General features: G+C 43.9%; 1 protein-coding gene across 1 annotated transcript; it reads left to right on the forward strand.

Moving 5' to 3' along the window:
• Nucleotides 1–8,740: 8,740 nt before the first annotated feature.
• On the forward strand, nucleotides 8,741–102,942 carry PRKCI (protein kinase C iota). The gene is made up of 18 exons (XM_056110694.1): nucleotides 8,741–8,864; nucleotides 41,065–41,186; nucleotides 54,568–54,657; nucleotides 59,937–59,987; nucleotides 69,993–70,078; nucleotides 71,143–71,283; nucleotides 73,635–73,689; nucleotides 75,109–75,167; nucleotides 77,042–77,218; nucleotides 77,658–77,755; nucleotides 78,810–78,896; nucleotides 82,549–82,684; nucleotides 88,891–88,978; nucleotides 90,137–90,262; nucleotides 91,502–91,581; nucleotides 94,522–94,611; nucleotides 95,839–95,954; nucleotides 100,263–102,942. The coding sequence occupies exons 1-18, from the start codon at nucleotides 8,764–8,766 to the stop codon at nucleotides 100,348–100,350; spliced, it is 1,791 nt and encodes a 596-aa protein (XP_055966669.1). The 5' UTR covers nucleotides 8,741–8,763; the 3' UTR covers nucleotides 100,351–102,942.
• The last annotated feature ends 41,237 nt before the right edge of the window (nucleotides 102,943–144,179 follow it).

Consider the following 144,179-nt stretch of genomic DNA (forward strand, 5'->3'; position numbering starts at 1 on the left):
CAAACTGGGGTCAATAGGATGCAAGGAAATTTAGCTTCTGTTCTATTTCTTAACCCCCATTCTATTTCTCTGAAAAAAAAATAGACTTTAGATAGCACAGTGGGTAGGGCAATTGCCTTGCACATGGCAAACCTTGCATATTATTCCCCAGTATCATGTATGGTCTTCTGAGTACTGCCAGGAGTGATTCCTGTGTGTAGAATTAGGGGTAACGCCTGAACATCTTTGGGTGTGGCTCCAAGACCTAAAAAAATTTAGAAAATAATATTTTCAAGGCAAATCAGATTAAAACTGAACTTGCTATTTGTTATTGTTGGTAGTGTACAAGTGAGATTGGGGGATCAGACTCAAGAAACAACTGTAAGACTGATGGGGCTGGAGCAATAGCACAGTGGCTAGGGCGTTTGCCTTGCACACGGCCGATGAGGGTTCGATTCCCAGCATCCCATAAGGTCCCCTTAGCACCAACAGGAGTGATTCCTGAGTGCAAAGCCAGGAGTAACCCCTGTGCATCGCTGGGTGCGACCCAAAAGGAAAAAAAATAAAATAAACAACAACAAAAAAACTCTCTAGGACTGAAAAAAATACTACAAGGTAAAGCACTTGCATGCAGCTGGGTTTGATCTCTGGCACCACATATGACCCCCTTAGTCCCACCAGGAGTAATCTCTGAGCTCAGAAACAGGAGTAAGCCCTGAGTATCACTGGTGTGAGCCAAAAACAAATGAAAAGAAACAAGCTTAAGACTGACAGGTGCACCTAGAGCTAACGTGGGAGGTATGATGGGGGTCTCACGGGACAGTGGGTCTAAAGACTAAAGAAGGAAAAAGGAAAGTCAGGGGCATCGTGAGATGTCCAAGGATGATTCAATATGGTTAAATAACAGAATAGGAAGAGAACTGCTGGTCTTCCACACCATCAGGAGGGATCCCTGAGCACGGAACCAGAATAAGTCCTTGGTACAACCAGGTGTCATCTTAAAACAAAAAATAGCACTGTAGCACTGTCCACTGTCCTCCCGTTGTTCATCGATTTGCCCGAGCGGGCCCAGTAACGTCTCCATTTTGAGACTTGTTGTTACTGTGTTTGGCATATTGAATACATCATGGATAGCTTGCCAGACTTTGCTGCACTGGGGAGATACTTTCGGTAGCTTGCCAGGCTCTCGGGCTTTCCAAGAGGGCCGGAGAAATCGAACCTGGCTCGGCCAGTCTGGCCATGTGCAGGGCAAATGCCCTACCGCGGTGGGCACTTCCAGCTGGAGTGAAAACAAAAAAATAAAAATAATAAAAAAAGGAAAGTTTGAAAGAAAGACAGAAAGACAAAGAAAGAGAAAGAGAAAGAGAAAGTTAGAGGAAGAGAGGGAAGGAGGGAAGGAGGGAGAGGAGTGGAGGGAGGGAGAGAGATTTAAAAAGGAGAGAGAGAAATGTTCTGTATTTCAATAATCAGTTTTGACTATACTTCTGCTCTTGAAGATTAATTAAAATAAGTAATGAGATATTGAGACAGGATATACAAAATTTGTATCTGATATATTTGGGGGGAGTCTCCCAAGTAGAGACCACTTCCAGTGATACCCCACTGTACCACCGGGACCACTCTTGGAGGTTCTTTGGGACCACTTGGGCTGCATCTGGAGGTGCTCAGGGACTATGCAGTGCCAGGGATGGAACAAGGTGTCTGGCGACTGCCTGACATATACTCCAGCCCTGTAACTACTGTTTATTCTCTCATCCATTGTTCTTGCTGTTCTCTTCCGGGAGTTGGGTTTTATAGTCTCTGGGTCTTGGCCGTTGATGGGATGACACGGCGCCAGGGGGCCAGTTGGTGGGTGTGGCCCCTGCCTCCAGACCCAAGCAATTATTTCTTTATTTCACACTGGATCAGATATTCTGATGCTCACAAAATGAAAGAATGCTAGCTAAAAATATTTTAAATCCCTCAGAGTCTGTATACTTTAGGGTATTAATTTTCTTTTATTAAAGTTATTGCAGTGAACCACAAGCAAGCTTAATTCAGCCCAATACCTACTGTTTCACCCCACAGGTCATTAATCCCTCCAAATGATCAGGACTTAGAGTTTGAACATACTACTCTCCTCTTAATGATATTATCACATGCTCGATAAGCACTGGAAAATGCTAGGTGGAGGATGGAGCTGAGAATGTTAAGAAACCCTACCTTAAACACCACAGAAAGAACACAGCTTGTAGGATGTTTTTTTTACTGTGTCTACTACTGACTTTTCATTTAGTAGCATTTGATTCTCAAGACCAAATCTAGGAGATGACACAAAGAACTTGGGAAATAAATGTTCATCTCTGACTCAGGTCTCCAGACACACTGGTGACCTAATTAAGACTGCATGTTTGTTCTAATTCTGTTCTTTTCTGCCCTTTTTTGGGTGGGAGGTGGGGATCACCCGCTGGTCCTCAGAGGATGATGTAGTGCTAGGATTAAACCCAAGCTTCTTGACTAAAATGTATGTTTTAGTCTGTTGATCTATCTTTCTGGCACCTCCTCCCTTTCTTTCTAATTGTTTGACTGTTAATTTGTTTTGTTTTGTTTTGTTTTGGGGCCACATCCAGAAGTGTTCAGGGCTAACTCCTGGCTCTGAACAGAAGGGGCTGGAGTGATAACACAGCGGTTAGGACGTTTGCCTTGGATGCGGCCAACCCAGGTTCGATTCCCAGCATCCCATATGGTCCCCTGAGCCCCTCCAGGAGTAATTCCTGAGTGCAGAGCCAGGAGTAACCCCTGTACATCACCGGATGTGACCCAAAAAGCCAAAAAAAAAAAGATAACAAAAAAAAAACGCAGAAGACGGAGATAGCCCAAAGGGTTGGAATGCGAGCTCTGCATGCAGGAGACCTAGGGGTTCTATCCCAGTCACCACCTAAAGTAACCCCTGCTCAAGCACCATCAGATATTACTCTCCCCTGAATAATATAAAGTAAACAAGAATTATTATTATTTTTTTAAATATGACCTTGCTGGGGAACTAGCTCAGTGGAAGAGCACTTGTCTTATACATTTGAGGCACCATAAAACAAACACAACAAACAAAAGCCAATGAAGACTTATCTGCACAGAATGGAATGTAGGAGGGAGAGAAAAGAGCCAAGTGCTCAGTCTGCTGAACAATCTTCCATGACCCCAAAAGGGGCAGCTCTGAACCAGAAAGCGTCCTCTCATCAAAATACAACGACGACCAGGCTTTGATCTTGAATTTTGCAGACTCCACGTCCATGAGAAATAAAGTTCAGTTGTTCTGAAGTTCCCAGACTTATTTGGCTTACTACCTTCTTTTCAGGAAAAAAAATTTCCTTAAACAACCCTCTGGAAATTGACACCCTGTGATGCTAGGGAGGGCAGGGGTGGGAGGGTGGTACTCCTGGCTCTGTGCTCAGAAATTATGCCTGGCGGTGCTCGGGGAACCATGTGGGATGCTGGAGATTGAACCTGGGTTAACTGCATACTAGGCAAAACACTGCTCAGGAATCACTCCTGGCAGTGCTCAAGGTATTATATGTGGTTCAAGGACAGAAACAGCATCAACAAAAGTAGCCCCAGGGGCACTGCTGATGGAGGGGGAGGGCAAAAACAAAAACAAAAACACACAACGGAACATTGTTTAGCTGTGGGGAAAAGGTAAAGTCTTGCAATTGCAGTTCCCATTAACTTGGGTGGAGTTGGAGGCGTTATGCTAAGTGAAGTGAATCAAAGAAGGAAGGATGTATAGCAAATGATTTTATCCATGTGTGATTAGAAAGAAAGACAGTTTGGGGATTAAACAGCAGCCAATGACAACAGACCTTGAGAGTCAGCCTACAGAACTGAGCTCTCTCTCTCTCTCTCTGTGTGTGTGTGTTGATGGAGGTGGTGGTGGAGATGGGAGTTAGAGACAACGGTGGAGGTATGTTGACACTCTGGTGGTGGATGTGGTGCAGAAATATTGTATGCTTAAAACATTAATTTTTGGTTGTTTTGAGGCCATACCCAGCAGTGCTTAAGGTAATTCCTGGCTCTGTGCTCAAGGATCACTCCTGGCAGGCTCAAAGGATTATGTGATGCTGGGTATCCAACCTGAGTCAGCCAATTACAAGGTAAATCTCCTATCCTATCCACTGTCCTATCTTTCAAGCTCTAAAATCAGTCTCCCCGCCCCCCCTTTGTGTTTTGTATTTGTTTGTTTTGGAAGGGCCATGCACAGTGATGTTCACGAGTTACTTCTGCACTGAGGAATCACTCCTGACGCTGCTCAGGGGACTATTTGGGATGCTGGGAATTGAACCCTGGTTAGCTGTGCAAGGCAAGTATCTTACCTGTTGTAGTATTTCCATGTCTCCATGCCTCACACCTCACCAACAGTCTTTTCAACAAATGTTGCTGGAACAATTGGATATATGCATGCAAAGATATTAATTTGGGTCTCCCAACATTACACACAAATATTCACTCAATATGGATCATAGACCTAAATGCAAGAGGTGTTTTTTTTTTTTTGCTTTTTGGGTCACACCCAGCGATGCACCAGGGCTATTCCTGGCTCATGCACTCAGGAATTACTCCTGGAGGTGCTCGGGGGACCATATGGAATGCTGAGAATTGAACCCAGGTCAGCTGCGTGCAAGGCAAACGCCCTACCCACTGTGCTATCGCTCCAGCTCCTAAATGCAAGAGTTTAAATGTAAAAACTCCAGCACCTTGTGTTCCCCTTTAAATGAAGTGATGAAATAGGAAAATTAATAATAAACAAAAAAACATATTAGTAGTTGTCAGTGTCTAAGGGAGATGAGAAGTCGCTGCTGACCTGTATAATTTCTTCAGAGAGGATGAAAATATTCTGCACTTAGTAGTGATGCTGAGCTTTGTTACTATGCTGAAAACTGCCAAATGAATGAACTTTAAATGAATGAACTACATGGAATGTGAATAATATCTCAATAATTCTGTTAAAAATTAATGGTGATTTTCCCCTGATAATCACAATTAAAAGCTTTCATCTCTTAGAGAAACAAATATTTATTTAAACAGTGGGATTGCTGCCATTGATCAATATTTACAGATTCTCTTTTTTTTTTTCTGGCTGGGGACATATATGGCGTGCCCAGAGCACATTCCTGGTTCTGTGATCAGGGATCGTGACTGGTCCTGTTCTGGGGACAAGCATCTTATCCCCTGTGCTATCTCTGCAGTCCTATTTACAGATTCTTGTCAGTGGCAAAGTAAGCAATAAGCTTTCTCTAAAAACAACTGTCACTCTCAAGTACGGAATATTTTTCGTTTTTGTTTTTGTTTCTGGACAAACTGGCAGGCTACCGAATGTAACCTGCCCACACGGCAGAGTCTGGCAAACTCCCCGTGGCATACCCAATATGCCAAATACCAGTAACAACGATGGGTCTTATTCTCCTAACCCTGAAAGAGCCTTGAATGTGGCACTTTTTTAAAAATCTCAAGGCTAGGACAAAGGAGATGTTACTTGGGGCCTGCTCAAGGCAATCGACGAACAACAGGTTGGTCGTGATCGTGATTTCTGAACTATACCTGGTGGTGTCCAGAGGCTTCTCCTGGACCCATGCTGAGGCATGGGTCACTCCCCTTAATGCTCCGGAGAACCTGCCAGGTCTGGGATCAAACCCGGGTGGGAGTGAGGTGAGGCACATGTCTGGCCCGTGGCTGACCCAGATTCTATCCCTGGCACCCCATATGATATGATCCCCCAGCACCACCAGGAGAGATTTCAGAGTGCAGAGCCAGCATCCTAGTGCTTCCCCACTGCCTCACCACCACACACACACAGAAACAACAACCCCCCCCCCCACCTCTGGGCTTCCTGCATGTCTTCCAACGATTAAGCTCACCATGCAGAACTGAAATATTCAAACTCCAAAGTACAAAGGAGCCCCAAGAAAGTGTTTTCATGACTTACCTTTCTAAATTCTCATTTTCTGAATAACATAGATTTAATTTTGTAATGCTCTTTTCTAGAGCATCACATAATCTTTCAAATCTGTCACATGCATATTAAATTTTCACTAATTCTATTGAATGTTTACTGGCTCAGTTTAGAATGAGCTTTACGCCATGACTAATTGCTTCATATTTCAGACTTGGGTTGGCACGAAGGGAGTGTTGGGACATACCAGGTTGTGCTCAGGGGTTATTTTCTCCTTTTGTGTTTGTTTTCGATTCACATCGGGCAGCATTCAGGGCTTACTCCCAGATCCGTGCTTGGGGATCAGTTCTGGTGGTGCTGGGGCTACCACCTGGGGTCCCGGGGATGGAACGCAGGCCAACTACATGCAAGGCAAATGTCCTGCCTGTTGTACTATCTCACTGTTCTCAGGGGTTATTTCTGGCTCAGAGCAATAGCACAGAGGGTAGGGTGTTTGCCTTGCATGCGGTCGACCTGAGTTCGATTCCTCCGCCCCTCTTGGAGAGCCCTGCAAGCTACTGAGAGTATCTCGCCCACATGGCAAAGCCTGGCAAGCTCCCCGTGACGTATTCGATATGCCAAACACAGTAACAACAACTCTGACGATGGAGACGTTACTGGGCCTGCTTGAGCAAATCGATGAACAATGGGAGGACAGTGCTACGGTGCTACAGTGCTCAAGTATGACCCTGGTGGTGCTCAGGAAACTATATGTGCTGCAGGCATAAAAGCAGGGTCAGGCTTACTGGCAGTATGCAAGGAAAGTTCCAGCACTATCTCTCTGTCCTCCAAATCTTACATGTTGATGCAGATTTCCCATTGTCAAAAATTGACACATAGGCCAGGAGAGATAGCACAGCACTTAGAGTGCTTGACTTGCAAGTGGCCAGCCAGGGTTCAATTCCGGGCACCTTATATGGTCACTTGAGCCCTGCCAAAAGTGACTCCTGAGCACAGGGCTAGGAGTAAGCCCTGAACACTGCTAGATTTGGCCCCCGAAATCAAAACAAAAATTGGTATATTTCAGTTATATACATGTGTATATATGTATATGTGTGTCATATATGTATATTAAAAATATATATATACACACACATTTTTGTGAGGAGGGGGGTAACACCCAACAGGGCTCAGGGGCTTTCTTTTCATCTGACTTGTTTTTAGGGGTTGCTCTTAGGGATGCTTGGTACCAGGGATGGAACCCTGTGCCTTCTGGGAGTTTAGCTCCTATTGAGGAACCTCTTAAAAGTGAACACGAAGCTTTACTAAGAGCATAGGTTACAAATTCGTAGCTGTTGACTGACACTGTACATTGTACCAGTGTTATCAGTGTTATACATAATTCTAACAAGTTGATATCAAGAGGATTTCATCATGGTAAAAATTAAGTTATTCTCTCTCCCTTGCTGTTTTTGTTTGTTTTTAATGGGCCTGAGTAATAGCACAGAGGATAAGGCAGTCCACCAGATTGTCTCACATATGGTCCCCCAAGAGTGATTCCTGAGTAAGCCCCAATCACAGCTAGGTTTGCTCACCCCACACCCCCAACAAACAGACAACTCGGTTGGTTGGTGTTATCAGGAAAAACGTTGGTCATGGAGGGAAGGAGAACTTATGCACTTGTAGCTCGCACTGGTACATGAAGACTGAGAAGGAAGAAAATTCCATTTGTCATCACGTCTTCTAGCCGAGTTTTCTCCATATATATATGAGTTTTCTCCATATATGAGCACTATATATATTGCTTTTTTTTGGGTCACACCCGGCGATGCTCGGGGGTTACTCCTGGCTCTGCACTCAGGAGTTACTCCTCCTGGCGGTGCTCGGGGGACCCTATGGGATGCTGGGAATCGAACCTGGGTTGGCTGCGTGCAAGGCAAACGCCTTACCCGCTGTGCTATCTCTCCAGCCCAACCTTTATTATATTCTTTATGACATTTGTTGTCTAGATAATTATTATTTCTTTAATAAAACCAGCAGTTTGACTCTGGTGAATCACATTCTCGGTCCCTCAATACGGGATTGTACAACAGATATTCGCGCAATCGCAGGATTGGATTTCTCAGACCGCAGCGCCTCCACAGGGACGACACCTAGTCACTCCCAGTGCCCTGAGACACCCAGCGCGGAGCGTGGCTGCAAATGCCAACCGCTCGGGGAACACCAGGTGCAAACCCGCTCCGTAGGCGGCGAGGCGGAGCGAGCCCCGCGTTCGGCAGCTTCCGGCCCCAAATCCGCCCCCCCGAACTCCAAATCCCAGCAGCCACCGCGGCCAATGGCCGCGGCGGCTCCAAGTCAGCTGACCTCGGACGCGCCCAAGTGCCGAAGCCGGGGGGGTGTGCCGCCGCATCTGTCTGCTTTCCTTTTCGGCCAGGGGAGAGAAGCTTCTCCAGGCTTCCAGTCGCCAGAATCCCCTCCCTAATTTGACTTTCGGAACCGCTCTGCGGCGCCCTGCGGCGTGTCGGCCGTGCGGGTGGCGCTCTCGCTCCGGCCCGCGGCCCCGCGCGAATGGTCCAGCCGGCCCGGGGCTGCCCCCGCCCCGCGGAATGTGGGGCTGCGGCGCGGGTGGGCGGGGCGGCGGGAGGCGCGTGCTGGGCCCGGGCGGCGCGAGTGGCTGCGGCGGCGGCGGCGGCGGCGGGCGGTGGGCGGAGCCGCGCGGGGCGGGGCGGGGCGAGGCGCGGCGGGGCGGGGCGGGGCGCGGCGACCCTTGGGTCCGCGCGGCGGGGCCGGAGCACAGGTAGGCGAGCCGGGCCGCGGAGACCGCGCCGCCGCCGCCGCAGCCGCCGCCCAACCCTCGGCCTCCCGCGTCGGGCCGGGGGGAGATGCCGACCCAGAGGGACAGCAGCACCATGTCGCACCCGATCGCAGGCGGCGGCAGCGGGGACCATGCCCACCAGGTCCGGGTCAAGACCTACTACCGCGGGTGAGTGCGGGGCCGCCCGCGCCGGGGCCGGAGAGCCGGCGGGGACCGCGGAGGGGGCGCCCGGGCCGGGGCCGGGGCCGGGGCCGGGGCCGGGAGGAGGAGCCCGGGACGGTCCGCCGGGGCGCTCGGGGAAACTCGCTCGCCCGGTGCTCCGGGCTGAGCGCGGGCCCCGGGGCCGCCGCCGCCGAGAGCTCGGCTGACCGGGGCCGGGGCTGCCCGGGCCAGCAAAGCAAAGCAGAGCAGAGCAGAGCAGAGCAGAGCAGGCCCCGAGCCTCGGGCCGCCAGGCTGGTTCCCTCCGGCCCGGAGTGTCGGCGCTGCACGTCGGGATGGGAGAGGACGCCGGCGGGTCTGCAAGGCTTTGGGTGCTCTGGGTGCTTTTGGGTGCTCTGGGTGCTCTAGGTGTCGCGGCGGCGACGCGAGCTGCTCCTCCGTGCAGAGTCAGATTGGCCGAGGCTTCTTTGTGAGCCTGGGCTTCCAGGACCGTCCAATCGGGAGCGGCGGTGCAAGGTGAGAAGAAGGAGGAGCCCCGGCGGGTTTCAAATCTGTGATCTTGACTCGGGTGGTTGGTGCCTGAATCTCACGGCCGCGGTGACCTGGGATGAGCGGATCCGCCGGCTGCTGGAGAAAGTTGCATTTTTTTTTTTTTTAATCAGGGACCCAGGTAGCCCTCTCCCCTCGAACTGAGTTGTGCTGGGGAATTTCTGGGAAGCGAGGGCGCATTAGGAAGGTGGAATCTTGGTTAAGAGTGAACATAAATGTTAATTGAAGATTCGCGGGAAAAGCCAGTCTCTGGTGGGTCGTGCTGCTTGTCCAAGTAGAAGTAACTTGCTTAAGAAAAGAAAAAAAAAAGAAATCCAAGCACTAGGAGTCTGAAACTGCACTGCAGACTTTGACATTCCTGAGAGGATCAGGGAAGATAGCGGAAGCGCTCAAAATGCTTCTCTTTGTTTTGATTTCCAAGAAAATATAAGCCCCGAAATGGTTTTTGATTTGATGCTTGCTTGCTTGCTTGCAGGAATCCTCTGGCTTGTTTTATTACCTGTATTCAAGAATGATTTACGGGAATGATTCCGGACATTCTGTGTTTTTGCTAATTGATGGACTCGGTTCTGATTATGAAACAATACCTAGAATTATGTGCATGTTTTTGAAAAGTTGGTAGTCACTGAAGGGCCCTTTCGATTCCATATGGTCAGCTATGAACTTTGAGATTGGGGGCGGGGTTGGGAGGGGTGGGCATAACCATCTTCTCTTTCCCTTCCCTTTAATTCCAGAGATGAGATATCTTACTTGAGAATCTAGTGTTCCTTTTTTTGTGAAGTTGACAGCCCAGGGATTGTTAGGGATAGAGAATTTTTTTTTGATTTTGTTTTTAGGGTGCTGATTATTAACGATTTAAAACTCTAGCGTAAAAAGAGTGAATACAGGGATATGGTAGGAAAGTTCAAATTGTACAGACAAAGTAAACCGGTGTCAGTGATTTTATAAATTGATGCTGCAATAATTTTTTTTTTTTTTTTTTGCTTTTTGGGTCACACCTGGCAATGCACAGGGGTTAGTCCTGGCTCTGCACTCAGGAATCACTCCTGGTGGTGCTCAGGGGACCATATGGGATGCTGGGAATCGAACCTGGGTTGGCCGCGTGCAAGGTAAAGGTCCTACTCGCTGTGCTATCACTCCAGCCCCAGCAATAAAATTTCTTAAGAAGTGTTGCTAAGCGATGGTGAACTTTAGATTGTATTTGCCAGTCCTCTTTCCCAGGTGAGACATTGGGTGCACACTGCTTTTCGCTGCCTCTCCTGGTACCCCCTCCCGCTATCCCCTTCTCCCGCTGGCAGCTGAACCCTGAGACTCACACAGGTGAGACATCTGTGCTGCCACAGAGCCCTACTCCTGATTCTGCCTTTCAGTTTTTTGTTTCTGTTTTTGGCTTTTTGGGTCCTACCCAGTGATGCTCAGGGGTTACTCCTGGCTCTGCTCTCAGGAATTACTTCTGGTGGTGCTCGGGGGACCCTATGGGATGTCAGGGATTGAACCCTGGTCGGCCGCGTGCAGGGCAAATGCCCTTCCCACTCCAGCTCCCTGCCTTTCAGTTTTTGATTGTCAGGTATTTTTTTTTTTAATTTTTCTGACTTACCTTTGTGACTTTATTTTTTTACTTTTTGAAGTAAATAGATTTTATTTGGAGGATTTTTAGGTGTGGAGGGAGAGAGAGTAACATACTCAAGAGAGAACACGGGCTTCTCCAAGGACGGAGAGAGCCCCTACACACATCTTAGCATCAGACACGAAAGGATGAAAGTCCACATCTCAAGAGGGGAGATGCGGGTGACACATGTGCTTGGCCACGTGGGCGCAAGCAGCACATGGGCTCAGGTAGCAATATGCGCCTTACCTTTGTGTCTTTAAATAACACGATTCTTCGCTTAATGGCTCCAAACTATGCAAGATGAAGAAATCAATGCTTCTTCCTTTTTTCCTGTTTTTATTAATCTGAAAAATGTAAATAGTGCTAGTCAGTAAATGCTTATAAACTTCTCCTTTGGAAGGAAATCGAATCAGTTGCCCTTGAGGAGTTTAGGTAGTACATTTTCTTGACTTACTGCTTCAATTGTACATAAAAAAGCCAAGACAACCTATTTTATGATTGAGTCAAATTTCCTCAAGACATTTAAGTCAACGTTTGTTTTATTTGGTTTTAAAACCTATACATTTCTGGCTGGAGAGATAGTATTGTAGGTAGAGTGCTTGTCTTGCACAGGGTTAACCTGGGTTGATCCCTGGAACCCACCTGATCCTCCAGCCCCCACAAGGAATGATTCCTGAGCCCAGCAGTGATTCCTGAGCGTGTAACCTCTGAACATCACTGGGTGTGGCTCAGAAAACATCAACAAACACTGTGCATTTTTGCTGAGGCCTTGAGAACTTTTTATTCAAGGAAATTCAAATATTGCCTTATTGCAAGACTGATTTAAAGGTCACGTTGGCACTCACTAAATTCCACTAATTTCTTTCTCTTGAAGTTAGATATTAAGATTATATGTTTATTGATAATTGCCTAAGCTGATAATTATGATGTTATATAGTCAGCTGCTTATTACTACAGATGAAACTAAAATGAGTCATCAAAAGGATAGTTAATAAACATGTTGGCTAACTAGAACACCTATCTGATCTTAAAATAGAAAATCCTTTATATCAAGAACATAAAGATTAGGCTGGATCGATAGCACAGCGGGCGTTTGCCTTGCACGCGGCCAACCCAGGTTCAATTCCCAGCATCCCATATGGTTCCCTGAGCACCGCCAGGAGTGATTCCTGAGTGCAGAGCCAGGAGTAACCCCTAAGCATCGCTGGTGTGACCCAAAAAGGAAAAAAACAAAACCCCCATAAAGATAGTTTGTGTCTTGAAAAACATTTCTTTTCTCTAGGTCTTATGAATGACCATGATCAGAAAGTTTTTGGTGTGCCAGCTTCCAATGTACGTTCCCTTTCAAATATGTAGATAGTATTTTCTTTAAATTTATTCCTTTTGTGTGTGTGTGTGTGGGGGGGGATGCATACCTGTTGATGCTCAGGGGGTTATCCCGGGCTTTGCACTAGGAATTAATCCTGGTGGTGCTCAGGGGACTCTGGGATGCCGGGGATCAAACAGTTGTTAGCCACAGTGCAAGGCAAACACCCTACTTGCTGTACATCTCTTCAGCCCCTCATTCTGGAAAATTTATTCTTAATGGAAATGTGCTGCTTCCCCAGATGTAAAGGACATTCTCCTATTTTATTTATTTATTTATTTATTTATTTTTGCTTTTTGGGTCACACCTGGCGATGCACAGGGGTCCCTCCTGGCTCTGCGCTCAGGAGTTACTCCTGGGGGTGCTCGGGGGACCCTATGGGATGCTGGGAATCGAACCCGGGTTAGCCGATTGCAAGGCAAACGCCCTACCCGCTGTGCTATCTCTCCAGCCCCTCCTATTTTATTTTTAAGCGAAAGATTAATAGCCCTGAGGATCTGATCTGGTTGAAACCACCTAAGACTGCCAATCTCACTGCCTCTTTTTTTTTTCCTCTCTGTGAGAGCTGGTGAGTAGTAGCAGCCATCCTTCAGTCATTACCTAGTGGTGTTAGTTTGGAGGAAGAGAAACAGGTTTTGTTGGTTAGTGATGCCATTGTATGTGCTTAATCCTTGATATTATGAGCTAGCTTGAACAAGGAAGTGTCTTTTTTTTTTCTTAGCATTATTTTAGATAATCTTTTAATATATAATTTTTTTTTTCTGGCTCTGCACTCAGTCACTCCTGGCGGTGCTCAGGGGACCATGTGGGATGCTGGAGATCGAACCCTGGTCAGCAGCATGCAGGGCAAACGTCCTACCCGCTGTACTATCTCTCCGGCCCCTATACAGCTTTTAATACATGGGTTTTTTTTGTTTTATTTGGGGTGTGGTGTTGAGGTTTCCTGTGGAGGTGTTCAGCGGCTGTTCCCGGCTGCTCGGAAGTGACCCCTGACAGTGCTCAGGCACCAATCGTGGTGTTTGGTTTTCAAACCAGGGTCAGCGGGATCCATGCTCTCTCTCCAGCCCCCGTACTACGTATTTCTTTACATTATAAATGTACGGAAAATTTTGCAAAAAGCTTGGGGACCCAGGGGTTCTTCTTGTGCATATCTATAAACAAAGATTATTGCAAATTTAGATAGTTCAGTGAGGGAGGTATGTAGGTTTTTTTCCCTCATTGAAGAAGTCTCGGCAAGACTTGTTTTTTGAAAATCTTGCACAATAATTTTAGTGATATTCTTTAATCATGGTTCTCAGAAACTAAAAATAGCACTTTGAGAACTGGGGGAATTGTTGTTGAACCGGAGCGTCTAGTGTGGTATTCAACCACCGGGCAGAGGAACCACAGCCTTACTAGAAAGGACTGGGAGGCATTTTGCCAGAAACCAAAACTGTCTCCCAGAAATCTGAATTAGATGGTATGAAAATGAGTTGCTCACTGGTGGTGAGGTCGGCGCAGAGAGGAGAGAGGTCGTGGGCCAAGACCTGCGCCGGGCAGGTCGAAGGTGTGTGGAGACAGGGCACAAAGGGGCACAGAACAGAAAAACAACTTGCGGCTTCTTTTCTCTTTTCAATTTAGAGAATATTAGTTTCTGTCGTCTAATCCATGGCTATAAAATTTACATATGTAATAGAGTGTGTTCCCCTGTACAACTGGGAAAAAAATGAGGTTCTGTGTTTCTGTAGCAGTATGACTATAAATTTCTGTACTGTGCCATCTGTGATGCTTTTTCCCAAGTTGACAGCATGACTAAAGTCCAGCGATCTTTTTAAGGTACCTTGAATGTGGTTTTTCTTTTTACATATATGCATATAATTGAAAAATCGGTCTAAATTAAGCTGTGGATTTTACTTGTTCATTGATTTGCCACACCTGACTGTGCTCAGGGATTATTCCTGGTTTGGTGTTTAGGGGACCAGGAACTGCCAGGAATTGTGCCGGGTAAAGGTAAAAAGGTAAAGGTAAAGGCCCTCCCGTTGATCGTCGATTTGCTCGAGCGGGCCCAGTAACGTCTCCATTGGAGACTTTGTTGTTACTGTGTCTGGCATATCGAATACTCTCGGTAGCTTGCCGGGCTCTCCGAGAGGGGCGGAGGAATCGAACTCGGGTCGGCCATGTTGGCCGCTTGTAAGGCAAACGCCCTACCCGCTGTGCTATCACTCCAGCCCAAAGTGTATCACACCAAAGTGCAAAGCAGGTGCCCTTACTGAGCTATCACGATCACGACCATCCTGTTATTCGTCGATTGCCTCGGGCAAGCCCCAGTAATGTCTCCTTCGTCCTAGCCCTGAGACTTTAAAAGTGCCATCAGGATTAGGAGAATGAGCCCCATCCTTGTTACTGGTTTTTGGCATCTTGGGTACGCCATGGGGAGTTTGCCAGACTGCCGTGCAGGCAGGTTACATTCGGTGGCCTGCCAGCTTGTCAGAAGCAAGAATGAGATAATAAGATGTCTTCCGGGAGCTGGGTTTTATAGTCTCTGGGTCTTGGCCGTTGATGGGATTACCTGGCAGAGCTATATTCATGTTCCCTAAACATTGATTTAAAAATTTGTCTTATTTAGGATTTTACATGTGAACAAAGAGTAGTCAAATTCAGCTTCCTGAGTGTTGCTGAGCCTCTGTTGGTATGCGTTTAGGTAGGAACCCGGGCATCTAAGATGTAAAGACTGCTTTCAATGAACTATGTGTGGGGGTGGTTGTGTATGTGTTATTTACATAAGTATGTAAAGCTTAAAGTGTTTTGTGTGTGTGTGTGTGTGTGTGTGTGTGTACAGTATTTACAGGGATGGATATTGGAGAGGTGTTTGAAGTGAAAAGTTTTTGCGGCATAATTTTATTCTCTTCCTAGGGGATGAAATGTTTGAAACTTGTGAAGAATAAATAGATATACTTGCCTGATGTTGGGTGGGGGTCATTTCAGAGTTTGCACAACTGCTTGATATGCTTAGGAGCTTAGATAAGTTTATCTACATTTGTGATACTGTTGGTCTCCTATTCCTTCCTTATTAGAATAGATAGTGTGACTGGACACTGACAATAGGTACAGCTGGAAAAGGGCGGGGCGAGGAGGGTGCTCAAAGGTCTGGAGAAGGTGATTTGCAGGCAGGAGGAGCCCCACCAAGTAGTCCTGGAGGTGCCTCCTGGCCCCGCCCAGCAACAAGACTGAGGGAGCCTCCGGTACTGATCAGTGGCTAAGAACTGTGGCCTGTGGCCCGAAGCAGTAAGGGACATGCCTTGACATGGCTGAACATGGGTTCAGCCACTGCACCGGCACCGCATGTTCTCTTGAGCACTGCCAGGAGTGATGGGACAACAGAGCCAGGAGGAAGCCCTGAGCACTGCTGGGTGTGGCCCCAGACCTGCTACCCCTAAAAAAGGCCTACACTGGGTGGCCTTTCATTTATTTACTCATTTATTTTCAGGGCTTTTTTTTTTGTTTGTTTGCCACACACCTGTCTGTGCTCAGGACGTATTCCTGGCTCCGCACTCAGGGAACTTTGTAGGCAAGGTTAGCGCCCTCTGTATTTGACTCCGCGAGGCTGTTTAATATAGGGCTATATTAATATAGGGCTATATTTAATATAGGATATAGGGCTTAGGTTTTTTTTCTCATCGGTGGTTTCAAGAGTCGCCCCCCCCCCCCCACACTAAAAATAACAGTTTTAGTTTTTCCTTATCATGAAATAAAATTTAGAATGGGAGCATCACTAGGAAATTATTTCAATATGCAGCCAAAGATACTGTACGACGGTTAAATCAGAATTTAAATAACCAGTACTCATTTGGAAAAATGAAAAAACAAAACCGTGAAAACTCCAGCTGGAAAGTTTACGCTGTAGGGGCAGAGAGTTAGCACAGTTGCCAGGCACTTGCCTTGGAGAGAGAGTGCAGTGGTCAGGGTGCTTTGATTTGCACGTAACTGGCCCGGATTCCATCCCGGCATCCCACATGGTCTCCTGAGCCTGCCTGAAATCATTTCTGAATACATAAGCCAGGAGATACCCCCGAGCACTGCCCGTGTGACCCTAAAACAAACAAAAAGCTAACACTTTGACCAAAATAATGTATGAATTAAATTTCCAATAGAAGAAAAGTAATAGAGAAAGAAATAGGATTAAATAGTTGAAAATTATTGCTTATGGGTATGAAACCAATGAGACATACACAGGGAGATATTGTATGTATTTTCATATTTTATACATAGATACAGGGAGCATGAAGAGTGCATATGCATGGGAATTCTGACACTTTAGCTAATATTTATATATTTCCCATCATATCTGTAATTCACCAAAAGCTTTAACTCTCTACTTAAGAAAAAAATTATGTATGTGTATGTATACACATATATATGTGTACATATAGTTGTTTGAATTTGGGCCACACCCAGATGTGCCCAGGGCTTACTCCTGCTCTTTATTCAAGGAACATTCCTGGCAAGGCTGAGAGAACTTTATTCTGGCTCGACTGTTTGCAAAGCAAACAAGAGCTACTTTCCCAGCCCTACTCTCTCCAGGCTTAGATCTTCACCTTTTTTTTTTTTCTTTTTGGGTCACACCCAAAATGCAATGCTCAGGGGTTACTCCTGGCTCTGCACTCAGGGACCATATGGGATGCTGGGAATCGAACCTGGGTCGGCCGGGTGCAAGGCGAAATGCCCTACCCGCTGTGCTATCGCTCCAGCCCCTGTAGATCTTCACTTTAGAAAGACACTCTTGAAACTGATATGGGAGTTGAGTTGGCTATGGATGAAACTAATTTGGAAGTTTAGGAAATAGTCCAGTGAAATTCTGGGGAAATAGAAAAGAGGGTGGTTTTAGGGAGCAAAATCAATTATGAATTAGAGATTTTTTTTTGCCTGCGGGCAATTAAAGAGAGGATCAGACAATTCATAGTCTTTCTTATTTGAGAAAGACTAGAAATTATAGAAGGTAGAGATTTGTGAGAGAAGGTAATTAATTATCCGAAGCAAGTAACTGAATTTGAGTGCAAGGTGCTTTGGCGGTCATCTAGGTGGGAATATCCAGAATTAGCCTAATACTCTGCTTGGTCTGTGTCCAAGCACTGTGCATTACAGCTCACTTATGTAGGAGCCTGGATCAGAATGATTGATAGAGACAAAACGTTGCCACTGGCCAAATACTGATCATAAGTGCCGAGCACTAAAGGTCAAATTGGAAAGCACAGAAATCGGTGGGAGCAATAAACTGGAGGACATTTGTCCCAGGGATTTGTGCTCTGGCACCACAGGGGCCTCTCGAGCATCACCAGAAGTGACCCCAAGTACCAAGCCGGGAACAAAGCCTGAGACTTCCAGGAGCCTCAAATCTAAAAATAAATACATATTAAAGATGAGGAAATAAACAGAGAGTAAGCTTGCAGCTTCTCACTCTCGCTTCTTAGGGGTGGCTGTTGTTGACTGCTTGGGACATTCCACACAGCATAGTAGATCTGTAAGTGCAGATGTGCACATACTTCTGGATATATTCTTTTAGTTTCCAATAAATAGGTTTATATTTCTGCTTATGCTTCTGAGATTTTTTCTTTTTTACTTTTAGGGTCACACCTGGTGATGCACAGGGGTTACTCCGGGCTTAGCACTCAGGAATCACCCCGGTGGTGCTCAGGGAACCATATGGGATGCTGGGAATCGAACCTGGGTTGGCAAGGCAAACGCCCTACCCACTGTGCTATCTCTACAGCCCCCTCTGAGATTGTTTTTGATTTTTTTTTTCTTTCCTGGTTGTCTTTCCATGTCAGAATACACAGATAAACAGACATAAATCCATCTTCTAACGATAGGCACATAGTGTGCCCACAGCATTGTTCTACCATGGGTTTTTAAAAATCATTTTTTTTTTCTGAAGATGAATGTGTCAAGTTGCATTGATTAATTGATTGATTGAGCGATTGCTTTTTGGGTAATACCCAACAGTACTCGGGATTACTCCTGGTAGTGCGTAGAGGACCTTTTGGGATGCCAGTGATCAAACCCGGGTTGTTTGTGTGCAAGGGAAGTGCCCTACCTGATGTACTATTGCTCTCGGCCCCAAGAATTACATTTATTGAATTACAACTTTAAATCATGCTGAAGGAACATTCTTATATTTAATATAAATGTTCTTGGCAGCCATTGCCAGATGCTTCTTTTAAAACACGTATTATTCTCCAAAATTTTATATTCCCAGCAGCAAGCAGTATATACATGAAACATTTTCCATATGCTTAATTTTTGCCAATAGGATTTTCAGAAGAGATTAATTTTAGAAATTAATTTCTAAATTTTTGTTTCTTTTTAATTTTTTTTGGTTCTTTAAAATTTTTTTTGTTTTGCTCTTTATTCTTACGAGGTTCCCATTATACGTTATTGATCATTTGTATTTTTTATTTCTGACTTTCTGCCAGTCAGTCTTATTGCCAAGATTTGTTTGTTTTGGGGCAACACGCGGAGTGCTACGGTTTTACTCCAAATCTGTGCTCAGGGATCGCTCCTGGTGGCTGGAGGGATCAGATGGGGTGCCAGGGATCAAACCTGGGTTGACCTCACGTAAGGCAAGCCCCGCCCCTGTGCTATGGCTCTGGCACTGTTTAAGATGGTTTTCTTTGTAGTTGTTTGAAGGTAACTCAATATTTTGCTAAACTAAAAAGTTTGTGGCATGTCTCAGCCTTAGTTTTCTTTCCTTTTCTTTTTTTTTCCCTCCTTTTTTTGCTAGGCTGGACCCATGAACTTCACACATGCAAGGAAAGGTAAACATCTCAGAGCCACAGTCTGGGCCACATTCTGGTTAATAAATAAAATAATTTTATTTTATTTCTTTGGTTTTTGGGCCACAGGTAACTCCTGGCTCTTCATTTGGGAATTGCCCTTTTCTTTTTTTTTCTTATTTCTGCGCCTTTTTGGGTCCAGTGGGCTTACTTGTGGCTCTGTGCTCAGAAATTACTTCTGGTGGTGCTTGGGGGACCTTATGGGATGCTGGGAATCAAACCCTGGGAATCGGCAAAGCAGATGCCCAACCCGTGGCCACTTGACTGCTTTTTCAAGGGGCTTTTGGGGGCTATGCGTGGTGGTTCCCGGGGCCTGCCTCTGGCTCTGCGTACGTGGGTCAGTTCCAGCAGTGTACAGAGAAGCACCTATGGGAGTGTTGAGAATTGAAACTGGGTATCCTGCATGCAAAGCATATGCTCAGCACTCTGACTTTTTTTCTACTTTTTTTTTCTTGCTTTTTGGGTCACCCTGGCAATGCTCAGGGGTTACTCCTGGCTCTGCACTCAGGAATTGCCCCTGGCGGTGCTCAGGGGACCATATGGGATGCTGGGAATCGAACCTAGGTCGGCTGCGTGCAAGGCAAATGCCCTATCCACTGTGCTCTCACTCCAGCCCCAGAGTTTTTTCTACTCTTAAAAAGAATTTTTTTTTTTTTAAATTTAGTGGCTGGAGTGATAGTACAGTGGCTAGAGTGCTTGCCATGCAAGAGGCTGACCTGGGGGCTATTCCTGTCACCCTATATGGTCCCCTAAGCCCATCAGGAGTGACTCCTGAGCAGTGCCAGGTGGGGCTCAGAAACAAAAAAAGTTTGCATTTTTCAGGGGGTTGACAGCCAGTGGTGCTCAGGGCTTCCTCCTGGTTCCGTATACAGTCAGCAGTGGTTGAGGGTGTATATGATGGCGGAATCAAACCAAGGTCAGTTGCATACAAAGGCAAGTGCCTTCGCCCCTTTTACTTTTCATTTATATGTAATCTCACCTGTGGTTTTTTTTTTTTTTTATGGATTTGGTTTTTGGACTACACCCAGCAATGATCAGGGTTTTTTCCTGACTCTGCACTCAGGGATTACTCTTGGCACTGTGTATGGAACCATATGGGATTCTGGGGATTGAACCTGGATACCCTAGGGCAGGCAGATAGCCTGTCCGCTATATTATCGTTCTGGCCCCTCTTACTGATTTCAAAAAAAACCCAGCTTCTTAATTTGCTTTCCTAGAAATTTCTCAATGTGCGTAAATGCTTATCTGTTTCATTAATTTTTTTTTTTTTTTGTGGAGGGGAGGAATCTGCTTTGCACTTACTACCACAGCTTTTATTCTGGTTAATGTTGATGTATATTATGAAAAGGTCCATTCTATTATTTTTTTGGACCAGATCTGGCAGTGCTCAGGTGTTCTTCTTGACTCTGTGCTCAGGGAATATACCTAGTGGGGCTCAGGGAACCGTATGTGGTGCTGGGGATTGAACCCGGATTAGCCATGTACATTGTAAGCTCCTTAACCGCTGTACTACCTCTATGGTCCCAGCTTTTGAACTTCTTCTTTTTGGTACATTCTGTTTTCCAAAATAACTTTTGAGTTTATTTTGGTTTTTAAAAAATGAAACTTTAGGGACTGGAGAGATAGTATGGCGGGTAGAGTGTTTGCCTTGCCCGCGGCCGACCCAGGTTCGATTCCCAGCATCCCATATGGTCTCTCAAGCATGGCCAGGAGTAATTCCTGAGTGCAGAGCCAAGAGTAGCCCCTGTGCATTACTGGGTGTGACGCAAAAAAAAAAGGCAACTTTATTGGTATTTTGATTTGAAATTGCATTGAAATTGAAATGGGTGCAGGTCGACCTGTTGGCGGCACCATACCCCCGGACTATATTCTTTTTAAAAAACTTTTTTTAAATTGAATCATCGTGAGCTACAGTTACAAAGCTTTCATGTTTGAGTTTCAGTTGTACAGTGATCGAACACCCATCCCTCCACCAGTGCCCATTTTCTACACCAGTGTCCCCAAGTGTCCCTCCCCTGCCTCTATGACAGACAATTTCCCTCTTACTCTCTCTACTTATGGGCGCTATAATTTGCAATAAAGATAATGAGAGGCCATCATGCTTGGTCCTTTATCGACTTTCGGCTCACATCTCCCATCCCGAGCGATCCCTCCAACCGTTATTGACTGAGCGATCCCTTCTCTCGCCCGGCTGCCTCTCCCCCAGCTCAGGAGGCAGGCTTCCAGCTGTGGAGCAATCTATCTGTTCCGTGTATCTACTGTCCTTGGGTGTTAGTCTCATACTATGATATTTTATATTCCACAAATGAGTGCAGAAGCAGACTGTAGTCTGTTGAAGACTAGTGATAACGTAACTTATGCTGTCATTGAGGTTAAAATCAGAAAAAAAATCCTAGGTCCATAATTTGTTTCGTACCTTTAGAATATGACATCTTTATTTTGCAATTCATTTTTGTCTTTACTGGTATAATTAGGATCTGGGGATTGTGGAATGTATGAACATGGTGCTTTTCCAGTTACTTAAGTGTTTACATAAGCCTCCCTTAGATGTTTTAGTTCCTGAAACTTTAAGGAGTGGCAGTTGATAAAGAATAACTCCTTCATTGAGTCACTTAAGGATATGTACACTTAAGATTTTTAAGGATTACACAGGTACTTAAAAAATATTTCTTCTAATAAATGTTTTTTAGTTCTTGTAAAATAAGTTTTGTGAAAAACCTTATTGTTCACAGATATGCTTATATAATCTATTAACTTTAATTCTACCTGGACATTAGGAAGTTTTGATGCGATCTGGTTAATTAATTTTTTCATGTTGTATTCAAGAAACATGTGTTCTTGAGAGAAAATAAGAGTTTTCTACTGATATAATTCTAAAATACATTCTACCAAGTCTTACTGCCTTCTAGTAACCTTCTGGGTATCCTCAAAGGAAAATTGCCTTAATTTAGCAGGGTTTGAGTGCTTGTCTTACACTGTGTGGCCTGCCTGGGTCTGGACCCTGAGCAATGCCTGCTGTCCCTGTCCGGCCTCCCCTATAAAAAATAAAATAAAATAAAATAAAGTAAACAGCGTCTCTTTTGACATAAGAAACTTTTTAAAATTAGAATGTAAAGATAAAGCAGTAATTGCTTCTACCAGCTTTTTGTTGAACATGTTACAAAAGAGGCTTAGTCAGAAAAGCCCAAACCCATGTGGTCATCAGATTCCTCAGATTCTTCTTTCTCTGCTTCCACTTTCTTCTCAGCTGGGGCAGCGGCCATGGAGGGGGGGGGACCACCTGCTTGTGTGGTGCCTGTTTCTGGGGCAACCACAGCCCATACGATATAGACCTGATTCCCAGTGTTGACTTGGGCTGGGCCTTTAGGAACAAAGTGGGCCAGAAAGGCTTTACTGGCTGCTTCAGTGAGGGCTTTGATCTTCTCCTGCGCTGTGGTCCTGTGAGGCGAGAGCTGCGTAGATGCACGCAGAGTCTGAGACACTGGCCGTGGCGCAGGTGGGTGCTGGGCAGACGTGCTGAGCTCTGTGCTGGCCACCAGGTGAAGTGTGGTCGGACCGTCCCTGAAAGTAGTGAGCATTTCAGTGGCAACTGAGGAGGACAAGAGGCCCTTTTTAAGTTTTTGAGGAGTTTCTATGCTGTTTCGTGTAAATGCTGTCCAGTTTTCTGTTCCCACCAATAGTGCAAGGGGCTCCTGTTTGTCCACATCCCTTTAGAATAATACTTAGGGGCCGGAGCAATAGCACAGCAGGTGTTTGCCTTGCACGTGGCCGACCCAGGTTCAATCCCTGGCATCCCATATGGTCCCCCAAGCACCGCCAGGAGTAATTCCTGAGTGCAGAGCTAGGAGTAACCCCTGAGCATTGCTGGGTGTGACCCCAAAAGCAAAAATAAATAAATAAATAAATAAATAAATACTTAGACAGTCGTAAGGTCATTTCCTTATGGTTTTGATTTTCATTTACTGGACAGTTATAAGTGCCTTTATGGATAGCATTTGTGCATCTTCTTGGGAGAATGCTTGTTCAGTTCTTTGTCCACTTTTAATTTAATTGATTTATTTTGGTGTGGAGGGGGGTTTGGGCCACACCTGGTGGTACTCAGGGCCTATTTGACTCTCTACTCAGGAAGTCATCCCTGGCAGTGCTTGGTGACTATGTTTCAGGGATCAAACCAGAGTCAGCTGAATGTAAAGAAATTGTCTTAACCCCTGTACTATCTAGCCTAAGCTCTTTAAGACTTGTTGGTTAGGAGGACATGCTGAGCAGTGCTCAGGGATCACTCCTGACTGTGCTCAGGGGTCACATCCCTTTTGCTCAGAGGACCTTTTGGTGCTGGGGGTCCAACGGGGGCCAGCTGCATGCAAGCCAAGGAAGGCCTGAACCTCTGTGCTTTCTTTTTGGCCCTTTTAAGAATTTTAAGATCTGCTTTCTTAGCAACATTCAAACATGCAATATAGTGTTATTCATTATTGTCACTGTACGATCTAGTATATTCCCAGTACCTATGTTATAACTAAGATTTTGCCTTTTACCCATTTTTTACCTTTCACTTCTCCATCTTGGGCCATTAGTGTAGTCTTGCTCTCTCTCTATGTACTTGGTTTGGCTTTAATATTCATACATGAGTAAAGGTATAGAGCATTTTTCTCTAATTACTCCATTTGGCAAAATACCCTTCCTGTCCACTCATTATGCTGCAAGCATCAAGATTTCATTCTTTTCTAAAAATAGGTTAATGATACTCTATTGTACGTAAGTCTGTATTCCACGTTTTCTTTATCCCTTTCTTCTTGTTTTCATATCTTGCTTATTGTAAATGTTGCCATGAACATGGGAGCGCATATATGTTTTTGCTATTGCTGTTTTCCTTTTTTCCCCCAAATAAGTACCTGGAAGTGGAATTACTGATTCATATGCTAGTTCTAATTTTTCACTTGTGTATTTTTTGTGTATATGTGTGTGTCTTGGGGGGGCAGGGATTCACTAAGCTCGGGGGATTCAGTGCTACTTCCTGTGACACTGGCCCACCAGTGCTCTGGCTAGGTGATGAGGTGCTGATTCGGCCCAGGGGTGTTGGAATTTCCCGGGTTCACCTAGGCAGTTCTTCGGGCGGTTCCCTAGGACAGCTAGGCAGTTCTCTAGGACTACCCTGGTAGTGCGCAGAGTCATGTGATGTCAAGAATCAGACTTGGGGATCTTTGTGTTATCTCCCTGGCTCCCTGGTTTCACTTTTTTGTTTGTTTTGGGATTCCATTCACTGGTGCTTCAGAGGCCACTCCTGGCTCGAGTACTTAGGGGTCACTCTGACGATGGCTGGAGGCCTGTGCAGTACAGGGTCAAACCCGGACCTTCTGCACACACTGCAGGGCCTGTGAGCCATTTCCCCACTCCTGATTTTTATTTTTTGAGGGACTCTTATGTGTTTTCCTTGATGGTTTCCTCCACCCACCAAGAGTGCCTAAGTGTTCCCTTTTCTCTACATCCCCACCAATATTTGTTCTCTCGTCTTTTACGATGGCCATCCTGACAGGAGGCACCCGTAATAGTGTGCAGTGCTAATCGTTGTAGTTTTTATTGGCATTTCCCTCTTGTTTACTAATATGGAGCATCTTTCACGTATTTAAGGGCTATCTTTACGTCTTTTATAGAAAAAAGTCTATTCAGACTGCTCATATTTTAAGTGTTTATTCACACATATACGTGCAACGTACATACATTTGCCCCTTCTTGTGGCTGGTGTAATGACCAGGGGTTAACATATTAGGTTGTGGTGCTTACAGATGATCACATACTTTAACTGCAGTGTTGGTACACGCACCTGTGGGGGTCACACATTCAGTTGTGGTGCTGGCACACGTTCTGGCCGTTGGGGCTCTCAAAAATGTGCTAGCGGGGTTATATTCCCGGCTGCAGTGCTCAGTGGGACCCCCACCTTAATCGCAGGGTGCAGGAGGTTGCTAACTGCGCAGGTGGACAGCACCGGGGAGACACTTTTAGCCACTGAGCCGTTCCCAGAACCCTCTGCTCACTCTAAAATGGGATTTAGGGGTGGGAGGTGTTGGGAGCTCTTTGCTTTTGAGTTTTATGAGTTCTTTATATAACCTGGGCATTAACTCATTGTCACATATATAATTTGCAGATTTTTTTTCTTTCGTTTGGTAGGTTACCTTTACAGTTTGTTGATGGTTTGTTTATTATTATTATTATTATTATTATTATTATTATTTTCCCTTTGTGGTGCTAGAAACTGAACCCAAGGTCCCTTAGATGCAGAGCAAGTGCTTCTGTTGCTGACTGAGCTCCACCCCAAGCCTAAGGTTTTCCTTCTCTTTTGCCTTATTTGATTTTTTTTGTCTTTTGTTTTGAGCTAGTACCTGGCCGTGCTCAGTGTCACTCTTCCAAGGCTCCTGAGAATGTGTACTCTTGGCCTTGGACCTGTCTCCCTGCCACCTCCCACACCCGCCTCCCCGGCCATGGGTTCCGTTGCACAGAAGCTTTTAAGTTTGATGTAGTCCCACACGGTTTAGTTTTGCTCGGTTGCCTATGCTTTCTGTGTTAAGTTATTTTTTAAAAAAAAAAAAGCTCTATAAACTCTTTTTTTTTGAGCTGGGGGGAGCCATATGACCCCCAGGGTATTATTCCAAGGGGGCGATGAGTGGGAGGGAATCATGGTCTGAGACTATGGGCCAATCTTTGTAATGCAGGGGTGGGGTGGGCCAGGGGAACATTGTGGGTGTGCCCTCAGGAAGTAAACAAGGTTTGAGGGGGGCCGTGGTTGGAAAAAGGTTTATTTATATCAGAGTCAGAGAGCTTATTACTTACATTTTCTTCTAGGAGTCTTATGCTTTCAGGTCTTATATTTAAGTGTCTTGTTATTCTGTTCCTTACATGCTGTGATATAGCAGTCTTAATTTCATGCTATTGCATGTGGTGTCCAGTTTTTCAACGCATTTATTAAAGGATTTTTATCTTTCTTGGTTCAGAGAGATAGTATAGGGGTTAAGACACTTGGCTTGCATATGGCTTACCCTGATTTGGTCCCCAGCACCAGATAATGGTCCCCCAGAAATTGCCAGGAATGACCCCTAAGCAGAGGGTGAGGAGTAAGCCCTGAGCCCCATTGGATGTAGCCTAACTCCCTTTCCCTGTATTTGGAATTTATCCTTTCTTCATATATTTTTGGGCTGGAGCAATAACACCGCGGGTAGGGTATTTGCCTTGCATGTAGCTGCCTGGGTTTGATTCCTCTGCCCCTCTAGGAAAGCCCATGCAAGGCAAGCTACCGAGAGTATCCCGCCTGCGCGCAGAGCCTGGCAAGCTACCTGTGATGTATTCCGTATGCCAAAAACAGTAACAAGTCTCACAATGGAAATGTTACTGGTGCCCGCTCGAGCAAATCGATGAAAAACAGGACAGTGCTACAGTGCATATATTCTTGGTTTTGTTGCCATATATATATATATAATTTCTTAAATTGAAACACCATAAATTATAAGTTATTTATGATTGAATTTCAGGTGTATGTTGTTCCAACACCAGTACATTCACCAGTGTCCACCAGTTGGTGCCCTAAATTTAACCGATGTCCTGGGTTTTGTTTTGTCTTCTGTTTTCTGTTCCATTGATCTCTTTCTGGTTTTATACTATACCACGTTAGTTTGATTATTGTAACTTTGTAATTTGGTTTGAAATTTGCAATCCTGAAAACCTTGGCTTTGTCCAAGAGTATTTTTGCTGGGCAGGAGAGAGGACAGCAGGCAGGTTGCTTGTCTTGCACACTGCGGACCCGGCTCAATCCCCTCAGCACCTCCAGGAGTGAACCCTAAGCAGAGCCAGGAGTAAGCGCTGAGTCCACTGGTCTGCTGTGTCCCCCCCCCACCCCCGTGAAAGAGTGCTTTTTTAAGCGTTCGTTTCCAGTGAAAAAGCCATTAGAACTTACATAGGTCATCGATTGCGTTGCAGGCATAGATTGTTATGGGTGGTGCAGTGTTTCTCAGCCTTTTCCTAGCCTCTTCCATTCTGTGTCTTACTGTGTCCGCCTCATCTTATCTGCCCAGCCTTGTGCTGTGGACTCCCATGTCCACAGTTTCCACCTGTCACAATCACAATCACAAATCATCCTGTTATTCGTCGATTGCCTGGAGCAGGCCCCAGTAATGTCTCCTTCATACTAACCCTGAGATTATATTCAAGGCTCTTTAGGAGAACGAGACCCATCATTGTTACTGATATTTGGCATATTGGGTACGACACAGGGAGTTTGCCAGACTCTGCCGTGTGGGCAGGCTACATTCGGTAGCCTGCCAGTTTGTCCAAAGTAGGAATGAGATAATAAGATGTCATAATAAGATGTCACGGCCGCGCGGTTCCGGGAGCTGGTTTTTATTGTCTCTGAGTCTTGGCCGCTGATGGGATTACACGGCACCAGGGGGCCAGTTGGTGGGTGTGACCCCCGCCTACTGGAATTTGGAGGATCTGGGTGGAGGATGCTCGACTCCAATTCGAGTAGGCTTGGAGATCTCGGCCCCGGAACCCGCGTGGCTTTGTCCCTCTTCCAGTACCTTCATGTGTGCAGAGAGTGGTCTCAGCATGGTGGTGGCTGGTCCTGGAGGTCTTCGGCTGCCGGAGCCCTGGTCGGGGCGGGAGGAAAGCTCAACCCGCTCCCCTCCAACGGGCCCCGGCGAGGACAGCCAGGCACGGGGGCAGGAGACTGCACTGTTCTCTTCCGGGAGCTGGTTTTTTTCCACCTGTAACCCTTGGTAATCTCCAGGTGGGAGACTTGATCAGTGTTTTCAACCTTTTTATCGCTTCAGCACAGAACACCACTTGAAAGCCACTGGTGCAGACATTTTAACAATATTTGTTGTATCCATAACATATACTAGTTTTATTTATTTATTTCGGGCCATACCAGGCGATGCTCAGTGGTAACTCTTGACTCTGCACTCAGGAATTATTCCTGGCAGCAGTTGGGGGACCATAGGGGATGCTGGAGATTGAACTCTCGTCAGCTGCATGCAAAGCAAGATAGACTCATTGTACTCTCTCTCTAATCTCCTGAGTCTTCAGTTTCTTTCATGGAATTCTTCGGGTTTTTTTGGGGGGGAGTGGAGAAGGCACATTGGTGCTGCTGGGGGCTACTTCCAACTTTGTGCTTGGGGTTGCTTCTAGTGATGCTGGGGTGGTTGGAATGGCATGTGGTGCTCGGGATCTCGTCCGGGGTCCTTGCCTGCAGAAAATACACTCTAGCCCTTTCATGAAAGGTGATGCTCAGGGTTATTTTGGTTATGTACTCAGGAATTACTCCTGGTGGTGCTTGGGGAACCATATGGAATGTTGGGGACAGCACCTTGATTGGCCTTGTGTAGGGCAAGCACCCTCCCTCCCCGCCCACCCCTTCATGAAATTCATAATATTTTTCAGTACAGAGGCCTTCGGTTTCCTGGGTTAAGTTTATCTTAGGTATTTGTTGTTGCAAGTTTTATTTTCTTGTACAGTAACAGCTATTTAGAAATATGGGGAGAGAGGAAAAGAGAGAAGGGAACAGGGGAGGAGAGGGAGAAAGAGATGGAGGAGAGGAGAGAACAAATGAAAAGTCAGAACACAGGCTTCTGCAGTGATGAGAAGTCCATAAACTCAAAAATGAATCGCACACACCAGTCTGCGATCTGGGCATCTCCCAAATAGAACATGCCTTGTTGCGATTTTTATTTCATTTTGGGAGTGATGTGGGCTGCGCCCAATGGTGCTAGGGAGCTGCTTGTGCTTATGTGTTCAGGGGCCTTTGTAGTGGCAGTCCCCTGAGCCCCTGCTAGAGCGTGGGGCATCGGATGCAGTGCCCAGGATCAAGCCAGGGGTGGCCACGTGGCAAGGCACGCACCCTGATCTCTGTGTCCCCAGCCCTTATTTACTTTGTTCTATACCTCAGAACTTGGTGGAGGAGGGAGGGTTGGTTCACAGCTGGCTCTTCTCAGGGCTCGCTTCTGGCTGTGCTCAGGAATCACACCTGGCCCTGCTCCGGGTGCCTCGTCGGGTGCTGGGGCTTTACCCAGCTCACTGGCCCCTCAGACGTTTCTTTAAAGTGATTTTTTGTTTGTTTTATTTTTGGAGTCACGCCCAGTAGTGCTCAGAGCTTAGTCCTAGCTCTGTTCTCAAGGATCACTCCTGGCAGTGCTCAGGGGACTGTCTGGGGTGCTGGGAGTCAAACCTGGGTCGGCTGCACATACAAAGCAAGATCCTTACCCGCTGTACTATCTCCGACATGAAAGAGATTTTTTTTTTTAAAAAAAGCATTTCAGTGAGTGCTGATGTAAATATTATGCACTCTAGGAATCAAGTGATGTGATGAAATGCTAAGAAAGAAAGGTAATCTTGTGTCAATAAAGCTTTTTTTTTTTTTTTTGGGTCACTCCTGGCTCTGCACTCAGGAATTACCCCTGGCAGTGCTCAGGGGACCATATGGGATGCTGGGAATTGAACCCAGGTCGGCCGCGTGCAAGGCAAACGCCCTCCCCGCTGTGCTATTGTTCCAGCCCCAAACTCTTATTTTAGAAGTTCCCCTTTGTTGTTTGGGGCTGGCATGTGTTTCAGTCAGTTTTATCCCACCTGCTTTCAATTACACAGGAGTTTTGCATACTTTCTGGTCTGATTGTGGTGCTCTTTTAAAAAAGTCTTCTGAGACTTATAATTTCTCATGTCAATGATTTCAGTGGGCCCTTGGGATGATAGGATAGAGCTGTGTTTCTTTTATCATATTAAGTCCTAAGCATCAAATGTTGCTTTTGGAAGTTGAATTATTTTCATTTTTCCAATGAGGTTTCAGTTATATTTAAATGTATATTCATAAATTGTCATATAATTCTAAAATTTTTATTTTTGAGTCACATTGATATTGGGTTTTTGTTTTTTTTTTTTCTTTTTGGGTCATACCTGGAGATGCATAAGGGTTACTCCTGGCTCTGCACTCAGGAATTACTCCTGGCAGTGCTCAGGGGACCATATGGGATACTGGGAATTGAATCCGGGTCAGCCTCGTGCAAGGCAAACGCCCTACCTGCTGTGCTATTGCTCCAGCCCCATCACATTGATATTGTCAAGGAATCACTTTTGGTCGGGCTTGGGGGACCATCTGGGGTACCAGGGATGAAACCTGGGTTGGTCATGTGTAAGGCAACTGTACAATCCCATAGTGTCGTATAATCTTATCAAACCATATAGAGTGCTATATGCTAGGCCCTATCCTTATTACAGATACTAAGAATTTAATGTACTGAACCCTTAATGTCTATCATTCCTATTTAATAGATAAGAAAAGTGAGCTACAGCTTACACAGATAGTAAATGAGAACGTTTAGATTCAAGCCTTAGCTTCCTCACTTTGGCTCTCCTGGTCTTGTTACACCATAGCTGTTTCTTATAATGTCATTTCTTTGTTTCCGAATACCGTTTCTACGTCCTTCATGCTTTCCTTATAGTTCAATCCCAGGCGTTTTCTTGCACTCAGCAGTAATTGGATGCTCTCTGGGCCGGACAGTTTGAGGTATCGGTGCTGGATGGATGAGTGAGCAAAACAGAGTGCCTTCTCCTGTGCAGTGTACACTTGGCTGGGGAAGACAGACCACAGATAGCATAATGTAGTTATTCTGGCGATTTATTGTCTGCGGAAAAAAAAAACTTTTCATGTGTAAAAATGGGCTTCTTTTGGGGTGAAGGCATCACACTTAGTGGTTCTTAGAGCTTACTCCTGACTCTGTGCTTGGGGATCCCTCCTGGCAGAAGCTGAAAACCATACGGAATGCCAGGGATTGAGCCCTGGCATCTGTGGGCAAGGTAGATACCTGGCCTGCTGTACTGTTTTTGCTCTGGCCCCCAAAGTGGGCTTATTAATCTCCAGAACACAGATTACAGTTTTCAGTAGCCTGTCTCTTAAAAAGAATATTGAAGTTCAAAAATAGGAGACGAACACCCAAGAATGGCTTGGAGGCCCGCCGCACACATGGGGGAAAAGGCAGCTCTGATAGAGAAGGGAGCACCAAATAAAGGGTGTTGGGAGGATCCTCCCAGGATGGGAGAAGCATGCTGAAAGTAGACTATAGACCAAACATGACTGCCACTCAATGCCTCTTTTGCAAACCACAACACCCAAAAGGAGAGAGAACAAAAGGGAATGCTCTGCCACAGAAGCAGGGAGGATGGGGGGATTGAGGGTGGGAGGGATACTGGGACCCATGGTGATGAAAAATGGGTACTGGTGGAGGGAGGGGTATTCAATCATTGTATAACTGAAACCCAAGCACAAAAATTTGTGAGTCTACAACTGTACGTCATGGTGTTTCACTAATAAAAATCTAAATAAAATAAAATAAAAATTAAAAATAATTATAAAAAAATACTGGGGCCTGCTCGAGGCATCGATGAACACTAGGATGACAGTGATAAAAAAAAATATATCGAAGTTCAGTACACACAGCACCTACTTTGTTAGCCTCCGATCACGAGTTCAGATAAATCCCTGGTGGCTCACATGTACCAAGTGTGGTCACGGCAGCTCTGCTGTCTAATCCCTGGCACCACAAACAGTTTTCAGCCACACCTCAACCAGATGTGTGTAAACACCACAAATTGGGGTGTGGCTGCTGACAGACATCTCAGCTAGAAAGCTGTGGGAGTGACACAGCCAAGAAGGGCAGCACCAGGCATGTGTGTGTGTGGGCACTGCAGCCGCCCCGGTGAGCACCCCCACCGGAACGTAGGCGCCTTAGCAGAGCGATGCCGGAGTGTCGCGCCAGCCTCTCACGCTTGACTGTGGCTAACACAAGCTGGAGCGCGGGAGTTAACTGTGTGAAACCAGAGCTCAACCCCAGCTGCAGCTGAAGGGCGTTAGCTAAGAGGTAAAACATGCAAGTTCAAGGACCTGAGCTTGATCTGAGGACACGACGATCCCCCGGTGCGGTCCTGGTAACCCCCACTACTCTGGGCCTCATCGTCAGGCTGAGCTTTGACCATCCATCCTGTTAAGAAAGTAAGAAAGAGGGGGTAAAAGAGAAAAAGCACTAAGTTTGTGGAGTGCTTCAGCAGGGATTGTGTAAGCACCACAGCCTGACGTGCAACCCGTGTTGGGCAACACAACTGAGACATGTGGGAGCACCACGGCCAGGCATGTGTGCGACCCACAGTCTGATGGCGGCAGCCGCAAACTACGGCAACAAGGGAGAGGAGGGGATAAAAAAAATACCAGTTTAGGAGTGAGCATGATTTTTTTGTTTTTGTTTTTGCTTTTTGGGTCACACCCAGCGATGCTCAGGGGTTACTCCTGGCTCTGCACTCAGGAATCACTCCTGGCGGTGCTCAGGGGACCATATGGGATGCTGGGAATCGAACCCGGCGTGCAAGGCAAATGCCCTACCCGCTATCGCTCCAGCCCCCGGCGCATGATTGTTTTAAAATCCAGGCTTTTGTCAAAAAACACCTGTCAGAAGCTGTGCGGCCGATTGATGTTGCTGTGGAAGTTGGCATTTGCAGCCACCAGCTTGGAAGTCCTAGGAGTCCTGCTGACCTCATGCATGGGAGAGAAAGGGAGGGAGGGGGGTCGGGGAGGGAGCTTTTCTGAAGTCTAAGGAAACCACAGGTGGCCCTCAGTGGAGTCTGAAGGTGGTTGGCACTGAAGGGCTTCCCCGAGGTCCGTGGGAGGCAGAACCTCTGTTCTGTGCATCACTGCAGTCGCTTCACAAGGGTAGGAGGCTGCCCGCTGGGGTTGGCTGCTGATTCTCTCTTCCTGCAGCAGGACAGTGCTGGTGGCGGAGAGGTCAGATAGAAGTGTGCAGTGTATCACCTGTGTCAGAGATTCTGATTTGGAGCCATCCATTTGGAGTTTTCTAAATGTGAACTATGCCCGAACACACAGCTTGAACTCTAAAATGCAGTATGACTTCTAAAGGTATCCTGTAAATGTAGGAAAAGGAAAACAGTTGATTTCCTTGTCAGAAGTGCAGTTTTGGAAGGTGGTTTTCTTCTAGAAAGTAGATCTTCTACATCTAGTCTTTGAGAATTTAAAATCATTGTGTGTGTGTGTGTGTGTGTGTGTGTGTGAGAGAGAGAGAGAGAGAGAGAGAGAGAGAGAGAGTGAGAGAGAGAGAAAGAGAGAGAGAAGCAAGCAAGAAAGTTTTATTGAAACTTACTTATAAGGGAGAAGTACCTGTTTGAGAAAGAACACAGGCTTCCCCCGAGTGGAAATAAGCAGAGAAACATAGAGACAAGCACGTGAGATATTCGTTCAAGGGTTTAAAGAGCAAGCCTGAAATCTGTTGTTTGAGGGCCACATCAGCAGTGCTCAGGGGGGTGCCTGGTGGGGTCACCGTGGGGGGGGGGGGCTGGAGCTCGGGCCTCCCACGGGAGAAGCTTGTCCTCCTCTCTGAGCTCTCTGGCACTCAAATGATTAACTTTTTGGAAAGTGTAAGTTTCACTTAGACTGGACCTCTGATAATTCTATTTTGGGCACATATATTTGAAAGTGTTTTGTAAATTAAAAAAAATTTTTAGGTGCAACTTCCTGAGAGCATTAGTGGAGAAAATGATGTGCTGTGATTTTAATGTTTTCATTTCTGACCTTAGAACTCAGGAGCTCAGCATGCTTTCTCACATTTTTTTAACAGAAGGTACATTGGTTTGTAAAAGTGTAAATTTTGTTTAGGGGCACAGTGCTACCACAGCGTGCCTGTATGAAGGGTCCGGCACCCTGCCGTGGAGCCCACGGGCCTTCATGCCCTCCCCCTGCAGTGTCTATTCTGTGACCAGACTTTAAAGGTCTGTTTTGATTGGACGTTTCCTCGCTTTGTTTCTCAGAGTAGCGAGATCATCTGGTGCTTGTCTTTCTCCTGACTCACTCAGCTTAATAGGACCCCCATCTGGTTCTGTCCAGGTCGTGACAATAGGCAAGATGTCGTCTTTCCTGAGGGTTGAGTAGTGGTCCATTGTGTCTGCACATCACATCTCTTCTATGGGGGCGGGGTGGTCACCCCTGATGGGGCTTGGGGGTGGCTCCTGGCTCCGTCCTTGGCAGTTGCTCCCTGCAGTGTTCAGGGGACCGTGTGGTGCCTGGGATCCGACCTGGGCTCCCCCAGCTCCCACCACTCACCTGAATTTTTGCTGGGATCCTTTGTCTTTTGTCGTTGTTCCATGAGTGCCTTATATATCTTGACTATTAGCCCTTTGTAAAATGTATGGTATGTGAGCGTTTTTTCTCTCATTAATGATTCACTGCCTTTTTGTTCTAGTGATGATTCTTTTGCAGAACAAAAGCTTTATAGTTTGTTGTAATCCTATTTATTTATTTTTGCTTTTGTTTTCCTTGCTAGTCGATCACTGAAGACACCACTGAAGCCAGTAGCCAGTATCATGGAGTGTTTTGCCTATTTTCTTTAATGTATTTTGTGGATTCGGGGCCAACAGCTAAGTCTTTTAATCAGTTTTGAGTTAACCTGTGCATGGTGTGAGATGGTGATCTGACTTCTTTCTTTCCTTTTTTTTTCTTTTTTTGTGACTCAGATTGAACTCAAAACCTCACATATGCAAAGCAAATTCTCAGTTGATGAGCTGTAGGCATTCTTGGCCTTCCAATTTAATTCTTTTGCATATGGCTGTTTGGTTTTCTCAACACAATTTGTTGAAGTGGTTTTTATTTCTCCCTTTATGCTCCTGTTTGCTCTGTCCTAAATTAACTGTCCATATACTTGCGGGTTTATTTTTGGACACCGATTCTATTCTGTTGGTCTCTCTGCTTTTATCCCCGTGCCACACTGTTTTCATTACTGTCACTTTATAGCGAGTTAAAGTTCTGGAATGCTCTGCCTCCTGTCATTTCCCCCCTCTCAGGATTGCTTTGGCTGTCTGTGTGTGTTTGGGAAGGGGTGGGGGCAGGGCAGGTTGTGGTTTTATACACACTTTAGTATTGCTTTTTCTATTTCCATGAAGAATGGCATTGGAATTTTGATGGAGATTACATAGAAGCTGTTAAATTCCTTGCAATTTGGTGGGATGCTTATTTTATGTTCCTTTGCTTATTTCGTTGATGTGATGCTTGGGTTCACTTGGTTTTGGTGCTAACACACTTGGCTGTGTTCCTCGCCGGGGATGGCACATCTTCAGTTGGCAGTGCTCACAACACCTGGAGATGCCAGCCTGCACACACACACCTGGCTGAATTTGTTGCAGCCCCAGTGGTCCTGAAGAGCAGAGCCACGAGGACCATGCTTAGCACTGACAGGAGACATCCGGGCTAAGACCTCTAGTTCTAAAACAAGTGCAAAATAAGTGCTTCAGCCACGAGCCATCTCCTGGACTTTCAGATAGTCATTTAATAGTGTTTGTTCTTTCAATCTGTGAATATGGTATATTTTTCAGTTTTCTTCTCTGTTTCTTTTAATAATACTTTTAAGAATGTTTTTAATTTCTTAGTAGAAATAAACATTCATCTTCTGCTCATCTTCCATAGCCCCTAAAGAATGCAGGTTTAACTTCACTTTTGTTTGCTAATCAGTGAAAATATTTAACTCCTATTCCCAATCCGTGTGCTGTGTTCTACTAGGCTATCCCTAGTCACAGTATCAAATTGCCCATTTTCTTTCTTTCTTGAGTAGATTCTTACTGGGTGCCCATTCTGTGCTCGACACTGTATTGGTAACTAGTTGCTAGTGAACCAAACAGAGTCCCCACTTTCATCAAGTTTCCATTATCTGGTGTAGATGGTGAACTTGACACATTAGTTTATCCTCTGGTTGGAGCAGTAGGTCAGAGAGGTCACTGTGCCTGTTTCACAGAGATTTATGATTACTGGTAGGGGCATTGCATTTTACTCTGAGAGGGGAAGGGCATTTATAGCGTTTGAAACAGGAAGATTAGAATATTTATTGTGTGAAATTCTTTGGATACTCTTGACACTTTCAGACCACTATATTGATTTTTTTTCTTCCTCTTTGGGTCACACCTGGCGATGCTCAGGGGTTACTCCTGGCTTTGCACTCAGGAATTACTCCTGGCGGTGCTCAGGGGACCATATGGGATGCTGGGAATTGAACCCGGGTCGGTCGTGCGCAAGGCCAGTGCCCTACCCGCTATGCTATCGCTCCAGCCCCTAAATTGATTTTTGTTGGAGACTGAACCCCAAGTCTCAGGCATGTACAGCATGTGCTTGATTTACTGTTACTTATTCACTTCCCTGGTGCTGCTCTATTAGCTTTTTAATCTTTTTTTTTTTTTAATTTTTATTAGTGAAACACCATGAGGTACAGTTGTAGACTTGCAAATTTTTGTGCTTGGGTTTCAGTTATACAGTGATCAAGTACCCATCCCTCCACCACCTCGGGTCCCAGCATCCCTCCCAACCCCCTCCCCCCATCCCACCCTGCCTCTGTGGCAGGGCATTCCCTTTTGATCTCTCTCTCTCTCCTTTTGAGTGCTGTGATTTGCAAAAGAGACATTGAGTGGCAATCTTGTTCGGACTACAGTCTACTCTCATCACGCATTTCCCATCCTGAGAGGAACCTCCCAACACCCTTTATTTGGTGCTCCCTTCTCTATCTGAGCTGCCTTTTCCCCTAGCGTGTGCGGCTGGCCTCCAAGCCATGGAGTAATCCTCCTGGTACTAATCTCGGCCATTCTTGGGTGTTAGTCTCCTATTTTGTTACTTCATGTTCCCCAGATGAATGCAATCTTTCTATGTCTATCCCTCTCTTTCTGACTCATTTCACTTAGCATGATACTTTCCATGTAGTACCACTTGTATGTAAATTTCATGACTTCATCCTTTCTGACAGCTACATAGTATTCCATTGTGTAGATGTACCAAAGCTTCTTTAACCAGTCATCTGTTCTTGGGCACTCAGGTTTTTTCCAGATTCTTAGCTTTCTAATCTTGCAGCCTAATAATTCTTGAGGATTTTTTGTGGAGTGAGAGAGAAATTTTGGGTTCACCTGGCAGTGCTGAGTGCTGCGGATTGGACGAGGGTCTGCGGTGTGCATGGGAAGTGCCTGCCGCCTCACTAACCCCTCAGCCCGTGGAGAATCAGATATGTTTGCTTTTCCGAAAAAGTTCTTATGCTGGGGTGTGTTTGTGTCACACTTGGCAGTGCTTAGGGCCTTTTTCTAGCTGTCCACTCAGTGACCCCTGACAATTCCTGGGGACTGTAGCAGTGCCTGGGATCAAAGCAGGGTCAGATTCATACTTTACCTGCTGTAAATCTCTCCAGCCCCACTCTGGAGAATATTGTGCCGTTTATAGTTTCAGGTTGGCATCTTCCTTTCTGATGTGGATTGTTTTTTTTTTTTTTTTTCTTGTCTGATTGCTTTGGCTAGGGTTTTCAATACTGGATTGAATAAAAGCAGTCAGTTTAGTTAGAATCCTTGTCTTGTTCTTCGTCTTCAAAGAATCATTTTCAGGTTTTCCCCATCATGTTTGGTGTTAGCTGTGATTTCCTCCCCCCTCCCCATATTTAAGGTTTTTAGGGGTTTTGTTCATTTTTGTTGTTGTTGTTGTTACCACCCTCACCATTGCTTGGGTGTAGCATGGTCCCTAAGGGCTGCCCCTGCTGGTGCTGGAGATCAGACCGGAGCTTCCCATATGTGAAGTGTGTCCACAGCCCATAGGTGCTGTGTCTCTGGCATCATTTCATTTAATTGAAAAAAAATAATTTCTCCTTTTTCCTTTATTGTATCAATGACCAGGGATTGCATACTTGGTCACGGTTCTTGCTGGTGTTACTGTGAAAGTGGGTTTTTCTATTCTGCTGGGTTCTTGAGACTTGCATGAGAGATTTGCATACAAAACCCAGGTGCTTAAGAACTTAGTTTTATTATAGTTCAGGTCGATTGATCTGGCTCTCTCCCTAATATCCAGGCCTCTCCTTACCCTCGTACGATGTCCCTGGTCTCATCTCTCCTTTTCTCCAGTGTATGATGGGGTTATGAGTCATGGTTTTCCTTGCCTCTATTGGATGATGGCCTGGTCTGAAATCTTGTCACTAGGATTCTACCCAGTGTCCTCTCAGTAGCCCGGTAGGTTCTCTATTGTCCTGGCTTTCCTTAGTGTTTGGTTACAGCCGCGTGTGTGTGCCTGGGTGAAACTCCTGTGCTCAGTATCTTCGCATTATCTGGGCATTTGAGTCCACAGCATTCGAACCTTGCCTTTAACTAGATCTACCTGGCGCTGTACCCTTTTGTTCCTCTGTATGACCAGGGCCCCCACATTTGGTTGTAGTGATTGCATACTATCGTGCCACCGTTTAGTGGCAACATTTGCACATGTTTGGTTTCAGTGTGCCAGAGATCACACACTTGCAGGGATTTATCTTAATGGCAGTGTCCTGGTATTGCACCGTGCACGTGGGGCAGAGCTGGGGATTGTGCCTGTGATGCAGGTGCTGTGCGTTGAACTATTTCTGGCTGGTCCCCTCCTCCCCCTTTGTTTTTGGGCCACACCCAGTTACGCTCAGGGGTTCTCCTGGCCCCTCACTCAGGAATTGCTCTTGGCAGTGCTGGGGGACCGTGTAGGATGCTGGTTTTTGAATACGGTCAGTCTCCTGCAAGCCCTCTCCCCTTGCTCTGGTCCTCATCCCTTTTCTTTACTAGGACATTACATTGCTTTAATGATGTTGAACCGTCTTAGAATATATAGCACTCTCCTCCCGTTGTTCATCGATTTGCTCGAGCGGGCCCAGTAACGTCTCCATCGTGAGACTTGTTGTTACTGTGTTTGGCATATCAAATACGTCAGGGGTAGCTTGCCAGGCTTTGCCATGCGGGTGAGATACTCTGGGTAGCTTGCCGGGCTCTCCGAGAAGGGCGGAGGAATCGAACCCGGCTCGGCCGGGCTGGCTGCGCGCAAGGCTGAAGAAATAATGCAAAGGGTTGTGTGCATGCTTTACAAGGAGGGGCTTGGGCTGCCTGAGGATGGAGAGTGGTCCCCCTAAGTAAGCTGGGACGAGACCCTGAACACCAGCCAGAGTGACCCCAAACCAAGCAAGCGGACAAAAGTGCACTTTCCAGTGCTCAGGCCTGACTCTTGATCCTTGGTTCTGGGATAATGCCCGTCATTGCCTGGGGCACCTCCTTTCCCAGAGCTGGCTGCCCGCAGGCACATGCCAGACTGTCTCTAACAATGGCTGTGGACCTCACTGGACACTTGTTCTTGGCCTCTGCGTTAAACCTTTCTGACGCACACCAGAAAACCCTCAAAGAGCTGAGGCCTCCAGTTTGATCCACAGTACTGTGTTGCCCAGACCAAGCCATCTACAGACCCCAAGCACTGTCGGGAGGCATCTCCACCCCAAATACTCAAGAGCGTTTTGTTTCCCTTTTAAGGCTTTCTTTAGAGTGAGTAATTGCTAGGTGAATGAATTTAAATTCTGTTGCTTATCTAACGGTAATACAAAAATAATTGCACAATATGTCTATTTTTGAATAAACTTTAGTGTAAAATATGATTGTAAAACCAGTTTTGGCAGATAGAATTATTTTAGGAAAGATAAAAATTAAATTTGACTTTAAAAAAATCAGAAGGAATAGTTGTTTCACAGATAATTAATCTTTAGAAGTAAGGGATCAGGAAGAGAGCAGATCTCTGTCAAATGATTGAAGTGTCTTCTCTTAAGAAGAGACTTTTGGGGCTGGAGAGATAGCACAGCGGGTAGGGCGTTTGCCAGCATCCCATATGGTCCCCTGAGCACCTCCAGGAGTCACTCCCGAGTGCAGAGCCAGGAGTAACCCCTGTGCATCGCCGAGTGTGGCCCAAAAAGAAAAAAAAAGAGACTTTTTTGTGGGGCCACACTCGGTAGTGCTCAGGGATTACTCTTGGGTCTGCATTCAGGAATTATTTCTGGTTGTACTCCTGGGACCGTATGGGATGATTGGAATTGAACACAGGGTAGATGTATGCAAGGCAAGTGTCTTACCCACTGAACCATCTCTCCAAGAAGAGACTTTTGGGGAGAGAATACTCGGTCATTGGAATGAATTGCCATAACTGTAATGCAGAAGCTTATCAATAATGAAGCTATTACTCTGTGGAGTACAGAGCCACAAAATATTCTCATAACTAGAATCTTCTTGAGTTAAGAGCAAGATTCTGATAACTAGGGGCTGGAGTGATAGCACAGCGGGTGGGGCATTTGCCTTGTACGCAGCCGACCCGGGTTCAATTCCCAGCATCCTCTGTGGTTTCTCTGAGCATCTCCAGGAGTAATTCCTGAGTGCATAAGCTAGGAGTAACTCCTGTGCATCGCCAAGTGTGACCCAAAAATCAAACAAACAAAAGTTCTTGTAACTAGTATCAGTGCCAAATTACTAGTGCAAAATAAGGTTAGTACAAAATTGTAGCACTGTAGCACTGTCCTCTCGTTGTTCATCGGTTTGCTTGAGTGGGCACCAGTAAGGTCTCCATTGTGAGACTTGTTAGTGTTTTTGGCATATCGAATACACCACAGGGAACTTGCCAGGCTCTGCCGTGCGGGCGGGATACTCTCGGTAGCTTGCTGGGCTCTCTGAAAGGGACAAAGGAATCCAACCCGGGTCAGCCGCGTGCAAGGCAAATGCCCTACCCGCTGTGCTATCGCTCCAGCCAGTACAAAATTATTAACACTAATTTTATTTAATCTATTAGATTAATTTGGATATGCCTTCTAAGGGAGATGAGGAAATTGCGATGAGAAATTGGGTTTCTCACATAGCCACTCTTTTTGTCTCTTAAGTAGATTTGAACTTACACGATTTACTAAAGGCAGTGCAGGTGAAGCGCGTAACTGTGTCAGGTTGTTTGGTGTTCAGCTGTGTGCAGAAGTTTATTAGTTTTAGTCATTGTCAAACTTTCCATTCTTTTTCTTTTCCAGGGATATCATGATAAAACATTTTGAACCTTCAATTTCCTTTGAGGGCCTTTGCAATGAGGTTCGAGATATGTGTTCTTTTGACAGTGAACAGCTTTTCACCATGAAGTGGATAGACGAGGAAGGTGAGTGACCAGGAGAGGGGGCGGAGTGTTAGCACTGGTATTAAGTGCTATCCTGTCATTTGTTTTAAAAATGTAATAAGAATCTTCATTAATATAAAGGGCGAAGCGGATGTTAGAAATTTGTCCTTATTTTTCTTTATTTAAAAGTTGAAGAGTGGTGGTGGAAAATTTTGAAATCATGGTGGTTGGAAGATGTAATGGTGGTGGGATTGGTGTTGAAATATTGAATGTAATTAATTACTGTGAACAACTTTATGCATATAAAATTTTTTAAAAAGTTGGAGGGTATGTGTTTGTATTTGTACAATCTCTTTATGAATCCAAGTAGTGAACTTTTCTTGACTTTTTTTCCAGCAATAAGCTAATCATCTCATAATAAGAAACTTTTATTTTAAATTTGTTGGTCCTCATTTTCAGAAATTACCTTTAGTAAGTTGATACTTTTATTACTGTAAAAATGTCATGGAATAAAAGTGTGATAATTTTAAAGGTAGCGTCAGAAACTCAACCTTTGTGTCTTTTGTTCAGAAAACATATTGATAGCATTTTCTTTATTTTTTTGCTAGGAAATTACATCTTGTCTGTTTTGAACTTATATGCCAAATCCATCTCTCTATAAAGACAAACTGAACCTTTGTTGTTGTTGTTTTGGGGCCAACCCAGCAGTTCTCTGGGTTTATTCCCAGCAGTGCACTCAGGGATCACTGCTGGCAGGCTCAGAGGACCATTCGGGTGCCAGAGATCAAAGCCAGTTTGGTCCCCAGCAAGGCAAGCACCCTGTCCCCTGTACTGTTTCTCTAGCCCCCAAGACAGCGTGTCTTGCCATAGCGGTGTGCAGCGTCTGTTGATAGATGTTTTCTATCCTCAAACTCATAACTCCATTGAAAGATAGACATGTGAATAGCATACGCATTCAAGCAAAATTTAAACAAAAAAATTGATTGTAGAAATGCCTTGAAATGCAAAAGAAGCAGCATTTGGCTGCAGAGATAGCTCAGAGGTGCATGCTTTAGGGATGTCTGGATTCCATCCCTAACTGTTGCATGGCTTTAAGTAACTGGATGTTACCCCGCCCCCCCCAAGCCCCCCAGCACAAGACAAAACAGTGGCATCTCCCTAGAATTGCTGAGATTTGTAAATTAATCTTGTAACAAAGATAAGGTGGGTTTTTTTTTTTCTTGTTATTTTGTTTTTGAGCCATATCAAGTGATGCATAGGGGCTATTCCTGGTTTCTTTCTATCCAGGAGGTTGCTTCGCTAGATAACGCTGGGGGGGGGGGGGGGGTCAAGCTTTGCCAAAGCCTGGGGATAGAACCCAGGCTTCCTAAATGCAAAGCTTGCACTCAGCATGTTGAGCTGTCTCTCTGGCCCACAAAGATAACGTTTATAAAGTGGTGGAAGCGAGGGCAAAACTTGACTTGCAGTGAAGAATGATTATGAAAAGGCACAGAGATATGAGGACTGTGTATGAGGGAAGGTCAGTTCTTCAGTCTAAAGTGGTAATCTACAGGCTGGAGTCTTGCTACCCAAACTGTGTCCTGTGAAACTTATTAGGAAGAGGGACCCTTGCACCTCATCGTAGTCTGTTGAGGTGAGTTGCATGCTTATTACTGTTCAAAAATGGGACTAGCTCCTGAAAGATTTTTTTTTTTTTGGTACCTGAGGGTTGAACCCAGGACTTGTACAAAATATATATGCCATGCCATATCCTGTTGAGCCATATTCTTCATACCTGTCACAAAAAATCTTTTATAGATGATATTATACTTTTTTATTTGATGAAATATTATTGAAGTGTAGATAAAATGATGCCCTAAAGGGTCAAATTGATAGCTCAGCAGTCTGAATTGTATGCTTTGCCTGCAGGCTCCTGAGCACTGTCCACTGGCATGCAGATGACCCCCATCCCCACACCACCCCAGCACGCACATGCGCGCGGGCACACACACACACACATACACACACACACACACACACACACACACACTAGTACAGAGGATATGGCCATTTATTAGTTTCGCTGCTTTGTTTTGTAGATACTCCTGTTGGCCTGTCTTTCTTCAATTAGCAGCTGCTATTGACATGTTTGTGTGTCACTAGTTTTTTGGGTGGGGCCACACCCAGCTCTGCTCAGGGCTTCCTTACTCTTGGCACTAAGCTCAGGGATCATGCCTAGTGGTGCTTGGGAGAGCCAGTTGGAGTGCAGGGACCCAACCTCGATCAGCTGTGTGCAAGGCAAGTGCCTTACTCACTGGACTCTTGTTCTCCCTGACTAGTTCATTTCTTTCCATTGCTGAGTGATAGCCCGTTGTGTGAATATCCCATAGTTTATCTAATTTGTTGCTAAACATTGAGGTTGTTTTTGGCTAATACACATAAAAGTACTTTGACAGTCTTGAATATGTCTATGTATACTTGATTTCTTTTTATTTTTATTATTTTTTTAAATTTTATTTTCCCCTTTTTTATTATTTTTTTAAATTTTATTTTCTCCTTACACTCTATATAAACAAACACTATGGCTTACAGCTGTTCATGATTTGTTACATTCAATATTCCAGCATCAGTCCCACCACCATTATATAGTTAGTTTCTTTCTTGATAAAATATCTATAGGTTCAATGATTGGATCATATGGTAGGTACATAATTTTTTTGTGTTTTTAATTATTTTTTTGCAGTGCCAGTGACCAAATCCAGGGTCTTACACATGCAAGTCATGAATTCTACTATTAAGCAACATAGCTCACACTTGTGTAGATGTGCATGTTTTAGAATATAAACTAAGAAAAGGAAAACATTTTAGCAGGTAATGATTAATTTATTGAAAAGCTTGGTTTAAGCATCTGCGGTGGTAACTTAAGCCTTAACTTCTGACTCAACACGGATGAAAGTAATGTTTAACAGCCTGAGGACTGTGGGAGTCAGCGTGCTCGGAGATCCCCATCTGAGAGGGATCCCACGTCTCACATCCTTCACCCCGTGGGGTTTCCCTTATCAGGTTGCTTCATGGAGGCATTCAGACTGTTTCACTTTCACAATTCTTTCCCTTTGTGCTTTCAAACAAGTCAGCACACACCGAAGACTACGTGTTCATACTGGCTAGTGTAATTCTGATTTGATGAAACTCCAGAAGTGAAAGTTAAGGGATGGGCCTATATAAAATTTTCACCATCTAGAAAAAGGAAGCCGCAAACCTCAAACTTGTTAATGCGACTGGGCTGCTGAAAGGACAAACACCTCAGAGCCACCGGGTAGGGTTGGGGAGACAGTTTAACAAGCGGAAGTGCATGCTTTGCCTGCTGGAGCCCCGGGTTCAAATTCCAGGCATCACAAGTTTCCTTTGGTACCTGAGAGTCTTCTGTTCTCGTCTCCCAAGCAACGAGTGAGGAATAAACCCCAGCACTGCTGGGTGTGTCCCCCAAACCAAAATTACACACACACACACACACACACACACACAAGCTCTAGCATTCTTAGAGAATTTATTTATGTTCAGTGCAGTGCCACTGTTTGGTTTGGGTAAAGCAATGATTTTCACAAGTGATATACATGTTTCGTACCTGATACCCAGATGTAGGCTTACAGTGGGAACATCCTGTAAGTCTGTGAGACTTCAGCAGCACAGGAGTGTCGTAGTGGTGTCTCAGGCGAATGGTGGGGATGCCAGCTTTGATTTTGATTTTAAGTTGTGTTAATTCTTTCAAATGTGAGGCACCGGATTCAGCTGAAATACCTAGAATCACCAGTGGATTAAATTTATTTCATGTTCTGCATTTTGTCAGGTTTACTCATGCTAATTAAATCTTGATGTCCACTACTTTAATTTGCCTATTTTAAAAAAGAAAGGTTTTGTTTTTGTGTCACACCTCGCGTTGCTCAGGGCTTCCTCCTGGCTCTGCACTCGGATCATTTCTGGTGGGGCCGGGAAGCATGGGGTGTTTGGGGTCTTACTGGGTTGGCTGTGTGCAAGGTAGGCACCTACCCGCTGTGCTCTCTTCAACCTCTAGTTTGCTTTTAGAAAATATTGTGGGACCTTATCTCTCAGCGCTAAGTAGCTTAGGGCCACGCTTGTTTTGTGATCCACACTGTTGGCAGTCAGGAAACTACCCAGTGCTGGGGATCCAACTTAGGCCTTATGCGTGCAAACTCTGCTTCTTGAAACCACACCAGACCCTGCTTCTTTCTTTTTCACAGATGAACAAAAAAATGAATACACATTAAATGAATAAAGACCAATGGTTAACTTACATGTTTCTTTTTTCAAATTTATTGGACCGAATAATATAATCTTGAGTCTATTCTTGTCTTAGAGGTGAATATGGACACTTGTAGTACAATCAACTTTGAGAAATAGATTTCCCCCCCGTCTTTGTTTCATAACTCTGATTGGAATGTTTTGCTTCTGAGCTATGTGCTCTGCCTCATTGCATGTTGAATACTTCACCTAAAAAGGTAATACCTGGAACAGAGATATTCAGTCCAATAAAAACAAGATAGATTTGAAAGTACATAACCTTGGTGACTAACTCTCACTTCATGCTTCCTTGTAGTTATTAAAAAGTATCAGTGTCTAGTTATATATTAAAAGCAGGCGTGTGCCTGGTTTGGGTTTCAGTCAATAGCGAGAATACACTAATCTGGCAAAAAGCAAAAAGGAGGAATTTTTTCCAAAACCAACAGAGCTTTCAGGAGCTAGGCAGATAGGGCAGTGTATTTAGCACATCCTTGGCTTGCAGGAGGCCTGGATTGAATTTCCTCCACTGCTGAGGGTGAGGCCGCCCAAGGCACCAAGCTGGCAGTAACCTCTGTGCACCACTGATGTGACCCCAAGACCTGGGGTGGGGGTGGCAACCCAATGTAGCTTTAATGATTCCTGTCTTTGTTTTTTGTTTGGCTGCCCCACCTGAGGTGCTCGGGGCTTGCTGCTAGCTCTGTGCTCTGTGACACCTCATGGTGGTACTTGGGGAACCGTATGCCTTGCCCACGGATTGAACTGGGGTCAGCGGCATGCAAGGCAAGCACCTTAACCCCTGTATTATCTCTCCAGTTCCTGTATTGATATTTTTAACAGTTGCTTATTCATGACTTTCTCTCCAAATAGAGCAGTCATTCCATAATGAACCTAGTACACTGAAAATAATAGATATGTGATCTTTTCCCCAAATCTTTGCAGTATAGGTAATAACACTTTTCACTTAGGAGAAAATTGAAGCAGAAGGTCACAGAGGAGACCTGGGATTTGGAACTTGAGAGAAAACTTGACTGCACCGACATCTCTGACATATTTTTGATGTTCCATTTTTATTATTTTAATTTTATTAAAAAAATGTTTCTTTCTCTCCCTGGCTTCCCTTCATGATCTGGGGGAAAGGGGCTGTGGGGAGACACTTGCTCCAGTGCTCAGGGGCTATTTCTGGCTCTGTGACCCCTGGTGGTTGCTCTGGGGACCGTGTGTGAAGCCAGGCTTCAACCAGGGTTGGTGGCATGAAAGGCAAACACCTTAACTCATGTACTTTCCCTGACTCACCGTTGTCATGGTCATTCATGTTCTTGCAGGGATGGAGGTAGGTGGTGCTTGCATGTTTCCAGTTGTGTTTGCTGGGGTTGCACGTTAGGTGTGATGCTTGCACACTTGCTGCTTACTGACAATTAACTTTTTGCTTGTGGTGCTTTGAGTGCGTTCTTGTTCAAGGCATGAAGGTTCTGGGATGGTTGTGCTCACACACGTACTTGGCAGAGACTGTATTCCTGGCTGTGCACCTCACCTCCATCCCCGTAGCTAGCAACTCCTTGCTCTGCTGGAGATGATCCACATTAGAGCTGCCAGGCTTCCGCAGCTGAGTTTCCTGGATCTCACTTGACACAGGGATTGGAATTCATGACAGGCACTGTAAGGCCCCGCTCTGTTCCTCTCAGCCTGTTTCTTCCCTTTTGTTTTGGTTTTGTTTGGGGGCCATACCCAGCTTTGCTCGGGTCGTTCCTTGTGGGGCTTGGGTACCATATGATGGTGGGGGTTGATTGGGGTTCGTCGTATGCAAGGCAAGCACCTCAACCCTTGTGCAAACTCTTTAACCCTTGTACTGTCTCTCCAGTCCCCTAAAGCTCTTTTTCAGTTTTATTTTTTTCTTTGTTTTGGCGATCAGAACCTTGGTATTGCTTGGGCTTACTCCTGGCTCTGCATTGAAAATATGTGCAGTGCTGGCACTGAACCACCATGAGCCACGTGCAAACAGGCTCCTAAACTCTTGTGTTTCCCAGCCCCAGACCTCCCCTTAAAGGTCTGGCTCAGACAATTTCTAAGAAGATAATTTGTTAATGTAATATTTTTATCATAGACAATATAAGAACTGGCTAAATTTTCCCCTTTTGTTCCTGGAACACACAGGCATCTAATAAAAAGGTTGGCACGAACTAAGGATATATCTTTTTGGTTTGATTTTTGTTTTTGGGCCATACTTGGCAGTGCTCAATGCATACTCCTGGTCCTGCACTCATTTCAGCCGGGCTTGGGAACATACGGGGTTCTGGGCCTGAACCCAGTTGGTTGTGTGAAAAGGCAAGTGTCTTTCCTGCTATACTATCACTCCAGCCCCAAGATAATGATATTTTTTGTCCAAGATATAGCACTGCACTGTCCTCCCATTGTTCATTGATTTATGCTCGAGCGGGTACCAGTAATGTCTCCATTGTGAGACTTCTTGTTACTGTTTTTTTTTGCATATCTGATATGCCACGGGGATCTTGCCAGGCTCTGCCATGTGGGCTAGATACTCTCCGTAGCTTGCTGGGCTCTCCGAGAGGGACAGACAGAGGAATCGAACCCAGGTCGATGGCGTGCAAGGCAAATGCCCTACCCGCCGTGCTATCGCTCTGCCTGTCCAAAATATGGTTGTGCTCAGGGGCTCATCTCAACTCAGTTACTGGGAGACTATGCAATGCCTTGGATCTAACTTGGGACTCTTGCATGTAAAGCATGTGTTCTAGGGGTCAGAGGTGGTACAGGTGTTAAGGTACTTGTCTTGCACACTCTTAGTACCTGTTCAGTGTCCACTATCACGTGTAGTCCCCCAAGCACTGCAAGGAGAGATACCCGAGCAGAACCAGGAGTGAGTCCTGAACACTGCAGGGTGTGACCCCAGAAGGAAAATAAGAACAACCAAAAACAGTCCTTTGTGCCCTGTCTCTGGCGCTGAAGTCTTTAAAACTTTGTGTACCGTAAGGAAATTGTTTACATCAGAAATTTTGTATGTGTTTATTGAGATGATAGTAATAAAAGTTCGGGGCTTTTTGGTCAAATCTAAGAATTCCATAGGCCCACTATTTCTTTATGTAAATTATGTTTTGATAAATCTGATGGAAATAACATGCCATGTTACTGACATAAACCATGAACTAATGCTTTGTTCTAAAAATATAAATAAGACTCAATATCAGAAGTTTTGTTAGTTTGCTTCATCATGTCATTGAATGTAATAAAGGAGAAATTAATCACCTGGGGGAGGGAACTTTGTACAATTCTGTGCCATGAATCTAGAATTATGGGTAAAGATTTTGAAATTCTCTTAATTTTTCATAAAGCCTTATAATTTTTGTAAAGGTAAAGGTAAAGGCCCTCCCGTTGATCGTCGATTTGCTCGAGCGGGCCCAGTAACGTCTCCATTGGAGACTTTGTTGTTACTGTGTCTGGCATATTGAATACTCTCGGTAGCTTGCCAGGCTCTCCGAGAGGGGCGGAGGAATCGAACTCGGGTCGGCCATGTTGGCCGCTTGTAAGGCGAACGCCCTACCCGCCGTGCTATCGCTCCAGCCCATAATTTTTGTATATAAGGTTTTATATGTACTTTGTGTTCAATATCCTTGGTGTTGCTTTGTGGGTAATTTTTTCTTTCTGAATGAATTTATTTTTCTTTATCAACTCCTGGCGAATGACAGATAATATTAGAACAGTTGGAAAAACTCTCAGCTCTTCTTTGTAATTAAGGAAATCAGGAGCTATCTTTAAAAGTGGTCTGCGGGGCTGGAGAGAGAACAGTGGGCAGGGTGCTTGCCTTCCATGCTTCTGACTTGTATGTGATCCTCGCACCCCGTTTGCTACCTGAGCCTCATCAGTAGTGGTTCCTGAGTGCAGAGCCAGGATTAAGCCCTGCTGGATATAGCCCTAGAACAAAAACAACAAAAATCATGTGGCTGTCCTAGATTGCTCGGGGCGTTCATAGCTCTTAGGATGTTTGATGCAGGCAGTGCTGCAGCAGAATCACCCAGGGTCAGAACACGGCGGCCAGGACACATGTCTTGCACGCAGCTGACCTTGGTTCAATCCCGGCATCTCATATGGTCCCCCCCGAAGCATGGCAAGAAATGATCCCTGGGTGCAAAGCCAAGTCATGAGTAAACCTTGAGCGCTGCCAGATGTGTTCAAGAAAGCTAAAGTGGAGGAAAAGTGATTCAGTCTTAAGAAGTCACTTGCAGTGTGAGTTTGGTTTGCTGGATATTGAATTTATTTTTATTATTTACAATTTTAGGGGAGAAACTGTAGACATATTAACACTAGTCACCAAAACTAGATTCTAATTCTAATTCACTAAACTGATTAGCGAATCTAGGAAAAGTTTAGTGTCTGCATTGAAAAAGGACAGCAACAAAGTTACATGAATCTCAGCAGTAAGCACTTGCCTTGCATAGTCAATTTCTGGTACCACAAAATTAAAAATAAACAAAGTCTGAATTTTGAACTAATGGTAAAGATTTTTCCTGTTTGTTTTTGCACCACACTCAAAAATGCTAAGGGATTAATTCTATCTCAGGTCAGTGTTCAGGGGTTAACTGCTGGCTTTGCTTGGGGAATCCGGCAGCGCAGGGCTTGAACCCAGGGCTCCTGCAGAGAAAGTAGATGCTTCTGCTTTGTTCTTTTAAGAATTTATTTTTATAAACTTGTTCATAATAGTTCATTACATCTGATATTCGAACGGCAATTCCACCCCATTGCACCTTCCCACCACCATATTTCGAATGTTTCCACCCCAAATCTCAAGCTGTGCCCCGCCCCCCCCGCAAAGCAAAACCAAAACAGTTTTGTATTGCTTGTTATGAATAATCCACTAAAAATGGTCCAATACAGTTTTTTTAGAGGAAAGCGTATGAGGATTGTTATATTTCATCCTGGAGCCATTAAGCCCTTGTATAAGAGATTACTAACATGTTTGTTGAAAGTTGAGCTTTGTGTGCCTTCGTGTGTGTGTGTGTGTGTGTGTGTGTGTGTGTGTGTGTGTGTGTGTTCCTCTCCTCCCCATCCCCCCAATGAGATTGGTTGGTTCTGGTTCCCTTCTACTTTAAACCCCGTCAGATGCTGTGTGCCACTCTTGGCATATCAGTGGTGCAGAGTGTGAGAGTAGCGTGGCCGTGCGCCCCAGGAATTCTAAAATTTAGAAGATTTTAGAATATTCAGCAGATTCGCTGTTGAGCTCTGAAGGTTTTTGGCTGCCGGGGCTCTTTTGGGACAGGGAGGGGAACTCACCCACCCGGCTCTGGGTTGGTCTGGATATGATAGCCTGGTGCTGGGTCTAGGGTTTATCTCTGCAGCATGTGCCTCTGCTGTTGGCGCTCTCTTCCAGTTCTTGTTTTTGGTTCTTTCGGATGTATATTCAGCAGTTTAAACTGCAGAGTTAGTTGCCTGTGTTGCAATATGAAAATCACTATGGCTGATTTATTTTGGGCACCTCCCAAGAAGTGCTCAGGCGGCTGCACCTGTGATTCTTAGCCAGCCAGGCCAGCGGTTAAGGCCTGTGGATGTGAAGCCCCTCAGGAGTGCCGAGGGCCTCTACAGCTGTACGTGCTGATGCTCAGGGGGGTCCAGAGGTGCCCCTGGTGTGCTTGGGGGACAGTGTGGTGCTGGGAGTTGACCTGCTTAGTTACATGCATCCAATGTCGTACTGTCACAAGACCCCTATTTGTGTGTGTGTGTGTGTGTGTGTGTGTGTGTGTGTGTGTGTGTGTGTGTGGTTATTTCACCATATACTCCATTCCTACCATTTGTGCACAAGGGTTCTAATTTTGCCAGTTTTCCCCATAGCTTCCCTCCCCCCCCCCCCAGTGCCATGCTCGAACCTTCTGCTTCCTCCATGGTAGATGGAAACTATTCCAGGCTCTCCTCCCTGGTCTAGCACTTGTAACTTTTTGTTTATTAGACATTTTGTTTGTTAGATAGGCGTGAAGCACTATGACTAATTTGCATATTCCTAATGAGTTTTGAGATTGAAACCTTTATGCACATACTGGCTTCTTGCTTTTATGCACATACTGGCCTTGCTCATTAAAAGCAATTTTGTTGTTGTTGTTATTCGAGTTGCATTGTAAGAGGTCTTTCCATCTAGGTAGCCACACCTTATCAGTGGGTGTAAGTTACCATATTCTTTTGCATGCGTTGTCTCTTCATTGTGTTCATAGTGTCTTCTGATGCATGAAAGTTTGAAATTTTGATCTGTACAATTTATTTTTCCTTATTGTGCTCTTATTGTCTCACCCAAGACTGTCATGGAGCTTCCTTACTCTGTTTTCTTCCAAGCATTTGTAGTAGTTTTAATTCTTAATTTTAGGTCACACCTAGGGCCTCACCCATGTAACAGGGATCTGTTGCTGAAGCCACATCCCTGTCCTCTTTGGCCCATTTTAGGTGATTTTGTTTGTTTGTGGGCCACAGCCAGTGGTGCTCAGAGCTTCCCCTGTGGATGTGAAGCCCCTCAGGAGTGCCGAGGGCCTCTACAGCTGTACGTGCTGATGCTCAGCGGGGTCCAGAGGTGCCCCTGGTGTGCCAGCTGTTGGACAGGGGTTGACTCTGCGCAAGGAAAGTGCGCTATGTGCAGTGCTATCGCTCTGGCCCTGCCTTTGGCCGTTTTGAATTCATTTGTGCTGTAGAGATTTAACTTGATTCTTCTGAAGATGCTTATGTTTGAATATCTGATTGTGAACTTTCGTCAGTTTTTATTGATTTATAATGGTATTTTGATTGTATTAAGGAATTGTGGTACAGATTTCAGAGATTTGGAGAGGAGGATATGAAGGAGAGTATGAAAGTGAACAAAATTTTGTAGATTTGAAAATTTCCAAAATAAAGTGTTGAGAAGTTTGCGAGCCAGAAGAATGGCATTTTAGAATCCTAGACACAGTTTCTGTAATCAGAGCTCTTAGATGCTATAAAGTTAATTAGAATAAAGACAGAAAAGATGGCATACGTTGCAGTAGCTTTTTTTCATTTCATTTGAATTTTATTTTTATAAAGTTGTTTACAATAATTCATTACATTGAATATTCAAACACCATTGCAACTTCCCACCACAATATTTCGAATGTTTCCACCCCAAATCCCAAACATGCCCCCCAAAGCAGAACCCAAACAGTTAATTTTGTATTGCTTGTTATGAATAATCTGCTAAAAACAGTCCAATAAAGTTTCCTTAGAGGAAAGTGTGTGAGGATTCTTGTATTTCATCCTGGATCCTTTAAGCTCTTGCATAAGAGATTACCAGCATGTTTGCTAAACGCCATCAAATGTTGTGGGCTTCTCTTGGTACATCAGTGGTGTGGAGTATGAGAGGTCAGGAATTCTCAAATTCGGAATACGAGTATACAGCAGATTCACTCATGGGTGAGGCCTATGTCACTCTCTTCCAGAAGCTTTATTTCTGAGTTTCATAATCATAGCCATTGATGACATGAAATCGCGCAGGGCCAGTTTGTGGATGTGAGTGCCAAACTACTGGTAAACTTGGGAAATGGGGAGAGGAGGCCCATTCCCGCTCCTAGTGGGCTTGGAGATTTTAGTCACGGTTCCCGCATACTTGAGTTTCTCTGCGGACTCACTCATGGGTGAGGTTCATCCAAGCCTGTGGAGAGCTGCCTTGAGCCTGGCTGCGATTGAGTCATGGAGGTTTGGGGCTGCCGCAGCTATTTTTATGACTTTGAATATAGTAGTCTTAGTGAGTGTGTGAACTAAAATCTCGAGAAATTTGGGAAGTTAACGTAAGAAAGAAATACAGAGAACGCGGGTAGGATCACTTTTTTAAATTTTGCTCTTTGGGTCACCTGGCGATGCACAGGCATTACTCCTGGCTCATGCACTCAGGAATTACTCCTGGCGGTGCTTGTGGGAACCATAGGGGATGCTGGGAATCGAACCCAGGTCGGCTGCGTGCAAGGCGAACGCCCTACCTGCTGTGCTATTGCTCCAGCCCCAGGATCACTTTTGATATTAAGAAAACTTGTCTCTAGCAAATCGAAAAGTATGTAAACTTATACCTTAAAAAAAAACAGCAAAACTATGAGGTGAGAAACAGGAGACCCTCTTCTTCCATACCTGCTCCCTCTCACCCATCTCCTGCAGTTTCAGTCCACAGTGTAGCTTCTGAAGAGAGGGGACGGGAAAGAAACTTTTCCAAGGGAAACTCAAACGTGCCTTTGCTTGAGAAAAGGAAACAAAAGAAACGAAAACCAAACTGAGACGGACTAATGGAATAATGCTCAGAGAAGAAAAGAAGTGGGAATTCAGCAGCCGAGTTGGAAAGAAGAATAGAGACACTATTTCTCTGAGAAAGGGAAGAGATGATCACTTGTTCCCCCCCTTCTCAAATAGAAGACTCAGCTGACAGTGATAGTCGTTTGAATATAGTGATGGTGGCATCCAGAGAGTGTGGTGGTGTTCTGCGTAACCACTGCGTAACCACTCGAATGAGCAAAAGAATGACTGTGGACCCAGCTCATGCCTTAAGTATGCTCTAATGACTGTGTCATTGAGGAATGCAAAGAGACATGCCATCTCATCAGCTGCCAGCAATATGACTTGTTGACTCAGGTGTTCCTTCCTTTCCTCCACGTTTAAGTTCACTAAAACTGCACTCGCGGGCCATTCGAATAGGATTGCTCTTCAGTACGTTAGGAGCAGGGCTTCCTTTCTGTGACCGTGAACAGATCTCAGGTGAAGGAACATTTTGACAAAGTGATTACCCAGAGAACGCTAACCAACCATATTATGCTAATAGAACCATTTTCATGTCATCTTTTGAAGAAACAGGTAAGTGTAGAGCTTGTTCCTGACCATTAGTCATTATGCAGAAATTATTTCAAAAGGTCACAGTAGTTTCTGTTTGCTATATTGCTATACACATGATCTTGAGAATTAAGTGATTTTTACTTATAAAATATTTGTCATTTGTGAATTTCACAGAATATTTTACACACAAATAGAAGTCATGCAGAAATTCGATTAAGTAGGCGGACGTTTTTCCTCAGGTTTTTCCTTTTTATTTATAACTGTATAATTTCATGTAATGAAAGTTGCTTACATTTAGAGGATTTGAAAAGTGACTTTGTATTTTTGTATTTTTCAGGAGACCCATGCACAGTATCTTCTCAGTTGGAGCTGGAGGAAGCCTTCAGGCTTTACGAGCTAAACAAGGATTCTGAGCTCTTGATCCATGGTAAGGAAATGATCATTTCTTGCTTTTCCAGAGCTGCAGTTCTCTCTGTAATAACTGAAAGAATTAGATGTAAAAACAATCCTAGGGCCAGAGGGGTAGTATAGTAGGTAGGGCATTTATTTGCCTTGCATGCAGCCGACCCACATTCAATCTCTGGCATCCCATGTGGTCCCCTGAGCCCACCGAGAATAATTCCTGAGGTCAGAGCCAGGAGTAACCCCTGAGTACCACCAGGTGTGACCCCCAAACAAACAAACCAACCCCTGTGATCCTGTTGTTCTTTTCTTTGGGGGTAAGGGATGCAGCTGGCTTTGGGCCATCGCCTGTGGTACTTAAGTTTTATTCCTTGCTCTGTGCTTAGACATGACCCCTGATGACCCTTGGGGGACTATATGTGGTAGCAGTTACTAAATTGGGTTGGCCACAAGCGAGGAAAAATCTTTGTGTACCCTTTCTCTGGCCTCTGATGTCTGTTTCTTAATCTTTTATCTTTTATAGTTATATAACTGGGTTTTACTAAGTTGATAAAATTCCATCTGCCTCTTACAATCTTGAGATTTTTTTTTTTTTTGGTCGCACTTGATAGTACTCAGTATTTACCCTGACTCTATGCTCAGGATCACTCCTGAAGGGCAGTGGGGACCATATGGAGTGCTGAGGATCGAAACCCAGTTTGGCTGCGTGCAAAGCAAATGCCCTACCTGCTCTGGCTCTGAAATTTGCTCTTTTTAACTCCTTCGTTGGTAAAAAAATGTAGTCATCTTTCAGTATTTTACAGCAAAACGTAATTTAGAAATTTAAAATTCAGAGACTAAGTTGAGGAGATGTCTCAGTGGGGTGAATACTTTGCTTGCAGGAGGACTGGATTTAATCTCTGGTGCCACTCACAAGCGCAGAGCCAGGATTAGCCGAGCATCACCAGGTGGCACCCAAAACAAACAAACAAATGAGAATTGAGAACAAAGTAGAACCTAAACCATCACCTTATAGTCTAATGATGTGTGCAAATCACTTTGACATCCCGTTTTTTATCATCGATTATTCATCGATTATCATCGGTTATTCATCAATTTGCTCGAGCCAGCGCCAGTAACGTCTCCATTTGTCCCTGTCGTATGCTAGTGTAGCCCACTGGCGTCTGCTCATTCTAGGAACACAAAGAGCCTCAAACCGATCGTTCAGGGTCTTGATGAAGAAGTCTGATCATCTCGTAGGTGGGCGGCCACGCGATCTTTTGACGTCCCATGGAATGCAGTCAGTAATGGCTCTAGTCCAGCTGTCCTCTCCAAATCTCATTACGTGTCCAGCCCATCTGATTTTCAATGCCTTGGCAAATGAGACAGCATCCCTGATTCTTGATCATCGACGGAGGTCGGAACTCCAGATTCTTTCTCTCATTTGAGTGAAATGTGATACTCCGAGCATAGCTCTTTCGATTCCTCTTTGGGAGACCCGAATACTGTTCTCATCCTGTTTTCGTAGGGCCCAGGTCTCTGAGCATATGTTAGTGTAGGAAGAATGGTGGAGTCGAAAAGATGTGCCTGGAACCAGAGGTTCTTCGTCCTCTTAGCTGTTTCTTCGACGCTCTCGAAGGCGTTCCAAGCCGCTCTCTTCCTTCTGCACAACTCAGGTGCCAGGTCATTCGTCATATTGACTTCTCGACCTAGGTACACATAACTGTTGCTTTCAGAGATGTTCATTTTGTTGACAGTTAATGGAACACTAGGAACGAGACCATTTCTCATAAACATTGTTTTTGTGAGATTCAGCTACAGTTCAACCTTCCCACACTCACAGTCGAAATCGGCCAGCATTCATGCAGTGGGCTAATGTTTGATGTTATTAGAACGATGTCATAAGCGAAGTGGAGGTGGCGTAGTTGCCGACCGTCTCTCTTCACTCCCATTGCTTCCCATTCCAGTCGTCGCATGACATTCTTGACGGTGGCACTGAAGAGTTTTGGTAAAATGGTATCACCCTGCTGAACCCCTCTCTTGACATGGATGATCACTTCTTTGTAGAATGGTGAGATCCTGGTAGTGAATCTGTAATACAGCTCATGGAGGATCCTGATGTATTGACTTTGAACGCCCTGTTTGGCTAGAGCTTCTATGACCACTTCAGTCTCAACAGAGTCAAAGGCCTTCTTTAAATCAATAAATGTTAAACAGAGTGGCTTCCCGAGAAACCTCAGTGAGCTTAGTTAACCTGTGGATATGGTCGATCATGCTGAATCCTTTGCAGAACCCGGCTTGCTCACATGGTTGTCCTTCATCTCGTGTTCTGCCAGTCCTACTCAGGATGACTCGAACAGCTTGTAGATGACAGACAACAGGCAGATCAGGCAATAGTTGCCAATGTTTTGGATGTACAGTCCTGCTGGTTTTCCACGGGGATGGAACCTTGCATTCAGACAGGTAGCGTGTGAAGAGTTGAGCCAACGTATTGATGAGTACTGATGGCAGGTTCTTCAGGTGTTCAGGTCTGGCCCTGTCTGGGCTGGGTGCTGTTCATTTCTTTACCGATGAAATGGCGTGTCAGATTTCAGAAGGGAGAATGTTGGGAATGACATATCCATCCTGCAGAATTTGGTATGGGGGGCAGGTGGACGTGGCTATCAAAGAGATTCAAGTAGAAGTCATAAATAGTCTTTGATATTGCCCTTCTGGAAGATGTCCTAGATCCATCAGGACGTCGGAGAACAGTCATCTTGGTCTTGTAGTTGGCGAAGGACAGGCGGACGTTGTGAATGCTTTTCCTGGATTCTGCCGCACTGCCAGCACTGCTGCTCTTCTCTCTTTGAGGTCTTCCTTTATCGCTTCTCTGCACTGTTTTGGGAGCTCGGACATTCGCTTGTGGTTGCCTGAGGCATGCGTCAAGCCACGTTGGTGAATGAGCTCAAGAGTTTTTGAAGACAGGTGTCTTTTTGTGGCTATCTCTCTCTCTGCGTTCCTCGCACAATCATGTATGCAAATAATGGCCACCAAATAATGTCTTGACTGTTCTTTCTCTGATTTAAAGGGTAATAGTGAAACCACTTGCATAGTCATTGTAGATATCAGTGTGGTTAATGTCAGTAACCTGCGTAGGTAGACAGTGGTACAGAAGACGAGGCCTGAAACTAGAGATCATTTCATTAGTATACTGTAGGCCTGTATAAGAATAATAAATTTATAGCCCGAGTACTGTCAGGGGTCACTCCTGAGCTCAGAGCTAGGATTTATTATTCTTATTCCAGATCTTTGTTGTTTTCATTATACCTCTGCCTTCCTCAGATTTTTGTCATGTAGAACTACTCAGTTCGCTACTTGTAATTGCAGTACCATGATATTTTATATAACATTTTTTCAGTGGTTTAAGAGGTCAGACCTAAGGAACTCTCAAACATTTGAAAAATGATGTCCAGGGGCTAGAATGCCCACCTAACCCAGGCTTGCCTCCTGGCGCCTCGTGGTCCCCAGTGTATTGCCAGGTGTCCTGGGGCACTGCTGGGTGTGGCCCAGCCTGGGGGTCCCCGGCATTGCTAGGGTGACCTGGGTGTCCCCGGCAGCACAGAGCTGGAGCAGCATTGCATTCTTAGGCCCTTATATTTGCAGTCCCCATTAGCTGAGAATTCCTGGTGGGGTCCTCCAGATTGCCTAAGCACTGCTTGGGAAGACCCCTCCCCAAAATAGTAGTTGAAACAGGCATTTCCTCTAAATGAAACAAATTGTTTCAAAAGTAATACTTGCTTCACAGTGGAAATGGTACTGGGCCCGCTTGAGCAAATCCATGCACAACAGGAGAACAGTGACAGTGACTTGTGTTTTTAAAACAGTAGTTTTTTGTGTGTGGAGTGAGAGGCTAGAGTGATAGTACTGCGGGTAGGGCAAATGCCAGGTATGGCCCCAAAGGAAAATAAACAAAAAAATCGTTTTTTTAGTTTTTGTTTTGAGGCCACACCCATCAATGCTCTAGTGTTACTCCTGGCTCTGAGCTCAGGAATTACTCCTGGCTGTGCTTGGGATGCTGGGGATCAAACTTTATTGGCCACCTGCAAGACGAACACTCTCCCCATTGTATGATCACTCCCTTTTTTGTTTAACAGTTGGTTACCCCTCCTCCTCTCATATTCAGAATTTGACCTTGTAGTGATGAGCGATCATACGTAATCCAGTGTGTTGACGTCCTTGTAGAGCTGTAGAAGTCATGTCTTTTTGGTCAGCTCTTTCTAGAACAAAACGATAATGAATGGGGCTGGAGAGATAGCACAGCGGGTAGGGTGTTTGCCTTGCACGCGGCCAACCCGGGTTCGATTCCCAGCATCCCATATGGTCCCCTGAGCACCGCCAGGGGTAACTCCTGAGTGCAGAGCCAGGAGTAACGCCTGTGCATTGCCGGGTGTGACCCAAAAAGCAAAACAAAACAAAACAAAACAATGAATGCTTAAAGAAGTAATTGATTGATAGTATTAACAGTTTTATATAAGGTGTTTTCTTATTTAGAAATTTAAAAATTATTTATTTTGGTTTTGGAACACATCTGTTAGTACCAGGAACTATTCCTGGCTCTGTGCTCAGGCGTGATCCCTGACAGTACTCGGAACCATTCATACGTGGTGCCAAACATTGGAAACGGGATTATCCACACATAAAGCAGGGCCTTCCCTCCTATCAAGAGTATTGGAAAACACTGTCACTGTCCTCCTGTTGTTCATCGATTTGCTCCAGCGGGCCCAGTAACATCTCCATTGTGAGACTTCTTGTTACCATGTTTGGCATATTGAATACTCTCAGTAGCTTGCCAGGCTCTCCAAGAGGGATGGAGGAATCGAACCTGGCTCGGACAGGCTGCCTGCGCGCAAGGCAAACGCCCTACCGCTGTGCTATCACTCCAGGAGTATTGGAAATAGTTAATAATTTCTCAAAGAATAAGAAATATCAATCAGAGAAATAACTGGAACTGTAATTAGTAATGTGAGTTTCTAATGCACTGTTTATGGATCTTACTTATCTGAAAAATGTATGGAGCCTTGGAAAAGTGGATCCTTTGGAAAAACAATACTCATCACACCCTGTCTTCTACTAATTGAGGGTGAAATGAGACTGAGGAAATAACTCCAAGAGCCGCTGTGTATATACTCAGTACCTCGTGATTTCCCAGGGCATTGCCAGGAGTGACCCTCCAAAAAGGGGGGTCCAGTTGAAATTTGGGTCGCTTCACTTGATATTGGATTTTAAAATCTTTGTAAATTGTATGTTTTAAGTATGTTGTATTAATTTTAGTTAATTTCCTTTCAGTATTCCCTTGTGTGCCAGAACGTCCTGGAATGCCCTGTCCAGGAGAAGATAGTAAGTGTTTCTCTATATTACATCTTTGAGAGAGATTTTTTTTCAATAGTACATTGGCAAAAGTAAAATCAGAAATAGAAATTTTAATTTATTTTTTTTCTAACCTTCAGTCTTACTGTTCATAATTGCTTAAACTCTACTTTTGTCAGACCAAAATTGGCAGTTCTTATTTACTTCTTACATAATTGCAGAAACATAGGAAAGGAATATGATGTTGATCCTATGTTCTTTGTAGTTTTTGTTTTGGGTTTTGGGTTTGGGCTGTTGTTTGTGCTACTTCCAGTTCTGCTTCAGGGACCGTGCAGTGCCGTGTCTAACCTTAGCTTCCTGCATGCAAAACATGGACTCCAATGCCTTAAGCTATCTCTGCAACCCTTCTTCCTGTTTTTATTTATCTGTTTTTAAAATTATTATTACTATTGTTATTATGATTTTGGGTCACACCCAGTGATGCTCAAGGTTACTCCTGACTCTGCACTCATGAATGACTTGTAGTTATTCTAAATTCCTGAAGAATGTCGCCCAGATTTGGATTGGCATTGCATTGAATCTATGTAGTAATTTAGGTAGGATGGTCATTTGGCAACAATAATTCTTCAAATCTAAGGACATGGGATATTTTTCCAGTTCCTAAGGTCTTCTCTTAAGAATTTTATAGTTTTCATGGTATTGGTGTTTCAGTATCAAACTGTAACAAACTTCTTCTGTTAAGTTCATTCCTAGGTACTTAATGCTTTTGGATATTGTTGTTTTGTTGTTGTTCTTACATTTCTCTCTTTTTTTTTTTTTTTTTTGTTTTTGGGTCACACCTGGTGATGCTCAGGGCTGACTCCTGGCTCTGCACGCAGGAATCACTCCTGGCGGTGCTCAGGGGACCATATGGGATACTGGGAATCGAACCTGGGTTGGCCGCATGCAAGGCAAACGCCCTACCCACTGTGCTATTGCTCCATCCCCTCTTTTTCTTTTTAATTTTATTGAATCACCGTGAGGTATTGGATAGTGTTTTTTTTTTTTTTATTTGGCTTTTTGGCCTTTTGAGTCACACCCGGCGGTGCTCAGGGGTTACTCCTGGCTCTGAACTCAGGAATTACCCCTGGCGGTGCTCAGGGGACCATATGGGATGCTGAGAATCGAACCCGGGTTGGCCGCATACAAGGCAAATGCCCTACCGCTGTGCTATTGCTCCAGCCCTCTGGATATTGTTTTGAATGGAGTTTAGATTCTGATTTCTTTCTCTTCTAATTTATTATTTGCATATAGGAATGTGACAGACATAGAATATGTGTTGACTTTGTAGCTGGCTTCTGTGCTGTATTGATTCAGTACTTTTAGAAGCTTTTTAGTAGACTAGGGTTTTGTATGTATATTATTGTGTCCTCTTCAAATAGTGATAATTTGATGTCTTCCTTTCCAATTTGAATCCTTTTGTTTTCTTTGCCTTGCCTATTGCTAGGACTTCTAATACTATAGTATTCTAATACTATACTATACTATAGTATAAGTCCTCTTGCTAGGACTTCTAATACTATATTGAACATTAGTGGATATAGCTGACGTCATTACCTTATGACTGATCTCACAGAGAATGCTCTCAGTTTGTTACCACTGAGAATAGTGCTGGCTAGAGACACTGGTGCTGGGTAATGTACACCAGTTGAGGGATGGGTGTTGGAATACTGTAAGACTGAAATCCAATCATGAACAGTTTTGTAAGGGTCTATTTCACCAAAGAGTCTAAACTGAATTCAACACAATATATTCAATAAAATTAAAAAAAAAGTGGGAAAAAAATGAAGTTTTGTAAGGGTCCATTTCAGTGATTCAATAAAAAAAGCTTAAAAAAAAAAAGAAGAAGAAGAAAGCTGGCTGTGGACCTGAGTAGTAGTACACTTGCCTTTGCACTTGACTGACCCAGGTTCATTCCCCCGGCATCCCACATGGTCCCCCAAGTCCCACCAGGAGTAATTCCTGAATACAGAGCAAGGAGTAACCCCTGAGCATTGCTCGTTGTGGCCCAAAAACAAAACGAAGAATGATGTGCTGACTGTGGGTATGTTATAGATGACCATAACTATTTTGAGGATGGTTTTTCACCCTTATTTTGTTGAAGGTATTTTTTTTTTAATCATGAATGGTTGTTGTATCTTGTCAAGCTTTCTCTGTATCAGTTGATATGACTGTACAATTTTTATCTTTTCTTTCATTGATGTATTACATTAACTGATCTGTTTATGTTGAACCATCCTAGCATCCTTGGGATGAATTCCGCTTGAACGTGGTGCGTGATCTTTTATATATGCTCTTGGATTCAGTTTGCTAAGACTCTGTTGAGAATTTTTATGTCAGAGTTCATCAGAAATTTTGTATCAGAAATTCATCATTGAAAATTTTGTTCTGCTTTTCAGTTTAGCTGCAATTTGGAGGTGGGGAAGGCAGGGTGCTGCTGGTGCTTGTGAGGGTCACTCAGAGGCACTGGCAGGATTGTGCAGTACCGAGGATCGAACCCAGGGCTCCTGGAAGCAAGGAGTGTTTCCAGCCTGCCAGTCCCTTTTTCTAGCGCTCAACTATTGGTGCTCTGTGACTTCTGTTTGCTTTCTCATATTTTCTCTGCCCTTGTTGAAGTTTTCTTCCATTGATCTCTTACTCTAAGGAGCATCCTTAAGAATTGTTCCATTGGAGCTGGAGCGATATTACAGCGGGTAGGGCGTTTGCCTTGCATGTGGCTGACCCAGGTTTGATCCCCAGCATCCCGTATGGCCCCCTGAGCAATGTCAGGAGTAATTCCTGAGGGCAGAGCCAGGTTAACCTCTGACCATCACAGGTGTACCCAAAAAGCCACCCTCTTCCACCCCCCAAAAAATTGTTCCTTTGAAGGGAAGCATTAAACTGGGAGGAGGTGGTGCTGAAATGTTGTAAAGTATTATGTATGAAACCCTCTCAGTAATAGTATTATAAACCACTGTGCAAAAACTATATATCTAGACTGGTGGGAAGGAGGCAGAGGGGTGTGGGGGTATTGGTGGACACTGGTGAAGAGATTGGTGTTGTAAAATTGTATGCCTGAAACCTAATCATGAATTACTTTGTAATTTCACTGTGACTGAAAAAAAATTTTTTTTATTTAAAAAAATAAAAAATAATTGTTCCTTTGAAGTCCTTCATCAGGCAGTTTCGAAATCTCTGCATCTGAGGACCTTCCCAGGCCGCTGAATTTCTCCGTCTCTTCATCATGCTCAGTGCTGCTTACGGGCTCAGATGAGGGCCCACGTTTAATTCCGGACAGAGATTGTGGCTTTGAGTTTATCTTCCTGAACAGCTGCTGGGAATTTGGAGTCACAGGTGTCGGTGGTGGCATTTGGTCTAGCAAGATTGGGCAGTTCCGAGTGCCAGTAGCAGCTTTAGCATTCAGAAGGGTGTTTTGCCAGTGCCTCGTAGCTACTGTTGTGCCGGGCTCAAGGAGACCTGCGAAGTGCCCTGTGGGGCAGTGACGTGACATTGGGCACATGGGAGGTCCATGGCACCAAATTTGAGCAGGCCTGGACTCCGACCAGATATTCAGCATCCTGGGTCAATCATGCTAGCAAGTAGCTTAGGAAATTGTGTTTGGGGGGCCGGGGGAGGCAGTCATGCCTTCCGCAGCCAAATAGGAGCACAGTCGGCAGAATGTTCCAGACTGACTGGGTTTTATTTGAGAGGCATGTGCAGGGGCTGCCTCGAAGCAGATCAACATGCGTTGTGAAGAACAGAAGTGGTTGAATTAGGAGTAGGCAAATTTGATTCACCTCTTCGTTGCTTTGCCCTTCCTTGGCACTGGGTGGTCTCTAGGAAGTTGCTCTCCTCTCTTTCCCCTCCTTCCCTCTCTCACTGCCTCCCTCCCTCACTCTCAAGCACACCTTGATGCCCAGGGCCTAATCTCGTAGCTCTGAGCTCAGCCATCACTCCTGTTGGTACTGGGGACTCTAGGAGGTGCCAGGGACCAGCCCGTGTCTGCCCCATGCAAGGCAAGCACCCTGCCTGTTGTGCTATTTCTCCAACCCTCTGATTTTTTTATTCTCTTTTTTATTTAATCACTGCGAGTCACAAAGTTCTTCATGATTGAATTTCAGGTGTACAAGGCTTCAAACACGGGTCCCTTCACCAGTGACCACTTCCCGCCCCCAATGTCACTATGGCTTACAGGACTGTTACTGATAGGGCATCATGCCCTATCAGTCATGTTCCCTCCTTGCAGTGCTCAGTCTCACCCAGAGGGACACTTCTCCCTCTCTTGATTGTAGTGGCTTCTTTCCTATGCTCCTCCCCCCATGGTGGCAGGAGTCTTCCTAAGGACCCATTCTATTGCAGTCTCATTTGTTTATCTTTGCTTCTCCTTGCTTGGTCAGTGGCCCTTCCTTCCTTCCTTCCTTCCTCCCGCCTACCTTCCTTCCCTCCTTCCTTCCTTCCCTCCTTCCTTCCTTCCCTCCTTCCTTCCTTCCCTCCCTCCCTCCTTCCTCCCTTCCTTCCTTCCTTCCTTCCTTCCTTCCTCCCTCCCTCCCTCCCTCCCTCCCTCCCTCCCTCACACCTGGCGATGCACAAGGGTTACTCCTGGCTCATGCACTCAGGAATTACTCCCGGCAGTGCTTGGGGAACCATATGGGATGCTGACAATTGAACCTGGGTCGGCTGCATGCAAGGCAGACACTCTACCTGCTGTGCTGTCGCTCCAGCCCGGTCAGTGGCTTTTCATCCTTAAAGAAGCCTCTAGCTTTAGTGTCATGAGGATTCTGCCTATCCTTTCTTCTGTCTACACTATGGGTTCAGATCTGATATTGAGGTATTTATCCAATTTATTTAACTTTTGTGCATTGTGTTAGGAAGCGGTATGGTTTTTTTGTTTAGAAATCAAAGTATTCACCTAATTTAAAACTAAAAAGTAGTAAATCTCCTGTGTAAGTTCATTTTTTAAAAAATCGATCAGCCAGTTTTCTCAGTACCCCTTGTTGAGGTTTTTTTTTTTTGCTCCTTCACTGAGAACTGACCATAATCTGGATTCTCAATTCTATTCCATTGCTCTGAGGGTCTGTGTTAATTTTAGTACCATGTAGTTTTAATTACTACCACTTTGTAGTACAGGTTGAAATTGGAGAAAATGATGCCTCCCATCTCCTTTCCCCCAAGGATTGCTTTGGTTATTTCGTTATTTGGGGGGGGGGGCAGGGGGAGGACGAGTGTAAGTGGTATTGTTCCATATGAATGTCAGGAGTGTCTGATCTTTGAAAAATGTCATGGGGATCCTTGTAGGGACTGCATTGAATCTGTATAATGCTTTGGGGAGTATTTTGGGCTTTTCTTTTTTATAATTTTATTTATTGAATCACCCTGAGAGCAGTTACAAAGCTTTCAGGTCTAAGTCTTGGTCATACAATGAAACCCCCGTACCTTCACCCGTGCCCATTCTCCACCCCCAACAACCCCAGTATACCCCCATCCCACAACCTCCCCCTACCTGTGGGGCAGATGATTTCCACATTTCTCTCTCTACTTTGATCAAATTCAATATTTTGACACCAGACACACCATTATTATTTGAGATTTTACCCCAACACTCAGTTCTGCTGAAAAGGCAACAGTAGACAATTTGTTTTCTATTGCAGGCTATGAATAACATATGATGTCGTGTGGCTGCAGTAGTGGCCACGCAATTTTGAAATTCTGAAATTTTAACACTTAAATCTGGAGGGATTTCTGCCAAAACCTGCTGGGTTCCGAGATTTGCTCCTGAGTCTCTGGGATCATGGCCGTTAAGCATTTTGATTAGGATCCAGATAGGCCGTTCATGGGTGGCAACTTGGGGTCTCGTTGGGACAGGGAGGAAAAGGCTGGCTCCACCCCCATCCCATGAGGCACAGCGTGTCTCGTCACTGAGGGCCCAAACCTGACTGTCTGCTGGAGGATGGTGGCCACCGAGCCACCAAGGGGGAGCAGGCAGAGGGACAGCACCCTTTCCCCCCTGGGGTGGCCCGACGACAGTAACCTACTGTGGGGTCCAGACGCATTTCTGCCAAAAGCTGCTGGGTTTCAAGATTTGTTTCTGAGTCTCTGGGATCATGGCCATTAAGCAGCTTGATCAGGAGCCAGAGAGGCCATTCGTGGGCGATGACTTGGGGTTTCGCTGGGTTGTGGAGGACAGGACCGGCTCCACCCCCATCCCGTGAGGCCCTGTGTGTCTCGTCACTGGGGGCCCAAACCTGACTGTCCTCTGAAAGATAGCGGCCACTGGGCCGCCGGGTTAACAGGCCAAGGCACGAAACCTATTCCCACCTGGGGTGGCCCAGCACCGGTAACCTACCGCAGGGACTGGACATATTTCTGCCAAAAGCCTCTGGGTTCCGAGATTCGTTTCTGAGTCTCTGGGATTATGGCCATTAAGCAGTTCCATCAGGAACCAGAGAGGCCATGCCTCCAAGTATATAGCTGAGTCGGAGGTGGTTTGTGGGTGTTTCTCCCACATACTTAACTTTTGGCCATTTATTTTCTTGATAAACTTTGCCCCAAGTTTTTGTGGTCTGGCCAAAGGCACAGCAGCAATTTGGGGGTATCTGGAAGTCTGAAGGCGCCATCAAGCTGCTGATGCACTCGCCTCACAGGTACAGATTGACCTGCTGGCGGCACCATACCCCTTTATTTTCATTTTCTTTTAGAGTTCATTTTATGCATCTCACTGATTTTTCTTTGTAGAAGTTGCATATGTATTTGTTTGTTTTGTTTTTGTGGTTTTCTTAGGTTTTTTTTTTTGTTTGTTTGTTTGGTTTTTTGGAGGGGGCACACCCAGCTGTGTTCAGGGCTTACTATTCCTGACTTTGTACTCAAGGGTCATTCCTGACAGCCTTGGGGGGACCAAACCTATGTTGGCCACTTGCAAGACAAGCATGTATCCACTGTATTATCCACGGTATTATTGCTCCTGTCCGTGTAGTAGTTATATGAGTGGTCCCTGACAGATGCCTGGAGAAGCCCCCCTTCCCTCCCACAATCATCAGTGGACATGAACCTTGCAAAAACCAACAGAAAAGGGGGTGGTAGATTGTTTGCCTTGCACACGGCCCACCCAGGTTCAATTCCCAGCATCCCTTATGGTCCTCTGGGCACTGCCAGGAGTAATTCCTGAGTGCAGAGCCAGGAGTAACCCCTGAGAATCACGGGGAGTGATCCAAAAAGCAAAGAAAAAGAACAAAAGACTTGTTACAATAAGGTTTAATTCCTTTGAGCATTTGCTTTGTTTTTCCAGTAGGAGGCACTGTGGCTCTAGTTTTGGAGTTCTTTCATTTTTTTTTAGGATCTTGGGTGTGTGGGCAGAGAGGAACTGATTACACCGATTACACTGATTTCTCAATATCCTAAAGGGAAGTTCCAGGCTGGGTATAAGATCCCTTGTGGTGTCTCTTTTTGTCATTGTGTCCATTCACAGTTTGAGTATAAAATCCCTCCTCCAGCACCAACTGCAGACATCTATTGCTCGTGACTGATTTTGAAGATAAGACTTTCCTAGCCTCTGAAGAGCAGTGGGAGAGGACTCGCTGTGCTACTGTGCCTGCTAAAATCCCTGGGATTTGGTGTCTGGCTACCCCCGCAGTTTCAGGAGGTTGTTGGCTCTTGTCCCTCCATTTTTTTTTTCTTCCTTCTTGTCCCTCTTTTAAGGAAGCTTCTTATAATCCTGGAGCTAGTCTTCCCCCACTTGGTCCTCAATTTACTGTCACCAGGACTCTTGTTGTTGGGCCTGAGTTGCATGGCAGGTTTCTCTGCATTTGCTTTCAAATATGAATTTAGAAATCTAATTGAATTTTGACACAGAATTGACTATTACTGTAGGTTGTCATTGTTACTGACAGATTAGTGTCATGGTGACTAACATAACCAAAACTACACTACTAAATTTCATCTGTTGGAGCCTCTCTGTCTGTTTAGAAAAAAATATTAATAATAAAACCAACGCCACTGAGCTCCTGGTCTCTGCTCTGGAGGATTTTATGGTACCACTGGTTATTCTGTCGGAAAAAAAGATTTTTCTCTTTTGCATATGCTAAAAACTTTTTTTTCAAAATGAGTTGGGAAATTAGAACATCTAAAAGAGCAATAATAGTCATTCAAAGATTTATACTTATCTGTTCGTTATTTGCTTGATGTTTTTATTTAATTTATGAGTACTGCTACTTATGCAGCCATTAATTAAGCTGATAGAATTGGGCGTGAACTCCACATTAGTATTGTTTTTAAAGTTTTAGTTGAATATCCACGAGATAGATCATTACAAAGCTGTTCATAATTGGATTTCAGTCTTACAGTGATCCAGCACCCATCATTCCACCAGTGTACATTTCCCACCACCAATGTCCCCTGTCTCCCTACCACCATCCCGTGAAACCCCAACCCCCCATCCCCAGACCCCCTCGATGGGAGGCACTTTCCTTCTTGATCACTCTCTCCTTTTCCTTTGGTGCACTGTGTTTTGCAGTTCAGGTGCTAAGTAGTCATGGTGTTTGTTCAGGGCATTTAGTGTTTTTATCGGGACAGTAATGCTGGACAAACTTTCCAATTGGGTGGTGCTTTGGGGTGTGGATGTGACTGCTGAAGCTTCCTGAAGTACAGGGAACTCTGAGAAAGCCTAGAGATTTCAGTCACAAAACCCACATACCAGAATTTTCAGATTTAATATCTTAGTGAGGTCCATCCTGAGACGGTGAAGTCAGGTTAGGGGTATGGTGCTGAATTTTGGATTGTGGAAGCAAGTGGCTGCTGGGGGCTCTGCTTGGGTGGTCACCAGACTAACACGCCCCCTTCTGATTTACCCTGGTCTGTTCAGCCACGTCTAAGATTAACTGCAGTTTGATCTCTTTCAAGATTCTTTTCTGGGTCTCTGAAATAAGGCCAATAAATGAGCTTGTATAGCTGACCTGGAGGTGGTTGGTGGATGTGGCTCCCAACATACCTAACTTTCGGCTGTTTAATTTCTTGGTAAACTTGGCCCCAAGTTGTTGGGGTCTGGCCAAAGGCACAGTGGCAATTTGGGGGTGTTCGGAAGCCTAAAGGCACTGTCAAGCTGCTGATGCACTCACCTCTGCAGGTACAGGTTGACCTGTTGGTGGCACCATACCGCCATATACTTTTTTAAAAAAAAGTACATAAAGGAATTTATCATCATGTTATTATTATTTTTATTTTTTACTGAATCCCCTTGAGATACACAGTTACAAAGTTGTTCATGATTGGTTTCAGACATACGGTGTTTCAGCACTTTCTCTCTCTCTCTCTCTCTCTCTCTCTCTCTCTCTCTCTCTCTCTCTCTCCCCCTCCCTCCCTCCCTCCCTCTCCCTTCTTCCTCTCCCTTCTGCCCTCCTTGCCATACAGGTACTGAAAGGTTGTTATCATGTATGTCCCTTTACCTACTTTCAGCACTCAGTTCTTGTCCAGAGTGATCATTTCCAACTGCCAGTGTCTTAATGGTCCATTCTGTATCCCAGCTGCCCTCCCCTCCCCAGTTTGTCACAAACTTCCAACCATGGACCAGTCCTCCTGGCCCCGATGATCTCTACTGTCCTTGGGTATTAGTCTCATACTGTTTTCTGTATCCCACAAATGACTGCAGTCATTCTGTTTGCCCCTCTCCTTCTGACTCATTTCATTTCAGCATGACCCTCTCCATGTCCTTGCATTTACGAGCAAATTTCATGACTTCGTTTTCTTTTTTTCCTGCTGACTGCGTAGTATTCCATTGTGTAGATGTAGCATAATTTCTTTATCTAATTGTCTGTTCTTGGGCATTCAGGTTGTTTCCAGATTCTGGCTATTATGATAGTGCTGCAGTGAAGAAAGAAGTGCAGAGAGCTTTTCTGCTGTAAAAACATTTATGCTTCAGTGGGCTTTATTTTCCTCTAGTCCTTTTACCTTTTTATTTGTGTATCTTGCAGTGACCAATTTGAAAAAATCTTTTACCCTTGCCCTCCTTTTTTTCACTTCTCTCTTCAGAATCCATCTACCGCAGAGGTGCACGCCGCTGGAGAAAGCTTTACTGTGCAAATGGTCATACCTTTCAGGCCAAGCGTTTCAACAGGGTAAATTTCATTTAATGAATGTTGATGACTTGAGAAATCTGTATTATGAAAGAAAGGTAGTCTTGTAATTTGCTTTTAAAGCAGTAAGTAAGATCACCTAACACTCCCAGTTTTGGGGGGCAGAACACTTTCTCTCGGGTCATTTTCTTTTTTGGGGGTGAGGATCTCACCTGATGGTACTCAGGGCATCATGTGCGGTGTCAGGGATCTAATCGTGGTTGACCATGTGCAAGCCAAGTTCCTTATTCCCTGTACTTTCACTTTTAATAGTGTGTTTTCACTCTTAAAACAGTTTCAGATTTAGAGCCAGAGCAATAGCACGGACGGTGGATGCTTCCCTTAAGCTCCGCTGGTTCTTTTGACCTCCAGCACCCCAGTATGGTCCCCCTGAGCCTGCCAGAGTTGTTGTTTATTATTTAAATTCCCCTTCATTTAATTATAATATCGACATAATATTATAGTGTAAAAATTAATATTCAGTGTAAAAAATATGATTGTTGGCTTACACCTGGCTGTGTGCTCAGGGATCGCTTCTGGGACCAGGGGCCCTACGGGGTGTCAGGGTCGGCTGCCCGAGCAAGCGTCCTGCCCACTGTGCTTTCACTCAGGCCCCTCCTGTGCCATAGGTTTTTCGGGGTCAGCTCATTGTTCCAGTTTTCATTACTTTGAACTGAATTTTATCCCTAAAGACCGGAATCTTGAATTTCTGTCGGAAAACAACCTCATTATCAATTTTGCTTTGGGGTCAGGGACATGACTCGAAGGATGGGAATGCCTGCTGTGCCTGGTGTGAACCCCCTCCCCGCACGCCCCTCGGCACTGCCTGTCACGGTCCCAGAGCGCCAACAGGTGGCCCAGGAGCAAAACTAAAACAGATGCACTCAGAGAAAAATCTTCTTATTTTCCCTTGACCACCGTAGCTTTGGAAAAGTATGGGGAAGAGAATTGAATTGTTTAATACACTTATTTTTCACTATTTTACGGACAGATTGTTGGGAATAATTATGATTTGTGTGTGTGTGCGTGTGTGTGAATAAAATACTGTTGAATTCTTACTTTTCCAGCGTGCTCACTGTGCTATCTGCACTGACCGAATATGGGGTCTCGGACGGCAGGGATATAAGTGTATCAACTGCAAACTCCTGGTTCATAAGAAGTGCCACAAACTGGTCACAATTGAATGTGGGCGGCATTCTTTGCCACCGGTAAGACACAGTTGTCCGTTTTAGTTGGTTTTGATAGACACTGCTGGGACAGAGCTAAAGCAGGGAGGTGGTATGAGTCACAGATCAAGTGTTGTTACAGAAAGTGAGTAGGAACGGTTTACAGTCCACAAAATCATGTGACTTTAGAATCATTATTACGGATTTGCTTATAGGGTATGGTTAACTTCTTTGTTTAACCTGCTGCAGAATCTTCTTGTCTAAATTAGGAAGATAGAGATGTTTATTTTCCTGTTCTTTCAGGTAAACTTACGGTTTACCATATAGTACTAATTTCCATATAGCACTAAGCAGAGATCAGTTAAATAGAGACAGGCTGGTGTTTGTCAAAGTATAAAGTGAAGGGAAGTTTTTGAATTTAAAGTTACTTTCATCTTCTATTTTAAATATGTAATTAAAACATTGCCAATTGTTAAATAATATAGAGAGGATTGAGGAAAAATGAAATATATCATGAAATGGGCTGCCTGAGGTAATTTGTCAGTTATATATCTATTGTGCTGCAACTTTTTCTTTGCAGATTTAAATTCATAAATATTAAAGATTTTTTTTTTAAGAGAGATTTTAGGCCACATTCAGCCATGTTAAGGCTTATTCCTCATTCTGTGCTCAGGGATCATTCCTGGTGGTGCTTAGGGGACCATATGTGGAACTGTGATTAGAAAGGCAAATACCGTACCCCCTGCTGGACTATCTCTGGGGCACAAACATTAAAGATTCTTGTTTGTTTTGAGGGCCACACCCGGGGTTTAGGGGTTACTCCTGCCTCTACACTTCGGAATTATTCAGACATGGGATGCTGGGGCTCAAACCCAGGTTGGCCATGTGCAAGGCAAGAGCCCTACCCACTGTACTCTCTCTACAGCCCGATGGTTATATCATTATTTTGCATATTTCTATGAAAGTGAACTCCTATAGGTGAGTTTTTCTCACTGAGCAGTATCTTTTGGTCTCCTCTATTTATATCCTCATTGCTCTGGGCTTACCATTTTAATTTAAGCCATCATTTTTTAGCACTTGAATTGCTTTCTAACTTTTCCTATCAAAATAGTTTTCGGGCTTGGAGAGATCGTACAGAGGTGCTTGCTGTGCATCTCACCAATGGTGGTTCACATTCCTGGCACCACATACGGTCCCCTTACCAGTGCCAGAGGGCTGTCCTGAGCTTTGAGCCAGGAGTAACCCCTGAGCACTATTGCGCATTGCCCAGAAACAACAAAATTTTTTTAACAAACTTTTTAAACATTGTTTAAAGATTTTTAAACAAACTTCCTGGTGATTTTATCATATTTCTTTAAAGATCTAGAAATAGAATTATTGTTTAATGGACTTTTTTTAAAAAAGATCTGGGTAAATCATTCTAAATTTTCTTCAAGAATGATTGTCAATTTTAGTAATATCTTATAGTATCTTCAGGTGAGTTTTTGGTAATTGAATTGTTGAATTATTTAGGAAGGGGTTTTTAATTAGTCAGGTGAAAATTCAATCTGAATGAAAAATAGAAAATCAAAAACTGAAAACAGATGTTTTCAGGTAACTGTTGATTTTCTTGTGTATTCTTTGGTGGGAACATTTACATGAGTTCATAAATGTAGGAAGAGGATCAGTAGTTATTGATAGGTTAGCATGGTTGCTAAAATTCATTGAAAAATTCAGATTCCATTTTACAGGCAGCCAAAAGATTAAAATTGAAACAAATAGTTGTTTTAAGTTTACCCTTTCCTACTAGTATTCATTAAACTTGGTTCCAAAATGAATGAGTTAGTAACTCATTTTTGAGTTTCCATTGTTCCTGAACTTATTGGCAATTTAGTTGCTGGATGTATTTCTTTTCACTTTTTGGGTTGCTGACACTTTTTAGAATTTTCAGAAAAGTGAAAAGACCCCCAAGACTTAGCACATTATTTTTAAGATATTTATGTAAAGTATGTTCTAGAGCTCAGCAAAAATAACTCGGATCAGAGAGACCCTTTTTGCCAGTGACTTAGAGTATATCGAGCTCAAAGGAAAAATAGGTTGTATAAAGAAGTTATGAATCAGAGTATGTGGGAGTTTAATTTTATTTCTAATTGATAGTCTGAAATTAGTTTTATATTTCGTCAGTTATCTGCAAATGTGACTAATCTTATTTCATCACAGGAATGCTGTATGATTTCATATTAGATTAAATGTAGAATACTAAATATGGTAATATAAATAACTTTCTAAGTTTTTTCTTTTTTTAAATATAAGTTCTGATATGCTATGTTTCATTGGAATGGTGTTATTTCTGGATTTTAGAGGTATTGGGATTTTAACAGACTAAGTTACCGTGTCTTTGGGAATGTTTGTAGGAACCAATGATGCCAATGGATCAGTCATCCATGCATTCTGACCATGCACAGACAGGTAAGAGTGTTGTGGGTGTGAGCCACTCCTGATTAACAGATGTTGAAAGACTATTTATTGGAAGACTTCTTTCATCCAAATTCAAAAGCATGTATCTTTTTTCCACATAAAAATTAGGGGCCGGAGGATAGCATAGCAGGGAGGGCATTTGCCTTGCACGTGGACAACTCGATGTGGCCGATCTGAGTTTGGTCCCTGGCATCCCATATGGTCCCCCGAGCACCGCCAGGAGTGATTCCTTAGTGCAGACCAGGAGTAACCCCTGAGCGTCACTGGGTGTGACCAAAAAGAAAAAAAAATTAACTCACCTTCCTTTGCATTGGTAAAAATCAGTCCAAGTATTTAAGATATGAATTTGGTAGTAGGAAAAATACCTGAAAACTACAACAAATAAGTGTTTCCTTTAATCAAATAAATTTCCTTTGAGACCCCTAAAATTTAGCAAACCCAGTTTTTTTCACAGCAATGAACACATATTAATTTGTGAGCCATGTTGAGTATATTTTTATTTTTCTTATTTATTAGTGTGTTGAGTATATATTTATTCAAAGCTCATTCTCAACATTGTGTAAAAGAAATTATGTAAAAGATACTCAGGTTAGAAAAAAATCATGTCTAATAGATACAAGGTCTTAAATATGTATCTGAAAATTTGGAAAGCAAATAAATAGAGTAAAGCAGTGTGATCTGGGCTTAGTCGTGGAAAGGAGGACAATGGGGTTTTCCTGGCAGAGCAGAATAATACCCTTGCTCATGGTCTCTTAGACTCTTGTGTGTGGAAGAAACTGGTTAGAAATGCAGGCTACTTCCCTCTCCAAGTCTCCACCCCAAATAACTTCAAGGACAGAAAGACTGGAATCGTCTTCTTTTTAGTGTTGGGGACACACCTGACAGTCACTCCTGGCAGGCTCTGGGGCATAGGAGGAGCCAAGTCCGAGCCGAGGTTGGCAGCGTGCAGGGCCCTACCTGCCCTCCTTAGTATCTCTCTGAGCCCTGGAGTCTTCTGGTCAGTTCTTTACTTGGTCTGTGTGATATTGGCAGTAATATTTTGAGTGTAAAGAAAGTGAGTCAAGAAAACCAGAGACCCTCTCTTGTCATGCCTCTGTCATGCCATTAAATAAGTAGAGTTGATAGTGACCTTTACAAAAAGAATTTCTGGTGAAATTGTAAAGAAAAATGTTTTCAAAATGGCAAAAAGGTCTGTGAAAATAATAGGTATTATTGGTGCTTGTTCTCAGTCTCATTAAAGATTAGAATTTAGCTCACATTTATGTGCAGTTTATTACTAGAAGGAGAGATACTCAGTTTTGAATGAAAAGCCATTCAGAAATAAAACCTAAAAATCAAATCAGGAAAAATGTCAGATTAAGTTAATGGATGCTTATGTTTTCTCCCTTTCGTTTGAAATCGGGATTTTAGTAATTCCTTATAATCCATCAAGTCATGAGAGTTTGGACCAAGTTGGCGAAGAAAAGGAGGTAAGATAATTTGTCATATTATACATTTTGTCATTGGTTTTATTTATTTGTTTTATGGCCATACAGGGTTGTACTTAGGGCTGACTCCTGGCTCTGTGCTCAGGAACCACTTTTGGGGGTCTGTCCGTGGATTTGTATTGCCACTGGGGAATACAGATCAGTCAAACACTTTCCCCACAATCTTATCTCTCTGGCACCTGTTACTTGTTTTGTGATAAGACTTAACAACTTTGAAATATCAAATTGACTTGTTTAGATTTGAAGCAAGATTTTAAATTGTATTTCTAAACTATAGAATTAAATTATTTTAGAATTTTTAAATTTAATCAGATAAGTTTTTTTTTGTTTTTGTTTCGCTTTTTGGGCCACCTCCAGCGATGCTCAGGGGTTCCTCCTGGTTCTGCACTCAGGAATCACTCCTGGCGGTGCTTGGGAGACCATTTGAGATGCCAGGGGTCAAACCCTGGTCGGCTGTGTGCAAGGCAAATGCCCTATCCGCTGTAATATCTTTCCAGCCTTTAATCTGATAAGTTTTAAAATAAGAAATAATCCTGCTAGTGTAACTTACTTTATTATTTTTAAATTTAATTGTATTATCATATCATGATTTACAATCATGTTAATACTTATTTTCATTTCCAGACAGCATAATATAAGAATTAAAATGTATTGTAATACACTTGTAGAAAATTTAGAAGTATTACTTGTAGTGTGGTTTATGGGCTCATTGTTTAAAGTAAATAATAAGCATCTTAACTATCTATTTTATTCTAGTAAGCATTTCATTGGTTATTCAAGCAAAATAACATTTTAATTTAAAGTATTTAAAATGATACCAGGGTTTTCTAAGTTTGTAATGAAATATATATTTATCTTGCTTTATGCTCCCACTGTCACTTTGACTGAGAAACAAGATCATTTTTAGTGTGTCCATACTATTTATACCTATTTTTCAGTTTTCATCCTTATGTATTTCTGGCCGTGATAGTTTTAGTTCACACTACCATCGCCCTTCTTCTCTCCAAAGTTTGATACTTGCTTTAATCTTAGTTACCTTTATTTAAAAAAAAAAAATCCAACACTTTATTATGATGGCTATTTCAAGCATAAAAATTTGTATCTTTATTTTATGTTGCTAAAGTGAACATTTGTAATCTTTTTAGTAGCCAGGTCCTCTGTATTTTGTGCAGAGGTTAAATGTGTCATTCAGAGGAGGAAATTTCAAATAATGAATTCAGTTTTAACATCATAAACTTTCTTCCATTTGTCCTTGAAGCTCTTTATAACTTTTCTTGATTTTAGAGTTGCTTTTTTGAATTTCTTATTGGCTTTATATATATATATTCTTGTTTTGTTTGGTCACTTACCAAACACTTATGCTTTTTACCTTTAAGTTATCTAAAACAGGGCCAGTGAGATAGAACAGGCCAGACGGTGCTAACCTTACATGTGGCTGAGCCTGGTTCAAATCCCTGGCGCCACATGTGGTCCCCTGGGTACCATGAGGAGTAATTCCTGACCACAGCTGAAAACAGAAAAGGAAATACTAAATTGAGTTCTTCAGAAACAGAGATAACCAGGGGCAGAGCGGTAGAACATCCAGCAGCGCTCCACGGGGAGCCAGCTACAGCTGGGCACAGGCGAGGCATAGATCTTGACTGCTGTTTGATCTCTCTAGTCGTTCTTTTCCATTCTGTGGTTTGGAGATGTAAGGAATATATTGAATGTGTCTGTAAATATAAAGAAATACAAGACAATAATGACTCATTTAAATTTGAAAATGCTTTAAAAATCATTCAGATGCAGCTGTTAGGAATTAGTGTATTATCAAAAATGGTGTCAGAGATAACTCTTGTTACAAATGTTCTCAATAGGCTATGAACACAAGGGAAAGTGGCAAAGCTTCATCGAGTTTAGGTCTCCAGGATTTCGATTTGCTTCGGGTAATAGGAAGAGGAAGTTATGCCAAAGTACTGCTGGTGCGATTGAAAAAAACAGATCGTATCTATGCAATGAAAGTTGTGAAAAAAGAGCTTGTCAATGATGACGAGGTAAGCACAGTCATGTTTTTATTATGTCCAAGCTGTTAATATAAAAAATTTAGTGTTAGCTGTTAAACAAACTTAAATTTAGTGTTAGCAGAAAATTCTGTATCAGTGCCTTTATTAGGAAAAAAGTACATGAGCTTTGTAAAAGTTTTTTAGGCCATTTCATAATATTAGGAAATTTACAGTGGTGGTTTCCTTTTTGTATTTGATACAAGGGCAAAACTAATCTGTGGTGTTTGGGTAACGGTTACTTGGAGACTGGCAGAAAGCACAAAATGGGCCACTGGGTTGTATTTGAATTCATTTTGCTCTGAATGGTGCCTTAATGTGTAGCCTACATAGTTAACAGTTGTATTTGTGATTATGAATTGCTAAGAAATGTATCATTAGTTTTGATGATATTTCAGTTTGACAGTTTTTTTTTCTTCTTGTTTTAAAATAGGATATTGACTGGGTACAAACAGAAAAGCATGTTTTTGAACAGGCATCAAATCATCCTTTTCTTGTTGGACTACATTCTTGCTTTCAGACAGAAAGCAGGTAAGATTAAAAGATAATGGAGTGTCCACCATACTGTATACATGTTTGGATTTCGGTTTGTTTTGTTTTGGAAGCACACCTGGCAATGCACAGGAGTTATTCCTGCCTCTGCTCTCAGAAAATCACACCAGGTGGTGCTCAGGGGACCATATGGGATGCCAGGGATCGAACTCGGGTTGGCCATGTGCGCAAAACAAGCACCTACCCACTGAATTCTCTCTCCAGCCCCCTATTTTTATCCACTTTGATATATTTCACAATAAAAAAATCCTTTCCTTCTGCTGTAGTTCCTGAAGTGGACATCCTGCAGACTCAACAGGGCTGTGTGTTTAATTTCCTGTTGTTTATATTATCAACTAGTGATACCAGTTTGACACTGGATCATTATTAGAAAATTACCTGCTTTTAGGTTTAAAGGAGACCAGGAAATAAGTATGCAGCTAAGAGTCAACCTTTTAAATATCGCCAACGTTCTAATTTTAGGGTTTAAAAAGTTTCTTAGAGTTTGGGGCGTTGGAGGCAGATCAGACCTTTATTGTAAGTGGCAGTTGGAAATGCCTGACCTTGCAAAATGCTAAGATGGAGGGAGGGAGGGAGTAGCTTTGGCTCGCAAGGGTGAGAAGGAGCATGTTACTGAATTTTTACTGGACTTATGGGGGTAGCACTCAGGGGACCATGGATTGGCAGGTATCCAAAGCCACGTATCCTCTCCACATCTCACCTAAAGGATGTGCTCCAGCCTTCTGAGCCATGGCCTGGATCCTGGTTCATTTCATTTTACCATCTGTGACTTAATAATTTCTACTTTACTTCCTTTGTCCCCACTAAATTCCTTAATTGCTGGTAAGAGGAAGTCCTATAGAATGCTCCCTTAGTTGTGACTGGCTTATAGCTATAGTGTTCATAATGCAAAGTTATGCTACCTATTTTGTTGTTATTTTATTGGTTGGTGTCAGATATTGGACTCAGAGCCTCAGATGTGTAAAGCACATGCTTATCCACTGTCCTTATAGATCTTTGTTTCACGTATCTTTGTTTCTCTTTCGTGTTTTAGATTGTTCTTTGTGATAGAGTATGTAAATGGAGGAGATCTAATGTTTCATATGCAGCGACAAAGAAAACTTCCAGAAGAACATGCCAGGCAAGGCTTTTGCTTTTTGTTGTTGTTGTTGTGTTAATGTAATTATAAGCAATTAAAAAGTATAAACAATCTGAAAGGGAAAGTATGCTAAATATAACTTTTTGGATATTTTGACTATTAGGCATCAACTTCTGCAATGACTGAAAAATTTACGCATACTTATTAAAATCTTTTTACGTTTGTGGTAATCTCTGTTTGACATAAGGTTATTAGATCTTCTATTTCATTGAGGATTATTATTCATATATACATGTATATGTACATACACACACGAGAGTAATAGTACAATTTCTCTTAAACTATTATGTAATTCTGACTATTCCTTTCATAGTTTCCGAATTGCCTTGTCCTTGACTTCTTCCTCCCCACCCATCCCATAACTGTCAAGACTAGAAGAAAAATTTATCCTTAAGTCTTCTATCCTTTATTTGAAATTGTATACAAGGTCGTAAATCATACATATGTTGGGGAATTTGGTGTTGGGGAAGTTGATGCGAAGTTTAATCCATCAGTGTCTGTTTTGTTTTGATTTTTACTCAAAATTGGTGATAATTCTTACTTTTTGCTTTGTACAAATAATGCTGTGGGGATTTGCATGAATTTGCATATAAATGGGGAACTAAGGTTAGAGACTTTCTTATTTAAATTAATGCTACAAATCTTGAAGTTCAACCATTATTTTTCTGGTTTTCATTATGTGAAAGTAGCAATTCTGGTTTTATATTGCCTTTGCTTATCTAGGACCCAAAGTATAGAATAACTGTTCAAATTAATTGAGTTGCTAGAAGGTGTGCACTATGTAACTTTGGGTGGAGGGAACTGTCATAAGCCAATTAAGATGTTGTTGTTGTTGTTGTTGTTGTTGTTTGGACCTAGAGTTTAGGTTACTAACAATGAATTTATGGCAGTTTCTAAAGTTCTTTAATATTAATTTATTATGTTGTAGAATAGAAGGGATTCTAAGGCTTGAGTTTTCTTTGTGTTCGAAGGCTGGTGGTTCTAGTAAGCTGGGGGTCATCGGTCCTTTGCAGCAGTGATGGAAGGTGAAAGGAATGTCCACATTCGCAGGCAGCTTCGCCTCCCGTTCTGTGGACTGCCTTGAAGCCATCCCAGGCCTGGATCAATACTGTCTGTCTAAGACTTCCAAATTAGCTTTATGAAAGTGTGGGTTTATTTAGATAGAAACATTAAAATTCTGGTTTAGGCTCTTGTCTTTTAAAACAGGTACCTCACTTTTTTAGTACCAATTCCTAAAAACACTAGTGAGAGAATAAGAAATGAGTTTGATGATTTTGTTTAAAGATTAAAGTCCTTGGAACTCAGCATGCTTGAAAAAATTTTGTTGAGATAAAGTTGATTGATATGGTTTTGAGGTACAGTATTATGTGGGGCGTGGTGGGCTGGGGGGCAAGGTTTGGATTCACACCTGCAGTGCTCAGGGCTCCCTCCTGGCAGTGAGGTGCGTGGGACCATATGCAACGTGGAGGATCAAACTGTGATTGGCCGCGGCTCTCCAGCACAGCCACGGCCCCAGAAGCACAAGGACTTAATGCAGAACCCAGCAGCTTGGAGCAGAAAAGTGAACGGACTATGCATTGATCCAGGCTATCAAGTCTGCCGGAGGGGAAAGGGTGTTGCCCCATTCGCCCTCTCCTCTCTGGAAAGAAAGATGGCGGCCACATGGGAGCCTTGTGGACAGCAGGTATGAGCCGGGGGAGTGGGGGCGACTAAAACCTCATGGGTCGGGGGGCGTTCCGGTCCGTCCTTCACGCCCTACCGAGGTCACAAGTCGCCCCCCGCGAGCGGCTCTCCAGCACGGCCATGGCCCCAGAAGCACAAGGACTTAATGCAGAACCCAGCAGCTTGGAGCAGAAAAGTGAACGGACTATGCGTTGATCCAGGCCATCAAGTCTGCCGGAGGGGAAAGGGTGTTGCCCCATTCGCCCTCTCCTCTCTGGAAAGAAAGATGGCAGCCACATGGGAGCCTTGTGGACAGCAGGTATGAGCCGGGAGTGTGGGGGCGACTAAAACCTCATGGGAAGGGGGGCGTTTCGCTCCGCCCTTCACGCCCTACCGAGGCCACCAGTTGCCCCCCACGAGCGGCTCTCCAGCACGGCCACGACTCCAGAACACAGAAACCAATTTCTTAACTATCTGACTTTCAGTAGAAATACTTCCAGGGTCAATAGGTAAAATAGCAGAAATCCAAAACCAACATTTAATTCTTGAACCCAGCTGTAGAAAGCAAATCACTTCACAATGCTTTTTCAGCATGTCTGATTTGGGGGGGGGGGGAACTCTAAATAATAGTGGTGAATCTTTTATTGAAACAATCTAATCAAAGCGGATAGAGTGTTAACTAGAATTCATCTGCCTCACAGGGACGGGGAGGGGTGGGGGGTGGGGTTTTATTGGGGTTCTTCATGGGAAAAAATAAGTATTGGTAAAGGGAAATGTGTTTGATATTTGCATGACTGAGACATAAACCTGAAAGCTTTGTAACCTTTCCCACAGTGATTCAATAAATAAATAAAAAAAAAAAAAAAAACTGTGATTGGCCAAGGGCAAGAACAAGCACCTTATCTCTCTCAGACCTTGGGCTCAGAATTTAAGGGTTTGTTTTCATTAGACGTTATCTCTTCCCTTGCTTTGTTCCTTTATATACCACATAGAACTTACTTTCTCCCTCTGACTTACTGTGCTTGGCATGATCCTGTCGAAGGACAAGGTTTCATCTGTTCCGATGAATGAAGAGTACGTTACATCTTCTCTAGCAATACATCTGTTGTTAACTCCTAGCTTGTTTCCGTTATCTTGGCTATATTAAGTAGCCCTGTAACGAATATAGTTGTGTGAGTGTGTGTGTATTTATATCTATGCATGTATATATATCTCTCTCTGGATTAGCGTTTTGTGTTCTTTACATAGATATCTAGAAGTGGAATTGCTGGGTCATGTAATAGTTCTGTGTTTGAGAAACCTCCATATTGCTTTCCAGAAAGATTGGACCAACTTACATTTTGTCAACCATGAATGAGTTTTTCTTTCTTCACACCCAGGCCAACAATTGTTATTTTTGGCATTTTTAATAAAGGCCATTCTCACAGGTGTTAGATGATATCTTATTATCCTTTGGAATTGCATTTCCCTGCTGATCAGTGATAATGGGCATTTTTTCCAAGCTCATTGGCCATCTGTTTGTCTTTGGTAAAGTGTCTGTTCAGCTCTTCTCCTCAGTTTTTGATGGGCTTGTATTTGGTTGTTGAGTTATATGAGTCTTTTACAAACTACTTGCATTTTAAGGCAAGACTTTTTTCTCATTTCAGAACCCTTTGTCAGATTTTTGATGTGCATATATTTTTCCGTGTCTCTTTTGTTGTGATTCTTTCTTGTGCAGGCTTTTTGGTTTGATAGAATTTCTTTCATTTATTTTTGCTTTTGTTTTCCTTGCTGATGCAATCAGATTGTTGAAGATTCCTCCGAAGTCAACAATCCAGCGCTCTCCCTGTGTTTTCTTTCATGGGCATCACAGTCTCGTGTCTGAGATCCAAGTCTTTAATCCATTTTGAGTTAACTTTCATGGATGGTATAAGAAAATAACTCACGGCCATTTAAAAATTGGAACCAAATGATTGTTTTTATTTTATTTTAGGTTTTACTCTGCAGAAATCAGTCTGGCATTAAATTATCTCCACGAACGAGGGATAATTTATAGAGATTTAAAATTGGACAATGTATTGCTGGACTCTGAAGGACACATTAAACTCACTGACTACGGCATGTGTAAGGTAAGGGACGTTCCCCGCTACTCACAGGACTTAAGAAAGTAAGGATGGCGTAATCACAAGACCTCTCAGTGCTCCCATGAAGTAATGCATATGCATATTTAACATTTTTAATTAGACTATGTTACATTTAAATTGGGACAATAGATCATTTTCAAAAATTTGCAGGGGTATAGGAATATGTTATCTTCTCCTAAATACTTTCTTTTCAACTGAATCTAATGCTGTTATCCATTATTAATGTGTTTTGTGCACATTCTTTTGAGTATCTATAAAATTGATTTTTGTTGTCATATATTAGCTACAAATGTTCTATGCAGTAAATATTTTGATAGGAGTAAGAATTTTTTTAAATTCATGACCTGTTTTGGTAAAAAAAATTTACATATAAGTTGGGAAAATGAAAAAAAAATAAGATGGGAAAATGGTTGCTATCTTGTATTGGATACTTTGTAGAATTCTAGCATAAAGACAAATATACTATTTCTTATATATACTATGCCATTCACAAAATTCTCTATTGTGTGTGTTTTATTACTCAGTTTCTCTTGTCTGTAATCTTCCTTGTCTTTTAAAACAATATGCTGTTATAGGGGCCAGAACAGCCTTACACTTGGCTAGGTAGGGCACTTGGCTTGCACATAGCTGACCTGAGTTTGATCCCTGGCATCCCATATGGTTCCCTAGCACTGACATGAGTAATTCCTGAGTGCAGAGCCAGGAGTAACCCTGAGCATTGCTAGGTGCGGCCCCGGGGGGTGGGGGGGGCTGGATGGATAGCACAGCGGGCAGGGCGTTTGCCTTGCACGCGGCCAACCCGGGTTCGATTCCCAGCATCCCATATGGTCCCCCGAGTACCGCCTGAGTGATTCCTGAGTGCAGAGCCAGGAGTAACCCCTAAGCATTGCCGGGTGTGACTCAAAAAGCAAAAAAAAAAAAAAAGTTGTGAAACTCAGGGGCTGGAGCAATAGCACTGTAGGTAAGGCATTTGCCTTGCACTGTGGCCGACCCGGGTTTGATTCCCAGCATCCCATATGGTCCCCTGAGCACCGCCAGGAGCAATTCGTGAACCCCTGTGCATGGCCAGGTGTCACCCAAAAAGCAAAAAAAAAAAAAAGGTTGTGAAACTGTTAAAAAAAATTGATATTTTGTTGACAATCCCAGTACTTTGGAATATCCACTTGCATGTCACCTTCCAGGTTTTACTACTAAGTAGCACATTTTAAATTTTTCTAAGAAGCCTAACATAATTTATAGTATAAATTCGAAAATCTGACAAAAAGTTCAAAGATCAAAGAATTGTGATTATTCTTTGTCTTTTTTATTTCTTCGTGTTATATTACAGCAGTATTCCATGTAAAGAGCCATTTTGTTTTCTTTAATAAAATGTGCGGTGAGGGCTGGGGTGGCCTCTGGCTCCTGGAGCACGGCAGGCGCCGGGCATTCAGGCAGTGCGGGAGGAACTTCCTGGACGCGGGTGTCCCCCAAACCAGACGTGTGGGAATCTACTCTCCTGGCGAGTGTAACTGAGACAAAATTACCTTCACGCTCCCGAGTAACAGTCGTGTGATCCTGTGATTCCTTTCTCTCCTTTATTTGTCTGAATAAAGGGTCTCATGAAGCTGAAGTTGATTTAAATGTGAACATTTAGCAAGACGTCTGATAATATTGACAGTTTAAGATGATCATCACTTTTTCATATGTAAGAAAAGAAAGTCACCACCTGAACTCTTACTTTGTGTAAAAAGCTCGTTTATCATTCCCCATTTTTATTTTCTCAAGTTTTTCTAGTTTGCAGGTTTTGTATCATGAACGTTAACAGTAGGAATTTAGGAGAGAAACTCCCACACAGCCATCATTCATATTCATGACACCTTTGTGATCACTGTCATTTTTCACCCAGGAATTTTTTTTTAATAATGTAGGAGTACTGCTATTTATTCAGCCATTGATTAAGCTGATTGAATTGGCATGAACTCGGAATTTTTTTTTTTTTAAATTTTAAAAGGAAACAGGAATTACGGTGCTTGCCTTGCATATGGCCAGCCCTGGTTCTGTCCTTAGCACTGCATATTGTTTCCTGAGTGTCTCTAGGAGTGATCCTTGAGCACAGAAACCGGAGTAAGCCCTGAGCACTTACACACTCCCACCAAAAAGAAAAAAAAATGTGACGGTAATAAAGGAAAATTAAAAACCATCAAGGAAAATTAAACTGAACAAAAAACAAGAATATTAACCGTGTTTAAAAGTTCATTAAAACAATAATGTGACTTTTGGGGAACAGCAACTTAGGAGATAATTATAAATGGTAGAGCACATACCTCAAATATTTGATTTCCTAATTCTGTCCCAGAACCCACATGCCCTCCAGCACTTCCAAGTATGGCTCTTGGAGCCTCCAAGTGTTGCCGTCCTGGACACAGAACCTGCCCCTCCGCACTGAGCCAAGCTTGGTGAAAGTGGCCTGACCACTCCACCTGGCACCGCTGGGTGCCTTCTGGTTTTTAATAAGACGCTGGCCAGGGAAGGGGTGTGGGGAGGTTTTTGACTTTCTTTTTTAATATTGTTGTATAAATTATCACCACTTTTTAAAAAGCGGTGGTGACGTATCAGAGATCTTTTTCTTAAAGACCATGATTTTCAAGGTTAATGATATTTGACTGTTAGGCAGGGCTCAGGCTGGAGCGATAGCACAGTGGGAAGGGCGTTTGCCTTGCATGCGGCCGATGCGGCTGATCCAGGTTCCATTTCTCCGTCCCTCTTGGAGAGCCCAGCAAGGTACCAAGAGTATCTCACCCGCACAGCAAAGCCTGGCAAGCTACCCGTGACGTATTCCATATGCCAACAGTAAACAACAAAGTCAACCGTAGGACAGTGACAGTGACAGGCAGGGCTCACGCAAGCAAGGCATGCACTCCCCAAGCCTTTGGTAGGAATGACCAAAAAAAAGAAAAAAAATGTATTAGAGGGCCCTACCACATTTACACGTCCTTGTGTTGTTAAAGCTTATGGGAAAAGAATTCAGTGGATTTTAAAGTTTTTATTTTATTACATAGTATATAAATGTTCTGAGAGTATCTCGCCCGCATGGCAAAGCATGGCAAGCTCCCCGTGACATATTCGATATGCCAAACACAGTAACAAAGAAGTCTCACAATGGAGACATTACTGGGCCCACTCAAACAAATCGATGAACAACGGGAGGACAGTGACAGTGACAGATATAAATGTTCATGTTATGCTGTAGATAATTTAACTAATGGGCCTGCGTCAGAAGTTCCCTGAACAAGTGAATGCTTTTGCATAGATCTTACAGACCAGCAGATTGCATCCCCTGCATTTGTGCCTCTAGGAGAGTTGTGTTGTCAGGGGTGGAGGGAGCCTCAGCCCCCACACATGCAAAGGTTCTGCTGCAGAGCCCATCCTGACCGCTCTCTGACTCTTGCCTTGAAAGTGCATCCATTCGTCACGAGGCTGTGTGAAGCCATGGCCCCTCATACAAAACAGCGTGACACACTTAGGTCTCTTCCTGTAATGGCAGATAGATTCCTATTAGGCTCGGAAGAAATGCTTAGAATCACCGCATACTGCTGTTTGTTCCAGATGTTCATATCAGTATTGTATATAATAGAATAGAATTTGAAACAAAATACAGACACACACGCCTAGCGTATCCCTGCAGGGACTCCTGAGATGCTCCCAACAGCAGTGGCCTTCAGGGCTCTGGAACTAGATATTTCTGGTCAGCTCTTGTAATGGCCAGCCTTGATTTTTATGTGTTCGCAATCCTCCGTTTATTTATTTATTTATTTATTTATTTTTCCTTAGCGAAGCAAGGTACTTTTTATTGAACGTAACTTGTTTAGAAAGATATGAGGGGAGAGAAGGGGGAAATTTATGTGCAAGAAAGAACACGGGCTCTTCCCGAGTGAAATCAGGCAGCGGTGGAGAGGACAGTGAGGTCCATGCTCAGGGTGAACATGCGCTTGAAAAGCAAGAGCCACCTCCCCCCTTTTTTTTCTTTATTATTGATTCCTTACTTGTGGCTAGAGATAGGGGCGTAATTGGTTCTTTGAAAAATATGGAGATTTCCTTCCTTTATGACTTAGTATTTGGTCAGTGTCAATACCACATGCACTTTTTAAAAACTTTGTCCTATTTTTAGAAGGTTGTTCACAATAGTTGATCACATTTAATATTTCAACACCAATCCCACCACCTTTATACCTTCCCACCACTGTATTTCAAATCTACTCATCCCGAACCCCAAATCCTGCCCCCAAGGCAGAACCGAAATCATTTATTTTTATTGCTTATTACGAATAATCTGCTAAAAATGATCCAAAAAAGTTTTCTTAGAGGAAGATGAGTGAAGATTGTTGTATTTCACCCAGGAGCCATTAAACCCTTGTGTAAGAGATTACTAACATGTTGTTAAGGGTTGTACCTTGTGTGCTTATATATGTATCTGTGTGTATGTGTGTGTGTATATATATATATATATGTGTGTGTGTGTGTGTGTGTGTGTGTGTATATACATATATATATATATATTTCCCCCTAAGATTGGTTGCCTCTACTTTAAACCCCATCAAATGTGATGTGCTGTCACTGTCACTGTCCTCCCGTTGTTCATCAGTTTGTTCGAGCAGGCACCAATAACGTCTCCATTGTGAGACTTGTTGTTACTGTTTTTGGCATATGGGATACGCCACAGGGAGCTTGCCAGGCTTTGCCGTGTGGGTGGGATACTCTTGATAGCTTCTGGGCTCTCCGAGAGTGATGGAGGAATTGAACCCAGGTGGGCTGCGTGCAAGGCAAACGCCCTACCTGCTGTGCTGTCGCTCCAGCCCATGTGGAGTGCTACTCTCGGTATATCAGAGGTGTGCCGATGATGTCACGCACTCCAGGAATAGATTCACTCATGGGTGAGGCTCGTCTGAGCGTGTGGAAGCAGCCGTGAGCATGGCGGTGGTTGAGTTCTGGAGGTTTTCGGCTGCCAGGGCACAGGGTCTGAAGGCATCTCTATGGCATGTCGTTCTGTGCTCTCTTCCGAGAGATTTATTGTTAAGTCCACCACATGCACTTTAAAAAGACTACGTTATCTCTATTAATCTTTGCATACAAGTTTGGTGGTCTTGTTTTGATTTGGTCTGTATGATCTATATCTGTGTGTATGTGTATAATTTTTTTTTAATGTAGAAGTGTTCAGATATCTTGGCCTGATTGGGGTTGTATTGTCAGTTGACTGATGCAAGATACCATAGACTAGATGGCTTGAAATTAAACTATTTTTTCATATCGTGGATCAAAATGACCAAACATATAGTTTTTAATATTGTTTAATTTTATTTTGCCCAAAAATTAGCAGAACAAAAGCATGTTTGATAATTTAGGAAGCTGGGAAGTCCAAAATTAGAGTGCTAGTAGATAGAGTTTTTGTTGAAGTCACTTTTGTGATTTGCAGGTGGGTGTTTTCTCCTTAAACCTCAGCACAGAAGAGAAAGAATGAGCTCTTCCAAGAACACAAATTCCATTTGCAGGGTCCTGCCCTCGTGCCCTCGTACCTCCTTCCTCTTGACCTGCCTCCCAGAGTTCAGCATTAGGGCTTCAGCATAGAAAGTTTGGCACCATCTTTCATAGCAGGGAATGTGAAATTAATCCTTCTGTCCATTCTTATTCCTTATATTTTGATTATGCTTATACAAATACGGTTATTTACATATGAAAATTTTGCCATTTATTATCATGTAGTTTCTTTACTTATGCATGTTATTGTGTTTGTTTTAATATACTTATTTCCTGTAGCTAATAAATTATATGACTTAAAAAATGCATGACCAAAGGAGACACATCATTGTGCCCGCAGTTGTTATGTTAGGAGATGAAAGTTAAAGTGCTTCTCTTCTTCATGAAATACAATTCCTTTCATCCAGATAATACGATATGACGTAAATCTTTCCCATTAAATTTTTTTCTTGAAAATAGTTCTGAGTGTAAATTTTATTATAACTGACTAAACTAACCTCTATTGATAATAGATTATATTAACTACTGCAATCCACAATTTTAATAGTAAAGGTAATTGTACTAGTGATGTGTTGATTGACTAGATATCTGCAGGAGCTAAGCTTATGTGATAGAAGAAATAAGAGCAAATTTAAAGAGTTTAGGATATTACTTCTTTTTTCTTTTCTGTTTAATAAAAGGAAGGATTGCGGCCAGGAGATACGACCAGCACTTTCTGTGGTACTCCCAATTACATTGCTCCTGAAATTTTAAGAGGAGAAGACTATGGTAATGAATAAATTGGTGGTATTTTAACTGTGGTTAGAAGGTTGTTTAAACATGAAACCAGTTACTTTATATTATGCTCTGGTAGTGCGGTGCTCAAATTCATACATCAGCTGTCTTGGTCCTCTTAAACCCCACGTGGAGACCCTAACTTGAAATACAGCCTGTTTGACCTTGGAAGTATTTGGTCTGCAGTTTGTTTTTGGTTTGAAGTTGCTGTCTGAATAACATGAATGGCAAACCCTAGTGGGTGCCATTTACATTTTAGGCAGTTTTTATGTACCTAGTTCATTTTCTACTAGTCCTGTGAGGTATAAACATGGGTAATTTCCACTTTACAGATGAAGGAACTGAGGCACAGAAAGTTTAAATAACTTCGCTTGGAGTCATATAACTAGAAAGTGGTAATGTAGAGATTTAAAGTTTAGCAGTCTAGGGCTGGAGATACAGTTCAGTGGGCAGGCGCATGTCCTTTGCATGTGGGAAACCTAGGTTCTGTCCTTGCCACCAGATGGTTCTCTGGACTGTTAGAGGGACAGCCCCTGAGCACTGATCAGAGAGTTGTCCTCTCAGCACTGCTGGGTACAGTTCAGAAACCAAAAAAATAAATAAAAGTTTAGTGATCTGACTCTAGAATTACGACTCTCTAGATAAATCTTCTGATTCTTTTTGGATTATTTAACCCCCCCCACAACACACACACCCCAGAATCTGAATTACGGCAGGAAAATAGACGCTTCTCGGGAATCAGAGGTGCTCTATGAGACAGTCTTTGACTCCAGCTGTAGAGGAAGATTGACGGCTCACAGTGTGATTCCTTGGCCCTTCAAGGGTTTTTAATCAACTCACTGAAGATCAGGATCAAGACCAAGAAAAGTTAATCCCCAAATCCAACTTAAATATGTCGTAAGAACAAACTATTAGATAGGACACACCAGTTGAAAATTGTAGGCCTGTTTTGGGAAAAGAAACTTCGTTTTCAGTTCCTGGTCTGTATTTTTTGTTATTGTGACCTCTCAGCTGCCTCCGTCATTGATAAGTCGACCTGTAGTCCTCAGTCCCACTTCGTACTTGGAGCACTGTTAGACTTGACTTTTTCACTGTTCATTTTTCAGGAATGCAAAGTGGATAATTCACTGCTTCAAAATTTCTTTCCTGAAGGTTTCAGTGTGGACTGGTGGGCCCTTGGAGTGCTGATGTTCGAGATGATGGCGGGAAGGTCACCGTTTGATATCGTTGGGAGTTCCGATAATCCTGATCAAAACACAGAGGATTATCTTTTCCAAGGTAATTGGCTTTCTGGAGAGTCTCTGTAAATAACCAATATTTCATAACAAATGAGCACAACAATTGAGGACAGCTCAAGTGACTACTTTGAAGAAGAAAAAGGAGCATGATCTGTAGTGTCTATTTATTTTATATGTGAGGCTGTAATTTTTTTTTTTTCTGTTTTGGGTATATAGTCTGCCTCTTAAAATTTTATTAAAGAATGTTGATTCATAACATTATTGATAGTTGTAGACATACACTGTTGTAGTATCAGTCCCACCGCCAGTGTCAACCTCACTGGCGTTCCCCGGCCCTCTCATGCCCCTCACCACCACCCCCGGCCAGCCACGTGACAGGCACATTTGAAAGCTTTGTTGTTGTCGTTTTGTGGGGATAGCTTTCCTTTTTTAGTGGTCTTCACTCTCATTTGTCACTCACTCTCTCATCTTGAACTTAACAAAGAGGTTCCGTGAGATTGTGTTCAATAGAAGTTTAAGGAAGGAGTTCTCTGGCAAGGGAAGTCGGCCTTGAAGAAACCCCATGTCATTGAACAGAACGGAAAGAAATAGACAAAGTTCAAAGCCAGCAGCACACAAAGAAGTGTAAAACCTGCCATAAAATTCTGCATTGCTAAATGTATTCATCTTGGGAGATGAAAAGAGGCTTGTAGAATGGGGAGTCCAGATGGCCGTAGGCTCTATGGAAAGAACCTCACTATTAATTTGAATTATATACATTAAAACACTAAGGTTCTACTGTTTCATGTCCATCGCTTTGGTAAAGGTTTTATGAAGTCTTAGCTGCTAATACGATACAGAGCAACTGAAGCTCGCATAGATTGCAGATGGAAATAACTGGCGGGAGGGCTTGAGAAGAACTTAGCTATATCTAATAAAATTGAATGTATCTGCATAATAATGTGTATTAAGCATTACCAAGTGAGGCCATTAGTCCTCATAGGAGTTTCTTAAAATAGCTATTTTTATTTCTGTTTTTAAAGATGAAAAAGCAACCATAGTTAGATAGTCATAGATAGATCCATGTAAATGATTAAAAACCTCAGTTTTGTGTCTATTTTGAGAAGCAAAGAGAGGAAAGAAACCGGTAAGTTTGTAAGGCGCTTCCATATTGTACATCTGGCTTTTTTTTTTTTTCTGGCAAGAGAAACTTATGTCTCAGTGAACATTTAATGATTAAAGCCAAGTAAATGCTAAGTGTAAACTAATAAAATTTGTACAATAAATTTTATCTTTCTAGTTATATTGGAAAAACAAATTCGCATACCACGTTCTCTCTCTGTAAAAGCTGCAAGTGTCCTGAAGAGCTTTCTCAACAAGGTATTAATCATACAAAATTTCTTAGTGGTTTGTCTTTGTACAAGTGGAATGCATAAGTAGAAATTTAAACAATGTTCAGTTCCAGACCAATTCTAGAGTAGGTAGTTCTTCAATTATGTGGAATTTTTCTCTTCACCAAAGAATAGTTTGATGGCATTAGTTCCAGGACGAGTTGTCTTTTCTGTTTTGCTAGTGTCGTCTACCTCCCACTGTATATTACATGTGGTATTTTTTATAGGGAACAAGATTTTGTTTGAGGAGTTAGTCTCAGTTGTACTTTGTCTTAAAATTTCTTTGATGGGCTAGAGAGATAGTTCGTGCAGAACTTGCTTTGCACTCAGCCAACCTAAGTTTCATCCTCAGCACCCCACATCGTACCCCAGACCATCAGGATTTATCCCGGAGTATTGAGCCAGGAGTAAGCTCAGAGCACTGTGGTGTGGTCCAAAAACAAAGAAATATCTATTTTTTTTGGTTTATTAATCATAGAATCTCTATGTCTTGTATATTTGGGACAGTAAAATTCCCTACATTCTTATGTCAAAAACTCTGTAATCAAAGAGCCGGAAAGGCGGTACACAGACTTGATTCCATCCCTCGTACACCATATGATACCCCAAGATCTGCCAGGAGTGATTTTCTGAGCACAGAGCCCAAGTCCGCCATGAGCACCACTGGGTGTAGCCCCAAAACAAACACCCCCCCATAATCAAAAATTCAAAGGAAATGGTTTACTTCAAAATTCTGAACACCATTGTTTGTTGCAGTTGGCTGACTAGAGAACTATTATAAAACTTCTCTAGACAAAATGTTAAGGTTTTTCCCAAACCTGCAACCATCTTTGAGCTAGTTAGATGCCAAAGGGGTGTCCTACAATTCAGTTTATTGGATATCAACATCTCAGAGTCAGCACAGGCACCATAGGCTCAAGGCTAAGTCTTACAAGACTGCCAGCCGCCTGTCAGACGCCAGTTGCAAGTATTGGGTTCTTGCACATCTGTCTGATTTAGTTATAGTCAGGGGTTCTCACAGCCCCTAGGGTGTGTCAGCTTCATTAGTTTGCTAGAAAGGCTCACAGACTCAGAACTACCAGCTGGTTTATCATGAAAGTGATACAAATGAACAAGGAGTGGCATGGAACGTGAATGAGCTCAGAAGGCTCCTAATGACACAGGAGCTTTCCCCAATATGTGGAAGATGTTCTCACCAACTCAGCGCCACAGCTCTCCTCGCTGGTGTAAAGATCTTCATGGAGGAACCATTGCATGTGTATATTGATTAATGAAATCATTGGCCACTGGTTATTGAATTCAGTTTTCAGCCTTTATGAAAATGATATTAAAGGTTCCAACCTTGGGCCAGAGAAATACTACAGAGGTTAAGATACTTTCCTAGGATGTGGCTGTGGCTGTAATCCTATCTCGAGCCCGAGTACCACAGAGCTCAGTGTCTCTCTCTCTCTCTCTCTCTCTCTCTCTCTCTCTCTCTCTCGCTCGCTCGCTCACTCACTCTCTCACTCTCCGCTCTCTTTCCTCTGGTACATTGCATGGAGGAGGCTGGATTTCATCCCCAGCACCGATGGTTCCCTGAGTACAACCAGGATTGGCCCGTGAGCAGAGCTCTGAGTAGACGTTAAGCCTCCCTCCAAAAAAGCCAAAAAAGTATTCCACCGCAGTCTGGAGAAAGGGCTCAGGGAGAGTGCACGTGTTGTATATGGTGGCCTGGGTTACAGATACTGGCCCTCCATGCTGCCCAGAGTGACCAGCAGTAGCCCCAAAAACCAAACAAAAAAAAAAGTAGTTCTTGAATACTGCTGAATGTGAAGTTAAAAACTCCCATCCTCCCTCCCAATGCACCCCGCAACATCCCCACCACACACACACACACACACACACACACACACACACGTACAAGTTCTGGCCCTCAAAACATGGTTGATTCCTCTGACAGCCAGTGCCCCATCCGGAAGCTCTCTAAAGGCCAACTAAGAGTCACTTTATGGTAAACTCAGATTGATTGAAAGGAACTTGCTAGTAATGAATGATACTTCCATCACTCAAGAAATTAGAAACTTGGGGCTGGAGCAATAGTACAGCAGGTAGGGCATTTACCTTTCACACGGCCGAGCCGGGTTCGATTCCTAGCATCCCATAGGGTCCCCTGAGCACCGCCAGGAGTAATTACTGAGTGCAGAGTGAGGAGTAACCCATGTGCATTGCCGGGTGTGACCCAAAAGGAAAAGAAAGAAAAAGAAATTAGAAGCCGCCAGGAACAATAGGGGAGCGCAGAAACCAAATAATCATCTTACTGTGTTACGGTTTGTCTAGGCAGTCACTTGGGGGGTGGGGGTGGCAGAATTCTACACCCAGAGGTGCTTGGGACAATCATAGATTTCACTTTAAATGGTGAGAAAGTACAGATAGGTGATACACATTTACCATGTAAAATAAAAGACAATGATAAATTTTAATAAAGCTAAGTGAAGCTAGCTTTAAACGAGAAAACATTTAAGCAGGCAACCTAAACTTTAACCCAGTGATAGACAAAGGAAAGTGAAAATTGAAGGTAAAAAGTATTCGGGGTTCACTTATTTTGCCTCTCACTCTAACCCATGCCAAAAAAAAATAAAGCTGGATGCATTTCAAGTGATGAAAACTCTTTTTCTCGAATTGATCTTTTGCAGGGAGCGTGATGACTCTGTGCCTTAATTAAATATTAAGTAGATTGAGAGCCTTGAGGAAATTTGCTTGTCACAAACTTCATGTACTCATCTGAGCTGTCCAGAAGGATACGGGTAGATCACTCTGATGAACCTGATCAGATCGTTCTGATTTTAGACATAGACGTTCATATGATAGACACGAATAGATCAGAAAGATAATTTATTACAAAGAGTGATACCCATTCACCCACTTCTTAAAATGTTTCTTAATACCACAGGACCCAAAGGAACGATTAGGATGTCATCCTCAAACAGGATTTGCTGATATTCAAGGACATCCATTTTTCCGAAATGTTGACTGGGACATGGTATGTAAATTTTTATTGTTTTTTCTTATAAGGTTGATTATCTTGGGCCAAGTTTTATTGTGTTGAAAGAATTCTAAAAATTAAATTATCAGCTTACATAATTTAAGACCATTCTCAAGTGCTTTGTATAAAGCTTTTTAATTCAAGCTTAGTGGAGCAGATTATGGTATTATTAAGGCCCTTATTAGTGTTTAGGACTGCCTAGGGACTCATTTTGGTATGAATGCGAAGCATATGAGGATTGAAGTGAAACCTAGAGGTGGAATTAATTCTTTTAAGAATGTAGGCCTGCGGGTCTGGAGCAATAGCACAGCGAGTAGGGCATTTGCCTTGTGCACAGCCTACTGGGGTTCGATTCCCAGCATCCTATATGGTCCCCTGAGCACCACCAGGAGTGATTCCTGAGTGCATGAGCCAGGAGTAACCCCTGTGCATTGCCAGGTATGACCCAAAAAGGAAAAAAGAAAAAAAAAAGTAGGCCTGCAGTCTTCATAGGATCAGGACGAGCCCCTCACGCATGAGAACAAAACCTCTGAAAAACCCAGGTATATGGGTTTTGTGACTGAAACCTCCAGGTTCGCACAGAGTTGAGAATGGTTGCCCTCCTTCCATCTCCCTGTGCTTCCTGGTACCTGGCAGTCACACCCACAAACTGTCTCTAGGCGCCATATAAGCCCATTAATGGCCCTGATCCAGAGATTCACAAATCATGCTGCAGAGATGTCTCTGGACACCAAAGTCACCATCCAGTTAAAAAAATTTAACTCATACTCTATGCCATTGATATACCAAGAGTAGCACACCACATTGGATGGGGTGTGTATGTATGTGTGTGTGTGTGTGTATACACACACACACACACACACACAGAAAGAGAGAGCACACACAAGGCTCAACCTGTTAACAACATGTTAGTGATCTCTTATACAGGAGCTTAATGGCTCCAAAGTGAGATACAACAATTTTCACACACTTTCCTCTAAGGAAACCTTTTTGGATCACTTCTAGTGGATTATTTATAACAAGCAATACAAAATGAATAATTTAGTATCTGCCTTTGGGGCAGGCTTGGGTGTTGATGGGAAAATTTAAAATAATGGTGGTGGGAAGGTGTAATGATGGCGGGATTGGTGTGGCAATGTCGAATGTAATTATTGTGAACAATTTTATAAAAATAAAATTCTTTAAAAATGTAGGCCTGAACTGTTACCCAATATGTCTTTCTAGATGGAGCAAAAGCAGGTGGTACCTCCATTTAAGCCAAATATTTCTGGGGAATTTGGTTTGGACAACTTTGATTCTCAGTTTACAAATGAACCTGTCCAGCTTACTCCAGATGATGAGTAAGTAATCCTACAGGCTGGAATATTCTCAGAGCTCTTTGAAGGACCCTTTATTAGTGACCATACAGTGTTTCATTTTCAGATTATATTATTTATCTACCCTTCCAGTTTCAGAATACTAGAATCCATTGTACTGTTATGAATTGTAATAACTGCCAGTTTCTACTTTGCTTTGCTTACATTACTGTACTTCTTCCACTTTTGTAAACCTAGGTGTTGTCTTCATTTTACAGATGAGGAAACCCGGGGCTCAGAGAGGTTAAGCAAAGTTACACAGCTATCGGGTGGCAGAGCCAGGACTCAAACCCCAGTCTGACTGACTAAGGCCTGTGCTCTTCCCTCTTTTTTTCCCCCTGCTTTCCATTTGGGTGATGATCATCTCTGTCTGAGTTCCCGAGTATTAAGCTCGAAAGGGAATCAGGTCAAAGGGTCTGAAATTTTTAAGTCTCTTGATATGTATTGCCAGTTAAAACAAAAAAAGAAGCATCAACCTAGAGTCAAGCCAGCAGATCTGATTGATTTTTTGGATGTGTTCATGTTGCTTGCTTTCTAAAATATCATTTAGCATAACTTGACTGTTTTAATCATCGACCGTTATTCTCTCATCTCAGAGGCCTTTACCTCCCATTTGACTGACATCTTGTGACTTGTGACATTCCTCACAACAGCTGTTCCAAACTGTCTCTGCGTTTCCAGAGTCTTCAGTCCTCCTCCTGCTTTGGTCATCACTGTGCATGAGCTGGCCTGGGACGGCTGCAGGGACGAGTCCTCCCTGAGTGGGCCTGACGTGAGCTTGCTCTCCTCAGCTGCCCAGTGTCTCAGACCAGCATCGCTTGCGAACCCTCGGCCCTTCCCTATTTTTCTGTTCTCGGTTCTGCAAGGGACACCCTCTTTGCCTAGACCAGTTTCTTCCATTTCCATGAGGATTTCATTCTGTGGTTTTCTTGTTACTTATTTTTGTTTCTTTTTCAGCTTCTTTCCACTTATAAACATGCTCAAAGATGCTCATTTCCCCCCCAAGCTTTAGCGTTTCTTTGAACCAGTACTTCTTTTTTTCATTTTCTTTTCCTCGTAAGCTACTTCAGAAGGAGTAGAAATTAACCATAAAAGGGAAAATAAGTATTTTCTTTGTTAAACTTTAGAGTAGCCAACCTTGATGGTATTATCATTTTGGGGTGAGGGGGTACACCCGGTATTTTCAGGGCTTACTCCTGGCTCTGCACAGGGGTCACTCCTGGTAGTACTCAAAGGACTGTATAGAGTGCTGGGGATCAAAATGTGGTTGGCCACATGCAAGGCAAGCACTTAAATCCCCATCCTGTCTCTCCAGCCTCTATATGATATTTCTGTGTGTGTGTTGGGGTGAGGGGAAGGGGGAGTAGGGCATATCCAGTGAAGCTCAGTGGTTACTCCTCACTCTACACTTAGGAATTACTCCTGGCAGTGCTAGAGGACCGTAAGGGAATGCTGGGACTCAAACCCAGGTTGACCACATGCAAGGGAAGCACCTGTACCCACTGTGCTATTGCTCTGGCCCTATGATTCTACAGATTTTAGTTTTTAAATTTAGTTTTTTGGGGGGTTGAGTCACACCCAGCGATGCTAAGGGGTTACTCCTGACTCTGCCTTCAGGAATTACTCCTGGCGGTGCTTCAGGGGACCATGTGGGATGCCAGGGATCGAACGCAGGTCGGCTGTATGTGAGGCCAACGGCACTGCCTGCTGTACTATCTCTCTGGCCCTGATCCTACAGATTTTAAAGATTAATTGACTTCTGATTTTTTTTTATTTTAAATCATTTTTTTATTAGTCCTTGTAGCATTTGGTACTTATTTTATTGGTTTTGCGCAGTCTGGTTCTGCTTTGTCTCTGAAAGCATACTTGTCACTTTTTATCCTTCGGTCCTCGGAGACTAGGATGCTCCGTGGATTTGTTCATGGCTGCCTTGTCTTGACTGGATGCAGTTTGTGCCTTGGAGATTTCAGCCAGCCATGTAGCTACTTAAGTGACTTGCAGCTAAATTGGCAAGCAGTTATGGAGTAAAAGACACTGTGCTCAGTAGTGGCCATTCAGAATCTATTGAGACACAGGCCTAACTCCCCAAAATCCTCCTGTCTACTAGAGGAGAGTGATAAGTGCGGAAATTATTTATGATGGCATCGTGTGTTAACAAGAGCCCTGGACTTAATCAAAAGAGAAGGATTTGAATCCCGATGCTACCACTTACCAACTGGGTAACCGTCAGTATGATTTGCATAACTTCTCTGAGCCATTTCTTTCTGTTTGCTTACTCACACGGTTGCTGAGGAAGATTAATGGTGGTTTCTGAAGTAAGGCACCTACCCCCACCCCATATCTCTCCCGAGCAGCAGTTCTAGCTGCCTTGTTTGTTGGACAAGTCCCTTGAACGCATGAAGTCTAAAAATCAAGTAATTGCCCTCTTTCTTTCTTTCTTTCTTTCTTTCTTTCTTTCTTTCTTTCTTTCTATATTTTCAGCCAGTTCTTCATTTTTATTGACTTGTTTCTGCTCATTATGTCACCATGTATTCCTGCACTCAGATTCATAATATCATCATTTGCTCCTTCTCCTGTGTAATCCCTTCAGCTGCCAAGTCCTTGTATAGCCTTCCTTTACTTCGTCATTTAAATCAGAGCCTTTTTCATTCCCATTGTTATAAGCACAGTTCAAATCTCCTTCGAGTCATGCCTCGGATATTCCACTAACCCCCAGCTGGTCTCCTTCCTCGTCTTGTAGCCCACTTTGTATCCCCCAGTTCTTTAATTCCTCTGATTAGAACGCTTCAGTAACTTCTGTATTTCAGAGCAGCTTGGGTCTTTCATCTTGGGCTGAGACAGCTCAGCAGGCCGGAGTGTCCGGGTTTCGTCCCCTGCACGCCACGGGGCGCACGAACCCAGAACTGATACTATTTAAACTGTGGCTGGGGATGGCCCCAAACCATAAATCCTCCCACTTGACCAACATCGAAGGCCTCCCACCACCTCCGACCTCCTGAGCCTGATCTCTTGCCACGCTTTGTGCGGTCCATGGCTGATCCATCTCAGTTGTGCAGCATTTCCACACTAAACCAACATTGCGCTGTTACCTTTGCTCACGCCACATCCTTGTGTTCCTTGATTTTTACTTATTGAAACATCCCCCGTTTTTCAGTTACCCCTAAGGCAGCCAGATGTTTGGTTGCAGGGTGAAAGCCCCTAGCTTGAATATCGCTGGCTTCCCCGAGCCGTTACTGTCCTTCCTAGTGGCATGCGGTGTTAACACCTCTATCCCAATTCTAATACGCTATTTGTGTTTAGAAAATAGATGTAGAATCTTTCATAATTCCATTGTTTGTGGAATGAATACTGCCTTTCTCGATTTCTCCAACAAGAAGTCATCCTTTTTTTATAAAATTTTTTAAAATTTTTTATTTTTGGGGGGGGGGTCACACCTGGTGATGCTCAGGGGTTACTCCTGGCTTTGCATTCAGGAATCACTCCTGGCGGTGCTCAGGGGACCATATGGGATGCTGGGAATCAAACCCGGGTCTGCCGCGTGCAAGGCAAACGCCCTACCCGCTGTGCTATCGCTCCAGCCCCAAGTTATCGTTTTCTTAAGAGTAGATTAGGACAGGTCCTAGCACTGTCCCCTATGAAACTACAGGTAATGCTTTCTCTTTTAAGTTATTCATGAGCTATTTCCCCTCCTTGAAAGGAACTATATTCTGTGTAAATTTGTGCTCTGTGGTTTGGTTATCCATTTATGTATTGAAATATTTGATAATACTATTCACTCTTATTGTGTATTGAACTCGAAGCCTCGTGTAACTGAATGTCAACCTCCCCGCTCTGTGACCTGTTATCTCCCTGTGGTGTTCTCTCCTTATTCCAGGTTTTTCAGTGTACTTGTTCCTATTGCCTTTTCCTTTTGGGTAACTTCTGGGCCTCCTCTTCACCATCTTTCATCTGGCTGTTGAGGTGACTACTGCATTGAATGCTAATTCAGACCTGGATGCGCAATTATGAATATTGTTCACGTCAAAATTTATGATCCACTAGAATTGGGATAGTGTGTGCCTATTCTTAGTCTTCACTTCTAGATTGCCTTTTGTTTCTAACTTGCTACGAGAGTATTAGTTTTTGTTAATGTTTTTAATACTCAATTCTAGAAAATGTTCGGGGGTTAATCCATAGACTTATAGGAATTTTCCCCATACTTTTATGTAAACGAGCTTTATTTTTAAATCTTGTTTTTGCCTTTTAGTTAAAGTTGAACAAATCTTGATTATGAAAATTATTTTTTTTCAACAGTGACATTGTGAGGAAGATTGATCAGTCTGAATTTGAAGGTTTTGAGTATATCAATCCTCTTTTGATGTCTGCAGAAGAATGTGTCTGATCCTCATTTTCAACTATGCATTTTGCTTGTCTCGCTCTTTAATGCATGGATAAACTTTACGACCCTGGATACAGTGAACCATTTTATATTTGTCACCTATAAAAAGCACTCATTATCTTCTACTGTTGACTATAAGAGTCAATTAGTACATCTAAATCTAACTGTGAAAAAAATTAAAGATAGTTTTCAGACAGCTATGTCAGAATTTAGTTACACTGGTAATCCAGCAGCCTACTGATGAGTAATGAAATTGTCTTTTTTTGTTCAAAGGAAATACCACTGCTTTAAAAAAAAAAAGACTATCTGTTGCATTAAAGCATATACCAGGATCACATCATGAACCTACCATGATTCTTGTTCTTCTCTGTTAAGTCATTTAAGTGAATTCAGTCATTTGACTGACTCTTAATTTTGGAATAAAAGATTAATTCAAAATATAACATCTTGTTATGTTACCTATTAGTTTTGGATTCCTTGTGTTTAGAAATTCAACTGGAAATTTTTATCATTGCCTTGAAAATGATTGGTGTTTAAGACAACAGTTGTTAAATTGGTACTAAAATATTTTGCTTAAGAATTTGTGGATACTGAATTCCCTTGTGGAAAAAAGATAGGCGCATTTTTTTGTGATTCAGATTCCAAATCAACAGCTTTTCTGTTTGATATAAGTGATTTTTGTTTTTAAGGAGCTTTTGAGTTTTTCCTTTTAGCCAGAACTTTATAACTAGAGTGTTAATGAATGGAGTTGCATGGACCCATGATTGATTGGAATGTATTTCGATAGAAGTTTGAAATAGATACAGACAAGTGCAATGGTAATATTTATTTCTTGTTGGAAAATAAACCCAACGTTTTTTGGGTTTTTTTTTTTTTGTGATGTGACTTACATGAGACACTCACTGTGTTATCAAAAATAGAGACTCATTCCACTTATCTGGAGAACGCAGAATGTATACTTTTCCTTCCTTATAATTTGGTACGTGGGGAAATAACTTATCGTCCAGATAGTGTCTTAACTAGCTTGCTTTTTGCCCAGAATCATATTATTCATATTTTTAAACTCTTTTTTTGTGGACTTCAATGAAATTTAAGAAAAATAACTTACATTCAGGATATGTATATGCACATCACAGTTCAAATTGGTATGTGAGATTTTATAAATAGGTAATACATGTAATACAGAGTAGAGTACATTTCAAGGGCAAAGTTATTCAGATTATATTTTATAATATTAGTGTTTAGCAATTTATTTAAAAGGATGAGAGATGTCATCCTTCTCACTTATTTTAAATATTTTTTTATGCAAAGGGATTTAAAACATAACCATGATCTTCTAAATTAATTACGCCATGTAATCTTAGCAAAATTTATTTTGGGGGAAACTAGTTTTACTTAAATTTAGACTCACTTAAACCTCTAGGCATTTAATAAATTATTTTCTTTCCTAAGGGGGTGCTACATTTCATTTGAAATGTAATTTTTTTCAAATCTTCTGGCCACATGCTCTCTCCAAATAGTTAAGTCTGTGAGCTAGAAAAACCTCAGTGGAAAATGTTTATATTTCCTGCTTATTTCAGAGATATATGTTTCTCTTAATACCTGAAACTTATTTTAAAACAAAAAGCAGTACTTTGGGTCATAAACTTATAGAAAAATTGATTATCAGTGTCAGAAATATGTTTATGATCTTGCTTTTAAGTGGTGCTGTTTTCCCTCGGACATTAGTTCTCAGATTTTTGGTTTTTTGTGGGGCCATACTTAGTGATGCTCAGGGGTTATTCCTGGCTCTGCACTTAGGAATTATTCCTAGTGGTCCTCAGGGAACCATATGGGATGCTGGGGATCAAACCTGGGTTGACCGTGTGCAAGGCAAGTGCCCTGTTCTCTGTACTATCGCTCTGGCCCAAGTTCTCAAATTTAGAATGTGACCCTATCACCTAAAAAGTTTGTTTAAAACGCGTATTACTGGGCTAACTTTAGAATTCTGTTGGATCATTGGGCATCCTTTTGAGAAACACTTTAAATTATTTTTCTTTTGTCCAATAGTTAGATTTTAGAAATATTCATTTGAGATGGAGTGTCAGTGAGTTACTGTTCTTACCTATAATTTCAATTTTAGATAAATGTTGAGCTAAAGGCTTCAAATTAGATATCTTCTCCAAAAATTCATCAGTTTTCTACCAATAGTATTACAAATGATAAACATTTTTCTATGATGGGGTTTTAGCCATTATTCAGGGTGGTCTTTTGTTTTAAAATCTTTTTTTAAAAGAACTAATAAGATTTACTATGTGTATTTTATACGGAATTGGATTACAAATGTTTTTACTTGTGTTCTGTTTTTATAGTCTTGAAGCTCCATGCCTGTTCTTTTTTATGTTATGTAAAAGTTCTTTCCAAATACTCACCAGGGGAATAAGGTAGTTCGTTGGCAGAATGATGACGATTTTTGTGTTCTCAGAAAAACATTATTTTGCATAAAGCATATGGTCAGATCATTTTATGTATATGCAGCCTGAATTGGATGCCAGGTATTAAGCTTGTTTATACCTGTTCATTTTACCTAAAGGGAAAAAAAAAAACCTTTTCTTTTTTAGTTTTGTCATGTGAAATACTGCCTTGGTCGTCACAATGTAATCTGTTTTTATGTACCTTTTTTTTTTTAAACTTTAAATTCTTTAAATAAAATGTTTAATACTCATCACGGTTAGAACATCTTTTCATCTGTAAATATAAGAAATTTGTGTACAAATAGGGTATGTCAAATTTTACTCAGGAAAAATGAAAATATTTGTGTTTTATTAAACAACATTTTGGTAAAACTGATGCTATATTGTAGACATTCACTAGAAAAATATTATTAGCATATATTTTTGATTTGCCTTTTTTGTCTCGCTTCTGCTAAAAGATAATCAGCAAAATCAGCCGAACATAGAACATTCAAACTTTTGTTTTTAAATTGAAGCAAATTTAAATAGATCCAAGACAGATTATTACCAGATTATGTTCTCCATGATCTGTTTCAAAGTTTCATCATCACTTCTTTCTCAGTCAGATATGTCAACATATATATAAACAAGTGTGAGTCTGATGTCTCGTACTTATCACCCTCTTAACAATTACTGAGTATTTCCTCCTCTCACAAGAGAATGAAAAATCTTTTTTAAGACACTGTGATTTGCAGTTATTCATAGTTGCATTAGGCATACGGTTCATCCTTAGGCTTTCTGTGTTAGCACAGTTCCACCGCCAGTATCAATCTCCCTCCGCCAGTGTCTCCGGATTCCTTCCCCTCCCTCATCCCCCAACCAGGAGAATGAAATCTTTAGTGCCTTTATTTATTTATACTTGGGGGCCGGAGAGAATGTTAGAAAATAAAAGAAACTACATACTCCAAGTTGGATGTATCGGCAACTCCAAAGTGTGAGCTATGCAGTGAAAGGAAAGGAATTCTGCACCCCAAATTGGGATGCAGGTGACTCCAGAATGCAGTCAAAATCATGAAAAGGAGGACACCCCTCAGGGGGGTGGTGTCATTGTGGTGAGTGTGCAGGGGCGTCGGGGATCGTCAGTCAGCGTTAGCTTCTACACCACGTGGCTATTAAAGCCCCAACGCCTTGGGTCGTGGTGAAGACCATGTCCATTGCTGATGGGATGACATCTGCTTCAACAGAAATTTCTCCCAAACATAGGCAAAGGACTTCCACACTACCTAGCAGTACCACTTCTTGTCATCTATCCCCCAAGCACAGAAACATTAATTTAAAGGATCGTGTACACACCTATATTCATACCACTTAGTACAATAGCCAAGACATGGAAACAAATCAGATGCCCAACTATGGATGAATGGGTCTAGAAGCTGTGTATAAACACAGTGGCATACTGTAGCTCAGAGAAAGAACAAAATCATGCAATTTGCAGCAACATGGGACTAGAGGAGAGTAGAAAGAAACCGATATAAAATGATATCTCAGGGGCTGGAGAGATAGCACAGCGGGTAGGGCGTTTGCCTTGCATGCGGCCGACCCGGGTTCGATTCCCAGCATCCCGTATGGTCCCCTGAGCACCTCCAGGAGTAACTTCTGAGTGCAGAGCCAGGAGTAACCCCTGTGCATTGCCGGGTGTGACCTTCCCCCCCAAAAAAAAATAAAAGCAAAAAAAAAAGATATCTCATGCACACGAAGTACACATGTATTTAAAAATGCACAGCAAAGTAGCAATAAAGGGGGGTCAAAGGCTGCACATGAGATAGTTGATTCACAAAACTGGAATGGGCAGGAAGCTGGAAGGGCATGAGGTCTTTGGGGAAGGAAGGTGAGTACACTGGGTGTGGTGTTGGAATTACGTCCATGTGAAGCCGTCATTTGTAAATTGTAAACGCAGACCCAATTGATTTTTTTAAAAATGTGTAAAGACTCGGATCTTCACTCAAGTAGATGTCCAGTTGCACCGAAGCCTGCCTGGTCTGCACTTGTGCCATGTGATTCACTTTCTACCACCCAAATTTCCCTGCCTCTAAAAGATGTTTTTATGGGTTGAGGCACACAGTGGTCCCCTGAGCACTGCCAGATGTTATCCCAGAGCACTACTGAACATAAAAAAGAGCATTTATCAGTGTCACACATGAAACTTGAAGTTTATTTTGCAGGAAGGGCGGGGAGGTGCCATGCCCAGCAGTGCTCAGGGCTTACTCCTTGCTCCACACTCAGGAATCACTCCTGGTGGTACTCGGGGAACCATGTGGGATCCTGAGGATAGAACCCAGGTCGAGGGGCTGGAGCAATGGCACAGCGGGTAGGGCGTTTGCCTTGCACGCGGCCGACCCGGGTTCGATTCCCAGCATCCCCTTTGGTCCCCTGAGCACCGCCAGGAGTGATTACTGAATGCAAAGCCAGGAGTAACCCCTGAGCATCGTTGGGTGTGACCCAAAAAGCAAAAGTTAAAAAAAAAAATCCATGTCGACCTCATGCAAGACAAGCACTCTAACCACTGTGCTATCCCTCCAGCCCCTGACACTTGAAATTTTGAAACTTACATATAATCAATTCATGCCACATATTTTTTTCCCATGTGGTAAATTCCACAGTTTTCTGGATTCTTATATACAAAAAAATCTTAGATTATGAGATTATACACGCATACACATTCTAAGGTTCTTTGGCTTTTCTGCTCAGAAACAAGGATTGAATTTTCTGTGGAGCTGGGAAACTGTTCTGTATCATTTAAAAAAAATGCCCTCACCCCTCCCCTTCACTGTTATTAGCCAAGCAGGGGTGGCAGCGTGGCTGTGGGGCTTGCTCAGGGTCATCCATCAGGTTTGCTTATACATTGGGTCATGCGCTTTGCTGTGCTAGCACCTGTGATCCTTAAGGCTTGCACTCGAGTTGAGGGCCACGGATACGGTTGTGTTTACTGGGGGGCTCTTTCTTGCTCCTACATGTGCTTACTCACAGCCGTCTTAGCTGTAATGCTTGCAGTGTGCAGTGGGGGGTTATACCCTCTTTGTGATGCTCACACATCTGGCTGTTGTGCAACCAGAAATCACTTGTAAAAAAGAAAGAGAGGGAGGGAGGGAGGAAAGGAAGGAAGGAAGGAAGGAAGGAAGGAAGGAAGGAAGGAAGGAAGGAAGGAAGGAAGGAAGGAAGGAAGGAAGGAAGGAAGGAAGGAAGGAAGGAGGAAGGTCACGTCACTTGTACTGGAGATCACAGAATCAAACTGCCACACAGACATCATCGCTCTGGGATTGTGCTCCTGGCACACCTGGGCCAGTTTGAACTTGTGGCCAGAACTTGCAAGGCCAGTGCTCTAAGCCACTGCTCTATTCTCCTTGGTCTTGATCACAGGTGCCAGCACAACTCAAGAAATGCGAAGCTCACGACCCAAAGTGCAAGCACAACCCTGAGCAAGTCCGCAGCCACACTGCTGCCCCTGTGTTATTGTAACAACAGTGAAGGGGAGGGAGGTGGGGAGTTTAATGATACAAAAATGAGGGGCTGGAGTGATAGCCCAGAGGGTAGGGTGTTTGCCTTGCACGCTGCCAATCCAGGTTCAATTCCCAGCATCCCATATATTCTCCCAAGCACTGCCAGGAGTAATTCCTGGGTGAAGAGCCAGGAGTAACCCCTGAGCATCTCCAGGTATGACCCAAAAGGCAAAAAAAAAAAAAAAAAAAAGATACAAAATGACACAAAGCAGATTCTATACAATCCAGCTCTGAAGTTTATAATTAAAATAAAGCAGGCTCAGAATGTGAGCGATTCTGGGGTATAAAGTGGCAGTGCAGTTTATTTTCATACAGCAGTTTGTGCCTTGCTGGCATTAGGACCATATTTGGCAATTACTAGGGTTAATGTTTTTATTAGTAAAGAGAATTGCAAGTATATAAGTATATAATCACATGCTGCTAAATGTGATTTCTTAGGATATCCAAAAGTTAATGGCCATGCCAGATGGATCCAATAGACTTGAGAACTTCAGCTTGAATTTTCATTGACTGTTAAGCACTTGATCAGAAGGAAATTCTAATTATGTACGAAGCAGCCCGTTAAAAGACTAGCAAAATCCTTAAAGATTAGATGCTTTTCTTTTTTTCCTTAAAAGGGAAATACTGACTTTCTAGAAGTCGTGCCACATAACTAGACTTAATATACTTGATATAAACTGTCTGCAACGTGGGTGGTTATGCTTGGTGGCTTTTTATATTATTAATACTTTGAGAAGTAAAATCATTAAAGATAGCTTCATATAAGGAGATAATTTTTTGTTTGTTTTTTGGGACACAACCAGCAGTCTTTGGGGTGCACTCCTGACTGTTCCCTGGCAGTCATGTACCAGGGATGGAGCTGGGGTTCAGTACTATCTCTTCAGCCTCACAAGGACTTCATTGTTCTTTATGGGGCTGGACAACAATCATGATCTTTTCCAGAAAGTGTTTAAAGTTTTTTTCCTAGGAACTTCAGATCTTTATTTTTATATTTTTAATTTTGTTTGGAGACCACACCTGGGGGTGCTCAGGATATCTGGTTCTGTGTGGAGGGATCACTTCTGGTAGTGCTCCAGGACCACATGTCACTGTCAGGGATCTAACCGATGTCAGCCTCAGGCACGACGAGCACCCTAAGCCCTGTGCTATTATTTCTCCAGACCCTTAAAAGTCTTTTTTTTGGGGGGGGGGTCACACCCAGCAAGGCACAGGGGTTCCTCCTGGCTCCGTGCTCAGGAATTACTCCTGGTGGTCCTCAGGGGACCATATGGGATGCTGGGAATCGAACCCGGGTTGGCTGCGTGCAAGGCAAACGCCCTACCCGCTGTGCTATTGCTCCAGCCCCCAAAGCCTTATTTTTAAGGAAACGATCAATAAAAAAATCTTGAGATTCTGCCTACATAACTGAGTCTGTGAGGACAGGAAGAGGAAGAGAAGGCATCTTTTTTTTTGCAAACCAGGGTGGGTTGCAGTGTGCCTAGAACATACATTCATAGTAAATCATGTACCTTAATGTAAAAAAAAAAAAAAGAAAACTGGGTTGGGGTGATGAATCAAATGATAGATCACAGGCCTTGCATTTTAATGGAAGGATTTAATCCCCAGCTCTTGTGTACCCTGCCCCCATTCTGAGCACCCCCCAAAAACCCAAATTAAAAATGTTAAGGACCAGGGCTGGAGCGATAGCACCACGGGGAGGGCGTTTGCCTTGCACACGGCCGACCCAGGTTCGATTCCCAGCATCCCATAGGGTCCCCCGAGCAACGCCAGGAGTAATTCCTGAGTGCATGAGCCAGGAGGAACCCCTGTGCACCACCGGGTGTGACCCAAAAAGCAAAAAAAAAAATGTTAAGGATCATACAAAGATGTGTATTAGTGAATCGTTTGGTTTACCCAGGTTAAAACTCTTACTGAAGAAGCTGAATCATATGCCAAAGAATTTGTATTTTGCTAAGTTATAGCACAGCGGGTAGGGCGTTCGCCTTACACACGGCCAACATGGCCGACCCGAGTTCGATTCCTCCGCCCCTCTCGGAGAGCCCGGCAAGCTACCGAGAGTATTGGATATGCCAGACACAGTAACAACAAAGTCTCCAATGGAGACGTTACTGGGCCCACTCGAGCAAATCGACGATCAACGGGAGGGCCTTTACCTTTACCTTATTCTTTAAATTAAAATTTTAAATTCATGTATATGTTTGGAGATTTTACAATGTCTGGCACACTGATACTGTAGCGTTTTGGAAAATTTAGCGCAAGAAGAAATTTAAGAAATTTCCCATAAAAGTTGACTTAAGTTTAAAAGTCTGTGTATGATATTATTTTAAATAGGGGGTAATTCCAATGATTAAGGTAGAAATTAACATTCTCCCCCAAGTAATAAACTCTAGCAATATGAAAATGGGTTGGAGCAAGCAGTATGTCTGGAATTTCTCCTAAAGATAAGTCTACCCCCTTCACTGCCGCCAGGGGCCAGTGTTGCTGTGATGAATGTCGGTTACCAGCGCCCTCACCCGAAGGAGGCAGTGCGTTCAACTCAGGCCAGAGAGCAAAAGGCTCCAGGTGATTGATGACCAGTGTAGTCATTCATATGTATTTTGACTTTTCAGTTTGATTGAAATCAATATGCCATTTGAGCTACTCTTCTGGAGAAAATACCAAATAACCTGTTAAGTTTTCCTAGAATTGTTTTGCCTTCTTTCACCATTTTGGATGAAGATCTTTCATATTTAAACTTAAAGGCCCTCCCGTTGATCGTCGATTTGCTCGAGTGGGCCCAGTAACATCTCCATTGTGAGACTTCTTGTTACTGTGTCTGGCATATCAAATACTCTCGGTAGCTTGCTGGGCTCTCCGAGAGGGGCGGAGGAATCGAACTCGGGTAGGCCATGTTGGCCGCGTGTAAGGCGAACGCCCTACCCACTGTGCTATTACTTAACACAAATAAGGACCAGTGATGTCCTGGGCACTGAGGTTATGTCAGGCAACAGTCGAGTCGTGCCATACTGTCCAGGCACTTTTCCATCTGTGAAGGATTCCTTTCAGCCAGAGAGAAAGCTAGAACTGAGTTTGGTCATGAAAATATAGAGGAGGAGCTGGAGTAATAGCACAGGGGGTAGGGCATTTTCCTTGCACAAGGCCAACCCGGGTTCGAGTCCCATCATCCCATATGGTCCCCTGAGCACCACCAGGAGTAATTCCTGAGTTCATGAGCCAGGAGTAACCCCTGTGCATCACCAGGTGTGACCCAAAAATGAAAAAAAGAGAAAATATAGAGGAATTAAAATTTAAGAAAATATCCACATTCTTTGGTTGTGGAAATTTGCGTATCAAATTTGTCTTGACTTTCAAATAGTGTCATTCACAGATATAATGCACAAATGTTTGTAGACACTCAGGTTGCCCATTAAAAAGGGATTTCAGAATCGTTCTGACTGTTGCTATTCCACGAACACTAAACACTTCTGCAATGGGGATAAATAGTCGAAAGCATCAGTTTGCTAAGAAAAGGTGTTTGGCTGCTAATCCTGTTGAAGATGAATTTCCATGATATTTCAGTTCCGGAAAGTTTTTTACTTCATCACCCGAAATAACCAATTGTACAAAGTGTCGTACGTTGCATTAAACAACCTCACACCTTCTCCTTCACAAGTTTTTCATCAACAGCTTTTTTAGATCTGTTGTGTTGTTGACACCACTCTGTCATCTGCACATTGTAACTTGGTTGTAAGAGTAACTACCAAACTATGAAATCTTTCCAGTGACAAAATATTCTTTATAAGGGATTCCTTTTTATGTTTGGAGAGAAAGTGGAAAGCTCTGCCTTGCTATTTTAGTGAACACAGGCATCTTTCTCTTCTGTTTGATCTTTATTGATGCCAAAGGATGTTAAGTTTCCCAAAGGAAGTTCTCCTTAGTGCTAGGTTCAAATAGAAACAGCACGTTCAAACTAAGAGCTGTTGTAGGCCAAGTATGTGCCAAACATGTGCACTCTTCATTTTTATTTTATTTTTTAAAATTGAATCACCATGACATACACAGTTACAATGTTGTTAATGACTAGGTGTTAGTCATTCAGTGTTCCAACACCCGTCCCTTCACCAGTGTACATTTATCATCACCAATGTCCCCTTTCCCTCCCGCACCCCCCCCACACACACCTCTTTTATCATAATCCTCTGATTGTATTTCCCACCCCACAGCTACTAAGCTGCATCTTATGTTGAGATCCTCTTAATTAATATGCACTATTTCCATCATCCAGTACATGGGGGAGAAGTGGAGATTTAGGGAACTTAAGAAACCTATCAAGGCTTCAAATGACTGATTTCTGATTGAGTTTGCTCTATACTCTCATTCTCTAAGAAGTCACAGTGAATGCACTGTTTTTTACACTCCTGCCAGCTCACGGGTCTGTTGAAAGTCTCAGTCCTGGGGCCAGAGGGATAGCACAGCGGGTAGAGGGTTTGCCTTGCACTTGGCTGACCCAGGTTCGATCCCCAGCATCCCATATGGTCCCCTGAGCACCTCCAGAAGTGATTCCTGAGTGCAGAGCCAGGAGAAACCCCTGAACATCACTGGGTGTGACCGAAAACATAAGTCTCAGCCTGGTCCCTTGGGTGTAAACCTCAGCCAACCTGACCTGCCAGTCTTTTCCCATGATTCTTTGTATACTTGGAGATTATGCTTTTTTTTAATTTTTTTTTTTTCATTTTTTGCTTTTTGGGTCACACCTGGCGATGCTCAGGGGTTACTCCTGACTCATGCACTCAGGAAGCACTCCTGGCGGTGCTCAGGAGACGCTGGGAATCGAACCTGTGTCAGCCATGTTGGCTGCGTGCAAGGCAAACGCCCTACCTGCTGTGCTATCGCTCCAGCCCCAGGAGCTTCTGCTTTGTGGACCTGTGAAATACAACTTCATGGACAGCCCTATAGACTCCTCCTTTTTAGCTTGAAATTTAAGTTTCTGGGGTGCCACACCCAACTGTGTGCTGTGCTCAGGGATTACTCCTGGGGTGCTCAGAGGACATATATAGAACCAAGAGTCTTTGGGTTGGCCGCATGCAAGGCGAGTGCACTACCCACTCTGCCATCTCTCTGGCACAAATTTGTCCCCCTTCCCTGTGAGGTTGCATGCGTGCCTGGCACACTTTTGAGTTACATGGCTCCTTGGGGCTTGTGCTTCACACATCTCTGTTGCGGCACTGGCTGGGGTTCAGACTGTTTTTTGTGATGCTCTCTCCTGCTCTTGGCTGTGGTGTAGCTGGAAACCCGACTTCCAGGGTCACAACCAGGAGAACTGCACAGGCTCAGACTATACATGTTTGATGGACAAGGGGGACTTGTACTTGTGATCATAGCTTGCAGGACAGGCAGGAGGCCTGGCCCCAGTCTTCAGACAGCGTGGGGTCCCTCACACTGTCGCAGTCCATCACCTGGCAGGAGCCTGCCCAGTGGCATCGTTTTCCCTGCTGGACCCACCTAACTGCTTCCTTCAGACCAAGAAACTGGATTTGCAGAGCCAGAGACATGGTACAGGAGGGCACTTGCCTTGCACGTGATGAACCTGCATTCAACCCCGGGCACTTCAGATGGTCTGCCAAGCCTGGCAGGAGTGACCTGCCTGCAGTCAGCCCTAAGCACCATCAGATGTGACCCCAAAACCAAAATCCAAACAAAAACGGAAGGAAAAAGAAAGAAAACTTTTTTCCCCTGTTAATTTCTAGGATACTGACACTGTCCTCCTGTTGTTCATCGATTTTGCTCAAGCCGACCCAGTAACGTCTCCATTTTGAGACTTCTTGCTACTGTGTTTGGTATATCGAATATGTCATGGGTAGCTTGCTAGGCTTTGCCCTGCCGGCGAGATACTCTCAGTAGCTTGCCGGGCTCTCCACGAGGGGTGGAGGAATTGAACCTGGCTTGGCCGGGCTGGCTGCACGCAAGGGAAATGCCTTACCACTGAGCTATTGCTCCAGCCCATAGGATACTGACATAACCCCTAAAACACACACTCATTTCTCACCCATTAGGTGAACCCCTGGGATTCTTTTTTCCCTTTTTCTATTTTTTTTTCTTTTTGGCTTTTTGGGTCACACCCGGGGATGCACAGGAGTTACTCCTGGCTCATGCACTTAGGAATGACTCCTGGCGGTGCTCAGGGGGCCATATGGGATGCTGGGAATCAAACCCAGGTTGGCCTCGTGCAAGGCAAATGCCCTCCCCGCTGTACTATCATTCCAGCCCCGCCCCCAGGATTCTTTTCAACATCTTGGAGTTAGTTGACTGGGTGACCTTGCTGGTTAGTGAGGAGGTCACCTGGACGCACTCACATTTCCGTTCTCTGATGTCCCTCCTCTAAGCCCAACCTCTCACTTCCTTCCCAGCTTTTCTCTGTAGCCCGGAACCTTATGCCAGGAACTCTTATTCTCCTGTCAGTTCCCTGAGAAACCCTTTTCCTGCCTCCCTCCCTGGTACTCTCCTGAGGGCTACCAGGATGATGCATTTACCTGGTTACTTAAATAGTTTTAACCTTGGGCAGAGAGAGTCCAGCCGGCGGGTCGCCTGCCTCACATGCGGCAATGCCAGTGGGTCTTCAGTAACACACAGTGATCCTCAATAGGGATCCCTCAGTGCGGAATCAGGACTAAACCCTTAGCACCTCGGGGTGGACTCCCTACCCCACGCACACACCCCTGCCAAAGCAAAAAAGCTTCAAGCTTACATTCCATGTTCTTCCAAGGGAGCCTTCACGGAACCAGTGCCATTCAATTTTATACTCTGCCTGGCCCAAATTCCACTTGGGAAGATGACTGAGATCTTCCTCTGGCTGTTCTTGATTGCTCCTCGGTCTCTTTGTAAAATCCTAGAAGTCCTGTTTCCCTGAGTTCATACTGCCTTCCTCAGCCTCTCAGTCATGTGCCATCCTCCTGTTTATTCTATTTCCTCTGAGAAGATTTGGCGTCTGGCTCCCTGCTCTGCCCTCAGTCCTGCCACCCATGATAGCTTCAGTGTCTGAGTAGACCCGCGACTGGATTCCACCTCAGGTCATTAAGACATGCCGTCCCCTCCTCCCACCCTCCTCCCCAGCACCCCATGCCCTTGCTCCGGGAGGCATTTAATATCCTTGGATCTTATGTGTCCACACAAGACCTTTGTCCTTTCCAAAGGAGAACAAAGTCCACCTTTCCCTCAGCCATTCTTTTTTTTTTTTTAATGTAGGAGTACTGCTATTTATTCAGTCACTGATTAAGCTGACTGAAGCACGCATGAACTCCACATTACTTTTTTTTTTTTTGAATCACCTTGAGATAGACCATTACAAAGCTGTTCATGATTGGGTTTCAGTCATACAATGATCCAGCACCCATCCCCCCACCAGTGTACATTTCCCAACACCAGTGTCCCCATTTCCCTCCAACCATCCCCCAACGTCCCCCCACACCCCTCCCCCACCGCATCCCCCCCACCTCAGTCTTCCTCTATAGCGGGCACTTTTCTTCTTTCTCTCTCTCCTTGTGTGCATTATGGTTTGCAAAACAGGTACTAAGAGTTCATCGTGTTTGTTCAGGGCATTTAGCATTTTTATTGAGATGGTAAGGCTGGAGTAGCTTTTTAACTGGGTGGCAGCTATGGGGTATGGATGTGACTGCCAAGACTTCCAGAAGAACAGGGAAGTTCCCTCCGCCATTCTTTTTCTGGGCACTTTTTATTTTCTTCATAGCAGATCTCACAAGGTGTGATTCTACATCTTCCACCTTCTTTTTTTTCTTTTTTCTTTTTTTGGGTCACACCCAGCGATGCTCAGGGATTACTCCTGGCTCTGCACTCAGGAGTTACTCCTGGCAGTGCTTGGGGGACCATATGGGATGCCGGGGATTGAACCCAGGTCGGCTGCGTGCAAGCAAATGCCCTCCTTGCTGTGCTATCGCTCCAGCCCTCCACCTTATTTTATGATCACCTCCACCAATCTTTTTCACTGGGTTATTTTCTTTGACAGCTGCAGCCCCCACCCCTGGAGCATTGCTTACCACGTAGACCTCTGAGAAATATTTGTTCAATACATAAATGAACAAATGAACATGAGCTTTGTGTTTTGGAAAGAGGCAGCTCCTGTGTTTTCAACATAAGGAGAGGTTAGCAGGTAAACTTGCACTGTTCCTGCAAAATAGGGACAAAAGAACCAATATTGGACTCCAACTCTGCAGATGATTTCTGTACTTTGATCAAATGTGGAAAACTATGCTAGGGAAAGGCTTTCGTTCACATGCTCACCACTGAGTGAGGCTATAGAGGCCTTCTGCTACTGTGGGGGAGGTAAATCCTTCTGGCGTTTTGTGGGATTCCCCAGCAGTGTCTAGAGAAAGCCCCAAATTACTTAGGTGATCGGTGGAAATCAAGGGAAAGGGGAATCTTGACAGTGTGGAGACTGGAAAGCTCTGCCCACATTGCAGGTGAATGTGAGTTGACTCCTGCATTTTGCGTTGTAAGAGAAACTCAAAAGAGGAGTGTGCCTGGGAATATATCCTGGAGAGGCAAAAAAGGATAGTCGAAGTGACATCTGCACTTGTTTGTTCATTGCAGCACTCTTTATAATAGTCAGAATCTGGAAAAAACCCGAGTGCCCAAGAACAGATGACTGGTTAAAGAAACTTTGGTACATCTACACAATGGAGTACTATGCAGCTGTTAGAAAAGATGAAGTCATGAAATTTACATACAAGTGGTACTACATGGAAAGTATCATGCTAAGCGAAATGACTCAGAAAGAGAGGGACAGACATAGAAAGATTGCATTCATCTGGGGAGTATAAAGTAACAAAATAGGAGACTAACACCCAAGAATGGCCGAGATTAGTACCAGGAATTTTTCTCCATGGCCTGGAGGCCAGCCACACATGCTAGGGGGAAAGGGAGCTCAGATAGAGAAGGGAGCACCAAATAAAGGGTGTTGGGAGGATCCTCCCAAGATGGGAGATGCATGCTGAAAGTAGACTCTAGACCAAACATGATTGCCACTCAGTGCCTCTCTTGCAAACCACAGCACCCAAAAGGAGAGAGAGTATTAAGGGAGAATGCCCTGCCACAGAGGCAGGGTGGGATGGGGGGGATGGGGGTGGGAGGGATACTAGGATCCATGGTGGTGGAGAATGGGCACTGGTGGAGGGATGGGTACTCGATCACTGTATAACTGAAACCCAAGCACAAAAATTTGAAAGTCTACAACTGTACCTCATGGTGTTTCACTAATAAAAATTAAAAAACAAAAAAAAGAAGAGTGTGTCTGCGTGTTGGTGGACTCTGTAGCCCTCACCCGTGGGACGTTATTGAAAATCTTCAGCAGCAGCACATGCCACACATTAGAGATGAACTTGGTGCTCGGAAATACACCAGAGGCACTTGAGTCAAGTTTGACATAAATGAAAAATTAGGGAAATATTGTCTGGGAGTGTGGGCCTTAACCCCACCTCCCTCTAACCCCTGCCCAAGAAGCCTCAGGGTAACTTCTCGAGGTCATGGTCATGGACATTTTCACCCCCTTTCTTTTGCCCTCTGAGGCAGTTCCTTGGTGTTAGGGGTGGTGGGTGCTGATAAATGCTGACCCATAGTGGCCCCCAAACAAACTCTTTGATCCTGTTTTAAGTTCCCTGGTATCTTGGATGCCTGCAGTGAGTGGGAGTAGGAAGGGTCTAATTCCAAAGTCTGTCCAAGCCAGTCTGACAGAGCCTAGACTCAGAGAATTCTCTTCTCCAGAGCCCTGATCAGCAGGGCAGGGGTGGGAATGGGCTTGAGCTTTATCCTGGTTTAGAATATCCTTGTCACTGGTCCTCACTGACTGCGGGGATCTGCCTGGCCTTCTGCTGTCACCAGGAGAAGGGGGTGGAGGAGGGGAGGAGAACTTGGGAATGGCCTTACTTGTGCTTTCCATTCAGTCATTTTATTTAAATGTCTTTTTAAAAAAGGTAAAGGGGGGTATTGGAGTGATAATAGAAGGGTTAAGGTACATGGCTTGCATATGACTGACCCTAGTTTGATCACTTATAATACAGAGGTCTCTGACACCTTTGATTTTGTTTGTTTGTTTGTTTGTTTGTTTGCTTTTTGGGTCACACCCAGCGATGCACAGGGGTTACTCCTGGCTCATGCACTCAGGAATGACTCCTGGCGGTGCTCAGGGGACCATATGGGATGCTGGGAATCGAACCTGGGTTGGCCGCGGACAAGGCAAACGCCCTACCTGCTGTGCTATTGCTCCAGCCCGGACACCTCTGATTTTGATTTTTTTTTTTTTTTTGTCACACCTAGTGGCTCTCAGGGCTTACTCCTGACTGTATGCTCAGGGATCACTCCTGGTGGTGTTGGATTACCTAGGTCTGCTGCGTGCAACGCAAATGCCTTACCCCTACACCATTGTTCTGACCCCATGTAAAAAGACCTTCTTTGTCCACACAAAAACAAGCAAATAGTGGGCCTAGTGTTACCATGGAGGCTGTCTCTCGTGTTTGTGTTGGTGATCATATGATGAACATGAGGTGAGTCTGTGAGGTCTTTTCACTGTGATAATTCTCTTGGAGCTTTAGAGACACTTTGGCCTCCCTGAGTGTCACTTGAGTTAGGCCCCACTGCTCTACACACAGCCCAAAGGGGCTGAAAACTTAGTTCTTTCTCTTACAACAGTTCAGGACAGGGGGCTTGAGTGATAGCACAGTGCGTAGGGCATTTGCCTTGCACGCGGCTGACCCAGGTTCAATTCCCAGCTTCCCATATGGTCCCCCGAGCACTGACAGGAGTAATTCCTGAGTGCAGAGCCAGGAGTAACCCCTGAGAATCACCAGGTGTGACCACCCCCCCAAAAAAAATAAAACAGTGCAGCAGAGCGATTAGCAGAGGGTCCTGTTTCCCCTGGAGTTCAGGGACCGAGGCTGAGATAGTGATCCCACCATCTCCAAACTGTGGCAGTGTGACTGGCTCACTGCGGGATGTCAGATGGTCATCCCAACCCTTTCATTTCATTGCTCTTTATTTCATAACTCACGCAGGTCTCTCTGTGAGCTAGAGCATCCCCAGGCAGGGGAAAGTCCACTCCAGGACAGCAACTTCCATGACAGCTCCTTGTCATTGGGTGCTCGCTTCTTTGTCTCTTCACTGGCCGAGTCTGTTGTTGGTCTGCACCATCCCCATCTGACTGCATTGTCTTTCTCGCTCATCTCCATCATCTGTCCATCTGCATTGTTCATTTGCACTCTCTTCCCATCCGGTCTCTCTCTCTCCCCTTCTCTTTGGTTTTTGAGTCACACCCAATTACACTCAGGGCTTACTCTGTGCTCCCAGATCACTCCTGGTGAAACTTTAGTGTGGTGCCAGGGGTCTGTTCACGTGCCTTACCCACTGTAGCAACTCTCTGACCTCCACCTGGCCCTTAAAGCAGTGGCCTGTGTTTATAGACATGTATTTCTATTATAAGCACTGTAGCACTGTCCTCCCGTTGTTCATCGATTTGCTCGAGTGGCCCCAATAACGTCTTCATCGTGAGACTTGTTGTGACTGTGTTTGGCATATTGAATATGTCACCGGTAGCTTGCCAGGCTTTGCCACGCGGGGAAGATACTCTCGGTAGCTTGCCGGGCTCTCAGAGAGGGGCGGAGTAATCAAATTCCGGTCTGCCTGGTGGGCCGTGTGCAAGGCAAACACCCTACCGCTGTGCTATCGCTCCAGCCCCTTCTATTACAAATAATTTTATAAACCTAAGTTACAGGTTTTTCTCTGCTCTTAGCTCTGCCATTATCAATTGCTTAGGTTCCATGTCAGCGAGGTTTTAAAATGACCAATTAGAACGAAGAGAGATGGTCCCTCAGCACTGCCAAAAGCAATATTTTAGCCAGAGCCAGGAGTAAGCCCTGAGCACTGGTGGGTGGGTGTAAACCAAATTAATAAAATAAAATGACCCATCAAACCGTCTTGATCGCCTGCCCTGCCCGCCACCCCCATAGGATTCCTTAAGAAACCACAGGAGGGGAGCAATAGCACAGCGGGTAGGGCCTTTGCCTTGCCCGTGGCCCACCCAGGTTCGATTCCCAGCATCCCATATGGTCCCCCGAGCACCGCCAGGAGTGATTCCTGAGCGCAAAGCCAGGAGTAACCCCTGAGCACTGCCCAGTGGGTGTGACCCAAAAAGCAAAAAAAAAAAAAAAGAAACCACAGGAGGGGAGAAGCAGCGAAGCCTGAGGAGGGGCGGGCCAGGGCGTAGGTCTGAAGGTGACCGCCTGGCTCAAGCTTGCATCCATCCTGTCCCCCAAACTGCAGCCTGTGTGTGTCCAGGAAGAAGTGAACCAACTCTGCTGGCCTGCCGGCTGCCTGCCCTTGCCAGGGAAGAGTCCCTATCTCGTGGCATCAGATCAAAGGCAACATCCCGGGGCCGTCCCTGTTTGCCTTAGAGGGACAGAGATCAGGGCTGGTCCTGGGTTCCTCCAGCGTCACTCGCAGCCTGGCCATGGGCCCTGCTTTCACTTCCTTGTTCCAGGCCAACTCAGCCCCGCTGCGGCCCCACCCCTGCTCTGCTCGGGTTCTGACCCAGCCCTTCCCACACTCACTGGCGGTCTCGCCTTCTGACCCAGGGTAGGCCCAGCGGGCGCTGGCCCCTCTCTGGCTGCGCCCTGGGTGTTTGACCCCAGGCCTCCCCCGCCGCCTATTCCTGGTGTGACTCGCGGGGCCCACGCCCAGTCTGGTCCCTTGCTCTGCCTGTGACATTAGCACTCAGGGCTCTGGTTCTCCCTCTCCTTCTCTTTCTTCTTTTCTCCTTTTTTGTGGGGGAGGGTGCATCGAGGCACACCTGGCGGTGGTCAGGGGTTACTCCTGGCTCTGCACTCAGAAATCCCTGCTGACGGGCTTGGGGGACCAAGTGGGATGCCAGGGATTGAACCCAGATTGGCCTCATGCAACATCTCTGGCCCCAATTGTCTTTTTTTTTTTGGCTTTTGGAGCAATACCTGGAGATGCTCAGTGCTTATTCCTGGCTCTGTGTTCAGGGATCATTTCTGGCAGGACTTGCAGGGGCCGTCTGTGGGGTTGGGCATTGCGCCTGGGTTGGCCTTGTGCAAGTCCAGCGTCCTACCTGCTGCACTGTCTGTTTTTGTGAAGCTGACCCTTTTCACAGTCAAAGTGGCTGCTCCCTCTAGCTCTGGACTGCATGTGTGTTAGGGGCCTCTCTTTGCCTTGTGTGACCCTCTCTGGCTGGAAGTTGGCTGTGACCCAGTCAATTCGCAAGGTGTTTACACATAAAATATACTCCTTAAGAATTCTCTCCTGGAACACAAAGTAACAAAATAGGAGACTAACACCCGAGATTAGTACCAGTAACTTTACTCCATGGCTTGGAGGCCAACCACACATGCTAGGGGAAAAGGGAGCTCAGATAGAGAAGGGAGCACCAAATAAAGGGTGTTGGGAGGATCCTCCCAGGATGGGAGAAGCATGCTGAAAGTAGACTATAGACGAAACATGATTGTCACCCATTGCCTCTTTTGCAAACCACAACACCCAATAAGAGAGAGAGAACAAAAGGGAATGCCCTGCCACAGAGGCAGGGTGAGATGGGGGGTTAGGGGGTGGGAGGGATACTGGGATCCGTGGTGGTGGGAAATGGGCACTGGTGGAGGGATGTGTATTTGATCATTGTATAATTGAAACCCAAGCACAAAAATTTGTAACTCTACAACTGTACCTCATAATGTCTCACTAATAAAAATTTAAAAAAAAAAGGAAAAAAAAAGAATTCTCCCCTGAAACAACCTTGTAATGGTGGTATTCTGTATTTGGGAAAACTGCAACCCGCATTCACATCTGACTTAGAAGCCCTGGAAATATATCTAATGAATGTACTATTATGTCTTGAGTTTCGAGGCACATATAGACTTTATGAACCCCACAAGACAAAACATGTACGAAACACTCATTTTGTTTGCTTTGGCTTCCCCCCCTCCCCCCACTTAATTTAAACACCATGGTTTGCAAAGTTATTCGTGAGGATTGTTACAGGCATTAAATATTCTAACACCCAATCCCACCACCTTCTCTCCACCACGGTCTCCATTTTCCCAACCACCCATCAAGAAGCTCGTCCCCATAGCAGGCCCATAATGATTTATTTTATATTGCTTGTTTAACACAAAATGGCTAATGGAATGATCAAAAAATACTTCAGTTTAAAAAAAAATGTGAAAACTGTTGTATCTCACCTTGGGGATGTTAAGTCCTTGTCTAAAGGTTTAGTGAGCTGTTGTTGCTAGTTAAGACTTCTGTGTTAGTTTTTGTAGTCAGGATTAGTTGGCTTCTGTGTTACATCCCATCGAATTTAGTGTGCTCCCTCTGGGATGTCACAGTACTGTAGAGCTTGGAGGTGGTGTGCCGCCACAAATGCGTCCATGTACTCCAGAAAATCCAGAATATTTAACTGGGCAGTGCAGTAGGAGATAGGCAGCCGCTGGTGGGTAGTGAGTGCAGCCCCTGTGGCTTTGGCAGGGCAGGACTTGGCCCACTCCCCTCCCGAGGTTGCCCCAGAGGTTCCGAGCTGGGACTTGGTATCTGAGAAATTTTTGTGGCTAGTTGATCTCTTTCAAGACTTATTTATGAGTCTGTAGATAAACTTACATGAGGCAGTCAGTGGTGGGGCATGGGTGTGGGGGTCAGGACTTCTGAAAGTATAAAGGTGGGGGGAAATCACCCAGCCTGACTCCGAGAATGTTTTGGCTTGGTGTTTAAGTCACATTCAACAGAGTTCAGGACCTACTCCTCACTTTGTGCTCAGGTATTACTCTGGGAGTGCTCAGAAGACCATAATCAGTGCTGGGGGATCAGTTTGGGTCATATGAAAAAAAAACAAAGGCCTTAACCCCTGTACCATATCTCTGGCCCTAAACATTCATTTTATACTGCCAATACTGTTTTTTTTCTTCATCTGTTTATTATTATAAGGGATTATTTATTTATTTAATTTATTTTTTATTTTTGCTTTTTGGGTCATACCCAGTGATGCTCAGGGCTTACTCCTGGCTCTGCACTCAGAAATTACTCCTGGTGGTGCTTGGGGGACCATAAAGGATTTTTTATTGTTTTTCTTCTTTTGCTTTTTGGGTCACACCCGGTGAGGCACAGGGGTCACTCCTGGCTCTGCACTCAGGAATTACCCCCGGAAGTGCTCGGGGGACTATACGGGATGCTGGGAATTGAACCCCAGTTAGCCGCATGCAAGGCAAACACCCTACCCGCTGTGCTACGGCTCCAGCCCCAAGGGATTTTTCAAGTACCAGAATACCTCCCCCTTCCTTTCCTTCCTTGCAGCTGTTTGTCTTCGTGATGCTGGAGATCACACCGGTGCTTAGTTGGGTGCTCGTATCTGCTCTTGGCCATGATTCCCATCTCACTTTAGTTGTGCTTACAGGGAGTGGGGGTGTGGGACCGTGTACACGCACTTTTAGTTGTGGGTCTGCAGATACCTGATTACAGTCATCTGGAGCACACGTGCATTGTTGTGGGCTGTACCAAAACAGAGTCACCAGGACCACACTCGGTGTACGTGGACTGCAGTGGGGATACCACTCCCAGCCTCGTGTTTGCGAGACAGATGCTATAACCCAAGTCTTCTTCAACTCTTTCCACTTGAGATCCCTTTTCACATTTAAGAAATACGGTGGGGGGGTGGGGGGGCTGGAATGATAGCACAGCCGGAAGGGCGTTTGCCTTGCATGCAGCCTGACCCGGGTTCAATTCCCAGCATCCTATATGGTCCCCCGAGCACCGCCAGTAGTAATTCCTGAGTGCATGAACCAGGAGTAATCCCTGTGCATCGTTGGGTTTGACCCAAAAAGCAAAAAAAAAAAAAAAAAATACGGTAGGAGTGACCGCTGCCAGATACAGATACATCTTATTTTACGCCAATTTTGAATTAATTTTTTTATCATGGCATATTCAGAAAAAAATTACTGTTCACAAATATTTTTCACTGCTCTCCTTCAGTTACATGACCATGGAGTCATGACCCTTGGTTTAGGAAACTGGAGTCTAGGCATTGAGTCATCACCCAGGTCTGGTTTAAGACATTGGCTACTCAGCTTTTAAAATAAGCACTGGAGGGCCAAGAGAGGTAGTACAATGGGCAAGGCACGGCCTGGCATGCAGCCAATCCACACGGGATCCCCTGCATACCATATGGTCCCCAAGTCCCTTCCTGTGCACAGAGCCAGGAGTAAGCCCTGAGGACTATCAGGTGTGGCCAAAAAAAAAAAAAAAAAAAAAAAACTACCAGTAGTAGTAATAATAAATAAATATTACAGATGAAGAACCAGAGGATAGACAATAAAAGGGCCAAATAGAGAGTACTATGAAGAAAATTATACCAAAAACTAAAGAAAAAGCAACTTACAGATTACATTGCCAAGTGGTGAAGCCAGATTCTTACTAAAATCTCCTGAAATTTGCTCTGTTACTATATTTACAAGGTGGTCTATACATGTTCTTTTTCCTTTTTTTAAACTTCAGATTTATTTTACTTTGAGAGAGGTTGGGGGCCACACCCAGCAGTGCTCAGGGCCTTCTCCAGACTCTATGGTCAGGGATCAGTCCTGGCAGAACTTAAGACACCATATCCAAACAGGGTCCACTGCTTGCAAAGCAAACACCTTACCCACTCTGCTATCTCTCTGGCTCCCTGTTCATGTTCTTTAAGACTCTCTAGTTATATTTTTGGGAGGAAAATCTGTTGATAAAAATATATAAGCTAAAAAGAGAAAGATTATGCATGTAACCTAAAAGTTAGCCTGAGCAAGAAATTCTTCAGCAACCCATTTATATATCTTTCATTTAAGTCATCCTAGAGATGGAATGCTAAATTATGGAAGGGGAGTGAAGTTTTGAAGGGGAAGATGTGCTAGGCAGCAAACAAATTCCTCTTTACAGAACCCAACTCCTTAGAAATGAGGACCAAACTGAAGAATGACTTCAAAGGAGAAGTCTGCCTGCAGCCTGCCTGCTGTACTGAGAGTTACCTGCCCACAGACATGGGGTTCCCTAGTGACTGCGGCACTAATTATAGAAAAAACAAGTTGAGTGGAAGAAGATGGATTATGTAAATTCACATTGACTGAGGTTTCTGTTGGAGCACTTAGGAATTTCAATGATTAAAAATAAACCTAGGTTTTCTTTTTCTTGCTTCGCAAACCAACCAAAAGATGATTTTCCATAGTCTTAGGCTAAAATCTGGACTAGTCAAAAAGAACATTTATTGATGTCACTGTTAATGACTTGCAGGTAACAGCCATTTTGTGAATTTGAGAGGAGCTGTAAAGTATCTTTTAGCTTGCATGTTTATATTTTATTTTTTGTTTATCAAAAAAACGAAAGATAACAGAAACGCCACATTTTCCATAAATCACAGCTATTAAAATAGAAGTTGAAACTTTCTCTGTCCCGTTTCAGTTTTCTAATTTTAAAATATAACCCTACCATAAAAGCCGAGGGTTAGAAAATAACAAAGAATGGAAAATCATTCCATCTTTTCAAAGAAACGTGTGTGTGTGTGTGTGTGTGTGTGTGTGTTCAAAAATGGGCTGTTGCAATCAATAGCTTACCTAAAATGATTCTTTACACATTTGATAAACCCAGGCTTGCTGAATATGTTAACAAAAGCAAATGAAACTGGTATTTAATTTTTTTTTTTGTGAAACATTACTCAACACTTAATTTAACATGCTGTAATTTTAAATGAATCTTTTTTTTTCTTACTCAGACACATTGAAAATGCAGCTAAATTGTTTCAGTCGCCCACTCACTGAGGAGAAAAATGACATTCCATGCTTCATATTAGGAAGGTGAAGGGTCTACCACAGAGACAGCACGTTCGCAGGGAAGATTCTTGCCTCACTCCCGAGCACGACCTTTGACAAAGCAGGGGTAACGTGGTTCCATCTGGGTCAGAAAAGCAGGCAGAAGCCATGCTCCGGAGGCCTTCCCACTCAGCATTCCCAAGGAAAGGCTTTTAACAATCTACCACTTTGAGAACATGCAAGCGTTTCCCAAATGCAGATTTCTCATGATTTCTGTGATGCCACCCCCCTGAGCAGACAAAGGACAGCTCGAGATTGCGTGTGTGTTGCGTGTTCTTATTTAGCACTGACACAGCACTTTCCTCTGTAATGTGCCTTACAAACACACACTAATTAAGAGCAACAACACCCCTGCAAGGTATTTAGCAGGATGTAAAAATTAAAATCTACAGGCAAGACACCGGGATGCATTAATCATGAAGTGTTACATCAACGTGACCTGAAAACCAGCAGGGTTTCCTCCCCCTTCTCAGGCCATGAGCATCTTCTGGAAAGGCCAGAAATTAGACGTTGGGGCCCAGTGGTGGTGGAGGGGTGGCGTGAGAGGATGGGAGGGCAGGGGTACTGTGATCATGTCACATTTATAAAGGGGAAGCATTCTACTAACTCAGAGAAGGGACTTCAAGAATACAGCCCATTCAGATGTACTCCCCAAGAACAGAAAATCAATGCAGTGTTTAATTAATGTACTGCAGATTGACTTCACATAGACACTGCAGCCAGGAAAGTGCCACGCTGGGGAAAGTGACCGCGCACAGTTGGAGGATCTAGGGGGGGCAGCAGAGTGACCTGTGGTCGATTCTGCATTTTCTATTATTTCAGGGCCGAGGGTGGTGGTGGGAGTGTTCAGAGGGTTCAGTGGCTTGGCTACAGACTTGGCTCACTTGCAAAGAGCAGTCTTAGCTGGTAGTAGTGGCATTACACAACCCTTGTGAGAGGTTTCACGTTTTCTTTTTTCATTTTATTTTGGCTTGTAGGCTACACTCAGACAATGCTCAGGGTTTACTTCTGGTCCTGCACTTGGGAATTACTCCTGGCAGAGCTCAGGAAACTCTTGGGATGCTGGGGATAGACCCCAGGTAGGCTGCATGCAGGGAAAGTGCCCTACCAACTCTACTGTCTCTGCAGGCAAGAAGGCAACCAGGTGTTGCTCCCAAGGACATGCCCTTGAGAGCTGCGATGGTATAGCACAAGTCTGTGGTGTAAGCCTCTGTTTTTAAACCTAGGTACCGTTCAATCATCTCTAGCTCAACGGGAGTGCTAGTAGTGAAGGGAAGGAACGCAACCATGTTAAGTGCAGGGCAGATGTTCAACTAATTGTATTTTCTCCTTGCCATGTTGCAGACAGGGGCAGGTACTGCTCTATCCCAGCCCGCCATGGTCTGCCAGAGTCAGAAGCAGTTTCTGAGTCAAGCTTCTTGCATTGTTCTCTCTCTCTCTCTCTCTCTCTCTCTCTCTCTCTCTCTCTGCTTTTTGCAGTGCACAGGGGTTACTCCTGGCTCTGCACTCAGGAATGACTTCTGGTGGTGCTCATATGGGATGCTGGAAATCGAACCCGGGTATACCTGCTGTGCTGTCGCTCCAACCCCGTGATGTTCTCTCAGACCTGGGCTTGCACTGGTTGATGTGGCAGCCACCATCCACGTGTACTACTGAGCTCTTGCAATATGACTTGGTCCAAATGGCAGTAAACTGCCATTATAAGTTTCAGGCCACATTTGTTTGGTCTGGTTTTGTTTTGTTTTGTTTGGGGGTCATACCAGGTTGTTCTCGAGGCTTACTCCCTCCTGGCTCTGCACTCAGGGATCAGACCTGGTGGGCTCGGGGGACTAAAAGGGGTGCTGGGTCGGCCATGTGCAAGGCTGGAGGTGAGTTGTGCTGAGGGTTTACTCCTGGCTCTGAACTCAGGGCAGAGTTCGGGAGATTGAACCAGAGTTGGCCACAGGCAAGACAGTACCTACTCTCCCTCATCCCCTCCACCTCCTCCCACACTGTCTCTTTCGCTGTTCTTGATTTCTTTAAAAAATGGTGTCTGTGAAAGACTTAGAGCCACACAAATTGCTTTTATTAGTGGTTCACGTAACGCTTCATTTGGACAGTGTTGCCCTAACACACGATTCTCAGTTATCTTAGATCGTTATCTCAGCCCAAAGAAAAAGTTGGAGAATGTCTCCCTCATATTTGTGAACCTTTTGTCTCTTAAGTATATATTTTATTTACATTGGAAAACCGACAATAATAGATACCCAACACTTGAAGAGAAGTTCAAGTATCTCTTCCCTCTCCCCAGAATCCCCCAGGTGTCAGCCCACCTCTTGAGAAGTCAAAGTCGAATCTCTCCTGTCATACTTGGTGTGCAGCAGACAAACCAGGTGATGAAAAGTTAGAGAGAAACTAAATGGCAATAAATATTGTAACAAGGCACAGATTATGCAAGTCCAACCAAAGCCAAATGTTACAGATGTGACAATATGAGTGGAAATAATGTTGAAGGCAGACTCTTTGCAGTCCCAGCTGCAAAATTTTGGGAGGAGCGGACAAGGGGGGGAGGGGGGAGGCGAGAGGAGCAAAAGCCAATGAAGTCTCGCAGGCAAGTGGAAACGTTCTCTAGAGAGTTTTACTCCTGATGGAAAACAGCGCCCTGGCAGCAGAATTATTTGAATTATAGATACATAGAAATGTGACAAGTTTATATTATAAAAAATATCTTAATAGGGGCTGAAGCGATAGCACAGAGGGCAGGGTGTCTGCCTTGCACACGGCCGTCCTGGGTTTGATTCCTCCGTCCCTCTCGGAGAGCCTGGCAAGCTACCGGTGATGTATTCAATATGCCAAACACAGTAACAACAAGTCTCACGATGGAGACATTACTGGGCCCGCTCGAGCAAATCGATGAACAACGAACAGGAGGACCGTGACCGTGACCGTGACATTTCCTCATGCAGTACTCTATATACCATAGAAAAGTGGGCTCGTGGAGGATGTGTATTATTCTGAAAACTGAGAGGATTAGATATACTGCCCTTCTAGAAAAAGAAAAGCCAACAATTCTGCCCTGCATTAACCAATGTTATTAAAAGAAAATTTTTTAAATTTTTTTAAAAATTAAAAAAATAATGATTAAAAAGGAATACATTACACAACCTCTAATAAAATAATGGATCCAAGCATTGATCATCCATGACTCTTAATTCTACTTGCTGGAGAATGATGGAGAAGTTTGAAATAGACCATATCTGAAAGCAATGGTTGATCTTAGTATTACAAGAAAATAAAAAGAGGTAAGCAGACATTCTGTATTCCATGTAATACAAATAGGAAGGGTACCACACTGTCAATAAAATATTCTTGCCAAGAAGACAAACAATCTGACGAGGTCCAGATTTTACTCTGACTACAATGGAAAACAGAGGGAAAAGATAAATAGAGATTATGGAGAGGCCTGTCAAATTCAACAAATATTAGAATATCAGAAAGTCTATTGGATAAATGACAGTTTCTTCTACAAATGCATAGAAAAAAGAATACCTATAGATGGAGATACTCAAGAAACGTACCTTGGTGTAGTCGAGGCATCTTGATTGATATACATGAACTATATTTTACTTTTTGGTTTCGGGGCCACAGGGCCACACACGACTCTTCTCTCAGAGGGGTTCAGAGGTGCTAGCTATCGAACCCAGGTTGGCCATGTGCAAGGCAAGTTCCTTACCTGCTGTGCTATTTCTCCAATCCCTGAGATGTATCAGCCATAAAAATGGGCAAAGAAGCCTTTAAGAGACAAGCAGGGAAATGTGAATGTTCATGGGAGAGTTGATGGGAAGGGAGTTATTGTTAACTGTTTAAGGTATGACACTGGTGTTGTGCTTCTGAATCACTTAGAAGGACTTGCTTAGAGGGGCATATCATATAAGGAGAACCCATTTTGTCTTCCTGCCTTGTCCCAAACTGAAATCCCATGAGGTTGACTCTTGTCAAACAGAGTCAGAATCTAGTGTACAGTTGGAAGTAACACAGGTACAAGGGTCAGGAGCCTTGTGCTCCTCTGAGGTGGAGAGATAAGGTATCTGCATGTACCTAAACCACAGGACCCAACATTACTGTGAGCACGGGACCCAAACTACATTAATGAAACTTGAAAAGGTTCCTGCAAAGGAGACCAGTTGGAGAATGGGAGAAACCCCGTGGTCAGTGGTGGAGGGAGATAGGGTCACTTGTAATGGGATTGGAGGTGGGACCATTATATGCCTGAAGAAGAAAGAAACATGATTGTAGGCACTGGGGCCCCTCTGGCATTCTCTGCATGAGTCCTTGTGTCAGTCTAAGTCTTCGGCACTAAGGAAGATGCTAAACAGTTGGTTAGTGTGGTCAGTGGTAATTGCAGAGTATGATGTCAGTGAGGGCCAGTGGTAAATTGAAGAGCACACGCCTCATTCTCTACCCTGAGGTATTCAAACTCAGTGATGGGAGAGACGGAGGGAAGGGGGACAGAGACAGAAAGACAGAGACAGAAAGACAGAGACCAAGGGGTCCATATTCTAACACAGTTCTTGAACCCTTTAGCTAAATTCACAGTCCTGGCAGTTGACCAAAAACCAAGCTTGAGTGGAATCTGATCTTTTCTTGTAAGTGGAACTTCTGGCCATATCCACCATCTCTTGGGCAGTCAGGGGAGAACGCTAGCACTTTGTCAGAGAAGATTTTGAAAAGATTACGCTTATCAAATGAACAAAGCCAGTCTGAGTAGGAAATGCACTACCAGAAAAAAAAAAAAAGCAGCAATTCCCGGGAGAGGAGAACCTGACTGTGTTGATTTAATGATAAGAATCTGTACACGAAGGGTGGCAGCCAGCACAGGAACTCCATTCCTGCAGAGTCACTGAGAGCCTGTGACCACACTGATTAGCTCCAAAGGGCAGCCCTTCTGCAACAGACAGGCAAAGGGCATCAGACTGCCTCACGGGAGGCTTTCCTCGGCTCTGCAAGGGATTAAAGTTTGGGGATTAAGGATGAAGAAAGAGGCAGGAAACCACCTTCTTTTTTCCTGCCGGGGACTGGCTGACTTTGGTTTGATTTAAAATATTTCTGAAATTCTTCCTAAGCACCAAAGAAGTAGCCATGGGAGAAATGCTGACTGACACTCCCTTCCCTGACCACCACCTGTCCCAAATGGGGTTTGGAATATGTGTGAGTACCTTGCTCCTAGATTAAATTATTAATTTATTTGATGGGTTAGCAGGAAAGCTCACTGTCTTCACTCCTGCATTGTAAAGAACAAAGGCATTTTAAGAATGTCATGCAAGGAGCTATCCCATGTCCAGTAGGAAAACACAAATGACAACAAAGTACATGGCTGCCCAGATGGGGCATGTATAGCCAAAGCTCTAAGACCATGCTAAGACATGTGGTCAACTTAAATAATTGTGATCTGGACAGACAAAGCTTTATTAATATGGAAAGTGAATATAACTTAGAAAAAAATACTGTTAACGACCAAACCCAGGTCCTCAAACATACAAGGCAAGGGCTCTACGGAAGAGTTACATTGTGGCCCCTGAATAGGTTTTAAGAGAGGTCCAAATTTCAGTAGGTGTTCAGGAAAAGAAAAGTCTTCCTATTTGATTCTTCCATGGTGTACTAGAAATTTCCAGAGTTTGCATGTCTTTATATTCTCCAGAGAAACTTCCTGGCTCTAGGACTTGAAAGTATCACTGTGTGTGTGTGTGTGTGTGTGTGTGTGTGTGTGTGTGTGTGTGTGTGTGTGTTCCTGGGCGTTGAACCCAGAGCCTCATACAAGGCAAGTGTTCAACCAGGAAGCACTTCCTGGCCTGATTTGAAAGGCTGCAATCCTGGGTTCAGCAGGTTAAGTCGGAGAAGGTTATATGATATACAACTGTCAACTTCAGACAAGGCCCAGACAATATGGTCTGGCTTAGAACGACATTCTGAGCCAATTTGAGTAAGTAAAGGTAGGAGCAGGGAGAGAATACAGTGAGAGGATACCACATGGACATCAGTGCTATGAAGAAAGCCAAGATGCTGATATCAGGCTACCTAGGAGCCGGGGGCCTTTCAGCCCCCAGGGACAGGTCTCCTCTCATCTCTAAGTAACCTAAAGTAAACAAAATAGATGTCTTTTCCTTCGCCAATTTAGTTTTGATTGAATTACATGGACAAGGTGAATGAAGCTAGTAAAAGAAATATTCCGCCATCCCACCTTAGCTCTAAAATTCTCCTATTTCAAGAGGTAGTACAGCAGGTAGGACATTTGCCTTGCACACAGCTGACCTGGGTTCGATCCCCAGCATCCCATATGGTTCCCCGAACACCTCCAGGAGTAATTACTGACTGTAGAGCCAGGAGTAACCTCTGAACATTGCTGGGTGTAACCCAAAAAGCAAATAAATAAATAAATAAAATTCTCCTATTTCAAATACTTTTTTTTTTTTTTGCTTTTTGGGTCACACCTGGCGATGCACAGGAGTTACTCCTGGCTCTGCACTCAGGAGTCACTCCTGGCGGTGCTCAGGGGACCATATGGGATGCTGGGAATCGAACCCGGGTTGGCCGCTTGCAAGGCAAACGCCCTTCCCGCTGTGCTATCTCTCCAGCCCTCAAATACCTTTATAGTCACTTTCATATTTACAATGGGAACATTGAGCTGGCATTTGTAGGGGTCAGGAATTGACAAATGGTATATGAACCCGAGCTCCCAGTTTCTCTTTTTCTTTTCCTCAAACTTCTTCCTTCCCTCCTTTCTCATGTCAAGGATGCAATGAGAGCTCTGAGCATAGATGTGAGAAACAAATCCAAACCAGGTTAGAGTCAGCACATGGCTGCAGGTGAATAGAGTCTATTAAGTTGAGTCTGGAGTTCTAAGGTGAGGAGCGGGGGCCAGTTTTAATAACAGCCTTTTCACAGTATTGATAATAAGCAAAGTGGGTGAGACTGGACAGAAATTTCTTTCTTTGGCCCTCACAAATGGAGTGACCTCCATCATCCTCAGCAAATGCCACTCTTCAAAAATCTCTTATGCTGGGGCTGGAAAGATATCCCAGAGGTCAGGGTCACATGGCTTGCACACACAGGGTCCCACATTCTATCTCTGGCACTGCATGCTCTGCCCACTTTCCCAGTTCTTTTAGAAGTGGCCCAGGGGTGATTCCCAGGCACTACCAGGCAGAGCAGAGCATCACACATCTGGTCCAGTTGGTTGAGTGGCCCAAGAGGGTCTCTGAGTTCTATACTCTAAAATAAGTAAATAAAATGATAATAAGGAAAAATCTTTTAGACTTTTGGAGAATGTGATACCAAAACCCTGTTAAGGAAGGCATCTCTCCTTGTTTCAAGTAAGAGCACTTCTTTTTCTTCTTCTTCTTCTTCTTCTTCTTCTTCTTCTTCTTCTTCTTCTTCTTCTTCTTCTTCTTCTTCTTCTTCTTCTTCTATGGATCACAGTGAGGTACAGTTACAGACTTACACACTTTTGTGCTTATGTTTCAGTCATACAATGATCTAGTACCCATCCCTCCACCAGTGCCTATTCTCCACCACCAATGGTCCCAGTATCCCTCCTGTCACCCCACCCAACTCCCCCACCCCGCCTCTGTGGCAGGGCATTCCCTTTTGCTCTCTCTGCCTCCTTTTGGGTGTTGTGGTTTGCAATATAGGTACTGAGTGCCCATCATTTGGTCTATAGTCTATCAAGTAGGAGCATTTTTTAAAAAATTTTTATTAGTGAGACATCATGAGGTACAGTTGTAGACTTACAATTTTTTGTGCTTGGGGTTCAATTATACAATGATCATGTACTCATCCTTCCACCAGTGCCCATTTCCCACCACCACGGATCCCAGTATCCCTCCCACCCCCCATTTCCCCCATCCCACCCTGCCTCTGTGTCAGGGCATTTCCTTTAGTTCTCTCAAGTAGGAGCATTTCTGATGGTTTAATTTGATCCAGAGAGAAAAGTCACGGGGAAACAACATCGCTTGCCCAGGACCCAGTATGCTGCCAGTCTTCCAGGAGATCAGCTGGACAGTTCTCCTGACAACTGTGCTTTGATAAGAATTAAAAAGCAGCGCAGTTATATCCTGAAGGGCAGAAATTCAGAACAGCCTGACCCACAGACATATATTTCTGACATTTTGATATGTGGTTGATCAAAGAAGCAGATGTTATGGTTGGCGTCCTCAGAGAGCATAGAGCCAGATCTGGACAGGTGACACCAGAAGATCTTCCAGTTGAGGTAGAAGTCCTAAGGGCTGTCCAACCAAACATGGAGTAGCCAGTGGCATCCTACAGGTCTGTGGGACACTTACTTCTAGTGTCTATTTCTTTTGGCACAGTGATCTCTGTCATGTATATTTCATGAAGTAGTCAGGAGTCCATTTAGTATGGATGACTATTTACAACAGAATACTTTTCTAAAATTTACTGGCAAGTCATCCTTCATTTTCCTAAAATTATCTTAGCGCAGTGTTTATTTTATCTATTTTTAAATGTGTAAAACATACTGAATGCCTGGCACATGTCCATCCAGGAGAAAGTGACTAAAGACCGGGAGGAAAATATTATATAGAGCTTTTCTTGACAAGCTGATTTATTTAAAAATCAACAAAATGGCTAATGGAACCTCAGGGTATTAATTTCACATTTATATTAAACTTTAATGAGCTCATGTGGTTTCTTTAAAATCTATGCTACCTGTGTAAAGAAAACCTTTCACCAGAAACAGAGTCTTTTGGGTTTTGGTAACAGACCAATATTCATATTCCATGGAGGCCAATTCTGGTGAGCTCTAAAACCCAAGATACTTAATTTGGGGAGTATAAGATTTTATTATCAGCACTTATTTCCCATGCTGTCAATTGAAAGAATCCGTTCGCAACCTACAGCAGCAAATTTAACTGGTAAATAATGGAGACATTGATGGATAAAACAAGGGCACCGTCAATATTTTTCTTAGAAAAATAGTCTTTATACCATATTTGCAAATGATCATTGTACAGTTTAAGGTTTTGATATATAACTTTGGATTTGTAAGAGAAACAGCATATGTCAATCCCAATGGGCCAATTCTGTGTTTTCCTATTAAACTGTGAAAGGAGAAAATCTAACTGCCCTAATTTGTTAGGTCTGGGCCAGGCCTTTTGCATCCAGCTAAGCCTCAGGGGCTGGGCACCTGCTCACGTCCCCACTCCTGGTCCATTCATTCAGGGACACTCCTTGTTTATGGCCTTGCCCTTAGGCCACAGCAAGAGCATCTGAGCATCTAGGGTGGCTTCTGCTGGAAGAGGATGGAGAGGCTGCACGGATCGTGGTTGATAGTTTCATTTGAGAAATGTTCAGCTTTCCTGTTTCATGGGCAACAACCACCTACATCTTTGTTATATATTCTTTTGCGTTTGTCCACTACCTTGATTAGCAAGAATTTCTAGAATTTTATAGTCTTCGACTCAAATTTCTAGAATATTGAGTCAAAGGATACGATTTATAGAACACTGAGTCAAAGGATGTAAAAAGAATTTGTAATACCTATCCCGTCATATTCCCCCTTTACTTTCCTCTTGGTATTTTATGTTTCACTTACTGGATGCCAAGAATATCATACTCCTGCTTTCCATGTGTGAACATTAATGAGAAATAAAGTTTAGCTTCCCTCTAGTTCAATTCACAAGAAAAGAAAAATAAAAGAGCTCTTTGATTTATTGAATAAGTTTTCTGTTTGTTTATTTTGGTTTTTGGGCCACACCCAGCAATGCTCAGGGGTTACTTCAACTCTAGACTCAGGAATTACTCCTGGCAGTGCTTGGGGTACCATATGGGATGCTGGAAGTGGAACCTGGGGGTCAACCAGTTGCAAATCCAACACCCTACTCATTGTACTATTGCTTCAGCCCCTAGGATAACTGTTTACGAAAGAATTTTCATTTTATTTGGGCAACTATGCATATCTGTAGAATGTTAGTTACTTTAAGTAAAGGTTAAAATGAGGGTTGGCCCCGCCTACTCCAGATGAAATGCCAGTGACCAAGAGCTTCCACAAACAAGGCCCTCGGTATGCGGGTTCTAGGACTAAGTCTCCAGGCCACATGGTGGCAGAGGACCCGGGCTGTCCCTCCCGGTCCCCACCTGCCCAAGAGATTGGTTGTCATGCCCATAATTTGCCTCCGGGCACCATCTTAGCACACCAACAGCCCTGGCCCAGAGACTCCCAATCGAATCCCAAACTGGATTAGTGCCATACAGAGATGTCTCTGGAACCCGACCATTTACAATCTAGAAATTTACATTTCCAATCGTGGCCGCGCAAGCTCTCATGATATTCGAAATGAGCTATGGAAAGCATATCATCTAGCGTCTGCCCTGGCAGGTAGGCTTGAATGGTGGTGGGAAAATTCGAGCAAAACGTAATGCCCAAAATGAGAGAAAGTGTTGGGGAAATTGTCTGCCATAGAGGCAGGGGTGAGGTCTGGGATGTGGACGGTGGAAAATGTGCACTGGTGGAGGGAGGGGTGTTCCATCATTGTACGGCTGAATCTCAAACATGAAAGCTTTGTAACTATCTCACGGTGATACAATACTATAAAAAAGTAATGTGGAGTTCATGCCCAATTCAACCAGCTTAATCAATGGCTGAACAAAGAGCAGTGTTCCTACATTATTTTAAATAAATAAGGTAAGGTAAAGGTAAAGGCCCTCCCGTTGATCGTCGATTTGCTCGAGCGGGCCCAGTAACGTCTCCATAAATAAATAAATAAAATGTAGCACTGTCGCACTGTCCTCCCGTTGTTCGTTGATTTGCTCGAGCGGGCCCACTAAAGTCTCCATTGTGAGACTTGTTGTTACTGTGTTTGGCATATCGAATACGTCACGGGTAACTTGCCAGGCTTTGCCATGCGGGCCAGATATTTTCGGTAGCTTGCTGGGCTCTCGGAGGAATCGAACCGGACTTGGCCGGGCCAGCTGCGTGCAAGGCAGACGTCCTACCACTGTTCAAGCAGCCGAGTGTATAATTTGCATGTGCAAGGCCCTGGGTTTGGCCTTCAGAACCACACGTCCCCACCCTATGCCTCAACACTGCTTGGTGTGACTCAGTGACTCCTGAGCACCCCGGCAACTGCAGCTATGGCCTCCACAAAAATTAATTTTTTAAAAGAAGGGTAGAGTGGTTTGACTGCTCCTAGCAGGTTAGAATATAAAAGAGAAAAAGGGAAAAATCTAGGTGCTAATTCCACTCAACCTTGCAAAGTGGATAATATTAAGGAGAAAACCCAAACTGCCCTCAGAGTAGTGAGAGAGCTGCTGGCCTAGAGGGTCCCAGCCGGCCTTCTGAGGAAAGGGAGGCTTTCTCTCTTTCTGTCTGGCTGACAAGCTGAGCCTGCTGTCCCGTGGGTGTTGGCCACATTGGAGGCCACAAAAGTCTCTCCTTGAACTTCTCCTCACTCCTGACGGGGAAGCGCCTGAGAATCAATTAAAACTGCAGCTTTCTGCACTCTAAGCCCTGAGAGCTAATTTGGTAGTTCTGGGATTCAAGAATTTACCTTTTGTTGGGAGGGTTTGGGGCCATTCCTGGTAATGCTCAGGGCTTACTCCTGGCTCTGTGCTAAGGGATAACCCCTGGGAGAGCTTAGGGGACCATTAGGTGCTGGGGATAGAACCAGCGTAAGTCACATGCAAGACAAGTGCCTTAACCCCTTACTAACTCTCTGTTGCCCAAGAATCTACTTCCCCACCCCCCACCCTTTTGGGCAGCACCAAGTAGTACTCTGGGATTACTCATGGCTCTGTGCTTAGGAATTATTCCTGGAGGGGCTCAGGGAAACATACGGGATGCTGGAGAGAGAGCCCAGGTTGGCTGTGTGCAAGGCAAATGCCCTACTGTCTATACTATCAAAAATCAACATTTTAAAGATGCTCCTCAGATGAACTCTGGTGCAGTTGCTTGATAAATCCCACGTGGAGGAAAAAAAAACAGTTTTTGGGATTTGATGGGTATTTTTGGGGTGAGAGGAAGTCACAATGAAGTTTCTTTTAAAAAAATAGAAGTACTACTGGTAGTACACCCAGCCCAGAGCAGTGAGTAGTCTAATCACCACTGGGTGTGGCCCCCAAGCCAAACCAAACTAAACCAAAATTTTTCTTTCGAAAACATCGATCATGCTATTGTGTTTAGTGAGTACCGAGGCTTGTCAAACAACATTTTTAATTTTTTTTTTTACAAATAATCATCATGATTTACCAAGCAATCCATAGCAGTCTCAAGCATTTAATGTTCCAACCCCAAACTCACCACCCGTGTCAGCCCCCTTCCACCAATGACCCAAGTCAAACAACTTTTTTAGTTTGCTTGTTTGGGAGCCAAACCCAATTGTACTTTGGGTTTACTCCTGACTCTGCTCTCAGTCATCACTCCTGGTGGGGTTTGGGGGACCACATGGGGTGACGGGGATTGAATCCGGGTTGGTTGTGTGCAAGGTAAGCGCCCTGCCCACTGTACTACCTCTCGGGCTTCTCAAACAGCTTTTTTTTACAAAGGATATTGGGTCCCCTTGATTGAAACAAGAATGATCCCAGGATCCAAGAGGTAGCTCAGTGGACTGAAAGCATTCTTTGCATGCAGGAGGCCAGCACCTCCTTTAGTCCCTGGCACCATTTGGAGTAACTCCTGAGCACAGAGACAAGAGTAATTCCCAAGCACTACCAGGTGTGGCTCAAAAGACAAGACGAAAGAATGTTTATATATTCCTACTGTCTGTCATTTTTTGGGGCGGCATCTTCCAAGCTGTGCTAAGGGAGCCCAGAGCTTTGAAGGCCCAGATGTGGTGCTGCTTGACGCTGCAATGCTGGATATTGCCTCAGCCACCCTGGTAGTTGGGGGCATCCGGGATCATGTCCAGCAACGCTCAGGGAGCTTGTGGTCCCAGGGATCAAACCATGGTCAGCTGCATGGTTTTGGCAGGTAGGTAGCAGGTATAGCTCGGTAATACAGGCAAAAGCAGCTTACCCACTGTACAATCTTTCCATTCCCTCTACATCCATCTTTTTTTTTAATTTTTTAAAAAATTTTTAGTGAAACACCATGAGGTACAGTTGTAGATTTACAATTTTTTGTGCTTGGGTTTTGATTATACAATGATCAAATACCCATCCCTCCACCAGTGCCCATTTTCCACCACCATGGATAATATCCCTCCCACCCCCAACCCTCCCATCTCACCCTGCCTCTGTGGCAGGGTAATCCCTTGTGTTCTCTCTCTCCTTTTGAGTGTTGTGATCTGCAAAAGACGCTTTGAGTGACAATCATGTTCGTTCTATAGTCTACTTTCAACATGCATCTCCCCTCCTGGGAGGATCCTCCAAACACCCTTTATTTGGTGCTCCCTTCTCTATCTGAGCTGCCCTTTCCCCTAGAATGCCTGGATGGCCTCTAAGCTATGGAGTAATCCTCCTGGTGTTGATCTCAGCTATTTTTGGGTATTAATCTCATATTTTGTTTCTTTATAGTCCCCAGATGAATGCAAACTTTCTATGTCTATCCCTCTCTTTCTGACTCATTTCGCTTAGCATGATACTTTCCATGTTGTACCACTTGTATATAAATTTCATGACTTCATCCTTTCTAACAGCTACATAGTACTCCATTGTGTAGATGTACCAAAGTTTCTTTAACCAGTCATCTGTTCTTGGGCATTCAGGTTTCTTCCAGTTTCTGGCTATTGTAAAGAGTGCTGCAATGAACAAACAAGTGCAGATGTCACTTCGACTATACTTTTTTTGCCTCTCTGGGATATATTCCCAGGAGTGGTATTGCTGGGTCAAATGGGAGCTCAATTTCTAATTTTTTGAGAATCGTCCATACTGTTTTCCAGAAAGGCTGAACCAGTCGACATTCCCACCAACAGTGAAACAGTGTCCCTTTCTCGCCACATCCGCGCCAGCATCGGTTGCTTTTGTTCTTTTGGATGTGGGCCAGTCTCTGAGGTGTGAGATGGTATCTCATTGTGGTTTTGATCTGCATCTCCCTGATAATTAATGTACATCCATCTTTTTAACAAACCCATAGAGTCAGGTCAAAATCTTTTATGTATCTCTGAGTTTCTCCTCATTTTTCCCCTGAGGAAACAACATTTTAAAGACAGGGGACAGGAAAGGGAGTACTGTGGAGTTCATTTATCGCTCAACAAGAACAGGACCAGGCTGATGGTCACTGTCACTGTCACTGTCCTCCCGTTGTTCATCGATTTGCTCAAGCGGGTCCAGTAATGTCTCCATTGGAGACTTTGTTGTTACTGTGTTTGGCGTATCGAATACGTCACGGGTAGCTTGCCAGGCTCTGGTATCTGGGTCAAATTAGAAACTGGTTCTTTGCCTTGGAGGTCCAGACCCTTGTTTTGTCAACAGACAAGATGAATCTGGGTCTGTGTGTAGGTTCGAAGCTACCAACCTTGCAGTGCACACAATCAGCAGGCCAGGGTTTTGTTTACAATTACAAAGGGAACTGAAACATTTGTGCTGGGATGGACCTCTGCCCATGCAAGTGGTTTGGGCAGCTCCATCGGAAGCAGATCGCTTCTTCAGATGCAAGAGATCAGAATGAGGGAGCTTCAACACATACTTTTCTTATTGGATACCTCAAGGCAAATACATTCATTTCCACAGTTGAAATAACTGTCCCCATCTTGCTGACCAGTTGCGTCTTTTGAGAATTGCACCTATTTCGATTTTGTAGATTTGTTACGCAACCATTTAAATTTCGCTTTGACCAGAGAACCATTTCTTATCTCTTTAAAGCTGTCTTGGTTGTCACATAGCAGAGAACAATCTTTGGCAAGTAGGTAGTTGGTATAGCTCGGGAATACAGTACCTGCCCTTCAGTCATGAGGCCCCGACTCTGACGCTGGACTGCCCCTTACGATTCCCAGTGAAACAAGGAGTGTGATCTCCAGTACATTGTAACTAGGCATGTGCTGAGAAAGGATGGAATTCAAGAGTGTGGCTCCAACCAGCATCAGACCAGGGGTGAACACTGATCATCATGGCAGCAGACACAGCAAAAAAGGAAAGGAAATGGGGGGAATTAAAAATAAAAAACAGTCTTGGAGAGGCTAGAGAGATGGCTAGGAGGCTGGAGCATATGCATGAGGGAACCCAGGGTTTCATTCCTAGCACCATGTGGTGTCCAGAGCCCCACTGGGTAAGGTCCAAAAAGAAGATTAAAACAAAACAAAACAAAAGAAGCCTTGGGAGAAAAAATAAGAGACAGAGAAAATCTAGGTATAGTGGGGGGTGGGGGGTGGGGGAAGTAACTTTGTCTCTCTTTGCTTCCGTCCTTTTCTTTCCTCTTTGTCCCTTTCCTTCTTCTGCCTGTTTGTTTTCCACTCTCTTTGCCCATCTTAATATATTCTTTCCAGCTGATTTCCCGGAATGGGAGGCAGAGAGAGTTTACAATTCCTGGGCAGGCACTTGGCTTCATCCCTACTCTTCCTTCACTATTCATTTCCACTTTTCATTTGACTCTTCTCATCTTGACACTGCCAGCCAGCTTTCTATTTGCATGTAGTCTCTGAGGAAACCCCAACTCCAGAGCTGTACTCTGGACTCTGAGGGCCATGGGCCACATGCAGTGGCTATTCAGATTCAAAGTTATTAAAATCAAATAAAATTAAAATTGCAGTTTCCAAAATATCCAGCTCAGCACCACACAGAGTAGCAATTCCCTATTTAAAAATGAAATTTTTTTTTTTTGCTCTTTGGGTCATACACGGCGATGCACAGGGGTTACTCCTGGCTCTGCACTCAGGAATTACTCCTGGCGGTGCTCAGGGAACCATATGGGATGCTGGGAATCGAACCCGGGTTGGCCGCATGCAAGAAAAAACACCCTTCCCATGGTGCTATCGTTCCAGCCCCCTAAAAATGCAGATTTGTGGGGGGCTGGAGCTGTAGCACCTCAGGTAGGGCGTTTGCCTTGCACGCAGCCCTCCCGGGTTCTATTCCCAGCATCCCATATGGTCCCCTGAGCACCGCCAGGAGTAATTCCTGAGTGCAGAGCCAGGAGTAACCCCTGAGCATCCCGGGTGTGACAGAAAAAGCAATAATGATAATAATAATAATAATGATGGTAAAAATGCAGATTTGGAATAAATTAATCATTGTTGACAGTGAGATAAGACTGGTCAAAAAAGGCAAGAAATTCCTTAAATATAACATAGATTATGTCAAAAACAAAAAGTAGAGGATTTTGTTTGATTTGTAGAGGGATTAGAGGAATCCAACACTAATGAGACGAGGCAGTTACAACCAAGTCCAAAAACATTTGGAATTGAAGCGGGCAGGTGTTTTCTGCCTCTGACCATCTTCTGCTTCTTCCTCAGACTCTTGGCTTTGCAATAACAGAAATCCATACGATTAGCTCAAGAAAAAAAAAGTTTCAGTTCAAGGTTGCAAGAGCATACCAGGTCAGGAACATAGCACAGCTCCAAAGCCCCAAAGCAAACGACAGCCTACGACTGGCACTCTCTTCCTCCCCTCGGTTCCTCTCTTAGCATCTGCTCGATTCTGTTTTCTTTGTCTTTTTCTTCTTTATTTGGGGAGGGAATGTGCCCCACATCCAGTGGTGATCAGGGCTTACTCCTGGCTCTGTGCTCAGGGATCATACGGCACCAGGATTCAAACAGGGATCAGCCGTGTGCAAGGCAAGCACCTTAGCCCCTGCACCAAGTATCTCTCCAGCCCTCTGTTCTGTCTTTTCCCACAGAGTCACTGCTTTTGACTCCACCAGTCAGCGTGTGGAGTAAGACCACCAGTAGCTCTGAGAGTATGCTTCCTCCACTCAGCACACCAGCCAGGCCAAAGCTAGACTTTGCGAGCACCAGAGAAGGTTCTTAATGGACTGACCCGCCTCAGGTGTTTGTTTCTGCTCTCATGAGTGAACCGTAGGTCCTTAGACCCAGATGCAGAGGAAAGAAGAGAAGGGAGCCAGGAAAAGGAGGGGGTGGGTGTAGGCACCAACTCTATGAAAGCCACCTCGGGCTGGAGACACAGGACAGTAGCGATGCAGCTTGCCTTGCATGTGATCAACCCAGCTTAGATCCCCGGCATCCCTTGTGGTCCCTGAGCCTGCCAGGAGTGATTTCAGAGTGCAAAGCCGGGAGTAAACCTTGAGCACCTACTAGGTGTGCCCTGCCTACTGCCCCCCCTCCCTTCCCCAGACTCCTCCCACCCAAAAAAAGCCACTACAATTTTTACTGCACTATTGGTAGTCCCCAACTCTCCCGAGCTTTCCCTCTGAGCTGTGCCATAAAAATATGGTCACCTTTTCTCTGGTCAGATTTTCTTTATCTTTGTGTGCCCTTATAATAAGATTCTGCTAGAGGCCGGCAAACTGAAGAAGCAAAGATTTCGGGTAAGCCTGGAATACTTTTCACATATGTTCAGTGAGGATTATATGGTTTATCTGCGGTTTAGAAATTAATAAAAATCATAATATTTTATTATTTATATGTTTATATCATGATCATGACCATCCTGTTGTTCGTCGATTGCCTCGAGCAGGCCCCAGTAACGTCTCATTCGTCCTAGCCCTAAGATTTTTAAAAAGTGCCACATTAAAGGCTCTTTCTGGCTTAGGAGAATGAGACCCATCATTGTTACTGGTATTTGGCATATTAGGTACGCCACGGGGAGTTTGCCAGACTCTGCCGTGTGGGCAGGTTACATTCGGTAACCTGCCGGGTTTATCCAAACAAAGTAAGAATGAGATAAGATGTCACGTGGCCACAAATGCGGCCGTGTTCTTCTGGGAGCTGGGTTTTATAGTCTCTGAGTCTTGGTCATTGATGGGATTACACGGCGCCAGGGGGCCAGTTGGTGGGTGTGACCCCCGCCTACTGGAATTTGGAGGTTCTGGGTGGAGGATGCTCAGCCCTGATCCGAGTTGGCTTGGAGATCTCAGCCCCGGGACCCGCGTGCCTTTGTTCCTCTGCCAGTACCTTCATGCGTGTGGAGAGTGGTCTCAGCATGGTGGTGGCTGGTTCTGGAGGTCTTCGGCTGCCGGAGCCCTGGTCGGGGCGGGGAGGGAAACTCAACCCGCCCCCCTCCAAGGGGCTCCTTTTTTAAATTTTATTTATTTATTTATTTTTATTTAGATGCTCTTTAAAGGTCATACATTTTCAGTTCAACTTGGATATTCATAGAAGTGAGATTTCTTCTGATTATATCATAATCTGCCCTGAGATACTTTATTTATCCTCACATCGAGACTTAGTCCTACAGGCTTTTTGTAAATTCCAGAATGACTTTATATCTAGTTCCACTTTGATAATCAGATATGAGTGTTTCACAATCCAAGGGGAAGGTTTTGCCCTGGCTGTGTGATTTTGAGCACAACCCTTCTTCCCCTTTTTCTTTTGGTTTTTGAGCCACACCCAGCTGTGCTCAGGGCTGACTTCTAGCTCTGTGCTCAAGGTCACTCCTAGTCGTGCTTGGGACCCAGCTAGAACGGCCCATGTACAAGGCAAGCACATGCACATTCACAAGCAACTTCCTGTACTGTCTGTTGGATCCTTTGAGCACGACTCTTTCCTCAACTTATTTCTCTGTAAAATGCAGTAATAAAGGCTGTTGCACTCAAGGTTTGTGATGGAGATTTAATTAGTGTTTATATGTGAAGACTTTGAACAGAGTCTAGCAAATACTGAAAACATGTTAATGTTATTATTCTATTCTACCAGCACTGTTTCTTAGACTGTAGATTATCTGCATTAGTGGTGAATTGGAATACAGTACGGAATAAAAGAAAATCTCAGAAAGTACTGCGTGTTATAAGGGTCTTTCTTATGATGGGTGTGATAAATATACTACAATGGTTGGCACAAAGCTACCTACTGTATTTCAGAATATACTCTTTTTTGACAGAACTGAATCAGTTCATATAGCTTATCTGAATGAACAGCAGGAAGGGTAAAGAAATGAAAGACGGGCACCACAGTGAAGCCTGGCCCCAAGAGGGATGGGTCTGAAGCATCTGGTCTTCCTCTAACATAGGGTGTGAAATTCGAGCTGGTATATTTTGAAAAAGTTGTAATTAGTGGTCAGAGATATTGTACAGTGTCTAGGGTATTTGCCTTGCATTTGGCCGGCTCAGGCATCCCCAGCATCCCATTTGGTTGCCTGAGCATTGCCAGGAGTAAGTCCTGAGCACAGAACCAGGAGTAGTGCCTGAGAATCACTGGACATGTCCTCTCACCCTTGGCTGCCAGGATCACACATAATATGTTTGTACTCATGACCTCAATGAACTCAAACCAGGCTGCTAGTCCCTGGGCCGAGATTTCTTTTAAATGTAATCTTATTTGAGATGTGTGTGTGTATGTGCGTGTATGGTGTGGGATGTTCAATTCAGGACTTTAAATATACAATTTATGTGCTCTTTCTGTCCACTGGACAACATCCCTGGCCTTGGCACTTGGGAGAAAGGGGCTCTAAGGAAAAACCTCATCAATGAGGCGAGGGAACTTTGTACTGTCAAAGAACACTAAGTAGTACTAAGTAAATATAAGAATAAAGTACATTGTAAAGAGGGTAGGTATGAAATAAATTAAAGTGCTATGAAGAAATGAAAAGGCATCATATTCTGACGGACTGGAGCAATAACACAGTAGGTAAGGCATTTGCCTTGTATGCAGCCGACAGTGCTGACCTGGGTTAGATTCCTCCGCCCCTCTCGGAGAGCCCAGCAAGCTACCAAGAGTATCTCGCCCACATGGCAAAGCCTGGCAAGCTCCCCGTGATGTATTTGATATGCTAAATAGAGTAACAACAAGTCTCACAATTTGTTGTGAGACATTACTGGTGCCTGCTCGAGCAAATTGTTGAACAACGGGAAGACAGTGCTATAATTCTGACAAGTTGAAATCAATGTATAGCTACAGAAAAAAAAAATGAGATGGATAGGAAGTTGTTAA

This window comes from Sorex fumeus, unplaced genomic scaffold, assembly GCF_029834395.1.
Source record: "Sorex fumeus unplaced genomic scaffold, SorFum_2.1 ptg000010l, whole genome shotgun sequence".
NCBI lineage: Eukaryota > Metazoa > Chordata > Mammalia > Eulipotyphla > Soricidae > Sorex > Sorex fumeus.

What these genes read in the sequence shown, in the direction of transcription:
- PRKCI (XM_056110694.1), top strand. Translation starts at nt 8,764, where the DNA reads ATGCCGACCCAGAGGGACAGCAGCACCATGTCGCACCCGATCGCAGGC. An exon ending in AAGTTGGCGAAGAAAAGGAG is followed by an intron (nt 75,168 to 77,041) that starts GTAAGATAATTT and finishes TGTTCTCAATAG; the next exon opens with GCTATGAACACAAGGGAAAG. An exon ending in CTGACTACGGCATGTGTAAG is followed by an intron (nt 82,685 to 88,890) that starts GTAAGGGACGTT and finishes GTTTAATAAAAG; the next exon opens with GAAGGATTGCGGCCAGGAGA.